The following is a 144,179-nucleotide window of genomic DNA, read 5'->3' as shown; positions in this document are numbered from 1 at the left end:
TAGCGGCCGGCCTGAAGGTTGTAGGCCCATACTTGTATATCTATTGCATTCTGTAATAAAGGTTTAAAAAAAAAAAGTCGTTTGTCTATAGCCTAGTCATAAATACAGTATATATGAAGTACTTGGTGCTCATAGACAAATAATGGCTCACATGATATTCTGCTTCATCGGTCCCTCGTCTATAGCTTGATCCTACATATAGCAGCTATAAAGTGCTTAGTGTTTGTAGACCAAAACCTGAATATAGGCGGTCTAAAGTGCTTGGTGCTTATAGATGAATGTAAACATTTCACTCGTGTGTGCAGAAGAAACGCCTAAACTCTTCTGCGAATCATTTTTCCTATATACTTCCTATTATGGATACTGATAAGGTTAACATGAGGTGATAAGTAAAAGATATTATCTACACAAGGCCTATTTGTAAACGTTATACACGTAGGATTCATTTCTACTGACTCAGTAAACCTTATAAACATTCCACTCGTGTCCAAGGCATAGCCATGGACTAAAGAATGAAACATTATTATATGTGCAAATCCCATTGTGAATAGTGCAAAGGTAAATATGTACTTGTAGGTAATAAGCATTCTCTATGCAAATCCTATTGTAAACATTGGACACATTGAATTCCTTTGTGCAAACGTAAACATACATATTCTCTGTATGAAATCCTGATCTGGATATCATAACACATATATATATATAGCATGTATGTGTATATATTATCTACTGGCAGTCGCCAGTAGATAGTTATAGTTAGGACCGTGTTTCCATAGGAAATCCGCAACATTCTATTTGGAATAACTTTGGCGCCGATTGATGAATCCTCGCGAATTTTTCAAAATAGGTGGGGCGCTCCACTCCGCTCCTACCCTGAAAGTCTCGGGGGGATTCATCAAGCAGGGGCTGAGAAAAAAGGGGGGTCCCAAAACGCGTTTTTCCCATGCAATTTTCCATAGGGACCTTTAGTCCAAGGTACAGCCCAAACGACTGAACAGAATTACTTGAAATTTGGCAGAGAGGTAGTCCTCAGGTCAGGGATGTGCCTTTTGCATATCTGGAGTCAATCTGTTCATTAGTTCCTGAGAAAATTGCAGTTAAAAGTACATACATATCTATAGGCGCGCACGGTGCGCGCACGGTGACGTGCGCGAGCGCAATTCTGATTGGTTGTTAGATGTCAGTAAACATTCGAATCGGTCGAAATCAGGAAGTGTCGGCTGCCATTTTGTCTCTCGCAGTCTGAGGCAGTGAAATACAAAGGTGGAAAACGTGAAAAGGGGGCAGGGTGGACAGTTCCTGACCCCCTAGCCTTTGTCAGGGGGTCACTGAAGGACCCCCAAGGGTGAAAAAAACATTTTTTTTTTCGAAAAAGCGCGGGGTGTGCGCACGCCACGCACAACGCTTCGTGGGCGCTCCGTGCGCGAAGCGCACAGAGCGCGCACGGTGCACGCACGGTGAAAAACCTGAAAAAAAATAATTAATAAATACATAACTTAGCATTTAAAAAACCATACAAATTCACTTAAAAAAACATAGGTTTCACACACGTTATAGTTAGGAATTAGCATTTAAAAAACCTTGCAAATTCACTGAAAAAACCATAGGTTTCACACATGTTAGAGTTAGCTGGACATTTCCCTCGTAAAAAACCAATGAAATTCCCCCGTTATAGTTAGTGCAGGCAACTATAACTCACGCGACCGCAATCCTCTGCTGATGACGTCAGATATTACATCACTTATGACATATGTGTCTTTCTGAAAAATAAATATTTGTAGTATATGTATAGCTAAAGATTAATGGAAGAAGACATGGGTAAATAAGTGTCTAAATACAGTGATGTAATATCTGACGTCACCAGCAGAGGATTGCGGTCGCGTGAGTTATAGTTGCCTGCACTAACTATAACGGGGGAATTTCATTGGTTTTTTACGAGGGAAATGTCCAGCTAACTATAACATGTGTGAAACCTATGGTTTTTTAAGTGAATATATATATATATATATATATATATATAGTATGTATATTGTTTTATTTAAAAGCAATCACAGACATGGTGGTCTGCTGACCCTTGCAGGCCACTATCCCTCGGATAGCAGTAAATCATAGTCAGTCCCAATTTGAATTCCACCTCATTAATATTTATGAGGTAGGTTGAATTGCTACCCACTATGGTAAGGACATTTTGGAACTGACCTATGAGAAATACCACCCTGGTCGCAAAACTACTGGTTGCAAATTGTGACCAGTGTTTAGTACATGTGGCCCCTAGTCTGCATATGGAATAAATATGGTATTTCTCAGGGTACAATATCAACATAAGAAATTGCTTGCCTGCTATTGACTAGGTGGAGGAATTTGACGTAGACAATATTATTTTGTTAATCAGCCTACGATGATAATAATTCCATGTGGGTTATCACATTAAACCAATTTAACACCTAGTGCCTGTAACTTTAGTATACAGAGATTTTTTTTGTATGGTGGTGGAAGATTCAACAGTAAATCACTCTAGAAATAGTGATAGTGAGATGATTTATAGAGCGCACGGCTACTTAAGAGTGTCGCAGCGCTATACAGTCTGAGAAAAAGAAGCAAATACAGATGGTAATTACTGAGAGAAAAGTCAGGTCTTAAGCTTTTCCTTAAAAACCGCTTCCACCTTTGTTTGACGCAAGTCAAGAGGGAGCTTGTTCCACCCTACAGGGCCCAGGAAGGAAAAGGAGCGACCTCCCACTGTAGCCAGACGAACCCTAGGGACCTTGGACAGATGATTACCAGTTAAGTATAAGACTCTCTCAGGGCTGTAAAAGGCAATCCTAGCCGAAAGATGGTCAGGTCCAGACTGATGGAGAGCTCGTTGCACTAAGAGAGCTGATTTAAAAAGAATCAGTTTTTCAATGGGAAGCCAGGACAGATTGCACAAATGTCAGGAAATATGTTCACATCTCAGAAAACCCAGAACCAGTTGCGCTGCTGCATTCTGAATGATTTGGAGTCTATTCAGAAGATATTTTGGCATGCCTGCATATAATGCATTGGCGTAGTCCAATCTGGTGTTCACCAGGGCCAATATCACTATAATCCTAGTTGGAGATGACAGAAAGTGCACATTTCATTTTGCCACACTCATGATGCCAAAGCAAATGCCAATCACTGAGATAATTTGATTATGAAATGACAATTGATTGTCAAATTTGATCCCTAAATTCTTGGCACCAACAGCTTCGGTGTCTGGTGGGTGTACCCCTGCTGTAGGCCTGTGAACTTCTAAGTTTAAAGCAAAGTTATGTCCACATCTAAGCACTTCTGTCTTCTCTGTGTTACACTTCAGGTGGTTGCAAATCAGCTACTGAAAAACAGCTGAGAGAAGGGGTTGAATAGCATCCGAATCGATGGAAACCCCTTTGCTAAAAGCAAAGAAAATCTGGGTATCATCTGCATAAGACATAATTTTAGCCCCAAATGATTCCACCACCTTAGCTAGGGGGTCAAATAGATGTTAAACATTGTGGGGCTAAGGGCAGAGCCCAGGGGGACTCTGAAAGACAGTCTTTGGCTGGTAGAGGAATGGGGGGTAGCCAGACTTCCTGACTCCTATCCTCAAGATAGGACTTGAGCCATTTCCAGGCATTATCTCTAATGCCAATCTCAAGAAAGCGTGCAAGAAGCCTGGCATGTGGGACCGTGTTGAATGCTGCTAACAGGTCCAACAATACCAGGACCACCCTTCCGCCAGCATCAATGGTACATCTTATAAGATCCGAACCCTCAACCAAGGCAGTCTCAGTACTATGCCTAGGTCTGAATCCATATTGACTCGGACGAAGAAGCCCATTGACTTCTAGGTAACTCGAGAGCTGGCGTTTGACACATTTTTCCTCTAGTTTGGAAGGGACGGGAAGGAGGGAAATTGGCCTATAGTTGCCTGGAACATTAGGATCTGCATTAGGCTTTTTTAGTAGAGGAACAATTCTGGCTCTCTTCTAACATAAAGGCACCATAGCAGTGGCAAGAGGCTTGTTCAGCACAGCATTCAGGATAGGGTTGATAATATCCACACCTAGAGCAAGAATGGTAGGAGGACAGGGATCATTAGGAGACCTGATTTAAGATCGCTGTCATTGAGTCTTCCATAGAAATAGTGTTAAATTTGGAGAGGCCACAAGAAATCAGTGTAGCCATCTGAACTGCCAACAATCACATCCAGGCTAGGAACTACGGGGAGGATATTTTGCGTGTCTTGAACTTTGTTATGAAAGGATAGTGCAAATTGCTCACACCAATCTGCCGATTGGGCCTTGCTTCTATGGCTAGCCACAGGATTGGCAAAATCCTTCACAAACTTAAAGATTTCTCTGGGTTTATTTGTTGCTTTTTCTATCCACCCCTCGTTATACTTTTTCTTTGTGAAGATTATCAGGGTCGCATATTTCTTTAAAGCTATTTTGTATAGTTTTTTTGATTCAAATCTATTTTTTTTATCTATGCCCTTTCTGCATTTTTACATAGCTCTAAGAGTATCAGAGAACCAGGGATTAGAGATCTTTTTCCTTCTGGAAGCATGAATAGGGGGAGCTGTAAGTTTCTCCTCAGAGGTGCACAGCCAATGGTCATATTCCATCATGGAGGAATCAATGGAACCTGAAAGAGGGATGGAGTAGTAATGTCCAAAGTAGCCTGCAGATTATCACCTGTAATTTTGGAGAAAATGACAGAACAGGAACAAGTCGTTCTGAGGGCCCAGACGGTAAATAGACCTGGATCCAGAAGTGATCTGTTCAGACTAAAAGGAGCAGTCTGACAAGGACAGGTCAAAGTTGGAAAACACTAAATCTATTATATGTCCTCCACCATGAGTGTGCTTCACAACTCATTGACATAATCCCAGAGGAGACATAATGTTCTGTTAGGTGGGGGTAACATTGTCAGATGTAAGATCCCAATGGATATTAAAATCCCCAAGAATAATACATTGGGTGTACCAGTACCGTAATGAAACCCACAAGACCACTTCATTAAGTGAATCAAAAAAAACCTAGTCGGTCCAGGTGGCCTGTATATCAAATGAACCCCTGCTGATTGTTGAGCATTTAGTGAGAGGCAGATTTCCAGTCCTTCTGAATCAAAATTTAATGTGGCTGCAGAAGAAGAACAGGAATAAGCATCCCTAAAAATGATAGCTATACCTCCACCGGTTCCCAAGGCCCGATCCAATTTAACCATTTTGCACCCATCAGGGATCACCAAATTAATCACCTAATTAGAAGACGCATTCATCCAAGTCTCAGTGAGGAATACCACATCAGGATTCTCATCCCTAATACGATCATGCATAACTAGTTCATGCTTCTGAAGGGAGTGAATATTTATCAACCATGATTTAACCAAGCCTCCCCCCAACATAACTTTAGTGGGGCAGCTAGTATCGCCCTTTGTGGGAAGACAGCAAGGCACCGCTAAGAAACCACAAGAGCGGCAGCAAGAACCCATGGCTAAATCATCCAGGTGCATGACGTGAGAACATTTCCTGGAAGTACTTAAAGCCAGTAAGTCAGTTCTAGTAAAGCAGGCTCTTACTTTGGTTTCAATAGGCATATGGGCAGCATGGCTGGCGCTGGCCGCCTCCAGGACGCCAATGAGCGCAGATGGGCTTGCCTTAGGCATGCCTTTTGGCGTGCCAGCGATGTGTCCGCACTGCAGCCCGCATTAAATAAGGTAGCTTCATGTGCTGTCAACGTGGTAGAAGCGTCCTGCAACCAAAAACTAGAATGGGAACGTCAAATGCAAAAAACCTGCAGTTGCCATTACAGGTGAATAAAAGAGCTAATGTCGCCGCAAAATATGCCCACACAACAGCCTCCCCCCTTCTAAAACGAACGTTCCCCTGAATCAAACTCTGGTTAAAATGCTAGCAAAACAATCAAATATAAAAGCAAGGAAGATTGCTGTGCAAATTGTAAAGTTACATCTAACATTTTCACAAACTGTTTGGCACTTATACTCCTAAAACAGGAACTGAAGTCTTTGGGAAACACCTTCCACTCTTCGAAAGAAGTTGGCATAGTATATAACTAACAATCATGTAGGGTTAACAACATGTTTACTGTAGATTGTGTGGAAAAGTTAGTCAATTGACCAACTGAATAGAGGCATCTAACAGAGTGAAATAGACAGACCACATCCTATTCAGTTCCAGCATACCCATCCTGCATCATCACAGAACTGCCATCAGCGGAACCCCATACTGCAGCTGGAAAAGCATCTCAGAAGAGGAGTAGGCTTCCCCCCTTTTCGAGCACTGGCCCAAGCACACCAGGGACTTGCTGGAAGCCATCAAAAACCTCAATGGCTGGATCACCACATGCACCGCCTGGTTCCTTTCAAGCGCAACCCATGGCAAGAGCCCAACCACAGTCCAGCTGGTACACAGTGGAACTCAGGTTGCTGAAACACCACTTTAAGTAACTGGAGCGCAAATGGAGAAAAAGTTAAGACATTGCAGATAAATACATTTTCAAATCAGCCCCCTTCCCGTTTTTATAAATAAATATATAAAAATTGAGTCAGGCCCTGGGGAATGGGGTCCCCAGAGCCCCAAAAATACTAAAAGAAGGGGGGCCACAGCCCCTCTTCTAAAAATACAAAAAGAAAAGCAAAGCTGGCATCTCGCCGGAGGCCTAACCCATCCCTGCACCACTCTGCAAACGCACCACCTGGCGTGTTCTGGGTTGGGGGATTAAGTCCCCTTGAATGCTAAGGGTCCTTAGGGGCCAACTAGCCCACCAGGTACCTCCAGTAAACCCCACACAGTGGGTTTGCTGAGTGGTGGTCCGAGGCCATGCCCTATTTTACACAACTCTGCAAACATATCTTTTGGCGCATTGCTGGTGGGGCGATGAGGTCCTCTTGTGTCCTTAGGGCCTCAGGAGTAAAGTGGACTTCATCACCCGAGCAGCACTCCGCCAGGAAGTGCGTTTGCAGAGTGGTGTAAAAAGGGGGCATGGCCTCAGACCACTCTCAGCAATCCAGCTGTTTGGGGCTTACTGGAGGTAGCTGGTGGGCTAACTGGCCCCCAGGGACCCTTAGGATTCAAGGGGACTTAATCTCCCAACCCAGAAAACAGGAGGCGCATTTGCAGAGTGGTGGAGAAAGGGGGCATGGCCTTTGTCCACCTGTCAGCAATCCCACTATCTGAAGGTATCAGGTAGCCTAGTTGGCCACTAAGGACCCCCAGCAGCGAAGGGGACTTTAATTCCCATCCAACAGCGTGCCAGGAAGTGTGTTTGCAGAGTCGTGGGGAAAGGGCGCATGGCCTGCTATGAGAACTTAGCAATCCTCCCCCTCCTGTTACCTCCAGTAAGGCCCCCATAGTGGGATTGCTAAGAGGTGCTGCTCGGGTGATGAAGTCCACTTTACTCCTGAGGGACTTTGACGGCCAAGTAGCCCTCCTGGTACCTCCTGTAAGTCCTATGCAGCGGAATTCCTGAGTGCTGGTCAGAGGCCCAGCCCCCTTTCTGCACCACTCTGCAAATGCGACTACCAGTTAAAGAAGCATTTGCAATGTAATAGGTCTTGCATTTGCGAGAGTTAGACCTATTGGCGTTGTAAATGTGAAAGTTTTTTACTAATTATTTTTGGAGTGGAATGGATGTATGTTGTGTGAAGTTATGTGGTACATTGTGCACTGAAATTATGTGGATAGAAAGTATGTGGTTTTTAGTGTATAGGAATTATGTAGGGTGAGATTATGTTTTTTGGAGAGTAATTATGTGGTATGGTAGTCTGTATTGTGGAGTGGTAACCTCGGGTTTAGTCTTCCTCGTTTCCATAGAAGATAAACAACAAACTCAATGAGACAAAAAAAAGGAACCACTGAAATGGACCTAGTCAGAGGTATGAGCAGGGTCTCTGGAATTATGTAACTGTTTGGCTGCACCAACTTTCGCACTATCATACATTTTCCACATTTGCCACATAATCCAACATCTGCTGCATAAACTGCAGATTTGAACAAAAAAAACCTTGTTCTAGCTCAAATGGCTCAAACGTTACCAAAAATGCAGCAACAAGTGGTATAGCATGGTGGAAGGCCCCTTGCAAACCTAGAATGGTTACCTCTTACTTATTGCTAAATGTGGGTGTTAAATTGGTACTAATGGCGTGCAAACCACTCTTGCTTGTTTCTGCACCTCTCTTGCCTCTTTCTGCATTTCTCTTGCTTTTTTCTGCACCTTTCTTCCTTTTTCTGCACTTCACTTGCCTCTTTCTGCACTTCTCTTGCTTTTTGTTCTGCACCTCTTGTTTCTTTCTGCAACTCTCTTGCCTCTTTCTGCACTTCTCTTGCCTGTTTCTGCACCTCTCTTGCCTCTTTCTGCATCTCTGTTGCTTCCTTCGGCACCCCTCTTGCTTCTTTCTGCACCCTCTCTTGCCTCTTTCTGCACCCCTCTTCCCTCTTTCTGTATATCTCTTGCCTGTATCTACACCTCTCTTTCCTCTTTCTGCACCTCTCTTGCCTCTTTCTGCACATCTCTTGCCTGTTTCTGCAACTCTCTTCCTCTTTTCACAGTTCTCTTGCCTCTTTATGCACCTCTGTTGCTTCTTTCTGCACTTCTCGTGCCTCTTTCTGCACCCCTCTTGCCCCTTTCTGCACCCCTCTTGCCCATTTCTGCATTTCTCTTGGTTGTTTCTGTACTGCTCTTGTTTCTTTCTGCACCTGTCATGCACATTTCTGCACACCTCTTGCCTCTGTGTGCACCTCTCTTGCCTCTTGCTGCATCCCTCTTGCCTCTGTCTGCAACCCTCTTGCCTCTTTCTGCACCTCTGTTGCTTCTTTCTGCACTTCTTTAGCTGCTTTCCGCACCACTCTTGCAAATTTCTGCACCCCTCGTGCCTCTGTGAGCACCTCTCTTGCCTCTTTCCGCTCCTCTCTTGCCTCTTTCTGCACTTCTCTTGCCTCTTTCTGTACCTCTTTTGTCTCTGTCTGCACCCCTCTTGCCTCTTTCTGCACCCCTCTTCTCTCTTTCTGCACCTCTCTTGCCTCTTTCTGCACTACTCTTACCTCTGTCTGCACCCCTCTTGCCTCGTTCTGCACCCCTCTTCTCTTTCTGCACCTCTTTCGCCTCTTTCTGTACCTATCTTGCCTCTTTCTGTACCTCTCATGCCTCTTTTGCTACTTCTCTTGCCTCTTTCTGCACTTCTCTTGCATCTTTCTGCACCTCTGTTCCTTTTTTCTGCACTTCTCTTGCTTCTTTCTACACCTCTCTTGCTTTTTTCAGCACCCCTCTTGCCTCTTTCTGCACCTATGTTGCCTCTTTCTGCACTTCTCTTGCTTCTTTCTGCACCTCTCTTGCTTCTTTCTGCACCCCTCTTGCCTCTTTCTGCACCCTTCTTCCCTCTTTGTGCACCTCTCTTGCCTCTCTCTGCATCTCTTGCTTGTTTCTGTACTTCTTTTGCCTCTTTCTGTACCCCTCTTGCCTCCTTCTGCACCTCTGTTGCTTCTTTCTGCACTTATCTTGCTTCTTTCTGTACTGCACTTCTCTTGCTTCTTTCTGCTCCCATCTTGTCTCTTTCTGCAACCTTCTTCCCTCTTTCTGCACCTCTCCTGCTTTTTCTGTACCCCTCTTGCCTCCTTCTGCACCTCTCTTGCCTCTTTCTATACCTCTCTTGCCTCTTTCTGCACCCCTGTTCCTTCTTTCTGCACATATATTGCCTGTTTCTGCACCACTCTTGCCTCTTTTTGCACCTCTGTTGCTTCTTTCAGCACTTCTCTTGCTTCATTCTACACATATCTCGCCTATTTCTGCACCCTTCTTCCCACTTTGTGTACCCTTCTTGCCTCTTTCTGTACCTCTCTTGCCTCTTTCCGTATCTCTTTTGCTTGTTTCTGCACTTCTTTTGCCTTCTTCTGTACCCCTATTGCCTCCTCCTGCACCTCTGTTGCTTCTTACTGCACTGCTTCTTTCTGTACCTCTCTTGCAAATGTCTGCACCCCTCTTACCTCTTTCTGCAACCCTGTTTCTGCCTTTTGCACCTCTGTTGATTCTTTCTGCCCTGCTCTTGCTTCCATCTGCACTTCCTTTGCCTGTTTCTGCAACTCTATTGCCTCTTTCTTCACTTCTCTTGCCACTTTCTGCACCACTCTTGCCTCATTCTGCACCTCCGTTGCTTCTTTCTGTACTTCTCTTGCTTCTTTCTGCACCCATCTTGTCTCTTTCTGCACCCTTCTTCCCTCTTTCTGCACCTCTCTTGCTTCTTTCTGCACCTCTCCTGCCTCTTTCTGCACCCTTCTTCCCTCTTTCTGCACCTCTTTTCCCTCTTTCTGTACCTCTCTTGCCTCTTTCTGCACAACTGTTCCCTCTTTCTGCACATCTCTTGCCTGTTTCTGCAACTTTCTTGCCTCTTTCTACAGTTCTCTTGTCTCCTTCTACACCTCTGTTGTTTCTTACTGCACTGCTCTTGCTTCTTTCTGCACCTCTCTTGCAAATTTCTACACCTCCATACCTCTTTCTGCACCCGTCTTGCCTCCTTCTGCACCTCTGTTGATTCTGTCTGCACTAACCTTGCTTCTTTCTGCACCTCTTATGCCTGTTTCTGTAACTCTATTGCCTCTTTCTGCACCTCTCTTGCCTCCTTCTGGACCTCTATTACTTCTTTCTACCCCTCTCTTGCCTGTTTCTGCAACCCTCTTGCCTCTTTCTGCAGTTTTTGTCTCCTTCTGCACCTCCACTGCTGCTTCTTTCTGCACTTCTATTGCCTGTTTCTGCACCCCTTCTTGGCTCCTTCTGCAACCCTGTTCCCTCTTTCTGCACCTCTTCTGCCTGTTTCTGCAACTCTCTTGCTTCTTTTCTGAACTTCGGTCTCCTCTTCCTGTACTCAAATGGGAAGTGCAAGCTGTCAAGTTTGAAGGTCTGCGTGCTGTCGTGACTGAGGTACATGTCTACTTGTATATGTATACTTACATGTGTTATGCATCTGAAGATGGTTGCTTAAACAATATACTATTGAATACCCATGTGCCTTGTATTGTGAGTAGACAGAAATGCATACACCTTTTTTTACACAAATTTACAGAGTATGCTGTTTGAAGCACAGGTATTCAAGTGTTTGTATGTTTATTTTCATTTAACATGTCACTAGGTAAAAGCATAGACACGCATGCATACCTTCACAAACTTGGTCATACTTACAACAGTGATATGCTTAGGATTACTGTTTTTTATTTGGTAGACCTAACATTCTGAGCAGTCGATTAATAGTGAACCTCCAAGAGATAAGTGAGGTTTAAGACATCGTCGGAGAAGGATTAGTAATTAGGGTACTTCGTCTGAGTATGTTGTAAGGTACAGTCAAAGTAGGCCTCTTTCTGAACATCTGTTGGTTCTTTCTGCACATATTTTGCTTCTTTCTGAGCTTTCTTCCTCTTTCTGGACTTCTGTTGCCTCTTTCTGCATTTCTCCTGCTTCTTTCTGCACCTTTCTTCTTCTTTCTGCACCTCTCTTGCCTCTTTCTACACTTCTCTTGCTTCTTTCTGCGCCTTTCTTCCACTTTCTGCACATGTCCTACCTATGTAGGCATAGTTAGAAATTAGCATTTGAAAGACCTTGGAAATTCGCAGAAAAAAGCAGAGGTTTCAGGGACGTTATAGTCAGGGATTAGCATTTAAAAAACCTTAGAAATTCACTGAAAAAACCACAGGTTTCAGAGATGTTATAGTTAGGGATTAGCATTTAAAAAACCTTAGAAATTCATTGAAAGAAACATAGGTTTCAGGGACGTTATAGTTAGACCGACATTTCACTCGTACAAAACCAGAGAAATTTGTCTGTTATACTTAGCTGAGCTAACTATAACTCGCGCCCCCGCAATGCACTGCTGATGACATCACATATAACATCACTCATGACATGGTCAGTGACATCACTCATGACATCACTGATGACATCTCAAATGACATCACTGATCACATCATCCACGTGATCATCTCATGCACCTCCTCACACCCTAATTTAAACTTTGATACATCCACTCTAAAATACAGACTACCAATCTCAAAACCATAGACAGACCAATACCACTTAGTATATACCCGCTCACTGATTCATACGTCTACACCCACATCCACTCACTAACCCATATAGTCACTCAAACACGCAGTCATTCATCAATACAGCCACTAATATATCCACTCATACACCCATAAAGACACTCACACACCGCCACTCACCCAAAGAGTTACTCAAACACCTAGTCAGTCACCCAAAGAATCAATCGCACTGCCATTTACTCACCTGTACAGTTATACACACACACCACCTCACTTATTTATACAGATAGTACCATATACTTATTCTCTTCTACAATCACTGACATAAGCCCACACCTATCCATGCAGCCACTGTCACAATCACTCACTGTCACATTTAGTCACTTATTTACTCCAACACTCACATATACTGCCTTACACATATGTAGTTACTTACACATATACCACTGAGACATCCATTCACTCACCAACACAGCTAAACACACACTCACTCACCCATACAGCCCCTAACACATGTGCTCATGAACCCATACACCCAGTAAATCACACATCCATGCAGGGAGTCAAACACACACCCTCATCAGACACTTAGGCACCCATACAGGTAATCAGACAACCAATCATTAACCCATATAGACACTCATGTAGCTACTCACCAACCCATGTAGCCACTTACACACCAACTGATAGACTGATACAGACATTCACACAAATTAGTCATTCGCTCATGCATTCACTAAGATACGTTCAATCACTCACTTATTCAGTCAGTCACTCACCCACTAAATCATCCATACAGACACTCATACACCCACTCAAAGTTCAATACACCATGGCATATATATATATATATATATATAACATTCGTCAACTTTTTAGAAACACTCATAGTCACTGGATGATATAATCAGTGATGTCACTGACCATGTCATGAGTGATGTAATATGTGACGCCATCAGCAGTGCATTGCAGGGGCGTGAGTTATAGTTAGCTCAGCTAACTATAACGGCCGAATTTCTCTGGTTTTGTACGAGTGAAATGTCTGACTAACTATAACGTCCCTGAAACCTATGTTTTTTTCAATGAATATATATATATATATATATATTATCTACTGGCGGTCGCCAGTGGATAGTTATAGTTAGGACCGAGTTTCCATAGGAAATCTCAAAATTCTATTTTGAATAACTTTGGCGCTGGTTGATGAATCCTCGCGCAATTTTCAAAACTAATGGGGCGCTCCGTTCAGCTCCTACCCTGAAAGTCTCGGGGTGATTCGTCAAGCAGGGGCTGAGAAAAAAGGGGGGTCCCAAAACGCGTTTTCCCCATGCATTTTTCCATAGGACCTTTAGACACAGCTACAGCCCGAACGGCTGAACAGAATTACTTGAAATTTGGCAGAGAGGTAGCCATAAGGTCAAGGAAGTGCCTTTTGCAGGTCTGGTGTAAATCTGTTCAGTATTTCCTGAGAAAATAGCATTTGAAAGCATATCAATATCTATACGCGCGCAGCGTGCGCGCACTGAGCAAGCCCTGTGCGCGCACCCTGCCGTGCGCGAGCGTAATTGTGATTGGTTGTTACATGTCAGTATACATTCGGATCGGTCGAAATCAGGAAGTGCCGGCCGCCATTTTGTCTGTCGCACTAAAAAGGAAAGGTGGAGACCGTGAACAGGGGGCAGGGTAGGGAGTTCTAGACCCCCTAGCCATTGTCAGGGGGGCACAGTAGGACCACGAAGGGCAAAAAAAAAGATTTTAATTTTTTAAAAAACATCGCGAGGTGCGCGCACTCTGCGCGCACCCGAAAAAACCTTAAAAACATCACGAGGTGCGCACACTCAGCGCGCACCCAAAAAAAAGCCTTAAAAAAAAATAGAAATAAAAATCACTTTTAAGTGTTTAGATATTAGGTGGCTCTAAAAAGAGCCCTTGTGTTCATTGAGTGTTTTTTGGTACCTACAAGTAAGTACCGATGCAGAGTCTTAAGTTCAAGAGCAACACCCACTAAGGGCGGGGACAATATGAAAAGGCATGCTGGGTGTTTCCTGATGATTTCTGTGCAGCCGCCCCTGAGGAAGAAGTTAACACTTTGAAACGCGTCGGGCATTGACACATTAAATCTGGTGTGAATCAGCTGGCCGCCAGGTTAACAAACTACCGACAGTAGCTGAGTGCATCCGGGCTTGCTTGGGCAACTTTGACGGATAATCTATACACGGCAGCCCTGCCGCGCCGGTTTGCACCATCTCAACGAATCAAGAGAGGCTGTAGGGGAAACGATTCCCTACTGATACAGCACTGCTGTTGGGGTATAAATGGACCAGTATTCCAACCGGAGCCCTACTAAGGGTACGAAAACTATTGCCGCTATGAAATCGACGGAACCCACTGAGGGAACTACATGATCCATCATGCTCCTGGGCACTAAGCCACACCCACTAAGGGCGGGGACAATATGAAAAGGCATGCTGGGTGTTTCCTGATGATTTCTGTGCAGCCGCCCCTGAGGAAGAAGTTAACACTTTTAAACGCGTCGGGCATTGACACATTAAATCTGGTGTGAATCAGCTGGCCGCCAGGTTAACAAACTACCGACAGTAGCTGAGTGCATCCGGGCTTGCTTGGGCAACTTTGACGGATAATCTATACACGGCAGCCCTGCCGCGCCGGTTTGCACCATCTCAACGAATCAAGAGAGGCTGTAGGGGAAACGATTCCCTACTGATACAGCACTGCTGTTGGGGTATAAATGGACCAGTATTCCAACCGGAGCCCTACTAAGGGTACGAAAACTATTGCCGCTATGAAATCGACGGAACCCACTGAGGGAACTACATGATCCATCATGCTCCTGGGCACTAAGCCACACCCACTAAGGGCGGGGACAATATGAAAAGGCATGCTGGGTGTTTCCTGATGATTTCTGTGCAGCCGCCCCTGAGGAAGAAGTTAACACTTTTAAACGCGTCGGGCATTGACACATTAAATCTGGTGTGAATCAGCTGGCCGCCAGGTTAACAAACTACCGACAGTAGCTGAGTGCATCCGGGCTTGCTTGGGCAACTTTGACGGATAATCTATACACGGCAGCCCTGCCGCGCCGGTTTGCACCATCTCAATGAATCAAGAGAGGCTGTGGGGGAAACGATTCCCTACTGATACAGCACTGCTGTTGGGGTATAAATGGACCAGTATTCCAACCGGAGCCCTACTAAGGGTACGAAAACTATTGCCGCTATGAAATCGACGGAACCCACTGAGGGAACTACATGATCCAGCATGCTCCTGGGCACTAAGCCACACCCACTAAGGGCGGGGACAATATGAAAAGGCATGCTGGGTGTTTCCTGATGATTTCTGTGCAGCCGCCCCTGAGGAAGAAGTTAACACTTTGAAACGCGTCGGGCATTGACACATTAAATCTGGTGTGAATCAGCTGGCCGCCAGGTTAACAAACTGCCGACAGTAGCTGAGTGCATCCGGGCTTGCTTGGGCAACTTTGACGGATAATCTATACGCGGCAGCCCTGCCGCGCCGGTTTGCACCATCTCAACGAATCAAGAGAGGCTGTGGGGGAAACGATTCCCTACTGATACAGCACTGCTCTTGGGGTATAAATGGACCAGTATTCCAACCGGAGCCCTACTAAGGGTACGAAAACTATTGCCGCTATGAAATCGACGGAACCCACTGAGGGAACTACATGATCCAGCATGCTCCTGGGCACTAAGCCGCACCCACTAAGGGCGGGGACAATATGAAAAGGCATGCTGGGTGTTTCCTGATGATTTCTGTGCAGCCGCCCCTGAGGAAGAAGTTAACACTTTGAAACGCGTCGGGCATTGACACATTAAATCTGGTGTGAATCAGCTGGCCGCCAGGTTAACAAACTACCGACAGTAGCTGAGTGCATCCGGGCTTGCTTGGGCAACTTTGACGGATAATCTATACGCGGCAGCCCTGCCGCGCCGGTTTGCACCATCTCAACGAATCAAGAGAGGCTGTGGGGGAAACGATTCCCTACTGATACAGCACTGCTGTTGGGGTATAAATGGACCAGTATTCCAACCGGAGCCCTACTAAGGGTACGAAAACTATTGCCGCTATGAAATCGACGGAACCCACTGAGGGAACTACATGATCCAGCATGCTCCTGGGCACTAAGCCGCACCCACTAAGGGCGGGGACAATATGAAAAGGCATGCTGGGTGTTTCCTGATGATTTCTGTGCAGCCGCCCCTGAGGAAGAAGTTAACACTTTTAAACGCGTCGGGCATTGACACATTAAATCTGGTGTGAATCAGCAGGCCGCCAGGTTAACAAACTACCGACAGTAGCTGAGTGCATCCGGGCTTGCTTGGGCAACTTTGACGGATAATCTATACGCGGCAGCCCTGCCGCGCCGGTTTGCACCATCTCAACTAATCAAGAGAGGCTGTGGGGGAAACGATTCCCTACTGATACAGCACTGCTGTTGGGGTATAAATGGACCAGTATTCCAACCGGAGCCCTACTAAGGGTACGAAAACTATTGCCGCTATGAAATCGACGGAACCCACTGAGGGAACTACATGATCCAGCATGCTCCTGGGCACTAAGCCACACCCACTAAGGGCGGGGACAATATGAAAAGGCATGCTGGGTGTTTCCTGATGATTTCTGTGCAGCCGCCCCTGAGGAAGAAGTTAACACTTTGAAACGCGTCGGGCATTGACACATTAAATCTGGTGTGAATCAGCTGGCCGCCAGGTTAACAAACTACCGACAGTAGCTGAGTGCATCCGGGCTTGCTTGGGCAACTTTGACGGATAATATATATATATATATATATATATATATATATATATATAACATTCGTCAACTTTTTAGAAACACTCATAGTCACTGGATGATATAATCAGTGATGTCACTGACCATGTCATGAGTGATGTAATATGTGACGCCATCAGCATTGCAGGTTACAAAAAACAGTGGTCCTGGACCTATACTTAGAATGAATTAATCAAAATATTTTGTATTTTATGATTCAGTTAACCATATCATTGAATGAATTAAACAGCAAAAAAGAGAGAGAACGACCTGGAAAAGAATTCATCATATGTTTATTCAATGATGTGTTGGATAAAAGCCATACATGTTATATTAATCACATGAATCAATCAAAAGAGGTTGCACCAGAGGAAGATGTGCAGTGAAAAGGAGAGGGTGCTCAAGTGTAAGGAAATCAAAAAAGGAAATACTTCAACATATTATCTGGAATTTAATATGTCAGGGCAGGGAAGAGCGGTTACAAGTCACCGTCTTAGCTAGTCTGTCCCAAATGGCATTCATATAAACTTGACTTTTGTTTATTCACAGAAATCAATTCCGATGTAGCACATTGAAAAGGGTATTTCGGGTACAGACTAAATACAAAGGGGCGTCGACGTTTCGATCCGACTTGCGACCATAAGGGCTTCATTTGTGCCTGACTCCACGGTGATGACCGCGTACTGGCTAGGCGCGCTCTAACTAAATAATCTAAGGAACCCCAGTTGTCCGCCTAATTTTGAATTGGAACATTGGCTGTAATCGTCCCCTGAAGCCTCTGGTGGTTTACTTTTGGACATTCACTGTCAAGGTTGACTATAGAATTCATTCTATTGGACTCCATGTATGAACCGTGGATTTCGCTAAATCACCTATAATTGATAGGTTGCCCAGGCCAAGTCCTGATGAAGATCCGCAAGACCGAGGCTGTCTAAATTTCCCTTATGGTCGCAAGTCGGATCGAAACGTCGACGCCCCTTTGTATTTAGTTAAAGTGCCTAGGTCATTTCCACCACAGTGCACAATAATAAGGTTAGGCTGTGGGAGATGTAGAAAGGTTTTCACCAAAGGCATTAATTGGTGCCACTTTAACCCTCTCTGACCAATCCATTTAATGTCCACATTTGGCAAAGCAAGGTCTCTCACCATACCTCTTCTTTCTGCAAATTTTTCACTCCAGAAGACATAGCTATGACCTACAATCCACACTGTGAACATCTTTCAAGGAGAACAGGATGCACTCCGGAGGTGTCTTTCAGTAGAATGGCAATATGAAAGGAAAGTATAAACCAAAGGAAATGATGGACGGAGTGTTGAACATTGCAAGCACTCACCCCCAGTCAACTGATCTGGGTTTAATCCATCACCGTTCTTTAGCCCACTCTGCCACCCCAGTTCAGACATGGCCATATGCAAATCAGTCTGACCCTGTGCCTCATGGGAACAGTCCAGCCCGAACTGCCAGGCAAACCTGGCTGAAGACGGCTGAAATGCCAGAAACCGGTCCTAGGAAGCTTGTTTCCGGTCCAGGGAAGACATGGCTTGGCAGTTCGGGCTGGACTGTTCCCATGAGGCACAGGGTCAGACTGATTTGCATATGGCCATGTCTGAACTGGGGTGGCTGAGTGGGCTAAAGAACGGTGATGGATTAAACCCAGATCAGTTGACTGGGGGTGAGTGCTTGCAATGTTCAACACTCCGTCCATCATTTCCTTTGGTTTTTGCTTTGTTCGCCATAAGTTGGCAGGGTATGCTCAGACGTGAGTCCCTTGCTCACTTTGCCACTGGATTCAGGCAAACCTGGCTGAAGACGGCTGAAATGCCAGAAACCGGTCCTAGGAAGCTTGTTTCCGGTCCAGGGAAGACATGGCTTGGCAGTTCGGGCTGGACTGTTCCCATGAGGCACAGGGTCAGACTGATTTGCATATGGCCATGTCTGAACTGGGGTGGCTGAGTGGGCTAAAGAACGGTGATGGATTAAACCCAGATCAGTTGACTGGGGGTGAGTGCTTGCAATGTTCAACACTCCGTCCATCATTTCCTTTGGTTTTTGCTTTGTTCGCCATAAGTTGGCAGGGTATGCTCAGACGTGAGTCCCTTGCTCACTTTGCCACTGGATTCAGGCAAACCTGGCTGAAGACGGCTGAAATGCCAGAAACCGGTCCTAGGAAGCTTGTTTCCGGTCCAGGGAAGACATGGCTTGGCAGTTCGGGCTGGACTGTTCCCATGAGGCACAGGGTCAGACTGATTTGCATATGGCCATGTCTGAACTGGGGTGGCTGAGTGGGCTAAAGAACGGTGATGGATTAAACCCAGATCAGTTGACTGGGGGTGAGTGCTTGCAATGTTCAACACTCCGTCCATCATTTCCTTTGGTTTTTGCTTTGTTCGCCATAAGTTGGCAGGGTATGCTCAGACGTGAGTCCCTTGCTCACTTTGCCACTGGATTCAGGCAAACCTGGCTGAAGACGGCTGAAATGCCAGAAACCGGTCCTAGGAAGCTTGTTTCCGGTCCAGGGAAGACATGGCTTGGCAGTTCGGGCTGGACTGTTCCCATGAGGCACAGGGTCAGACTGATTTGCATATGGCCATGTCTGAACTGGGGTGGCTGAGTGGGCTAAAGAACGGTGATGGATTAAACCCAGATCAGTTGACTGGGGGTGAGTGCTTGCAATGTTCAACACTCCGTCCATCATTTCCTTTGGTTTTTGCAATATGAAAGGAAAGACAGTTGAAAAATGGAGGCATACATACTTTTTTTAATAAAAAGAACTCATTGGCTGTTTCAAACCATTCTACACTAAAAACTAGGCTGTATGTTTACATTTTTAAAAGCATGTTTTGGATTGGTTCAGAAAAATGTGTTCCCACTGAACATTACTTTGGATTTGCTGTTAGGTTTGAAAAGTCAAGCACTCTTGCTCTTTGGATTTGAAACATTGTCTGCTGAACTTCTGAACTTCTGACCTCTCTGCTCACACCTGTGTTCCATGAGCGGGTGCTATGGTAGCAGGCAGAAGTCATGTTGGGGGAAGGGATGATTTGCAAAGGGGTTGAAAGTAGCAACCAATAGAAATGTGTGATTCCATTTGAAAAAATGTGGGAAGGACTGTGATTTTACATTAACATGTATATGTGGGAAAAAAGAGAGGGAAAATTGCCATTTACTGGTTGTGGAGAGATGAGAGAGGTGTACAGCTCTGAGATTCTGGCTCTGATAATCTGCTGTTTGAGTGCCACATTTCTTTCTCAACTAATTAATTTTAAAGGTGAGTTATGAGTTTGAGAGGGGAAGTATGTGGTGTATTTTGATATAAATAATAGAATTGTCATTCTTGTTTTAAAGTTGTGTTTTACATTTTGTGGTTTAGAAGATATTTAACTATCTTGAACTTGTAAGATATTATGGAGTATGTCTTCACTGTAAGTTAAGGTATAGTGGTATCAGTTAGGAATATTGTTTTGTGCCTAGAATCACATCATGAGTCTGTCTTCACACAGGATTTGTTGACAGAGATTTAATTTGTGTTGTTTTTGTTCTGTTAGCCTTGCACTCACAGAAAAGGGGTAGTTTGTTATCTTAAAGTGTGATGGTTAGCATTCAGCAGAAATCATTTACTGGCCAATGAGAGGCAAATGCAAACACATTTGAAAATAGTATGGTACATTTTCCTACCACTTTAAAAGTTGTGTTTTACATTTTATGTTAAGGAAGATATTTAAGTGGCTTGAACATGTTATATATTATGGAGTATGTCTTCATTATAAGTTAATGTGTACTGGTATCACCCAGGAATACTGGTTTCTACCTAGAATCATACCATGAGACAGTGAGCACACAGGAAATGTAAACAGAGATTTGATTCGGGTTGGTCTTGCTCTATTACTCTTGCACTCGCAGGAAAGGGGCAGCTTGTTTTTTGTAACACATGGTGATGGCCTCAAGGAGCTGTTAGGACATGTGCTCCTTTCTGCCTGTCTAAAGTAGAAGGAACATGTGTCAGGCTGTTACAGTAATTATCACTTGCTCTACCACAGTAGTAAATGTGCTTTGAAATTGCCAAAGGAAATATCGCTTTCTGCCTAGAATCAGACCATGAGTCTGTGTGCACACAGGAATTGTTGTCAGCGTTTTAATTTGTGTTGCTGTTGTTCTGTAAAACTTGCACATTCAGGAAAGGCCCATCTTGTTTTCTTCCAATGTGTTGGTTAGCACTCAGCAGAAATGAGTATCTAAAAAATGTGAGGAAAATGCAAACACATTTGAAAATAGCATGGTAGATTTTTTATCAATTCTTGCAATGGCTGAGGTGGTTTCTACACGTTGAAAACTCCAATTAACCCTTACTACACATGTACTCTTACACACATGTATGTACTCTTCATGCAGTTGTGGGAGTCTCCATGCAGATCTCTCTTGCAGCTGACAATACACAGTCTCCAGAAACACACTCTTTGCACACACGCAGCAGCTTCTCCTACACTCCCATGCGTAATAGTCAGCTCAGTGTGGTGTTTCAGATAGCAGTGTGTAACGCAAACAGATTCAACGTCACCAAGGCTCATTTCCTTTGCTCTAGTCTAATCAGTCACCCTCTAACACATGGTCATGGTCTCAAGGAGCTGTTAGGACATGTGCTCCTTTCTGCCTGTCTAAACTAGAAGGAACATGTGTCAGGCTGTTACAGTAATTATCACTTGCTCTACCCCAGTAGTAAATGTGCTTTCAAATTGCCAAAGGAAATATCGCTTTCTGCCTAGAATCAGACCATGAGTCTGTGTGCACACAGGAATTGTTGTCAGCGTTTTAATTTGTGTTGCTGTTCTGTAAAACTTGCACATTCAGGAAAGGCCCAGCTTGTTTTCTTCCAATGTGTTGGTTAGCACTCAGCAGAAATCAGTATCTCAAAAATGTGAGGCAAATGCAAACACATTTGAAAATAGCATGGTAGATTTTTCATCAATTCTTGCAATGGCTGAGGTGGTTTCTACATGTTGAAAACTCCAATTAACCCTTACCACACATGTACTCTTACACACATGTCTGTACTCTTCATGCAGTTGTGGGAGTCTCCATGCAGATCTCTCTTGCAGCTGACAATACACAGTCTCCAGAAACACACTCTTTGCACACACGCAGCAGCTTCTGCTACACTCCCATGTATAATAGTCAGCTCAGTGTGGTGTTTCAGATAGCAGTGTGTAACGCAAACAGATTCAACGTCACCAAGGCTCATTTCCTTTGCTCTAGTCTAATCAGTCACCCTCTAACACATGGTCATGGTCTCAAGGAGCTGTTAGGACATGTGCTCCTTTCTGCCTGTCTAAACTAGAAGGAACATGTGTCAGGCTGTTACAGTAATTATCACTTGCTCTACCACAGTAGTAAATGTGCTTTCAAATTGCCAAAGGAAATATCGCTTTCTGCCTCAAATCAGACCATGAGTCTGTGTGCACACAGGAATTGTTGTCAGCGTTTTAATTTGTGTTGCTGTTTTTCTGTAAAACTTGCACATTCAGGAAAGGCCCATCTTGTTTTCTCCCAATGTGTTGGTTAGCACTCAGCAGAAATCAGTATCTCAAAAATGTGAGGCAAATGCAAACACATTTGAAAATAGCATGGTAGATTTTTTATCAATTCTTGCAATGGCTGAGGTGGTTTCTACATGTTGAAAACTCCAATTAACCCTTACTACACATGTACTCTTACACACATGTCTGTACTCTTCATGCAGTTGTGAGAGTCTCCATGCAGATCTCTCTTGCAGCTGACAATACACAGTCTCCAGAAACACACTCTTTGCACACACGCAGCAGCTTCTCCTACACTCCCATGCGTAATAGTCAGCTCAGTGTGGTGTTTCAGATAGCAGTGTGTAACGCAAACAGATTCAACGTCACCAAGGCTCATTTCCTTTGCTCTAGTCTAATCAGTCACCCTCTAACACATGGTCATGGTCTCAAGGAGCTGTTAGGACATGTGCTCCTTTCTGCCTGTCTAAACTAGAAGGAACATGTGTCAGGCTGTTACAGTAATTATCACTTGCTCTACCCCAGTAGTAAATGTGCTTTCAAATTGCCAAAGGAAATATCGCTTTCTGCCTAGAATCAGACCATGAGTCTGTGTGCACACAGGAATTGTTGTCAGCGTTTTAATTTGTGTTGCTGTTCTGTAAAACTTGCACATTCAGGACAGGCCCAGCTTGTTTTCTTCCAATGTGTTGGTTAGCACTCAGCAGAAATCAGCATCTCAAAAATGTGAGGCAAATGCAAACACATTTGAAAATAGCATGGTAGATTTTTCATCAATTCTTGCAATGGCTGAGGTGGTTTCTACATGTTGAAAACTCCAATTAACCCTTACCACACAGGTACTCTTACACACATGTCTGTACTCTTCATGCAGTTGTGGGAGTCTCCATGCAGATCTCTCTTGAAGCTGACAATACACAGTCTCCAGAAACACACTCTTTGCACACACGCAGCAGCTTCTGCTACACTCCCATGCGTAATAGTCAGCTCTGTGTGGTGTTTCAGATAGCAGTGTGTAACGCAAACAGATTCAACGTCACCAAGGCTCATTTCCTTTGCTCTAGTCTAATTACTCACCCTCTAACACATGGTCATGGTCTCAAGGAGCTGTTAGGACATGTGCTCCTTTCTGCCTGTCTAAACTAGAAGGAACATGTGTCAGGCTGTTACATTAATTATCACTTGCTCTACCCCAATAGTAAATGTGCTTTCAAATTGCCAAAGGAAATATCGCTTTCTGCCTAGAATCAGACCGTGAGTCTGTGTGCACACAGGAATTGTTGTCAGCGTTTTAATTTGTGTTGCTGTTGTTCTGTAAAACTTGCACATTCAGGAAAGGCCCATCTTGTTTTCTTCCAATGTGTTGGTTAGCACTCAGCAGAAATCAGTATCTCAAAAATGTGAGGCAAATGCAAACACATTTGAAAATAGCATGGTAGATTTTTCATCAATTCTTGCAATGGCTGAGGTGGTTTCTACATGTTGAAAACTCCAATTAACCCTTACTACACATGTACTCTTACACACATGTCTGTACTCTTCATGCAGTTGTGGGAGTCTCCATGCAGATCTCTCTTGTAGCTGACAATACAGAGTCTCCAGAAACACACTCTTTGCACACACGCAGCAGGTTCTCCTACACTCCCATGCGTAATAGTCAGCTCTGTGTGGTGTTTCAGATAGCAGTGTGTAACGCAAACAGATTCAACGTCACCAAGGCTCATTTCCTTTGCTCTAGTCTAATCACTCACCCTCTAACACATGGTCATGGTGTCAAATAGCTGTAAGGACATGTGCTCTTTTCTACTTCTTTAAAATATAACAAAAATGTGTTATTCTGTCACAGTAATTATCATTTGCTCCTCAACAGAAGTAAATGTGCATTCAAATTGCCAACCAAATATCTTTTTCTGCCTAGAATCACACCATGAGTCTGTGTGCACACAGGAATTGTTGTCAGAGATTTAATTCATGTTTCTTCTATTTTGTAAGAGTTTGACTCGTAGGAAAGGATCAGCTCATGTGATAGCATTTGAAAAGTTGAAAAAAAAAATTGTAATGAATTTAAATTACATAAAGGTATTTTTTTTTAGTTTTTTGCAGGTATTGCTGAGCAATAGTGAAAAAATATAAAGATGCCTATAAAGTCAAGAAAAAGAAAAGAAAAGAAACAACAACTATATTTGAAGACGACTGATAAAAAAAAAATAGGAGGCGAAGCATGTGTTGGAAAACAGAAAAAGTCTTCTGGTAAGCAAACTAAAGAATTTTTAAAAAATATCTTCCAAAAAAAAAAAAATGATCGAAAGATACATTCAAACAGTGTTTCAAGTACAAAACAACAACAGAGTCGACAGCAAAATCAAAATGCTAATATAGACTCACAAGTTAGGAAGAGTGACTTAACACGGAAAATAGATTTTAAAAACATTCGTCGAAAAATGTTTCAGAGAAGAGTGATGTTAAATTTGCTGAAGGATGTGAAAAAATATAAGAAAAAAACCAAATTGTATAAGAAAAAGAAATTAATTGAAAGTATTGCTACCAAGGCATTAGAAATTAAAAAAAACTATTCATTTTAATTTTGAACAGGATGCGTAGATTAGATAAATTAGTGAATGCAATGAAGTCACAAAGCAAAAGGAAAAGAGAAGTAAAAAAAAAAAATCTTTTGTAAAGTGTTCTTAGGAGAATGGAAGCATAGTTCAAGTACTGAACCATTTTTTAATGAAGAGAGTTATCTTCAAAGTAATAGTTTGTTGCATGCAGTTGACACCAATGGTAGAGCTTATGAAGTTAAGGATGGTTGTGTAATGGAAAAGGAGAAAATGGTTCCAAGAAATGAGGAACAAGTGATGGCTGATGAGGTTATGGGAAGACGTCCTAAAACCCCAGTGTACACTTGGAATTGTAGTAGTATTTGTACTGTGCATCAGGAATCTATTGATAAATTACGTGACTTTCTAAGAGAATATAGTAAAAAGAGTGTTAAACAGAAGATTAAGGTGCTTCAAAGACTAGACCCATGCAGAGAGAGAATACTGGTTTGCAAGGACATTCTCTGGCTTGTCTATCTAGGATAGTGTGTCAAAGTGTTTTTCACCATTTTAGGATGCTGGCTGTTCATCATACTGAAATGAGAAAGTTTGTGAGAACATTGTATTTTGCTAAAAGTCCAGCACTAAAGTTAACTGAGTTGAATAATGCTCTGTTCCGTGGATCTGTATCAGATGTAGTGAAGGTTACTGATGAGATTCAGTTTTGTTACTTTGGTCCAGAGCAAGAAAGTGTAGAAAATGACACAGTGATTGATGAAAATGTCGAAGAGAATGTAGAACTCACTGTTATTAAAAATTTTGAGGATGAAATGACAAAATTTACTATCATCTCTAATGAAAGACCAAATATTACTTGTATTTGTTGCCGGAGAAGCCATTACAAAATTCAAACAAGGAATGTTGATCTGTATAAAAAAAGTGAAAATGAAGATAATTATAAGTGGAAAGATTTTGCAACATATATATTTCTGGAAAATTGTTTTGATTTGGGTGAAGATCAGCGTATTTGTAAATACTGTTATAACAAGTTAGAAGAAAATAGAATGCCAGCTAGAGCTGTACATAATAATTTAGAATTGGTTGATATTCCTCCAGAACTTTCTGATTTAAATACGTATGAGTCTATACTCATTCAATGTGTCCATCCGTTTCAGACCATAGTGCGTATGGAGCCAAAAACTGGTAAATTACCTCCTTCGGATTTACAAAGAGGTTTAAAAGGAAGAGTTGTCTATTTGCCATTGGATTTGAAAAAAAATATGGAAACAATTGATGCAGATACTTTGGAAACTGAACCATTAGTTATTCTGGTTAATGGTGTACCTACAAAGAATAAGAACATTTGGCAGGAGCTGGCGGATGTACGAAAAGTACAAAGAGCAAATTTGTATTTGAAAAAAAATAATAAATGGTATGAAGCCATTTATATGGATGAAGATGAAGAAGAAATACTAGAAGACACAGGAATACCAACTGGACAACTTGAAAAAGTGGATAAGTCAAAAGAAGAAGAAATTTATGAACATTTCAGCATACATCCTCTACATTCTAAAGAAGTTATGGGAAACGCTATTGATCTGTTTCAGATGAAGAAAGCACAAGGAACTCCCATGAGTGTATGGGAGGAGAGCTTGGAAGCTCGTTGTTTTCCCCAGCTGTTTCCTACAGGAGAAGGAGGACGATATGATGAACGTCCAGTACAGATTCCTGCTTCTGAGTATCGGACTACAAGACTATATGCAGAAGATCCGAGATTTCGTCAAAGTATTCCTTATTTGTTCCATCTTTTATTTGAAAGTGACTTGTCAGCACTATCTTATGCAGTAAATCACATTTTGAAAACTGGAGTACATCTACGTAATGTGACTGCAAAGGATTTTATGAACAAAGTGCAACAGCGAGATGATCATTTGGAATCTCAATTGATCAATTTGATGGCTTGTCAGCGTGGGGTCAATGAATATTGGTACCGACGCCATGGAGAATTGAAATGTATGTTACGGAATTTAGGAACTCCTACATGGTTCCTTACCCTAAGCTGTGCTGAGTACGCTTGGGATGATCTTCTGGATTTTCTTCGAGAGGCAAATTCAAATATTGAAAACATCCAATACAAGACAGCAGGAGAATTGTGCTCATTGGATCCGGTTAATGTTTGCAGATATTTCAATCATAGATTTGAGGCTATGATGTCCTTCATCTGCAATAAAAAAAATCCACCTCTTGGAGAAGTTGTGGATTTCTTTTGGAGAAAAGAGTACCAAGCCAGAGGTGCTCCTCATATTCATATGCTGTTGTGGATCAAGGATGCTCCAAAATTTGGAACAGATTCTGATGATGCAGTTTTAAGTTTCATCGAAGGATATGCAACAAGTGCTATACCTAAAAGTACAGTAGAGAAAAATTTAAAAGAGCAAGTTTTACGTTTCCAAAGTCATCGGTGTGGAAAATACTGTCGACGAAAGTACAAGAGTAAAGACAAATTCTACACAAAATGTCGATTTGGATTTCCACAACCTGTTCTTTCAAAAGGAAGAGTAAACAGTTTTATGTCAGCTGTGCGACATACTATTACAAGAAAATCGCCTAAAAATACCTACAATCTAAGAAGAAAAGAAGAGTCAAAATATATAAATGACTACAACCCAGTCATTTTATCCATGTGGAATGCTAACATGGATATACAGTATGTGGCTGACAATTCTATTGCTGTTGCTCGCTATGTCACATCTTACATCACTAAATCTGAGAAAACGGAATTGAAGGAAATGTGGGAAGAGATTTCTCACGATAAGACTGTCAGTAAGAAGCTATACAGTTTCAGTTTAAAGATGTTATCGCATCGAGAAATTGGATCCTACGAATGCTCAGATAGGTTATCATCTGCAAGTCTGTACTCAAAATCCAGAAGAATAATTTGGGCACGTTTAGGTCTTGCAGGAATGCGAAATCGGGTACTGAAATCTATTCGAGAAATTGAATATTTAGCAGAGTACGAACCAGAAAGTACAGACATTTTAAGAACAAACATGTTGAACACATATTATCCACAAAGAAGTCATCACCTTGAGAACATGTGTCTCTATGAAGTGCTGTAGAACTTTATTTTTAAACGGAATGTCGCAGAAGATATCAACAATGGAAAATATAAAGTCATTGGTGAGGAAGGATGTTTGGTGAAGCAAACAAAAGGAAGTTTGATAAATCACCTGAAGCTGAGTTGCGACACTCCTGATAAAAAGGAATTTTACTACTTGGCACTTTTGCAGCTGTTTAAACCATGGCGTTCAGAGGACGAACTACTTGGAGAATTTCAGAGCTATGAAGATTCCTTCAATGCTAGCAAAGACAGCATCGAATGCAGTACTTTCACAACTTATGTTCAAATGTTAAATGAAGAAATTGAACAAGAAGCAACAATTGCAGCTGAAGTAGCTAGAGACAGTTCTCAAGACAGTCAAAGTTCTGGGACATTCAGTCAAGATCCTCTAGGACAACCGATCATCGAAAATGAAGCAGCAATAGCTATGAACGAAGTGGAAACAGCTATGAATCAAGCTCAGGAAGATTTAGTAGACTTAACATATTTGGAGGAGCAACTGAATGAAGAACAAAAACAAATTTATGAAGAAGTCAGACAAAAAATTGATCACGGATTACTACATGAAAATAAAGAGTGCTCATGCACATCTTTTGAACCAATGAGAATGTATGTAAGTGGACAAGCAGGAACTGGAAAAAGTTTCTTAATTATTGTAATTAGAAGCTACCTACAGAAGAAAATGGAATCCATTTTGTCTTGTGTTGTTACTGCTCCAACTGGGTTAGCAGCGTATAACATCAAAGGAGTTACCTTACATCGTTTGCTAATGTTACCAGTAGAGCATGAGAACAAAATACAGTACCACAAACTAGCAGGAGAAGCATGCTTGGAAGTTTCAAGAGTATTGAAGAAAATGAAAGTACTCATTATTGATGAGGTTAGCATGGTATCAAACTTAATGCTTGCCTTTGTGCATTTAAGAATGCAGCAAATTCTGAAGACAGATTTTGACGTCCTATTTGGAGGAAAACACGTCATAGTTTTTGGAGATCTTTTGCAACTTACTCCAGTTAAAGGACAACCGGTATTCCATACACTTACACATGAAGACACAAAAAAGTCATTAGGAAGTATAGGCAATGTAAATATTTGGACATATTTTGAGTATAAGGAACTCATTACCAATATGAGGCAAGCCAATGATGAGGACTATGCAAGTATTCTGAAAGATATAAGAATTGGACTACTCACAGAACATGGCAGAAAAGCATTACCGGATCGATTGCTGAGTAATTTGTTTCCAACAGAAGAAATAGTTCCAGAGAAAATATACAAGGAAATTGCAGAAAAAAATACTGTAATCTGCTTAATGCCAACACTACATGAATGCTCTGTATTCAATCAAGAACTTTTGAAATTGGAAAATGAAGAGATCATAAAACTGGAAGCTGTGGATAAAATAGAACATGAACGAATAACTGTTATATTGACAGGCAAATTGGGTACTAAATTGGATTCTCTGGAGAAAAACATTTCAAAAACAGCTGGTTTGGAGAAGAATCTTTATGTGTGTATGAACTGTATAGTAAGTTTAAGACGGAATTTGGATGTAGAGAAAGGTTTCGTGAATGGAGCTATGGGAAGAGTTGTGGGTTTTATTAATTACCAGAAAAAAGTTGGAATTGAATGTTTAAAAATAAAATTTGATCAGATACAAGAGGTTAAAGACATTTGTCGTTGTTCAGTTCGTTTCTTGCTTGTGAAAGACTTATATGTGCGTAGGAAGCAGTTTCCGTTTTCTCTAGCATATGCTGTAACTATTCACAAATCTCAAGGATTAACTGTTGATAGTGCTTTTGTAAACATTGGATCTACTGTGTTTAAAGAAGGTATGGCATATGTTGCTTTGTCACGTGTGAAAAAATTATCTGGTTTATTCATGATAGACTTTGATGATTCAAAAGTAAGTGCTGATGCAAACTGTGTAAAGGAGTATAATAGATTAAGAAGAAGCTATGCTCCTCATTTAGGTCAGTATCCTGTGTTTGAAAAACATGTTGTTTGTCGGAAAAGGAGATTTGAGAATATCTGTAATGAGGGTGTACAGAAGAGAAAACAAAAAGATAGTGATGTGACTGCAAGCAAAAAGAAAAAGGACAGTGTGGAAGAGGTTGTTGGTTGTCATTTTGAAAATAGCTCTGGTGTCAACTGCTACGCAAATGTAGTGCTGAATGTTGTATTTTATCTTGATTTTTTGCAAGAGCAGATAACACTAAATCATGAAAAAAGATTCTGTTCTTTGCTGAGTCTCCTCTATGAGAAGTTGAGTAATGATAAAACTAAAATAGAAAGTGCTTCTGATGTTAGAAATCTTTTAGATGTATGTTCTGGACGTACACAGTTTACACAAAATGTCCAGCAAGATGCACAGGAATTCTTGATGTATATCCTGATGGTACTGGAAGATGAAGGGTAGAAGTAGAAAATTTATTTGGTGTCTCATATAAATGGGAACATTGTTGTGATAACTGTATGAACACAAGCAGTAGTGTTGTTGATTCTGAAAGGTTCATATATTTACCATTACCAGAGAGTAAAACAGTGACTTTTAGTAAATTAGTTAAAGATGCTAATCACAACATGGAATGTTCTCAATGTAAATCAGACATGTTGTCAACGTTATTTTTAAAGAAATATGGACAGTATGTAATTTTAATGATGCAACGTTGTAGAGCTGATGGTTCAAAATTGGACACTTTAATAAAGAAGTTTACAGGACAACAATTATCAATATCTGGAAAAACTTTTGTTGCAGTTGCAATAATTTTTCATGATGGACCTTCTATAACTTCTGGTCATTACACAGTTTATCTTAAATGTGAAAAAGGATGGACACTGTGTAATGATTCTCAATTGATTTTCAAGCAACGTTTGCCTTATGATTTACCCAATTGTTATCTAATTTTTCTGAAACCCAAATTTTAAATACTAACATCATCATTGGAAGAAAGCATTATTAAAATTTAAAAGGATTAAAATTGGATATTTCGCTCAAAAGAGATTTTAAACTTACCATTTGGCCGTAAGGAAAGGTAAAACAAACAATTGTGGACTTCTTTGACAGATATTATTTTGGAAAATGTTCTTTTGTAACAAGGTTTACAGACGTTATTTTTTTGAAATTGTTATTCTTCTTAAAAGGTATTTTTAACATTTCTATTAAGGTATGTTTTAGTGAGGATACATTTGGGGCTTTTTTAAACAATCTTTCAGATTGTTTTTTTTTTTGCCCGCTGTTAAATGATGAATACAATTGATTTCACTATTTTCATTGAAAATCAAAACATTCTGAAAACAGCAAAAAAGGGCAAACAATTGCTTTGCTAAATATGAAAAAACATGTACTGTTTAATAAAGTGTATTGTTGAATATTAATACTTTTTTCTTTTTTCAGAACTAGAAAGAAAATGTAGAAGATGTTATTCAGTTATCTTTGCAATTAAATAAAAACATTTAATTCTAAATTATTTATTTTGATGGTCAGGTAAGTTTAACATATCTGTATGTGTCACTGGTTTCGTTTCATGCTTCCTTTTCTTCACCTCTCCTTACTCTACTTTTCTCATTTCTCTTCTCACTCTCTCTTCCTGCTTTACTACTCTTTTGTAACTTCCTCACTTCTATACTACTCCCCTACCTTTACTACCTCCATCACTAATTTTTCATCCATGGTTCTTTTTCTGTATCCATAGTCTTTTTAACTGCCTTACTCCTTCTCAGTTGTTTGCTCTCTGTGTCTGTATCTGTCACTCTCGGTTTGTCTGTTTTACCCTTAATTTCCTTAACATCTCTGGGGCACATTTACAAGTCACCTGTACCACCACTATGCCAATTTTCAAGACGAACTAGTGGCGCAGGGTACTTTTCCATATTTACAAGGAGAGGATAAGCCTCTTTGTGTGTCTTTTCCTCTCCTTGTAAATACAGGCAATTGAAATGCAGCACTAAAATGAGCTATTATCTTTTTTGGGAGCCTATACATAAATAATGATGTAGAGTTTAAAGTTTAATAGGAACGCTCTCTTCCCTTCATCTGTGAAATGTACACCATCTCTTTTTAAATTACTTTGCCACTCCCCTCTCTTTGTCAGGGAGTCCCTGAAGGTTTACTAAAGGTAAAAAAAATGTTTTTTTTTTTACAAAAAAACCCATTGGGTGCGCGCTGAGTGCGCGCACCCTAAAAAAAAAAAAGAGAAATAGATTCTAAAAAACAAGTTTTTGTGTTTTGATTTTAGGTGGCTCTAAAAAGAGCCCTTGAGTTAATGTAGGGACAGAGGAAGAGAAAAACGAAAAAAAAAAAATAACAAAATTATGGCCTTTCGCAAGGATGCTCCTCAAATTTTCTTTGAATGAGATCAATACTGCTCTCACCCAAAGTAATAAGAGTACCACAATCCATGCAGTGTGTACTCATCCTCCCAAAACAAGGACGAATATCCAGAGGTGTGGAAGAAGGTGAAGGCACCACTGCAGAAGAAGTGCTCGCCTGAGCTGCCGAAGATGTGCTCGGCTGAGCTGCTGCAGATGTCGTCGGCTGAGCAGGTGGAGGGTTTGCTCCAGAAGCTCGACGAAAAGTCACTGGATGCATTGCCTCAACGTGCCTCGTCATAGTATGAATACTAAAAGAGTACTTCTTGTTAGCATTCCCACGTGACAAGACGCGCTGACACAGTTTGCAGGTGACCTTTGGTGCATTCACCTTCTTTTGTCCCTCTGGAAAAGTGAAAAACTGCCATATGAAGGAGTCTTTCTGCTTCCTCTGCCTCTGTCTCTCAAGAGTGTCCTGTTCACTCTCAGAAGATGGCTGCTGCTCTCCCATTGTATCTCAACACACAGATTAGCTCCTTCTCCTAGGGAATCAGAACTAACAATGACGGGGGTGGGTGTGATTTTGGAAGAATCTGGAACTAAAAGTACTTTGAACCAATGAAAAGTGATGTTTCTGGATCACATGACTTGCCATGAGGGGCTTGGGTGTGGTGTTGAAACAATCTGAAACTGAAAGTAATGAAAACCAATTAAAAGTGTTGTTTTATTCATCACATACCCCGAGGTGCGCGCACGGAGCAAGCTCCCAGCGCGCACGGTGCAATTACGCATGCGCGAACGCGCGCATGCGCATTAGTCTTGTGCGCGTACGTAACACGCATATGCAGCACGCGCGCATGCGCAAACGTCAGCGCGCGTACTGTACGCGTATACGCAACTGTACCGCGTGGTGAACGTACGACGTACGCACGCATGTGTACGTACGCATGCGTACTGGGTGCGCGCTACGAGCGCGCACTAAAACGTATGTATGCGTACGTAAATAACGTACGCCGGAATTAAAAAAAACGTACGCAAACGTACTTGGTGCGCGCTGTGAGCGCGCACCCTAAGAATTTATTAAAAAAAAAAAAAAGTGAACATAACTTAATAGAAGATATTAACTATGTTGTTCAACTTTATCCTAATTGAAAGTTTTTTTAAAAAAATGAGCCACACCAAATTAAAGGATATAGATAATATATAAATGTATACATAGGGAAATTTTTGAAAAACAAATATATAAAAAATATAATTAAAAAATACAAAAATTAGCATTTAAAAAACCTTTGAAATTCACTGAAAAAACCATAGGTTTCACACACGTTATAGTTAGGAATTAGCATTTAAAAAACCTTGCAAATTCACTGAAAAAACCAGAGGTTTCACACACGTTATAGTTAGCTGGACATTTCACTCGTACAAAACCAATGAAATTCCCCCGTTATAGTTAGTTCAGCTAACTATAACTCGCGCGCCCGCAGTCCACTGCTGATGACGTCACATATTACATCACTCATGACATGGTCAGTGACATCACTCATGACATCACTGATGACACCTCATTAAAAAGCATTGCAGTTAATAGAAGGTTTTAAGACTTTAGTTACATTATAAATCATTTTGTTGATGGTACCATACTCATTTTAGGAATTGTGGTATGTTCTAAGGTGATTTTACCATGGGAAAAAGCCTTCTGCTGGGATATCATGAATCATGTTTGAGAGAAAACTATTTTCACATGCTTTTCCCACAGAGGTTTGGAAGGTGATCTATAAGCTAAACTGAGAGCATATTTTCTGTAAATTCACATTATCTTTCTTAGTCATGTGAGAATGAAGTCTGACATTCTCAGTAAAACATGTACATCCAACAAGGGCAGAGACTGTCAGTTGATTCCTTTGTGTTCTACTGCAGCTTCCCAGAGTGTTCCAAAGAACAACTAGAGCGCAAACAGTCTTACTTATGACAAAGGTATGGCACACCTGAAGCCATCTTGATTGGAATAAAGTGGTAACATTTAAAACATTTAATTTAAAAAGGAACAAAACGAGAGGGTTCATTTTGCCATAGAATGTATGATTAGTGCTGCAGAAAGAAAAATTAGGGCACATTTTGAGTGACTTCTCAAATCCTCTTCTATTTCATTAAAGAATTCTGACATGCAGACTGAAACATGCACTTTCAATACCAGCAGCAGACTTCCCTGGTGAGCAGTAGCTTTACTACAGTGATCTAATGAGCAACTAGAGTGCTAACATTCTGAATTTATGGCAAATGGGTGACACATCTGAATGCCTTCTTCATTGAATCAAAGTAAAAAACTGACAGTATGCCTACTGAGGAGACTGCAGTAAATGAGGAAATTAGGAATCTTCATAACAAGGTTCCCAAGATGGCCACCAGAGACAAAAGCGCCCAAATGTAGCACAAATATCACCGAGATGTAGCCCAAGTATAGCCCAATCACAAAAATCCCAGAGTGTTTTAAAGAACAACTAGAGCGCTAACAGTCTTACTTATGACAAAGGTATGGCACACCTGAAGCCATCTTGATTGGAATAAAGTGGTAACATTTAAAACATTTAATTTGCAAAGGAACAAAATGAGGGTGTTCATTTTGCCATAGAAATTATGATTAGTGCTGCAGAAAGAAAACTTAGGGCACATTTTGACTTCTCAAATCCTCTTCTATTTCATTAAAAAGTTCTGACAAGCAGACTGAAACATGCACTTTGAATACCAGCAGCAGACTTCCATGGTGAGCAGTAGCTTTGCTACAGTGATCTAATGAGGAACTAGAGTGCTACCATTCAGAATTTATGGCAAATGTGTCACATCTGAATGCCTTCTTGATGGAACCAAAGTAAACAATCATTGAAAATGCAATAGGTCTCGCCCTAGTTTAAGTTAAAGCAATTCTGTTTATAATTAGGTTGCTTTTTAGCTTTGCTTTTATTAGTGTTTTTCAAAATTTCATATACATACCATGCATATGTATGCATATATGTATATGTATATGTTTGCATGAATTTATATTTATATAGATATGCAGATTATATGTTTATATATGTATATATATATATATACACATACATATATATAAATGCATATATATGCATATATATATGTGCATATGTGTGCATGTACAGAGAGGTCGAGAGATAGAGGTGTATAGGTAGAGGTGTAGAGGTAGAGAGGTAGAGGTAGAGAGGTAGAGAGCGAGTAATAGAGAATAGAGAGAGAGTAGTAGAGAGTAGTAGAGAGTAGTAGAGAAAGTATCAGAGAGTGAGTAGTAGAGAGTAGTAGAGTGAGTAGTAGAGAGTGAGTATTAGAGAGTGAGTATTAGAGAGTGAGTAGTAGAGAGTAGTAGAGAGTGAGTAGTAGAGTGAGTAGTAGAAAGTAGTAGAGAGTAGTAGAGAGTGAGTAGTAGAGAGTAGTAGAGAGTGAGTAGTAGAGAGTGAGTAGTAGAGAGTAGTAGAGAGAGAGTAGTAGAGAGTGAGTAGTAGAGAGTGAGTAGTAGAGAGTGGTAGAGAGAGTAGTAGAGAGTGAGTAGTAGAGAGTAGTAGAGACTGAGTAGTAGAGAGTGAGTAGTGGAGGGTAGTAGAGAGTGAGTAGTAGAGAGTGAGTAGTAGAGAGTGAGTAGTAGAGAGTAGTAGAGTAGTGGAGCGTGAGTAGTAGAGAGTGAGTAGTAGAGAGTAGTGGAGTAGTAGAGAGTGAGTAGTAGAGAGTAGTAGAGAGTGAGTATTAGAGTGAGTACTAGAGAGTAGTAGAGAGCGAGTAGCAGAGAGCAAGTAGTAGAGAGTGTGTAGTAGAGAGTGAGTAGTAGAGAGTGAGTAGTAGAGAGAGTAGTAGAGAGTGAGAAGTAGAGAGAGTAGTAGAGAGTGAGTAGTAGAGTGAGTAGTAGAGAGTACTTGAGAGCGAGTAGTAGAGAATCAGTAGTGGAGAGTGAGCAGTAGAGAGTAGTAGAGAGTGAGTAGTAGAGAGTGAGTAGTACAGAGTGAGTAGTAGAGAGTAGTACAGAGTGAGTAGTATAGAGTAGTAGAGTGAGTAGTAGAGAATGAGTAGTAGAGAGAGAGTAGTAGAGCGTGAGTAGTAGAGTTGTAGAGAGTGAGTGGTAGAGAGTAGGAGAGAGTAGTAGAGTGAGTAGTAGAGAATAGTAGAGAGTGAGTAGTAGCGCGAGTAGTAGAGAGTAGTAGAGTAGTAGAGAGTGAGTAGTAGAGAGTGAGTAGCAGAGAGAGTAGTAGAGAGTAGTAGAGAGTGAGTAGTAGAGAGTAGTAGAGAGTGAGTAGTAGAGTGAGTAGTAGAAAGTAGTAGAGAGTAGTAGAGAGTGAGTAGTAGAGAGTAGTAGAGAGTGAGTAGTAGAGAGTGAGTAGTAGAGAGTAGTAGAGAGAGAGTAGTAGAGAGTGAGTAGTAGAGAGTGAGTAGTAGAGAGTGGTAGAGAGAGTAGTAGAGAGTGAGTAGTAGAGAGTAGTAGAGAGTGAGTAGTAGAGAGTAGTAGAGAGTGAGTAGTGGAGGGTAGTAGAGAGTGAGTAGTAGAGAGTGAGTAGTAGAGAGTGAGTAGTAGAGAGTAGTAGAGTAGTGGAACGTGAGTAGTAGAGAGTGAGTAGTAGAGAGTAGTGGAGTAGTAGAGAGTGAGTAGTAGAGAGTAGTAGAGAGTGAGTATTAGAGTGAGTACTAGAGAGTAGTAGAGAGCGAGTAGCAGAGAGCAAGTAGTAGAGAGTGTGTAGTAGAGAGTGAGTAGTAGAGAGTGAGTAGTAGAGAGAGTAGTAGAGAGTGAGAAGTAGAGAGAGTAGTAGAGAGTGAGTAGTAGAGTGAGTAGTAGAGAGTACTTGAGAGCGAGTAGTAGAGAATCAGTAGTGGAGAGTGAGCAGTAGAGAGTAGTAGAGAGTGAGTAGTAGAGAGTGAGTAGTACAGAGTGAGTAGTAGAGAGTAGTACAGAGTGAGTAGTATAGAGTAGTAGAGTGAGTAGTAGAGAATGAGTAGTAGAGAGAGAGTAGTAGAGCGTGAGTAGTAGAGTTGTAGAGAGTGAGTGGTAGAGAGTAGGAGAGAGTAGTAGAGTGAGTAGTAGAGAATAGTAGAGAGTGAGTAGTAGCGCGAGTAGTAGAGAGTAGTAGAGTAGTAGAGAGTGAGTAGTAGAGAGTGAGTAGCAGAGAGAGTAGTAGAGAGTAGTAGAGAGTGAGTAGTAGAGAGTAGTAGAGAGCAAGTAGTAGAGAGTGAGTAGTGGAGAGTGAGTAGTAGAGAGCGAGTAGTAGAGAGTGAGTAGTAGAGAGTGAATAGTAGAGAGTGAGTAGTAGAGAGAGAGTAGTAGAGAGCGAGTAGTAGAGAGTAGTAGAGTGAGTAGTAGAGAGTGAGTAGTAGAGAGTGAGTAGTAGAGAGAGAGTAGTAGAGTAGTAGAGAGTGAGTGCTAGAGAGCAGCAGAGAGTAGTAGAGTGAGTAGTAGAGAGTAGTAGAGAGTGAGTAGTAGAGAGTGAATAGTAGAGAGTAGTAGTAGAGAGTAGTAGAGAGAGAGAGTAGTAGAGAGTGTAGTAGAGAGTGAGTAGTAGAGAGTAGTAGCGAGTGAGTAGTAGAGAGTGGTAGAGAGTGAGTAGTAGAGTAGTAGAGAGTGAGTGGTAGAGAGTAGTAGAAAGTAGTAGAGTGAGTAGTAGAGAGTGAGTAGTAGAGAGTGAATAGTAGAGAGTAGTAGAGAGTGAGTAACAGAGAGTAGTAGAGCGTGAGTAGTAGAGAGTGAGTAGTAGAGAGTGAGTAGTAGAGAGTAGTAGTGAGTGAGTAGTAGAGAGTGAGTAGTAGAGAGTGAGTAGTTGAGAGTGAGTAGTAGAGAGTGAGTAGTAGAGAGTAGTAGAGTAGTAGAGAGTGAGTAGTAGAGTAGTAGAGAGTCAGTGTCAGTCAATGTCAGTCAGTCAGTGTCAATCAGTCTGTCAGTGTCAATCAATCAGTGTCAGTCAGTGTCAGTCAATCAGTGTCAGTCAGTCAGTGTCAGTCAGTCAGTGTCAGTCAATCAGTGTCAGTGAGTGTCAATCAGTGTCAGTCAGTGTCAGTCAGTCAGTGTCAGTCAATCAGGTTCTCTGGCTCTAAAGCAGCTCTGCTGACCTGGTTCACTCTCTCTAAAGCAGCTCTGCTGACCAGGTTTCTCTGGCTCTACAGCAGGTCTGCTGACCTGGTTCTCTGGCTCTAGAGCAGCTCTGCTGACCTAGTTCTTATGGTACAGAGCAGCTCTGCTGATATAGTTCTCTGGCTCTACAACAGCTCTGCAGACCTGGTTCTCTGGCTCTAAAGCAGCTCAGTTGACCCAGTTCTATGGCTCTGAAGCAGTTCTGCTGACATGGTTCTCTGGCTCTATAGAAGCTCTGCTGACCTGGTTCTCTCCCTCTAAAGCAGCTCTACTGACCTGGTTTCTCTGGCTCTGCAGCAGCTCTGCTGACCTGGTTCTCTGGCTCTAGAGCAGCTCTGTTGACCTGGTTCTTAGGCTCTAGAGCAGCTCTACTGACCTGGTTCTCTGGCTCTAAAGCAGCTCTGCTAACCTGGTTCTCTGGCTCTAAAGCAGCTCTGCTGGCCTGGTTCTCTGGCTCTAAAGCAGCTCTGCTGACCTGGTTCTCTCCCTCTAAAGCAGCTCTGCTGACCTGGTTTCTCTGGCTCTACAGCAGCTCTGCTGACCTGTTTCTCTGACTCTAGAGCAGCTCTGCTGACCTAGTTCTTAGGCTCTAGAGCAGCTCTGCTGACCTGGTTCTCTGGCTCTACAGCAGCTCTGCTGACCTGGTTTTCTGCACTCACGACGCACGGACCCGACTTCGCGAAAATATATTTAAAAATAATATAAGTTTCTTATAAGTACAAATAAATTATTTTGATGAATATCTTACATAATCTCTTGCCTTAATATGTATATTAAAGACACATACATATCATTTTGGAACATAATTTTTTTTTGCAGGAGTCTCGCACCCAGCGCGCCCCAGCACGTATATGATGTCACGCGGGACCCGCAAGCGCGCAAACATCTCGTACCGTAAAGCGCATGTGTCGCGATTGCGCGGGAGCAGGAGTCGCAGACTGGTCGCATACCAATCGCGCATATCACGTGATATTAAATGTATATGATGTAACTGAAAAACACGCAGCCGTCGCACACCATACGCGGATCCTTCATGACTTTTCTAAAATGGCGGCTAGAATGCGCGCACCCACTGTGATGTGTACACTTTGAGTGCGCGACTGCGAAAAAAATTGGATTTTTTAAAAAAAAGAAAATGATATAAATATATTAAAATAAAAAATGAAAACAAGAAAATTAATCAATATTTCAGTTTTAATTAAAAAATGTTTTTTTGCAATTTTCAGAAAAATATATGTTATTTAATGAATAAAATATTTATAAATAAACAGTTAAAAAACTGTAGAAAATCAGTACAAAAAAATAGATATAACTACTATCACACTTAAAAGTTAGCATTTTAAAAAACCTTTGAAATTCACTGAAAAAAAACTTAGGTTTCAGAGACGTTATAGTTAAAAATTAGCATTTAAAAAACCTTAGAAATTCACAGAAAAAACCATAGGTTTCAGGGGTGTTATAGTTAGCTGCCCATTTCACTCGTACAAAACCATAGAAATTCCTCCGTTATAGTTAGTTCTGCTAACTATAACTCACGAGCCCGCAATGCACTGCTGATGATGTCACATATTGCATCATTCATGACATGGTCAGTAACATCACTGATGACATCACTGATGACATCTCAAATGACATCACTGATGACATCATCATCAGTGATGTCATCAGTGATGTCACTGACCATGTCATGAATGATGCAATATGTGACATCATCAGCAGTGCATTGCGGGCGCGTGAGTTATAGTTAGCAGAACTAACTATAATGGAGGAATTTCTATGGTTTTGTACGAGTGAAATGGGCAGCTAACTATAACACCCCTGAAACCTATGTTTTTTTCTGTGAATATATATATATATATGTTGTTTTTTTGTTTTTGTTTTATAAATGGATCAACGTCATGGTCTATTTAACCATACACAAGGCAGGTTGTTGTACAGTGTGCAACCTAAACTACTTCAGGATGCTCCCAAATGTAATGATCATGGTAAAGGAGGCACTGTAAAGAAAAGTTATTGCTTAGGGTCACACTGTTTGGTCAGGCTTTGCAGCTGGGATTGAAACTAGGTTTCCTGATTAGACAGTGTGCAATTTCGATCTGGGATAGATATCACAGTCTTCCCCCCTTCAGCCTTAATGAGAATTTTATTAGTGACCCACAAGGCAAGTTGGTTGTATTGTGCCTCCCATACAAGGTCTTTATTATTGTTATACTTGCAGCAACCTTTTGGTGTATTAAACCATTTACAAGAGAAGTTTTTGAATAGAGACATCTTGAACTGAATTATATCAAGGTGCCCTCAAATGCGAAGATTGCTGAAAAGGAGACAGAGGAAAGAAAAGCAATTGCTCAGTGTCACACAATTTGGTCAAGCTGAAAACTGTGCCCTCTGGGCCAGGGCCCGCCACTAGTTTTGTCTTGAGTCCAATAAAAGCCTTCTAACTGGGCCTGAGTATTTTTATACCATTTGCGTTTTTTATATAATAAGACAACAACAAATAGATACACCCCTCTTCACAGAACAGTTACATCCTGTGCAGGAATGGTGCAAGCTTCCTTTCTCCAGAGCACATGTATGCGTAGGGTAGTATAAGTAAAAGCCTCTCCCATCACAGGACCGATACCAATCAGACCACTGCAGTGAAAGCTTTTACTTCATTCTAGAATAGGGACGACATGGAAGTAGCAATGCAAGCTTCCCTGTCCAGAATGGCAGACTTGCACAAGATTTAATTGCTCACAGAACATGAACATTTAAGACAAGACATGAGTGACATGTAGGTTACAGGCAGACCTCTGAAGCTGGTGTTTAACTCACTGAGATGACCTTCCATGTCAGCGCTACTGCTGCCACTCAGAGACCATGTTGATTCTTTGGTTTTCCATGTATTGAGAAATTGCAATAACCTAGTAGGTCATTGTTTTTTGGGGCCACCTCAATGCAGCCTACATAACTATGCTCTAGGAGACGATTTTGGTGGGAAAGTCCAAGTGATAAATAAAGATGCTTTTCAGTACAGTATTTATCATGACACATTTGCTGCGCTTCAAAGGCAGAGGTCAAATGTCAGGTTATGTCCTCTGGCAAATTACTAATTATTTTGGGGGATTTTGGTTTACAAACTTATTTTACTTTGCAGTCAGAGAAAGAAAAATAAAGAGAATTATGTGACAATCTTGCTGGGGTACAGACACTGAAAGGTTGGATGTCATTTTTTTTAATGCACAACAAGACATACATACATATATGTACATTAACTGTATACATTCAGCAGTTAGGAAAGCACAAATGAAACACTTTTTTTGTATATCTGATCTGTGACGGAAACAAAGATTTTAATACAATCAAAACAGATCAAGACACTTTACTGGGTGATGCAAAAATGATAAATATTTAATAAAACCTGATTTACACACATTATCATATGTGTGCAATATAGTTTTAACAGTAAAACTGTATGACTTTGCAAATTTAGTGGACATTTCAATGAAAAACATGCAGTCTGTAAATGACTCAGGACAGCTGTAAAAAGTTTGGGAAGCACTGTTCTAGACAGGTACACAAGTAACAACCTCTTCTGAAAATCTTTGAACTCATACATATTATGTTCTATGCAATTTCAGCCTTGGTGCTGCACCTGTTCAAAATGTTGTGGGTTGCTAATGTATAAGACGCTCTCAATGCAGAGGGGGGCGTGGCTAGCGCCCGCGGACGATGGCGGCTTCTCTGTAGCTCTCCCGGGCGGCGCGGAGAATGAGGACCACGACGAGACTCCCTGCGGTGTTTTAACTCTCAGAAGTCATGGATTTCGACTTCGGAACGGGTGAAGGACTGCTGGGGTGATTTTGGATGCCCGTATTTGCCTGTGGGTATTCCTTTTTTTTCGGCAAATGTATGAAGCGTCGATACTCAGTATAACGACCGCCATTTTGTGTCAACGCTGACGGAGCTCCGCTCCTAGCATTTCTCGATTAATTAAGGTATTGGCGGATTAACTTGCGTGTTCTCTCTATCAACAGCCTGCTGATCGCCTCGCTGTGCTCTCTTAACTTTTACGGAGTGATTTGGCTTTTGTTAGAGCGTTTTTTTTTTTGAGCAACTTGGATTTCCTGTCACTTCTGGCTTTTACTATTCCTTCACAGTGATGTCGCAGTATGACTGAACATTAATTTGAAGATACTCCCTTCTGCACTTATACAAGTATGGACCGCATTCTATTTTCACTCTTATGTGGCACGCTTCTATTTATTACATGATTGTATGAGGTGTTGAATTCTGATACTGCGGCCGCCATCTTGTTGAAGTTGCTGACTGCGCCCTACTCTTCGCAGTTTTGCAATGTAAAACGGATTTCTCATTGCACTCTATGCTGATTAATGCTCCATTTACAGGATAACTAGCCCTGGTTCTTTCAATTGTATCGACACAGTGTTGATTTATTCATGCTTTTGGATGCCATTGTCACTTTTTCTTGCAGTCCATTTTTCTCCAAACTGTTGCAACTACATGTTCGATTTTTATGATGTTAACTCTGTTTATGTACTAAATGCTCGTTTCACATTCTCTAATTAGCGCTCTTATTACTGTGTTATTCACTTCTTCTCTCTAGAACTGCTGTTGTTTCTGTACCTAGAGGTGACCCTTTCTTCTTTTCTTGTCATGTTTTCCAGATTATTGATACACTACACTGCATACTTCGTTTCCGTTTTCTTCATTTATCTGTTTTTACCCTTCAGATTTTATTAACCTCTCACATTGACTAGCTATATTGTATGTTCTTCTGCTGGGATGTTTTCCCTTTTTTGCTATAACTTGTTGTGTCTTTACCTGACCTCTCTATGTGGCTCACTTAATAGTAACTCTTGTTTATAGCACTTAACTTTACTGTACTTACCTGTACACAATTCAGTTCACTAGCTCTATTATGAAGGCACATTTGTCTTAATGCTTCAAAATTGTTATTATATATGGACATATCTCATTCATATTTAGATTTTCATCCATATTAGGAACCTTATATTGCTTGTTTACCTGGTGTGATATATTTTAGTTGCATTTGTCATTTCCTCTATGGGTAGATTATATAAGGAGCTACGCAAGCCTTCTCCAACTCCTCGTAAATTTCTCCTTCACACGGGTTCTAGATATCGGTGTCTAGAGATGGATGACTCCTCTGATCCCTCTGCTAAAAGTTCTTCCTCTGCTTCAGCTCCACAAACCAGTGGCATCACCAAAGGTTCAACCAAAAGGCTAAAAAAAGACCCGCCCTCTCCTCCCAAACAAACCTCATCAGTAACGATGGATATCCTTTTGGAAGAAATTAGGGCCTTACGCCCTTTTATTGAAGAAACTAAAACTGCTCTTGAGGAAACCAAAACTACTCTTCAGCTGCTCTCCAACAAGTGGTCGAATATTGATGGTCGTGTAACCCTTCTAGAACAAACTGTGGATACTCTTACTTCTTCTGTTGCCAAGGTTGATCCATTGTGTGCTCAAGTTTCTACACTCCACAAACAAATTGAGAACTTAGAGAACAGAAGTAGGAGGAATAATCTTCGCATTTATGGCCTGGCGGAAAATTCAGAGGGGTCTGATGCCCTTGCTTTTTTCAAATCCTTTTTGCCGAAGATTCTCCAGCTGCCGGATACCACTAATCTCAACATACAAAGGGCTCATCGTTTAAGTCCTCCTCCTACTGGGTTTTCTACTACTCACGCTAAAAGGCCGAGAGGTGTTATCCTCTACTTTCTGGAATATGCAGATTTACTCACCGTTCTGTCTGCAGCCAAAGCACTTCCTCGACTTACTTGGTCTGGTAATCAGCTTTTCTTTTCACAGGATTATGCTAAATCCACTGCTGACCGGCGCAAAGAATTCCTTTCACTTAGACCACAGCTATCTATGGGAGCGAGATATGGACTTTTTCATCCCTGCCTTTTCAAGGTGACTTTTAACAACAAGACTACCACCTATGACGATCCGCTGAAACTAAAGAGCTTTCTGTACTCTCATAGCGCCAACAAAATGGATATTGCTGCTTCATCTAGTTCTTAATAATTGGTTATCACTCACCTATTTCGTATTAATGCTTTTATGCTTTGTTCCTTGTTGGTTTTCATGATTGTTATGCTTATACAGTTTTCCTAACTGCTTGTTTTACGTCACATTTATATGTTCTTAATATTTAACATTCATCCTTTCTTCCCCTTCGCACAGATTTCTTCCTTCACATCATCATCCATCTTCATGTCCTTGGAGTTCGTTGCGGTTGTCTTCCTTCCCTGCCTTCCCTTGGGAGCTTATGACCCGTCATTGTTCTATGTGGCCTCCACCCTCCTCTCCTTTTGTTTGTTCTCGACAGTATGTAAGTTTTTTATTCTTCCTCTTCTGTTCTAATGGTCTTACATTTCTTTTTCCTTCCTCTTTATGCTCCTCTGCTCCTCACTTCCCCCTTGGCTTTGTTTCTCTTCAGCATATTTTCTGTCCTTTCTTCTTGATCCAGTCTTTTCATTTTCCCTCTCTTTTGCTTATGTTTTCACTATATCTCTTCGTTTTTATTCTCCCCTTTTTTCTCCATCATGTAACTGGTTTTCACTTTGCTGCTTTTTATGAAACTATCTTTCTTTATTTCTGCTGTCTCTTATTAACATGCATATATGCTTTTAATATCTTTCTTTTTCATGCTTCTTCCTCAACTGGTATCTTGATATGCTTTTCTAACATTGTTTTATGCCTTTGAAAATATTTTCTTGGAATGTTAGAGGTTTACATACGCCAATTAAAAGACAGAGAGTATTATCCCATTTGACCAAACTCAATGCAGATCTAGCCTGTATACAGAAATCACATTTATCGGCAGATGAATCTGCCAAACTGAAAAGAGGTTGGGTGGGTGAAGTGTATTTTTCCCCAGGTGATGGTAAACGTAACGGCGTTTTGATTTTATTTAAAAAATCTCTTCCAGTCAAGTCAGTGACGCATTTTGCTGATATTTCAGGCAGATGGGTGTTAGTTAATTTTAATCTAGACAACGTTCCTATCTCCATTTTAAATGTGTACGCTCCAACAAGTGGGGACGCCTCTTTCTGGACCTCTTTAGCTCCACTAATCACTCAACATTATGTAGATAACTTCATTTTAGTGGGTGATTGCAACAAAGTTTTTGACCCCTTTTTGGATAGACATTCAGCTAGCGCTTACACTCCACATAAGTCACAAAAATCTTTCACTCACCTCATTGCACAATACAAACTTACTGATGCCTGGAGACTCTGTAATCCCACCTCGCGAGAATACTCTTTCTTCTCACCCCCTCACCAAACTCAATCTCGACTGGATTATTTTTTTATCTCACATCACCTTACCCAGTCCCTTATTTCTTCTGACATCGGCTCCATTTTAATTTCGGACCATGCCCCAGTTTCCATTACTTTGGATGTATTACGAAAGCCTATTTCCATTAAAAAATGGTGTTTTAATAACGCTCTCCTTCTTGATGTACAATTTGTTTCTTCGTTTACATCCTTTTTTCACGAATATTTTTTACTTAATCATACAGGTGAAGTTCCATTTCCTGTAGTTTGGGATGCCTTTAAAGCATCAGCCAGAGATTTCATCATTAATTATGTTTCTCGTAAACGAAAGAAAGCCCAACAAGCCACCAATGTTCTACTTTCCAAAATTAAACAATTAGAGCACTTATATTATACTTCTAAATCAAAGATTGTAAACGACCTAATTTCTGCCAAATTTCAATTTAATAAAGATTCCACATTTAATGCCTCTAATTTTCACTTAAAGTCCAGCGCCAAATTCTATGGTGGGCAGAATAAAGCTGGAAAATTGTTGGCTAATTATTTAAGGTGCGACAAAACAAAGTCAACATATGGTCATGACGGGTTACTGAAACACAAAAGCGAAGACATCTTACAAGAATTCTTACATTTCTATGAAACATTGTATTCCTCCGAAGCATCTTCGTCTGAGCAGTCTATTTCCCAATTTTTGTCAACCATCTCTTTTCCTTTTGGTACTCCTCCGGACCTTTCCTCTTTAGAATCCGATCTTACTCACAGGGATCTCCTCCAGGCTCTTCACACTCTTAAACATGGGAAAGCTCCGGGGCCGGATGGCTTTACTGTTGAATTCTTTTCCTATTTTTCACATTTGCTAATCCCCAAATTACATCTGCTTCTCTCTACCTTTCTTCAAACTGGTTCCGCTTCTGTATCCTTCTCTGATGCCCTCATCTGTATTATCCCGAAACCGGGCAAAGATCCACAGCACTGTAAAAATTATCGCCCTATTTCTCTAGTAAACACTGACTATAAAAAAATTTCCAAAGCATTAGCTTTGCGTTTAGAGTCTTTATTACCCGAGCTTTTAGGGAAAGAACAATCCGGCTTTGTTAAAGGCAGACTGTTGTCGGATAACACTAGATTATTTTTTGACATTCTCTCTAAGACTTCACATTATCCTCATTCCCTCGCAGCCATACCCTTGGATGCGGAAAAAGCTTTTGATCGGGTTGAATGGCCTTATCTGTTTAAAACTATGAAGTGGTTTGGTTTTGGATCAAAAATTTCTTCCCTGATTTCCTTCCTTTATTCTCGTCCTAGAGCAGCAATCTCGGCAAATGGGGGCTTATCTTCTTATTTTTCACTAGGGAGAGGGGTTAGACAGGGTTGACCACTTTCACCCTTTTTGTTTAATCTTGCTTTAGAACCCTTCCTTTTGCGAATCCGTCAGAATGAAAATATACATGGTTTTAACTTTCATAATTCTGATATTAAAATGGCAGCTTACGCCGATGATGTCTTACTATTTATATCCCAACCAGATACTTCCCTTCCAGCATTTTTAGACGAAGTTCATTCCTTTGCTCAAGTATCGGGATATAAACTAAATAAAGATAAGTGCGAAATCTTACCACTCACTAAAGTAACTTTCAAAGGTGACTTCTCTGCTTCAGGTTTTACTTGGAGCCCTAATTTCATTAAATATTTGGGCCTCAATTTTCACTCCTCTCTTTCGGGTACAATCACTAAGTGTATGGACGATTGTGTACAAAAACTAACCACTCTCACTAACAAATGGCATCCTCTCTACTTGTCGTGGTGGGGACGATTGGACACAATCAAGATGATGCTCTCTCCCATTGTTTTGTTCACAATATCCAACATACCGCTTGCTATTCCCTTGAAATATTTCAAGAAAATTAACTCTATTCTATCTTCCTTTTTGTGGGGGCATAAAAAATCTAGAATGTCTTTCTATAAGCTAATGCGCTCTAAAAGAGAGGGTAGGGTGGACTTTCCAAACTTTTCCTTGTATCATAAATCCTTCCTGTTACATCAAGTCTCTCATTGGATTGAAGACTCCTCATTATCCTCTCCTCTCTGGTTAACCTTAGAACAGTCTTTCATTCCTCCCTTTTCCTTCAAAGAATATCTTATGTTTTCTCGTAGACCTCAGTCTATATCAACTCCCATTCTTAAACATACTTCCAAAATTTTTCCTTGTTTACCTGTTTCATCCTTTTTTGATCAACCTATTTGGCATAACACGTCAATTTTAATCAACAATAAGCCAATTTTTTGGAAATCCTGGAGAACACGTGGCCTTATTTGGGTGCGGCAACTGTTCCATCATACTCAGATCATTTCCTTTGATTTAGCTGCCACTTCTTTCAGTCTACCTCTCGCTTTTTGAGCCAAATATTTGTTATTGACATGCGCATTACAGCAAGCCTACGAGGTTCATCTTGCTGTACCTCCTTCATCAATTCACACACCTTCTGATGCGTCCTCGCTGAATTCTTTACTTCTTAAACATTCTAAAGCTTCAAAGATATATGCCTTTCTTCACACTCTGTCCTCCCCCCGCATTAAAACCGCGACAGAGGAAGAATGGGAAAAAGATTTTGCAACCTCTTGGCCTATTGAGTTATGGGACAAGCTGTGGTTGAAGATTCGTAGATCCTCCAGGGCCGCTAATACTACTCAAACACTATTTTTTATTTATAATCGTTTATTGTTTTCACCTCTCACTCTCAGCAAACACTTCCCAGATGCCTCTGGCAAGTGTTGGTCCTGCTCCTTACCATGTGCAGCTCTTTTTCACATGCTTTTCAGCTGTCACCTTGTTCTTAGTTTCTGGAAGCAGGTTTGGTCTCAAATTAATAAGATTTTTTTTCCACTCACTCCCTTTCTCTTTCTCACATTTTTTAGGGAGTCTTTCTCCCATGTGGGATCATTGCACTTGTAGCGTTAGAATAATCGACTTGCTATTAGCAGTAGCATTCCAGCAAATAACTAAAAACTGGAAGGATTATACCAAGTTATCTTATAAGGCTTGGTGGTATGCTGTTTGCTACAATCATAGATTAGACACAACTTTTGTTTATCCCTTAACCTTAGCTATTAAGCGAAGAGAATTGTGGAGTCCAGTTACAGTATTTTTTTACTTGAGTGCTTGTACCTCTTTGTCCTTATCCCCGTTACAGCAAGAAGTTTCTAAACCTCCATGACTTCCTGTTCTTTGTTAAACAAGGTATTCCTTTTTCGTTCTCTTTTAACTTTTCTTTTGCTTATAATGTATATCTCATATCCCTTTTTAATGCCTTATTTCATACCAATTGCCAGTTTTTGCTTATAATTATTCTCAATCTTTGATGTTTCATATTACAGCCTATGTTATTGCCATTACTTAACCTGATATCTGCTTTTGTCTGTTATCTTTTTCTTATTTTATATCTTATTTTGTAACATTTGAACATTTTTCTTTCAATAAAAATGTTCTGAACTTAAAAAAGATGCTTTCAATGCAGTTGCTCCTTCTCGGATGTTCTTGTGTCTAAAAACAAACTAAAAATCGATCTCTTTCAGATGTAATGTGGGTTCTGATATTGTAGTAGGCACAGGCAAGCACCAAGTGGCTGATGGTTTAAGCAGTGTGTGCTTTGTAAGCCCTTATATCAAAACACAGTCTCCTGGAGATCTTAGGGGATGCTTGGTTTATGTGCTAGGCATTTGATGTCAATATACTGTTGCCCGCTAAAACATATTTCAAATATGTATATGTACTGACCTCTGAAAGCTTACCTATGCCTGGACTGTGAGTTATCTGAAGCGAAACCTGGCCTATGAATGCACAGCCACACTGAATTAATTGTGACAGACTGCAGTATCCACGTGGTCACTTAGTATGTGAGTATTTTTTCGGGAGCCAATCTTCCATATGGATCCCAAAGCTATTTTCCCATTGGTGATTACATCAACACTCTCTGGACCCTAGGTAATCTTCCACATACCACTGGGTCTGAAGTCGGGACTTTCAGGAGTGTCAAAACTTATTCCAGATACCCCCTCAGGATATGTTGGCCTATAGACAAACTAGCTCACAGTGCAACCGTTGGCCCCCCCTAATCTACCAGGGAGCGAATGGTTTCTAGCAAACCACTGAACATGACAACCCTGACCCGTCAGGGGTCATGGTAACAGTACAGAAACTTTTCGCTCAGTCACTCATGCTCACTTATTCTCATAGAAATATACAGAGAATACACAGTGGGATGTTGAACCAACGTTATTCTTGCGTAAAATACGTGTGCTGCAATGATAAGGAGACAGCAGCAGATACACGTGATTACAAGCACCAAGAGCATAAATAGTAGGTAGAGCTCTACGATGATGCTAAACAATTGTATATATGCAGACATATAAATAATGCCATAATCTAGCGTACTCCTACTATGCGAACCCTACTCTAAGTGTACCTAGTGTGTGTGTAGGTGTAGATCCAAGAATCCCCTCAAGGGGCGATCCAACCCCATCACCTGATGGAAAAGAGTGAAGGACCCCGTCTTAGTCACGAACTGGACACCCCTCACAAGATGATATGGGAAAAAGGGAACACTGGGCACAGTGTAAGATGCACAATAGTTGCAAATTGACTCCCAATTATACAGAATTACCTCGAATTACAAAAACACTTAGCATTCTGACCTGACAACTCTATAACTGCATATAGTGACACAAACACATTGATATGTTCATAATATATCTTTTTAATGAATACAAAATATAAAATATTTTTTAATTTTTTTATATCCCCAATGGATTATTTCTTCTCTGTAAACATATACAATTGTAGGTAACAATATGTCAATATCTCATCATGTTACTCATATGCATATAAATCAATTGCAATATGCTATGTATGAATTCTAATTAGAACATGATTATTTTTTCATAATGAGTTTACAGTGCATGCTTGTGTTGCCACAATAGTTTCTCATTTCTTTTACTATGGTTACTCCTCACTAATCATTTAAAAAACAACAACAAATTACAAAAAGCAGTGCAAATGGTATTTTTTCAGATCTTATACTCTATGAACAAAAAATGAACATATGAGCGGTCGATTGACACTTTATTTTCTGGGCGATATGTGGACACATAGGCGGTCGATTGACACTACGCGTTTCGGCTAGTCCTTCGTCAGGAACTCGCTCTGAATTTACACTACATATAAAAAATAATAACAAAAGAAACATATTCTCGTTAAAAACCAACCTAAAAAATTGGGAGTCATATTAGCAATCACTATTCATTTACAGAACCAGGATGAGTATTAACTTCATAAGAATTGTCGAATCTAGTCCATAGTCTCAAAACTCAACTGAGATGTACACTCTTATGTTGGGATTTAAGATTTATCTGCATATTTGTCTCCAAGACATTAAAATGGCACTTACAGTCTAATTAATCCCTTTGACACAAGGTCCATGCATACATGTCCCTGGTCCATAAATGCCAGGAGATTAACAAACCTCTCTTATTACTTCAATGAACTCAGTAATCTTCTGCTACATAAGATGTATCTTTATAGCAGTCATCTAGTCCCAACTCAGGTAAATATACATCATCTATCATTTAACAAAAGCCTATTTGTATTGGTTAGTCTGTTGAAAACGATATTATACTAACCCTCTATATTTTAGCTGTTCACGTTCTTGACCTCAATCAGTAGGTTGAACTCAATTTATATTCTTCCGTTAGGTGATGATGTATAACATCACTAATTTAAAGACAAGAAAGATACATGTATGTATCACAATCGAGAGGCAGATTGATAAACAATTCTCATGTCATGACAATCGTTCTTCCATACGATATCTCAAACACTCACTTGTTATAAGGTCATAATCCGGGCATCAATGTGGTTTCCGATAGAAAATGTATATAGTAAAGAATTGCCACTTCTATTCTGTTTTCCGAGGAGGGGTTGGATCTGGGGGTTTAGATATATAAATGTATATATTTTACTGACCCGACTCTTATTAAATCCATTTATAGCAGAACCTATGCTCAAAAGACGTTCAATATTATCTCAGCTACTGCTAGTGATTTTCAATTTAGCTATGTATAGATTCGATGAATATCAGATCTGGCAGATTATCTAATTTAGACTGGTGCAAAGTGTTTCATTTATATATTTACAGCTTATCAGTTGCTCTTATTTTCACTTGATGCTAATTATCAATTATAATCTTCTTAATTTACCCGTATGTTTTAAATACACATACCTTAATCCATTTTATCTTGTTATTTATTCATGATAAATCTTTATTCGTTTTTATCATTTGTTCTGGCGATCTCCTTTCGTCCGTGTCTAGTAATCTATTCCATCCTCCTAATTGATAATATAAATACATATTTTTCAGGACATGCCCAATGTTACACCACTCGGTTAAACATCTATTTATGAATATCACCCGCAGTCCATTTGTTGATATACTAGATGGGGATCCCGCCCTATCTTTAATGAATCGAAGTATGAACCGTGTGCAAGGCTAATATCACTTAGAGTTGTGATCTTTTTAACGTCTGACGGCACAGATCATATCCCCAATTAAATTTAACTAGCAATTCTCCCCGAGTCTAAAAATAGTTTTGTCTCCAAATCATGTCTTTACACCCTTCTCAAGGACCTAGAATAGACATACCTCCTCTCTCATGTGCTCTGCATCATCGTTTGGTTCGGCGGTTACCCGGCTCGTGACATTGTTCATCTATTTATGTAAGCCGAGTGAACGTGCGTGTACTTAACGTACCTAATCACTAGCATAGAGATAGGACTATTTACGTGCCGGATAATATCGTTTGAGCGTGCGTTTGCTTGACCCACCTAATCATTAGCATAGATATAAGACTTATACCTTGCCGAAAAATGTTCGTTTAAGTCGCGCCATGATGGAATGGTCAATTTGTCTCGCTGCCATTCAAGTCTATTTCTAAACATTAAAAAATGGTGGAACTTATTTCGATAAGGTCCCAGTAATGAATGTTACTATTTCAGCTTAATACCAGTATGGTTTATCCATTATCTTTAATGGCTTGATCCCAGGGTATTTCTAGGTTTAACCCAGAAGTTGCTGTGTTAAGAACGAACATCCAGTAGACTTCTCTCATTTTTCTGATTTTATCTATCTGTATACCTGCTCTTGGTCGGATCTTTTCCAAGATATACCACTGGATGTCCCCTCACAAGATGTCAGACCGCTGTGTGGTGATTTCTCAGCATGCAAAACCTTCGATGTCAGAGGAAGAACCTCCTCTACTAACCTATTGGGATGCTCATCTTTTATAATAGAATGCAGCCTTAAATGTACCTATAGATTAGTGATGTTATGGATATGTAGATAGCCCTGTCGCCCCGTGGATGAACATAGTGATACATTTATACATAGTATGAAAAAAGACTTTGTACTTGATGGTCAGGGCATTGTGATAATGTTGTGTGAAGCTAGGTGTAGAAACAAGTTTAGTTTCAGAGAAACAAATCCAACATTGTCACGTGTGCAAGTGTGTGCAAAAGGTCAAGCTGGAAACGTTATTTGTGAGGACAATGTAAGAAATAAGCTGCTTTGCTACCTGGGCCTAACTCAGGAATATAACAAAAACAGACAAGCCGGAGGGCTGGAGTGAAGGAAAAGACCACTGGCTGAATGGCAGGGGCCTGAAGTTGTAGCCAGTGGTTTGTAACTACAATGAAAGAGCATGCTTACTGCCACAAATCAAAAGCCACTACTACACATAAATGGACAACTTTGTATGCTATGTTTGGCCAAATAGAGGTGTAGAAAAATTATAGCATATGATAGAGTAGGGAAAAACCAAACCTTAACAATGGTGTCCTCATCAACCTCCTCATTTAAATCCTCGCCCATATCTGATTTTGTTTCCTCATTAACTAGATGAGACACAGATATTTATTCTTAGTCTCCAAAGCTCCAGGTCCTGGAGCAAGCAGTAGCTGGGGAAGATCATCTCTGGGTGAAGCAGGTGGAGATATAGCATGCTAATAGGTGACTTTATAAATACAGCAACATTATCAGTGTAGCTTCAGTAGCAACACCCTGAGGAGACTCGTGAAGAGCATGGTATGGTTAAAACAACCGTAACCAATGACATTGTCCGATAAAGATAGACAATCAAACATAAAAGACCCACAACCATAGTTGGCCAAATACGATAAAAGACAAGAGGGTTAATTTAGAGTTTGGTGGTGGCTAATTTGTCTACTAACAGGCAGAATTTCAACATCTCTCTGGAAGCCGATGGTAGAAAATTTGCCTTATTTGAAGTGCCTGTCAGGGATGCAGAAGTTTCTAGACTTAAGGGAAAGTATCTGCCATGGGAAGCCAGTTTGGAGATTAAACCTTCTGTGAAAAATCAACCCATTCCTTTGTTGCTGGCAGGATTTCTGTAAAACGATATGCACTGTAGAAATGTGCCCCGAAAAATGGGGCTTTATTTTCAGTGCACACGTGGCTAGTCTGCCTAACATTTTTGGCATGGCACCATCAGCGCAACATACATAACTTTTTCTGATACGCTGACAGTATTTTCCAGGTGTACTTTGCCATAAATGGTGATAGATCCGCCTGTTTAGAATAGACGGCTATGGTGGAGTTACATATGGATCATGGTAGACTAGTGGCAGAGAGGAAGGAGTCTCCTCCAGCAGGATATCCACCTTCTATAGATCTCAAAGTAGATTGATAATGTAGACATTGTTGGACATTGTCGAAAACACCCATTTTCAGTGTATTTCCTGCTACCGCCTGTTCTGAATGCCTTCCTAGGTACTGAAAATGGGAACGCGTCTTTCTTAGCCCTACGCAGACAGAAAAGTTCTGCTCAACCAGTCTGCCTGCCTCAGAGTACAGAATGTGCAAGCTTATTTCTCTTTTAGTTATCCTGAATCGTGATCCCAGCTGACAGGAGCATGCATTTGTGCGTTTGCGTCATGTTCAAGTGCTGCCATAAGCATTAGAGGTCAATGCTGAATCTGCAGAAGGATAACATTCCTCCCAAAATAAAGCAAAGTAAACAAAAACATGTGCTGCATAAGATAGGCAATTTCTTGAGATGTATTCTAGTTAATAATTCCAAAGCCTCCCAGAGGCACATGGGCATGGTTGTATGTTGTACTTGTGTTTTCTCACTTGTGATGTCTCTGCAGATTGATGGTCATAGACCACACAAGAGCTGACACCCAGTTTCAACTGCCAATCCTTGGCTATAGGGAATAGAATATGTGAGAGACCAAGCGAGTCATCAGGGGCCATGCCAATTCTGTCAAATGTGTCCGTCTCATCCTAGGGGACAGTGGGATGCTCCTTAGACACTTCAACATGGACACATTTTGCCTGCCTTTCTCATTGTTTCTTTGACCAATGATCATGGTTCCCTTTCATGTAACAAACAAGTATGGTTGACTTCAAAACAGCATGCAAAACATCCATCTAAGATGGTGATCTTGGACACACACACTGTCAGAGTTAGAGCTAGACAAAGAAGAAGAGAAGGATAGACCAGAGATGACATTCCTTAACATTTGAGCATTGGTCCACCACACACTTTTGTGAGCCTTTGGTTATCTCTTTTGCAATACTCTTTCCACCGCATGCCATGGTTCAGATGCCCTCCCCACACGCTAAGTTGAGGGTCTTTGAATTTGTCCACTGTTCAGCAATTAATGTGTATATAAAAGATAATCCATATAATTCTTGGGACGTGAGCATACTTTACTCCCCAATTAGAACATTAATCCCATCAATTTTTATCTGCTCACCTATGACAATAGTGTCCTGCTGATCAGAAAGATGATAATACTGGGCATAAAATGTTTGCCAGGCCCTATTCTGGTTAATTAAAACTTGGTCATTGGTGCACAGAAATGCAATACATTCTTGACAGCCTCTCAGTATATAACATGCATGGTGTAGTATAATAAAGGGCTGTATGTGATATTGTTCCCACAGAAGCCCTTTGTAGATCAAAAATATATCATTCTTCCCAAATGTATCATAAACACCATTGTATTTAGGTGCCCATCAGTCTATTATTATTTTAGTTCAGTCATTCTCCTCTTGTTACAGTTTTTGATAAATTATATGATAGTGATATTCAGAAGAATATATTGCCCTGACAAACCTTGTTTAGGTCCAAGGGTTTCACGAATCTCAATATGAGTAAACGTCTTGTTCAGCTTATAGTATAGTAATAATGAGAATCCATTGCTTGCATCTTCCCTTAATGTTTGAAATGTCTTTAAATTCCATAATTTATCTATGATATCTCTAACTAGCTAAATATTTTCAGAAACTTTAGATCTGTAATAACAGAAATATCTTGTTTTTTCATGTATTATATTTAGTTAAAAAGTGTGGGTGGACTAGGATATATGGGATTAAACAGAAAACAAAAGCAGGTGTAGTTACATCTATAGGGTGCCAACTGATATAGGATATTTTGTAGTTGGGCGGCCCAATAATATTTTTTAAAGTTTGGATGGCTCTGAATTTGAACACCCAGATAGCAAACTTGTTCTTTATTCTTAACTAAAGTGAAAACGTGGATCAATCATTAAATGGGATGTTTCCAGTCATAGCTTCTGTTTTTGTCACTTTAATATTATATCCTGAGAAAATAACCAAATCTTGTTAAAGTCTCTCTAATTTATTTGATTCCCTCTGGTTCGAGGTAACGGCCAATTAGTTGCCTGCAAAAAGTTAGATTTTGTGTGTTGAAGAAGCCACATTGACCGAGGAATCATTGAGTTATTTTTTTAAGGAAGCCACGAATGGCTCTTTGAAGCTAAAAAATCACAACGTGGAGAGTGGGGGTCTTTGCCTAGTCCCCCTGAATATAGTAAACCTCTAACTTAGGACAGAGTTTATGACCAAGAAAGCTATGGGCTTTGGAATAGGACTTGCACTGCTTTAATAAATATATGGATTATTTCCCATGCACTAAATTGAAAGGTTCCTCTGCATCTGTTAGCATAGCCACCAAAGTGAAGAAGTTACAATCAGGGAGTCTATACAGACCTATAATGCTGCTTTATTCTTACTTGTACTATGGTCATTTATAAAGCCCTGCTGGACTGGGTGATTAATATTCATAAATGTATTTTGTAATCATTCATCTAATAATTTGCAGAGATTTTATTATTGGTATTGAGGGTGCTATAGGTCAGAAAATCTGGTTTACTGACATAAAGGACTTTTTCCATGATTCGTGAGTGGTATCCGATGGAAAAACCTCCTGACAAACACAGTACAATGGTACAATGATAAACTCAATTAGGTGTTTACAAAGATAAGCCAGGAAACTGGCAGGTTCATATGCTTTCCCATTCTTTAGCAATTCCACCCCTTGATAACTTTGATCTTGAGAGGTTGATTTAGAAATTTTTGTTTATCTTCAATTACTGAAAGGAGAGCTGGTTTCTCCATGAACTCTCGGATCTGACTTGTGAGATGTTTCCTAAGTGTGGGTTGAATTTTCTGATCAAATGACTATGCCCCTAATTGAGAAGTTTCTTGCTGTAAAACAGCCACGCAAGAGACACCCAAGGAGTTTCAATAAGACCAATGTGAATGTATGGTATATGAGTTTCTTTTATCATTAGTATACAAACTTCAGAGTCTCCTAGCATTGGTAATACTGGCCATCTATGAAGTTGTCAATTAATGTTCAATTCCCAATATAAATGGTTCAGCCGTTTTTAATTGTTGAGAACATAATCATCTTATCTCTTCTCCCATTTCTTGGCTGTATGAAGATCTTTTCTTTTCTTTTCTCCTACCACCCTTTGCTCCACCACTTGCACCCTTTCATATCCCCTCAGATCCTTTCTTACTTCTCTCTTTAACTTCCTACCCTGGAGAAACTTCCCTGCCCCCACTATTCTTTCATGTGCATATCACCTTCCTGCTCCTGCAGGGGATCCCATCCAAATAATGACAGTAACACCCAAACATGCTGGATATCTGTATTTTTTACTGTAAACATTTTTTATTTCTCTTATTATTATTGCCTCTCTCCCCTTTTCTTTGTCTTTCCGCCTCTCGTTGAGTTTTCTATCAATTTCTCACCCTACTGTATGGGAAATACAATTTTAGGGGAGCCATTACCAAGAATCTCACATTTAGAAGGTTGCTGAATAAAACACCATAGCCTAAATTCTATTCTCCAGGAATAAATTGTCAGAGTTCTCATCTTCCATGGTCTGTTCATTTTGAAATGTGAGGTGTGACAAGGACTCGCTAATTTCTGTATTGACTGGTACTAAAAGTAGTTTGCAGAATTAAAATTCAAGTTTTCCTTGGCTTAGAAGGATACTTTTGTGATTCAGAGAATGGGTTCCGGTGAATATGCTAAATGCCATATTTCAGATCTGTAAGAAATGTAGTTATTGATTGAGGGGGGTGGAAGCCCCACTTAGGCAACAACCACAATCTTTGTCATGGTGAACCACAAAAGTCACTAAATTAACCTGTACCTAACCCTCTGGTAGCTTGCCACAAATGCGGTCAGGCTTAACTTAGAGGTAATATGTAAAGTATTTATGCTGCATTCAAACAGTAATAAAGTGAAAATACAACACAAAAAAATGCTAAACCAATTTAGAAAAATAGAGTACATTTTAATAAATAAAATGATATCAGAACAACAAATATCCAATCATAGAACCAGAGATATTCAATTTAAAAGATTTATGTAGATATAGCACATAAAAGAACATAGCATCAGTCACATTCATCTGGTCATGCTAGACCGGGGGAAAGTCACAAATTCAAGCCAACTGCAATGGAGGATGGGCCAGATTCAGGTAATAGGTTAGTCCTGCTGAAAAAGTTACTTTCCCAAAGTCCGGTGTGAATAGTTCCGTTTTTGGTGGAGGGGGCCACGGAAACCAGGGAGAGCACAGCAGAAGGTTGTTGCTGTAGTATGAAGAGCAGGCCAGGCAATGCGGGCTGTTGTCACTGTAGCGCGAACAGCTGGTCAGGCATCACGGACAGTTGTTGCTGGAGCTTCGTTTTTGTGGTCACCACGGATGTCGTGTCTGTTGCATGTAGTGCAGTTCTTTTATTGCTAATCGTTGCTGGTGATTGCTGTAGCACGAAGAGTCTGGTTCACCGGAGCTTCGCAGTGGCGGCCGTCGGGGGTGGCAGAGGCTTGGTGCAAATGGGCCTATTCGTGGTTGCAAAGATCCCAAAACCTCAGGATTTCACCTTTCTTTATAGGAGGAGATCAGCTGATGCCAGCCAAAGGTCTGGCACATGCTAAGGCCCCTCTTGGGGGATCTGTAACTCACACCAGCGGGGCGCAGGCAGACCCAACTGCAGGGCAGCCAAGCAGGTCCAGTGCAGCAAGTCAGCTGGGCAGTTGCAGGGAGGCCTCTGGAGTTTTTGTGCCCCTGTAGCTCAGACAGGAAGTCTGCCAACTGACCCCTGTAGTCACTGAGGTAGCTTGGGTTGATGGGAGCAGGCCCAGTCTTCCTTCTCAGAAAGCAAGGCAGTCCACATTCAGCAGGGCAGTCCTCTGGTACTAACAGGGCAGTCCTCTTAAAGGCATGGCAGTCCTTTTTAGGTCTCACCTGAGCCAGCGCATGCGCTGCTCTGGCGAGACATTTAGTAAGTGGGCTTTAAAAAGTCCAACCACATGCTTTTGCTTGGGGCCTAAAGCTTGCGGTTACACGTGCGGTTACGCGCAAAACCGCCTTCTGGCTTTCCTATTTCTTCCTCATTAAGCGCATCGCTCGCAGGCACACTTAAAGTGCGCGCACCAAGTCGCTCTCGTCGGGCACCCTTACAGCGCGCGATCGTGCTCGCGATCACTTTCACTTTCGCTGCTTAATAAGCCCTTAGCCCCACATCGCTTTCACGGCCAGGAGGACGCGACTACTCGAGTTCCTATGGCTTCTGATTTTTATGTTCAATTCCACTCTTGAGATTCAGGAATTATTTGCAAGGTGCCGATATGGGTGATGCACCCAGACGTTGTTGAAGTAACCTTCTAGATATCCCGAGCACAGTTACGAGTTAAGCCTTTCCCACCTGCTAGGTTTTAGTACGCGAGTGCGTGGTTTTAAATCTAAAGCTTAGACCTGGATTGAACAAAATAACCCGCACTGCTGTTTAGGTGAGGCGAAATCATCAGCTCTGAAGACCGTGTAACTTGAGAGCAGTCCAGCCCCCCCCACACACACATACGCACGCATGCGCTCTTCTGCTTTCAGAATTAGGTAGTGCGGTTTTCCGTCTTCCCGTATCCAGGCCCTTCATGTGCACCCCGGAGCTCTCCAGTGACAAGTGTGGTTTGTAGGAATATTTATTCTACTATTTTAGCTTTTTGTGCCCCTGACCATCACGGGGGTGTTGAGTTCACATCTTGCGCCCCCATTTGCAACTTACTTCTGACAGACCGGTAGCTTCAGCACTTTTGAGGGAACCTGTCCATCAAGTCATCGGCTGACTACTGACATCAGTCCAGCACACACCGTTCTCTTAAAGGCATGTCTGCTCTGACGTATCCGTGCCCAGCTAGCAACATTAAGGAACCCCTCTTGATCAGCTGTAGCAGATTTACTGAACGTTTCACTTCACCATGTTGAGGTCCCCTACAGTTGAAAACGAGCATTGGCAAAGCCAATTGATTGGGCCTTGGCTTTGGCAGTGCATTTGTGCAAACAGGTAGCCATCTTAGAATGGAGTTTTGTTTATTATTTGGAAAGTATCGCAAAGGGTGTTCATAGCTTGCCACCTGTAGGTGCATTTGCTCTTTCTAATCGCTGTAATGAAATTGTGTCACTAGTTGCCGATTTGAAGGTTGTGCGTTTACCGACATCGGGAAGATGAACCTTTGAGTGTGCCTTGCTGCATTCAGTGTTCTGACCCACAACTCGCTGAAGATGTCAGCAGAGGCAGACATGTACACAGCTTACACATACACACAAATACATCCAATCACACCTATAAAAGCATCCACACACATTTGCACCAGGGCATGTGGAAACATCCCGATAAATACCGGAAATAAAACAAGCATTGGCATAGCCAATAGGTCTTGCCTTTGGGACCTTATAAGTGTTTAGTTATCCAGCACAATATTCTTGGTGCAACAACATCAATGGCTAAACACTTATAAGGTCCCAAAGGTGAGATCTATTGGCTATGCCAATGCTTGATCTGTATTGTCCATAGGTCAAGGACTGTACTGAAGAGTGTCCCTGGAGGTCCAATATTTTATACAGAGTGCCATCCTTTGCGTGTTTAGAGACACCCCCACATCTAGTTCTGGAAAGTGCTTCCTTTTCCCTGTCAAGGCTTCAAGTAGTCTGTGGTGACAAGAAGCTGGGGTCATATTCCTTTGTGTGTGCTGGAGGCAAGCCCCTTGAAGTCAAAGTGCGGCAGGGCACAGCTCCGCCCCAGCCATCCTGGCAGCATTTCCCATCCTGTCCACACCTAAGCCTCCTTTGGAATACATAAATTCCACCAACAGAGCCATTCACAGTCATTTTTCCCAGGACTCTGGCAGAAGGCACAAGAAGTTGAAAAAAGAAAATGGCAAGTTTCCAAAAGTGGCATTTTCAGGATTGTGACATAAAATCTGATTTTACAATTAAAGGGGTGTTGGACCTGATACCCTTGGTATATCTTTCCCCAACTTTTTGCCTTTAATCATCCTGTGTTTTCTGACTTCATTTTTGCTGGCCTTAGGATTCTGCACACTTTACCACTGCTAACCAGTGCTAAGGTGCTTGTGCCCCCTCTCCCAAAATATGGCAACATTGACTTCCACCAATTGTCATATTTAATGTACATGTAAGTCCCTAGTAAAGTGGCACTTCATGTATATAGGGCCTGTAAATTAAATGCTACTTGTGGGCCTGCAGCACTCATTATTCCACCCCTTAAGTAGACTTTTAAAGCTTTTTCAGGCCTTCCATTGCAGCCTTTGTGAACAGTTTGAAACTGTCTTTCAACCTGGCAAAATAAGCCTTTAGCCAGGCCTAAATCTACCTTTTAAATACATATACACTACCTCTAGGGTAGGCTCTAAGAAGCCCCTTTGGCATGGTGCAGTGTATTCAAAAGATTAGACATGTACTTTTAACTTTTATGTGTCCTGGTAGTGAAAATAGTGAAAAACTCTTAAATTCATCTTTCACTACTGCAAGGCCTTCCTCTCTCCTAGGATAAGATTGGGTTCCCTTATTACATTTAATAAGTGATAACTTTCAATTGGGAGCAGGTAGGAAAGTCGAGCTTGGTCTCTAAGGAGTTGTGATGAAAAAAGCCTTTTAATGAAAAAGTTGGATTTTCAGTCACAATTCTGAAAATACCACATTTAGAAAGTTGGTATTTTTTGTCCTAACCATTTAACACCTACAGGCTGTATCCTGGGTCACATGACTAGATGGTCTAAATGGCAGTTGGTCTTTGTGTATTACTCACAGACAGTGAGATAAAGGGTGAATGGGAGTTAAAGATGGGCCACCTCTGTCAGGATGATGGGGAGGAGCTATCGCCTACCTCAATTACACATCACAAAGACTCTGTCTCAGCACACTCACAAAGGGTCTTACATTAGTCTTTTGTGCCCCCAGACAAGCTCAGGCCAGGGCACGGAGGCAGGAAATTACAGATAACTCTTTAGGTGTCTCCAGAAGCTTCTCCTACTTCATAGAGGGCACCAGGTCTAAATATTGGACTCTCATACCCAAGTCTTCAGCTCACTTCTGGACCTGTGGATTCTGCAAGGAAGAAGGACTGCCCAACTGGGAAGTCTGCCCTGCAGGCCTGCTTACTGACCAAGGACTGCGTTCCTGCCAAAGCCTGCTGTTGCTGCACCAGAACTCTTCTGCTGGTGTAAGCTTCCCTGCTGAATCCAGCCTCCTTATTTGGACACAGAACTCCAGAAAATCTCCAAGGACCCCCTGTTCAAGCTACAGGGACCTAACAGGCTTCCTAAACGCATCTCCATACATCTCTTCACAGCACGAAGTGGCCCACCATCGATTTCAGCCCAGCACAAAACAGCTCATCCTTGATGCTAACGCATCCCAGCTCAAATCTTCGCAAGCACTGGTGGCTTCTTTGACGCTGACGCAGCCCGACGCTGGCACTAGCCCAGCGCAACGCATTTTGTGTCCTGTGCCGACGCATCATGCAGCAAGTCTTCCAAAGCCCCACCGGTTTCCTCAATAAATATGCAGGCCCCTGCCTCGCAGCTCTACATAAACAGTCATCAATTCCTCCACTACATGACGCATCTCAACTCCGACCCTCGTATCACAGCTCATAGTCTACAGCACCTCGATGCTGGCCTAAGCATCTTAACGCAAGGGCTTCCCATCTCGACGTCCAGGCCACAAGGTAATTTTTCAGCGGAAGGTAGTCAGTCCTGTATCCGGCCCTTCCTCCATATTGTTCAGCCTGAACTTGTGACATAGTCTGGGTCTACCGCGACCAGATAAACGCTCTTGACGCTTTTTGCTTCTTAGTGCTTAATTTTCACAAAACATTTCAAATTGCACATCTCCATTTCTACTAATTGGATTTTTGTGTCAAATAACTCATTAAATTGTAATATACTTTTCAAATTGGTGTTGGATTTTTGTTGTGTTGTGTTTTCTCTTTATTACTATGTGTCTGCTGCATACATACTTTACACGTTGCCTCTAAGTTAAGCCTGACTGCTTTAATGTCAAGCTACCAGAGTGTTGAGCATAGGTTAATTTCAGGTTTGCTTGTGTTTCACCCTGACAAGAGCTGTGGTTGCTGCTTGAGTAGGGTTTCATCACCCTCATCCAGCAAACCAATTTCCTGCAAGAGCATTTTAAATTGCAATTCATTTGAGTGTAAACATCATTTCTCTATCTGCTCTCAATCCAAAGGTATCACTTATTGAATGTAATACATTAACATAGTGTTAGTCAATGGAAAAGATAGGTATTACAACAGGGAAAAAATAAATGACTTTAGGACATATAAAACTTTGGTACACACAGCCTACTTTTTAAATACAATGCACCCTGCTCTATGAGCCTTTAGGATCTACCTTAGTGGTGACTTTCTTTTATATACTTAAAATAAAAGTTTAGTCCTAGCAAAAGGTGTATGTTGCCAGGTCAAAATGACAATGTAAAACTTAACTCCAGACTGCAGTGGCAGGCCTGAGACATGTTTTAAAAGGCTACTTTAGAGGATGGCACAATAAGGTTATGCAGTCCCACTAGCAGCATTTAATTTACAGGCCCTAGGTACATGTAGTACCATTTACTAGGGACTCACAAGTAAATTAAATGTATCCATCAGATAGATGCCAATTGTACCATGTTTTTAATGAGAGACCACATGCACGTTACCACTGGTTAGCAGGGGGAAAATTGCCCAAATACCTAATGTCAGCAAAAATGGGTTCAGCAACAGAAGGGAAAACTTTGGTGGAGTCTCTGCAAAAAGGTCTATATCCAACAAGATATATCTGGGGGTAGCAAACATTTCACATTCTCCTTTAAAAAGTGTATAATGTTTGATATCAATGTTGTGTTTATCTCTGTGATGCCTGGGATTCCAATAATTTGTATGAATTAGCCCTTTCGGAATAACTCTTCAATCTCTCAATGTTCATCTTCAGAATCTCATTTGATAATTCTGCAGAGTGTTTATCTACCACTCCTTATTTATTGTCTACCCAGCCTCCCACATTACTACAAAGAGCTGTTAAGTCAACATCTTGTGATTGAATCTGACTGTCAGACACTTGATGCTTGGAAGGATCTCTGGCGCTGCTTCTGAACCTGGATGGTCTGGCCTTCACAGACTTAGGGCCCGATTATGATCCTGTTCGGAAGGGCTCGGTTTTCCAAATCCGATTCGGAAGCCTTGTTTCCGACCGAATCGTGCACAGTTTCCAACAACTGATTACGATGCCCGTAAACCATTAGGGCTGTCTGAAACGGTTCTGAAAGGAATTCGGACATGTCGCGTCTTTCGGAGCCGAATCGTACAGCTCTATGGACTCGGTTTCCGAGTGAGCGATTACAATGACCATTTCGAATAGCCTTTCGGATTTGGTTTGTCCGGAACGAATCATCTGTCATAATATGTCTTTGGGGGCCCGTAGCAGGCCCCCCTTCATCAGAGGTCCTCTGAATCGGGCTATTGGGGGTACCCATGGGTCCCCCCTTTCCATGCATGCATAGTGTGGCAGGCACCATAGGGGGCCCACCAAAGGGTGCACGATTTTCCCCAACTTCCCCCTTATTCAAGGGGAGCCTGTGTTCTCGTTCGGAACCCAGGCTCCCATTGAAGTCAATGGTAGTCCGACCAAATCGCATCCAGAAGCATACAGATGCATCCAAATCACTCAGTCGGACTCCCCTGATCCGAGTCATACGGAAAACATTCTGGAACCGATTCTGTTGGAATGCTTTCCGTACCAAATCGTAATTGGCCCCTAAATCTGCCAGAGGTAAGGGTAATCCCTTCCAGTAGCCATGGTGCTTGCTGGAAAACATCCTAGCAACCAGCAACAAGGCTTCCAAAAATGGCTCGTAAACTTGATGCCGAAGGACGCCAACAAGAGGCAAAGAGCAGAATGCAGAGAAGCTTGAAACCAAAGTTCTCTGAAGAAAGAGCAGATTGGGAAGAGACTTGAAACTCAAGGGCGTTAGATTGAGAATACATGACAAGAGAAAAATAGCATAGACTCTGTTGAAAAAAAACACTGTTGGAGCCAGGAGTGAGAATCATAATGGTCAACTGTTTGAAGCGTTGCAACACAAAGAGTAGCAAATGTTCACTCTTTTTGTAGGGAGAAACCAGGAAGTTGTGTCTGAAAGCCATCATCTTCATTTAGGCAGATTTTCAGGAAAACTTCAGAGAGAGGATATATTGACGTGGGACAAATAATTTATTGTTATATACTCTCTCAGAGGAACTCTACACTGACTTCCTCACTGTCAAAAGCATTGCTACGATGTAGGACATTCTTGAGGTGTCATGACAGGCAAGCATCCCATTTGAAATATTGTTCCAGCACCACTGCATAAAAGAGTATAATCTAAAACTATATACTTATCCTGTGTAACATAGAGTAGACTGGTGGTTGGGGTGTCTAAGGGTTCTTTAGACCATCACTACAGGACCGCACAAAGTAAGAATTAAAAGGAGACAAGAAAGGGATAATGATTTTGAATTAAAAACCTAACCTCACCAGTCAGAAGAAACTTCCCCTGCTTTGCTTTGAAGAGGGCTCATAGTCCTACTTCCCCAACACTGTTTTGGTGACCATTTTAGAACATTTCTGTATTATCCAGGCCTTTTCCTTCCCTTCCCTTTATGGACAGGAACCTGAACCACCCATCCTGTGGTCACTCCTGGGTACCTTCTTTGACACTCTGGTGCAGATCCATACATCAGCATCCTTCCCAGGCTCTCTTGGCACAAAGAGCTTGGTGTCTATTACGTGCTGGTGCAAATCTGTAAAACGATTAGTTAAAATGCTGCCTTTCATAACCAAATTGTACACCCCATCATAATCTTTTACTTTGCTGTCCTTTACTCACCCATACAGTGCCTTGCTAGAAATACAGTGCCTTGCTAGAAGAATCCACAAAACCCACCCATGATTGGTGTGACTGCTTCTGAACATCTGGCGATACTTCTCAGGAGTCTAATGAAACTTAAGAGTATGCAAAGATGGAAGACGGTTTTTATTAGATGGGCAGAATGTCAAGGTACTGTTAGGTTGCAAACAGCGAATCGCTCACATTGCGATAAGATGCTAGAGGCCGCAAGGGTTTGGTAAGCGCTTACATTACTACTGAGAACGCCAGAGACAGACTCTGATGAGGACTCCACGACGAATGAACCGAATGCCCCTACTTGATGTCTAGTTGAGTATAATACACAAGTGGAAGCCGAGACATTACTTGTAGTCGCTATATGATTTACCATAGATCTCACTGCCATCCGTAGAAATGAAGAAATGTGTTGAAGCTGATAGATCTGCTGTACCTAGATACTACAGTTATTGAACTAGTATGCCATATATGCCAACGTCTGGAGGGGAGGGAGGGGGGACTATATGAGTGGTGGGGATGGGTTTGAGTTGGTATTATTCTGTATATGTTCTTTTTCTGCTGCTGAACTGATCATTATTGCATTAATGTGGATATTAGTGTCCAGATCTTAGATTGGGGATGCTATGGGATGTCGGGGACTACTGACTCATACTGATTTATATTACTGCAGTCCGGAAATACATGACACACTAATACTGTGACCTTGTAGGGCAGCTGACTTAATGATTGAGGAACCTTATCTCCTGTATGTATTAGATGATTCACTAGTTAAAATGAATAAAAATATATTACAAAAAAAAAATGAAACTTAAGAGTATGGGAATCCTTGATGTGGTCAGCTACCTTTAGGTCCAATAAGGTAGACCTCCCAGCAATGGGTATGCGCTTCCACATACTGGCCCCCTCGTCCTCCTTGTGGACTCTCTGCGATCATAGGGCTACCACATATGCTGCATATCACTTATTTATACCCCCCTTTTACTTAACTAGGTACCTGGTCTTTGCGATGTGGCTTCTTTTATCTATCCTGCGCACTTCATTTTCCCAGCCTCCATCTTTTCTGGACTCAAATACCCTTCAGGACCTTGATTCATCTTGTACTGACTCCTCTCTTGGGTCAGTAGGACCATCTTCTCTTCTAAGGCCAAGTTCAACTTTTTTTCCACATGTGCAAGGGTAGCTGCTGCATTTTTCTCCTCTGCAGCTAGAACTGCCTTTTACTACTCAGTAGCCATATTTCTATTCTCAAGTGCAAGGGAATACAGTTGAAACATCGAGGCCCTCTCTACATGTCTGTCCTCCAGCTCTTATTGGGACAAGTTGCAAAAGGACACAATGCTCCATGCCCTAGACAATGCAGATGATGCTGCTCTCTGTGGACAACACTCTCTTGGTACTGTGGTTTCCTCAATGTCCTCCTCCTTTTGCTCCTCAACCTCACTATTCTCTGAGGTGCACAGTTGTTGGTGGACTGCCTCCCATGCTTCCTTCTTGGAATGCTTGGAATGCTTGTTCAGCTTTGATCCCCTTTGCTTGCAAATGCTCCTCAACTCCACCATGCTAAGGCCCTTCATTTTTGCCAGATCCAACTACATATTCCCAAAAACATAAGGTGCAAAAAATGAATTTTGGAGAAAAATAAAAAATGCCCTTAACATAATCATAAGTCAATCATAAAATCCAGAATGTACATTTTTGCTACCAATTTAAAAATGAATTTTTATTTCAACCTAAATCACTGAGCAGAACTACAAAACACAAGTCCTGATCCCAATGCTGAAAGCCAACGTTGGAAATTGAATTATTATTTGGGTTGGTACCCACCTCAAGTAATAATTACAGCCCTTGTCACAGTAAGCCCCAATAATCACTACATGAACCCGAGCTAAACCCCCTGGTATCTATGCCAAAGAACAGACATGCATAATTTAGGACAATGCTGTACCAAAACAGTAATAAAGTCAAAATGCAAAACAATAAAAAAAATCCAAACTGAGTTAGAAAAATAGAGTGAACTTTAATAAATAATAAACAAAATAGCACCAAAATGACAAAAAATACAATATGGGAAACTGGAGATAGGAATTTTTAAAGATGTAAGGGAAAATATTGTCAAAAAGCAAAGAGAGCTAATGATGGTATATGGTCGCAGTAAACCGGTTCCGAGGTGCAATTTCAGGCTGACTGCAATGGAGTGCAGGTTGAATACTCCAACCAGGTTCGTCACTGTCAAAAGATTTTACCATCTGACTTAGGCCTCAATTACGAATTTGGTGATAAAAACAACCAAACTCACAAATTGGGAAAATACCGATTCCATGGGTTTTGATAACTAACAAGTGTGTTAATTAACATTCAAGTAAGTGTTTTGACTGCGTACCTTGGAATCAGTATTTACTGCAGGTGTTAAATACCAAATGTGTGCTATTTATTGCATGTGGTAGAGACTGCACCTGATAAATAGCACATGCAAAAAGCATGAGGAGGTGTCCATTTTCAGGCACTGGAAGTTCCTGGAGTGGGACAATGGACTTCCCCTAAAGAGCAGAAACAGCCAGAGCAACACACAGAGGCTCCTAAGGACACCCAAAAATAGATCATCAACTCCATTTTGTGTGTGAGCAAACAGGCATTGATTTTATGTGGAAGAAGAACTTTCAAACAAGACAAACATAATCCATTGCCACCCTCTGATATTACTCAGTCATCACTAGCAGAAATCTGCCAAACAAGACCCCAGCTGGGAAAGGAAGTAAGATCCTGAGCTGGCGATCCTGGCCAAGGAGATTGTAAGAAACCAGAACTGTTTAACATACCTTCTCATGCTTAAGATCTGACTGAAAACAAAGAAGAATATAGCTGACAAAATCAATAGTGTATCAACAATGCTAGGTACTTAAGTGAATTTCCAAGCACAAGCATTAACGCATGGCAACTTGTGGTAGTTCTCCACCTCAGCTATACCTCAAGCCATGGGAAGAAAATATAATGACCATCCTCAACATGTTTGTGGTGGAAGATTTGCAAGATGGTCTTGAGGTCAGAAGAATACACGTTAAGTACCATAACAGTTGTAGTGGAAGTACATGTTGTTAAAAAGTTGACTAGGCTGACAATCATCTACATTGTAATTTGCTGCACATATTCACGGTGATCCATGTATATGCTGCCATAGGAGCTAACAACTCTCTAATGGTACTGCTGACATGTACTGAGATTGGATTACAACAGTTATAATGCATTGAAATCTTGATGAAGGGTTGTTTTGTCTGCCCAATACATTGAAGGTGACGTGTCACCACAGTATGACTAATGTTGCTCCTCCACAGGATCTGGCATTGTCATTTGGTCCAGGCCCCCTCACACAGCAGTTCCGTATCTACTGGTCCACATCACTCAGCATTTGCATTTATGGTTGCAGCATACCTGTGTACAAGAGTGCAGACAATTGACCTGAAGCTGTCAGGAAATCCTCCTGTACCATAGATGCTTGCATTGATAGCAGATCCTTTGTGGGCGTCCATGGGACCCTTATATGCTGCCCACCTGTTCTCTGCAAAGCATCAATCACTTAGCAGAGTATTTTGCTAAAGGTTGGCTGAGAATTGCTATGCACAAATCCTACTGTCTGCTGTGTGGTGACTTTTGGAAAGAATTCTAGTGCTGCCAACATTTTTAGGAGGGGAGATGGCAATGGATCTCTATGTTATGCTCCAGGGTGTCCTCTTTGATGAAAAAAACTTGTGAGCAGACGACTCATAATCAAGGCCTTAGTCTTTTAAGTACCAATCAGCCACAGGAGGAACCTCAAGGAAGGCAACTAGAGACAGACATGGTGTCAGATATAGGCCAATAGCAGAGTCCAGTTCAGGTGCAGTTACCACGCACATGAAGGGGGCCCCCGTTCCGAATTTAATCCGGAGATATTGGGCCTTAGCACTGTGCTGAGGGGGCCCACTGCAGCTCGGGGCCCCCCACGCACCGCGGGGGCTGCAGTGGCCTGTGTTACGCCCCTGCCACTGTTCAGCTGGGTGCCTCCAGGAAAAGGCCTCTTGAAGCTTGTAGGCCCCCTGTAGCCATGCAGTAGGTCAGTCAACTGACACTTGGAGTCATTTCTTTGTCGTACTGGGTACAAGAGGAAACAGAACCAGTCATTAAGGGTTCCTCTCAGGTCACAAACAGCAGGTCCAGTCTGATCTTCAACAAGTCCTGGAAGTGTTTAGAAGTAGGTGCCTGGAGTTGCCACATAATACCTGACCCTAGCTAGTGGGTGGAAATGACTCCTTGACATGCCCTAACCAATGGGATGAATGATCCCAGAACCAACCCTACCACCTGTGCTCCGAGGCCTAGACATGTATGTGGGGAGAATACTATAATAATCCTAGTGCCCTCCGACATCTAACACTAAATTCCAGTTTGAGTCAGCACTATACCCACAATAAACTCAGAGACAGTAGTCTGGTAGCACAGAAAAAGAGTCCTCCATCAACCAGAGAGTGGATCCACAAGTATTGTATTGGCATCCTATTCTCTCCTCTTTCAAGGACTAGGATTAGTCTTTGTTATTAGTTGTTTAGGTTTTGTTTCAGCTTCCATTTGGAATTAGTCACCATCACATCCTCTAGTCCAGCAGTCCCTGGGCCATGTAGGAAACAAATCTATCTATCTATCTATCTATCTATCTATCTATCTATCTATCTATCTATCTATCTATCTATCTATCTATCTATCTATCTATCTATCTATCTATCTATCTATCTATCTATCTATCTATCTATCTATCTATCTATCTATCTATCTATCTATCTATCTATCTATCTATCTATCTATCTATCTATCTATCTTTCAGATATTGCTTTTCACATATTTGTATGGCCACTCTCCATGATGATAATAGAAAATACTTTTGTTCCTAACATAGATGTCTACATGAAAAAGATACTGGTTGTATGTTACTACCGCAAGGTGCACTAATTTGTCTTACATTTGCATCTGAGCTACTGCTTGGACACAGTACATATATAATGTAATTTAACACAATTCTACAGTATATCTTCTTTAACCCTACCACTAGGGTACCCGTTGGGTGACAGCTGCGCTATATAAGCATTTCATACAATACAATACAATACTAAACCTAAACTAACCTAAAACTAAATTCAATTGTAGTTAAATTCATTCAAGATATATTTTATTTAATACATTAAGTTAATTGTAGTTAGTAACATCTACCTAACCATAAAATTAACATTAACCAAATATAAAATGGATGAAATCAAGCTATATTAAATGATATTAAATATTTAACGTAACAGAATCTAAATGCTAATCTAACCTTAATATAGCCTTATAGCCCGCCGTAGAGGGCTATACCGGCTATTAAAGGCCCGCTCCAGTGTTTCAGCTCGGGCCTTTAACAAGGGAGCGGAACTTTAATAGCCGGTATAGCCCAGCTACGAAGGGCTATAAGGCTATTAGAACATTCTGCCACTAGAGGGCAGAATGTTCTAACAAATAAAACAAAGGCCTCTGGAGCCCAAGGGGATTGAAATCCCCTTGGGCTCCAGAGGCCTTTGTTCAAAAAACATTGGAATGTTGCTCTGCGGGCCTTTACTGGCTCGTAGAAGTACGGAGCACTCAATTGTATTCAATGGAGTGCTCCACATTCCAATGTTCTAAATATAATTATATCACATTAAGCATAATGAATTACCTTAAACTAATCCTAATGCATATTCAGAATCTAATTTAAATTAAATTAACAATTTCATTAATCTTAATACCAGCCCGATGGTAACATAGACCATAATATTGCCATTATTTAAAAGACATTTAAATAAAGCAAATTGAGTAACCATGACATTACCCTCTTATGCACTCTAATAATTATTTAATAGATTTAAGTAAAGTGGACCATTCTGACATTACCATCGAACTTAACGTAGTGATATCAGTATAGTGTCTCTGATGCAGTGGCATCTGTATGTGGTGAATTCGAGGTAGTGGGGGTGCTCCTGAAATGTCACATTCTAGGTGCTGGCATTCAGTGTTAACTGAGAATTACAGCTAGTGCTGTTGAGGATTCCATGATAAAATAGCAACTCTTACATGGCGGATTCTTGTAATTTCAACTAACGCATAGTTAGCCCATTGTTAGAAACTGAGTTACTGGTTAGGTGGGGTGTGAGCTCTGGTCAAGCTGCAAACACAATCCCAGTCAGGAGTAAGGCACATGCAAACCCCAAATTAACTTGTGCTCCATTCCCTGTAGCGTAACATGGAGCAGTCAGGCGTAACTTTGAGGCAATTAGTAAAGTATTTGTCACAATGAGAACACCACACAAAACGATCACAGACGAGGTTAGAAAAATAGAGCTTAATTTAATAAATAAAACAAGACCAAAATGACAAAAATCCAATCAGTAGAAGCTAAATTATGCATTTTTTAAGAATAAACTGTAAAATAGCACTTAAAGCGCACACCCCGGCTATCTGGTGGTGCTAGACCAGGTCAAAGTCAAAAGTTCACTGTGGGTCGTATACAGTCCTAGATTAGTCCTGCTGGAGTTTCACCTTCTCAAGTTTTATGGCAAGAATCCAGTCCATGTTGGAGTGAGTTGCAGGGGGCAAGGTGGTGGTCAGGGTGGTGGGAAGGACAGGTGTCACGGGTGGGGCAGGCTGGTGCTTCGTGGTAAGAGACCTCCGTGGGCAATAGGTGCTTGCTGTGCTAAGAGACTGGCTGGCAGTGGCTCAAGCTGAATTTCGGTGCGAACGGGTCTGTTTGTAGTTGCAAAGAGTCCAAACGCTTGATTTGAAGAGCCCGTGAGCCAAATCAAGGATCCAGGAACTGAGAGGCAGCACTTGGGGGTCTGGAACATTCTACATCTGGGTGCAGGAGCTGGTTGGGGAGCCTTTTATTTCGCTGAGCCTCAGATCAGGAGGCCAACAGACTAGTCCTTTGAGCTACTCTGGGGTCCTGGGTTGAAGATGAAGTTGCAGGCCCAGTTCTTCTTTCCCAGGCAAGAGGGCAGCAGGCAGCAGGCTAGCACAGTAGGGCAGCAGTTCCTTTAGAGCAACAGTACAGCAGAGTGGACGTCTTTGTAGCAGCACAGCATTCCTTCTTCCTGGCAAAGTATACACAGATTTAGAAGTGTACTGAAGTGTTGGTGTCTGCGGTCCAGTATTTATACACATTTGTGCCTTTGAAGTGGGGGGGGAAGCTTCTAGAGGTTTCCCTTTGGATTCCCAAGACATCCTGCCTTCCCTGTCCTGGTTCCACACTAACGTCAAGGGGTATTAAGCCCTTTGTGTGGAGGAAGAACACAGCGTATTCAGGTATAAGTGAGGCTGTGCCCAGTTGCTCCCTCCCATCCTACAAGTGATGGCCCATCCAGGCACACCTAAGCTTTCTATTGTGTGTTACTGTCTAGAAGGAATACACAAAGCTCGACTGTCAGCCACACCCAGTTATGTGACCAGAGACAGGCTACAGGCACTAAATGGCTAAGGCAAGAATATGCCGACTTTCTAAAAGTGACATGTTCAGAATTGCAACAAAAAATCTGACTTCACCATATGTTAGGATTTTAAATTGTAATCCCAGAGACACCAAACATAAACTGATTATCTCTTCCCATTTGGAAATTACATTTATTACATGTAATAAGGGAACTCCGATTTTATCCAATGGGAGATATAGGCCTTGCAGTAGTGAAAAACATATTTCAGAGATTTTCACAACCAGGATATGTAAAACTTAAAGGTACATGCCCTACTTTTTAAAGACATTGCATCCTGCTCTCTGGTGTGTCCATGGCCTATCCAAGGGCTGACCTATGTAAAAGGTATGGTTTGGGCCTAGCAAAAGGTTTACTTTGCCAGGTAGAAATGGCAGTTTGAAGCTGCACACACTTGCTCTGCAATGGCAGGACTGAGACATGTTTACAGGGCCACATAAGTGGGTGGCACAATCAGTGCTGCAGGCCTACTAGTAGCATGTAATTTTGCAGGCCCTGGGTACATGTAGTACCACTTTACTAGGGAATTATAAGTAAATTAAATATGCCAATTGGGAATAAACCAATATGACCATGTTTAGAGGAGAGAGTATAAGGATTTTACCACTGGTTAGCAGAGTCCTAAGGCCAACAAAACAAGTTCACTGCAAAAATGGAGGAGGAAGGCAAAATGTTTGGGGGAAGACCAGCCTAAGGCTGACAGGTCCAACACCCATGTTGTCATTCCAAAGCATCCCCATTTTGATTTTCAGTGAAGGAACAGAACACACCCCCTATACAATGTACATCCCGGCAGCCTGGCCAGTTCCTGTTTCACCTGACATTTAATTCATCAATTCGCTTTAAATGATTTTGTTCAGTAGATTATTTCCTTAGTTAGGCTATGATGCTCCTCAGCCATTTGCTATTCTTTGTAATGTTATGCAGTGTAATCTTGGCTGCTTTTCGGTGGGACAATGAGCCAAAGAGGCTCCAAAACAATTTCACCTAAAATGAGACCCAAAAATAGTCCAATTATTGTTGGACATTTAATTTGCATTGGCACATGGTTGTATAAATAAAGTGCACATTTTGTATGGATTAAAATTTCAAGCGTGCTACTATTATAGTAAGACATCAGGTTTCAACAGGAGAACAGAAGGGAGCAAGGACTCAATGCATGAAAACTTAAAAGGCGAAATACTGGTAAGAATAATAGCATACTACTGTCCTTACTAAGCTGCTTAAATGTATGAGAAGGCAAGGAGAGTGTTTTTTATTGCATGTTCAGAGAGAGAAGGCAGCACCGCAACTGACAGTAAACTAGTTCTGATTTTCAGACCATCAGCTATTTTTAGATTTAAAGATTGACTTTACAATTTTCTGAGCACTCCTCTGGAGAAAACTAAAATGAAAAAGTTTCTGCAAGTTTTCAATAAATCACAAAACATTATGACACTGGTGATAAACTTTAGAAACGTGATTCCAGAGACCAATGCAAAAAAATCATGATATTCTACTTCAGCAACGTTTGCAAAATAGAGCTCAGTTGTGATGGGGCCAAATTCCGTATCCGTATCCTAGATTTACTCAAGAATACCTGGCCGATGGTCTTTATTGCCTGCTAAGAAGTGCAGAGGGAAGAAAACAATTTACCAATTATACATTTTCCCTCCCATCAACTTCCAATCAACTTCCAATAACTACGAACTCCAAATTTAGCTTTTGTTGCTTTATTACAATGCCAGGAACAACAGAATATAGACATACCTCAAAATCAAGGTGTAAAGATACATGAAAACTTATACAGAGCCCAATCTACGAATATAGTTCATACGGCATCACAGGCACAGAGCAATAAATTCCAAAATCAGAACACAGCTGAGTATAGACAATGCGTCCAAATCCTTTTCATTTGTATTTCCGAATTAAAGACTAATCTATCCCTACTCTACTTCTAAAGTGGCATCCCTTCCTAAATTTTCAGAAGATTTTCCTAAAGGTGTTTTGACTTCCTAAGAAGTGCACTCACGTTAAATGGGTCAAGTAGCGTAAAGCCACAGAGCTTGTTCTAAGATGGTCTCCTTCCTCAGTCAAAAGCAGAAGTCCTGCAAATCTGTCCCTGTGCCTAATACAAAAAGACAAAGTTACACCCCTAACGGGTCACATGGTACATTCGTCTGTGAGCACCTTCTTTGAGTAACTTTCCACAAAGTCCAATTAATTTCACAGCTCTGTCTGCTGACTTTGGTTCCTACGTTTCACCAGGCACGGAAGGTGTCCTCCCTTCTCTCTGTCCGAGCTCTTCAAAGCCATTCCTTTCCTCCCATGTAGCTTCTTAAATCTAAAACAAAGAGGTCAAATTCCTGCACCTGCACTATGGGTGAAAAGAAAACCTTCTACATACATAAATTTAATTAGCTCCTCATATATATAGGTTATATATGAGTCTTATAAGAGTGAATACATTTGGTTTACATACTAATCATTATATACGTGCACAATTAAATGATTTCTCTAAATCCGTGCAAAATACTAATCAATCCTGTAAAGGACATCACAATTTCATTCTACAGATTTTCACATGACGATATATAAACTTCATTTTCATATGGACAAAGTTCAACTATACATTGAAGATATAAGAGTGCAGTTCGTACATGAATATAATATACCCCTTACAAATTTAAGATCGTCGAGGATCTATCAGATCCCCCCTGTGATGACAAGTGTCATCATACACAACACTTTTCCCTGCTATGTTCTCCTGGCAAAAAACACCGACCTAAACAGAAGTTGTAGCCTGTCTTTCCTGCCTGAACTTCGCCAGATTTTTAAGGTTCTGATAGTGACTGTCCTACAGTCTTTCCTTCTGCCTTTCCCATCTTCTAAGGGAACTCTCAGCCTGTCTTGCTTTGTGCCAATTTAAAAGCTCTGAAAGGCACCTGACAATACAATAATACAGATTTCAACTATTATGGTAGGTTTTAGGATTTAACTAATAATTCCCTGTCCCAAGCTTCCAGACCAACTTTCAACCCTTCCAAATCCTTCACCAATTTTATCCCAGATCCCTTCTGTTGCCAACTCATGTATGTCATGATGTAGCTCAGTGATGTTACTTATATATCTCTTTAAATCATTGCTATTAACTGGAATATAAGTGCAGCACTTTTGGACTCTCAATAATTTACAGACTCCACCTTCTTTTGCCAATAAGACATCTAGCGCAAGATGGTTCTGAAGCACCATGGCCCTTATAGAAACCATCTCCCCATCAACAAGCAATAAAGCTTAAGCTGTATTCACTGACAACTTGTCCACTAGTATTGACAACCTTCTAATCTTTACATCATTCAGAACCACTCCCAAACTTGGTATCATTGCACCAAACACATCACCAACAATTTCTCCTGCACTCGCGCCACGTTTCTCTCTACGCGATTGTTTCCCTTCCACTGGCCACAAACCTTCTACATGGAATATATTTGGAAATACCACAGCCAAATAACATGTTCCTTACCAATTTGGAGGCAGTCCAATATATGCATTTCTTCCACATACAAGATACACATTGGGCACTTTGGTCAATTTATCCAATAGTGCCTTCTTTATCGATTCTTCAATCAGAAAAATTTGCTCACATTCATTCTCTCCTACAAATATTTTATCATAATATGTCTGTGGTTGTCTAATACATAGTTTCCTGTTTTGTTGCAAATCTAGAGCTATTGGGCCAGAACTTCCTTTCGCCTTATGATCTAGCTCTTCTTGGGTCCATGGAATCACCTCCTGCTTGGGGTCAGGCCTAAATAATGGCTGTCTCTGTCTATTCTCTATTTGGTCCACAATTTTTTTTTTCTATATCAGATAACATACATGTCAAATTGTGTCTTTTTTTTGGCCATAAACTTCACATATGTATATACATAAATAAAGAAATAAGATGGGCATAGATAAAAATATGTTGACTTATACATTAAGAAAGAAAAGATGGGTTACTGTAGATACTCTATTAACACCCCCCAGATCTTAGTACCCAGCCGGCGTTTCTGAGATCCCTTAAGAGTGTAGAGACTATATTCCAAGTTACAAATCGAGTACATTTTGCCCTTCCACATTTCAAAAGATGGTGGATCTTTCTCCGTCCATAATATTGCAATACACAATCTTGCAATTACCACAGCTATAAATATGAGATTCCTAAATGTATACATCCCGTGAATCTATTCCTTCCTATTCTACTCCAAGCATCATCACAGTTGGTGTAATCACTACTCGCACCCCAGTCACCTCTGTCCAAAAAATCTCAATCTTATTATCAGCTGTCTCAAATCTGGGCATTCATAGAACATGTGGAGGTTATCTGCTTGATCTGATACACATCGAGTACATTTACCTTCATTTGGGCCCTTCCATCGAGCAATTTTGGCAGACGTGTAGTACAGATCGTATATAGATTTATAGTGTTGCGACTTACGACTTGAAGAGAGCAGAAGCTTGACAGTGATTGCTGTAAGAGATTCCCTGCCTGGTTTAATTTCATATTCCATGTGGAGTTCTGCTTTTCCAAATCATCCCCTTGTAGTTCTACAAGATTCTGATATAATATACCAATCCTCCCATATTTCCTGATTGTTTCCAACAACTTATTTTTTATAGTCAGTTCTAGTACATCTACTCTCTTTTGTAGGTTATCACGGATTTGCAGATATTTAAAGAAATCAGTTTTAGGAAGATTGTAATCGGTTCTTAATGTAGCATAAGTCTTGATTCCATTACAGTCAATTAGATCTCCTAAAGTCCTCAGTCCTTTCCATCTCCATCTAGCCACAACATTATCAGAAAAAATAAGGGGGGGTAGTGCTAAGGATGAAGTAGGTGTATAATAATTAAGTTTATCAAGCTTCAGCGATTTCCGCACCTGTTTCCATACTTTATACACGGCTTGCAGCACCTTAAAACAAGTTTATTTTGTAGGAGCTAGGTTCCAAGTTTAAAAATAAGTTCCTGTCTGTTCTTGAACCCACTAATAACTGAAAAATGTTCTGAACTGCTTCCACTTTTCCTTCTCCTTCACCAACCAACAAGATGTCCATTTGTTGGAGCATACACGCCAAATAGTAAAACAGGAAATTCGGGACTGCCCAGCCCCCTCGAGATCTGGGCAGCGTCATCTACCTCATACCTCATTGCCCACCGAGGTTTACCTTGCGCCCACAAAAATCTAGAACATATAGATTGTATTTTTTAAGTTGTTTCATCGTGAGTTCCAGGGGAACATATCTAAAATAGTACATCACTTTAGGCAATATGTCAATTTTTAATACATTACATCTCCCAACTGTCGATAAATGTAAGTTTTCAATTTTATCTAAATCTTTCTTGATTTTCCGCATTAATGGCTCCCAATTTGATAATACCATTTTATCCAGGCAAGCATTGATATGGATCTCCAAATATGTAGCCTCTTCTGTAACCCTAGGATCATTGCTATACACTTGCCTAGTGCAGATTAATTGCCTTTTTGTAGTATTTAATTTAAATCCTGATCCTTCCCCAAATTGAGTAGCTAACCGTTCAATCTCTTTAACGGTTTGGATTGGATCAGGCGAGATAACCGCAATGTCGTCTGCATATGCGAGTGTAGTAACCTCCAACCCAGGTCTCGCTATTGCCTTATACAGCCTATGTTCCAGTAAGCTCAAAAACGGAATAATAGATATAGCAAATAATAAAGGGGAGAATAAAGAGGAGCAGGGACACCCTTGTCGGGTGCCTCTTGATAGTTTTACAGGATTAGACTCTAGTCCCAGCGCACTTATTTTTGCCTTGGGTAAACGATACATAGTTTGTAGAGCTTGTATGAAGCCTGGTCCAAAGCCTTGCCACTGCATCGTAGCCCATAAAAACTCCCAGGAGACATGGTCAAAAGCTTTCTCCGCGTCGAGTAGGACCACAGCGCACGGAGCTTTTAATACAGTAGCAATATCCAATGTGGTAACTACCCGACTGACATGATTGACCGTGCCTCTTCCTGGTATGAACCCATGCTATCGAACAGAGACTATAGGGGTTATAACACGAGAGAGCCGGGTTGCTAATATTTTTGCGTAGATCTTCCCATCGCAATTAAGCAGTGAGATGGGTCGATACGATCCCAGCAGTAGAGATGGCTTGTCTTTTAAAAAAAAAATAACTATGCCTGCTTCATCCCATGACGCTGGAGCATAGCCTTTCTGTGCCTCGTGAAAAACCGTCAGCATATCTTTTTGTAATTCAGAAAATAATTTTTTGTAAAACTCGAGTGGGATTTTGTCAGGCCCGGCAGCTTTCCCAGTTGCTAATGATCTAACTGTCTCTTCTAGTTCTTCCAGAGTTATAGACTTTTCCAAGTATTCACTATCATCTGCGCTTAGTACCTTCCTATAAGGATCCTTAAAGAAATTTGTAGATATGCCTTGACATGTGTGCTCTTCTGTATATAAATCCTCATAAAAAAATCGGAAAACTTCAAGGATTTCTGTAGGTGTTTCCACCGTCTTTCCATTGGCATCTTCAATTGCTCTGATAGCACCTTTCATCTCTTTCTGCCTTGTTTTTTTAGGCAGGCATTTGCCGGTCTTCTCCCCATACTCATAACACTCTTTTCTAAATGCTTGATATTTGCTGGCGTTATCTTTAGCCAACTTCTCATTTATCTTTGCCTTACATCTTACTATCTCAGTTTGAGCTTGAGCGCTAGCCGATTTCTCTCTTAGGTTGTGTATTAAAGTACACTCTGCTTGCCTGAGGTTATTATTATAATCCCTGAGTAAGCTGTCTCTGTTGTTTTTGAGCACACAATCCAAAGCTTAGAGTTTCCCCTCTAAGTGCAGCTTTTAATGCGTCCCACATAATACACCTATTAGTTGAATCCCGGTTTTTAACAAGAAATTATTTTAGCCATTGTCGTGTGTGGGTAACAAACTGGTTGTTTAACAACAGTTTGCGATCAAATGAGAAGATCCCCCTAGTTCGGACCACTCCTGGCATTTTAATTTTTAATAACATTGAATTATGATCCGAGGTGATTCTCTGAAAAACCTGTATCTGTGCTTCAGGTAGCAGCGTTTTAGTGACCAAAAAATGGTCAAGACTTGCTAGTTTCTGATGAGGACAGGAAAAATGAGTATAACCAGGATCTGACTGATTCAATCTGGGCCATGCATCCTCCAGCCCATGCTCATATAGAATTTTCTGTAGAGCCTTATAAACCTTGGGCTTTCGCCCTACATACTTGTCTCCAGAAGAGCACTTAATAACGTCTTCCAACTGGATATTAAGATCCCCACAAAATATCAGCGGAGATGCCCATGACGCTAATTCCATATTTAAATATTCCAATATTTGAGCCTCTTCATGATTAGATCCATACACCGAGCATACTGTGAACTTTGTACTGGCAATAACACATTCCACAATTGCCCAGCGCCCATATTTATCCACTAAGTATGTCCCAGTCTTTAAATGATTTTTTTTAGCCATAATGGCCACCCCTCTGGTGGTAGTCCCTTGCGATGTACAAGCCAGTATTTCATAACCAAGTTCTGTAAGCACCTTATATTTGGCCCAAGGAATATGGGTCTCCTGGAGACATATCAAATCAGGGGACATATTTTTAATTTCCTGCGCTACCCTTTGTCGTTTAGACCTCTCATTGAGACCCCAAACATTAAAAGAACATATTGAAAGCAAACTCATCATTAGCTTTTTTCCCAGTATTAAAAAAGCAATATCCTCCATTTTTAAAACCTCGTGCCCCCCGACAGCCACCCAGCCCCCTACTGCCCCACCCTTCCCTCCCTCTTGGTCTCCTCTGCCAGTAGAGACCCCCCTTGCCCAACAACCCATGGAGGCTGCAAGACCCAGGTCTTGAGTGATGGAGAGCCCTGTCCCAGCACTGACCGTTCCCCCCTCCCCCTCAACAGTTCCCCCTACCATTATATTGATATACCATCACTCATCAAATATTTACGAAATGAAGGAGACAAAAAGAAATAGAGAAAAAGTGTGAAGAAAAAATAATACAAAAGGACATAATCCAGGACCCATATCATACTGACATTGATATTGTCCAAGCTAGCTGCTAATACAATAGCTCTGAGCTTAAACTTTCAGATTTGAGCTGAAATGTTCTGTAAAAACTCTTTCGCTTTCATAACGGATGTGAAGAATCTTGTAGTGTCCTTATGGATAACTTTGAGTTTGGCAGGATTCAATAGGAACACCTGGGCACCTTTAGCTTGGAAGGGTGAAATTAATTGCCGAAGTTGCCATCTCTTTTCCACTGTTTGATGGCAATAATCAGGACGCACAAAGAATTCAAATCCATCCCCCATTCTCTTCCTGTCTGGCCTGGCCAGATCATATAGAGCCTGTCTAGATAGGAAATTAGATAGAGCTATCAAAATTGCCCTAGGTTGAGTAGCTTTACTAGTCTCATGATTAGATTTTTGTTGAAAAGGGAACCGATGGGCCCGTTGTACCTCCCTATCCCACGACCAATGTGTAAGTTCTGGAAACGCTTCTGTGAAAAGGCCTACCACGTATTTCCGTGGATCGGACCCCTCTCTCCCTTCAGGAATTCCCAAAATTCTTAGGTTATTTCGTCGGAGTCTGTTTTCCGTATCCTCAAGTTTCCAGGCCATATCACTACGCTGTGCTACTAAATCATCTGTTACTGTCCTCTGAGTGTTCATTTGATCTTCAAGAGTGGAGATCCGATTCTCAGCTTCCGTTACTCATTCAGCGAACTCGGAGCAAGTCTTAGCCACCCGGCGTAGTGAATTTTTGCAGTTTTCGACACGCCCCCTGTGTTTTCTGACTCTCCACTTGGGTTTCCTCCCTATGCGACATTATAGATTCATAGATAACTGCCAGAGAGATTTCTTCTGTAGCACCTACAAAGTTAGTCTGATCTCGTTGCATCCCCTTCAGTAATTCACATTGTGTCTCATTAGATAGGGGCACAGACCCGTCCCCCACTCTGGGTGCCACTGCTACTTTCTTGCGTATTGTATCTACACCTGAAGTCTTAGTCCAGCTCCCTGGAGTCTCTTCTTGATGTAAACTACTGGTCTCACTCCATCGTCCTCCAGGAGAGCTGGGCGAGCCATCAGACATCTGTATAGACTTACCCCCGACGAATTAGTATGATCAGAGAGTGAATAAAAAGGTTCCCCCTAGTCCTTTTCAGAGGATTCATGGGGTTTGCTCAAGTCTAGCTGTTGGCTATCTGCTAAATATTTACTCATATGCTGAGCGTCTCGGGTGTTTTCAATCTTTTCAGTCAGTTCAGTCATTTCTAAATTGCCATCCATCCCAATCATGTTTCTACCTTGCTCATCCCCCTCTAGGAGAGGACTAACAGCATTCTCCAGCGGTGTCGCCTCATTAACCGGTGGGATATGAGTGGTAGTAAGGGCACCATCAATTACACCAGCACCCCCTGCCCTCCTTGCTTTTGCCTTTGTTCATTTATCATCTCCGTGTTGCCTGCAAGGAGCTCTGTCCCATCCCCGCTCACCTCCCCCTGTTGTAGTTCCACACCTGGCTCTTTCATTGCAGTGATCTCTGCCTCTTCTGAGATGTGGCCTTTGTTTTTTAAACCAATGAGGAAAATGGCAGGAGTAACTGCTTTTGTGGATCGAGTATTCACTGGTAGCAGGCTACTTCCTGAATCTTGTGTAGCCGCTGCCTGTCTTTGTTTTCTGAGGCGTTTTGGGCGTTGACTGTCTGCTGCTGCTTAGCCGCTATCACAGCGGGATCTCTAGCTCGTTTGCCACTACGGGCGCCTTTTGGTGGCATCTCCGTCTCCAGAGCCTCACGCCCGCCGTCCAAAACCGCGCACCAAGCTCCCCAGGACCGGAGCAGCAGCCGATGCACAAATGGAGGTCGGAGACCCAGGAACGCCAAATGCCGACACGTAAGTAAGCTCCAAAGCATCAGGGGGTCTTTTGCCGATCTATTTACACATCGTCCTGTGTAAATCCGCCTTCCCCTTCCTACTCTGGATCCATGCCCCAGTAGCGGGAACTAAGAAAAGCAAAAAGCGAAGGTTCAAGAAAAGTTCAAGAGAACTACGGGGGTGTGGGGACGGTCAGCAATGGAGCTCACTCACCCACACTAGCAGCCGCCATCTTGCCCATGTCAAATTGTGTCTATGGGCATATGCTGTGTCTAAAGTTACTGTGGGCACAAAATACTTCGACATTCTATCCTCCTTCTTATAATAATCATACTTGTTCAAATATTTTATTACAGGGGCTTCGGGGAGCACTACATCATAATTAGAGAAATAGTACTCAGAATGGGCTTTACCATAAAACATACTCATCAGCACGCTACACGGGATGCCATAAGTCAGGGGTAATTGATGATATCTAATACCCTCCTTTACTGATGCTGGCAACTGCATACACACATAGCAATCGTTCGCCTCCATCATATAACATACTCGTACAACAACCCTGCATATGCATTCAAAGTAAAGTCACCCTTAGAAAGATCTACATGTAATAGACGACTAGTCATATCCTCATCAGATTCTGATGCACCATCTCTTATGTCTGAGGTAGAAGGTGTAGGTGTCCCTCGTTCCCCTTCATCCACGACATTGGACTTGACTATGGATGTGATGATCACTACGATAATGACGACTATGATTACCCCCACTATGAGTGTGCCTATCATGCATTTCTGCCTACGGTTCCAATTTCCAGACTCCATATTGAATACATTTTCCAACTCGGCGCAGGAATGAAATAACAACGTTTCTTCCTTTCTTCTTAAGGGTTTTGCACACAAAGTTCTTATTAGATTCCTTTTGGATGCCTAGAGTTCTTCTATATTCAGTTCGACAATAATAATCTAAAGTTCATGAATAGCTATCCCTATCCCTCTTTCTTCTTCTACTGGTAAGTCCCTAAATGTATTCTTCTTCCACTCGGGCCTAGGTTATCTTCTTTTAGAGCAATGTTCATATACTTTCTTTTTCTTTATTCAGTTCAGTTTTCATCATAAATCATATCAGTGCCCAGAGCATCAACAACAAGTTCCAAGATTTCCATACCAAACGCTGCCAATATTTGAGCTGAGGGCTGGCGACCAAACGTTGGGAAGGTAAGTTGATTTAGGATCAGGAGTCTCAATCCACTCAGCCTTGGAGGATCAGGTACCGTCAGAGTCAAGAGCCCGAGAGCCTCGACCAACAGTTCAATCTCAATAATCAGTGTGGTCTCTCCGCGTCTCACTCTCCCGGACATCCCCGGTCCCTGCATCTGTGACTAGGTATGTCCACTCGATAGCAGCGTACTTTCAACACGGCACTCGTTCTCTTTTTGGTCTCCTTAGGTCTTCATGACTTGTTTCTGTCTAACTTTGCTCAGATTCAGACGTTTCAGAGCTGGGAGGAAGATCCTTTTCTGATTTAAGCCTCAGGTTCAGTCTCTCCTTTCTCACTGGCCACACTTCACTTCCAGCCTCTGTTCTTCTCTCCACTCTGGCCTGTTCCACTCCTGTCTGATTAGCTGGATTTGCCTCTGCTTTGATTCCAACGTGTCTGTCGCCCTCGATGTCTGTACCGGGATCCAATGCAGCATGATACCCTCCAACTCAACCCAGTGAGCGGTCTGCTTCGGTAGAAACCCTCACAGCTTGGCTTGTCCCCTCTTACAAGTTTATATTCTCAGGTGAGTGTCTTTGATCGAGGCAGGTTGTTTCCCGGATGGTACTGGAACTCTACGGGTGTGAGAGGCGTGGATCCAGTTCGGTAAGCCTCCGCACTTCACAGCTGTGCTAGTAACCAAGATCACTTGGTAGAGTCTGCCCCAACGTATCAAGGCAACTCTTCCTCACTTGTTTCCTAACCAAAACCCAGTCCCCGGGGCTTAAGTCATGCCGAAGGTCTTTCAAGGTGGGTGCAGTCACAGCCTCGACCTGGTGAGACACAGAATTAACCACATCAGCCAATCCCTTGCAATAGTCAAGAACCAAATCATCGGTGATGTTTATTAATGCTGTCGCTGGCACTGCAGGCAAACACAACGCCCTCCCCATCAGTATCTCATGGGGGATAATCCTGTTCTCCTATCTGGAGTGCTACGCAAACTCATCAGCACCAAGGGCAGCGCATCCGGGCCATTTTAAAGACGTCGAGGAGCAAACCTTCGCCACTCTCATCTTGATAGTCCCATTTATCTGCTCCACTAGGCCAGACGCCTCCGGCCTGTAGCTACAATGCAGTCTCTGATCCACTTGTAAGGCGGCACACAACAGCTTCATGATCTCACTATGAAAGTGAGTTCCTCTGTCCGATTCCAATGAGGTTGGAAATCCGAACCATGGAATAACCTCTCTAAGTAACAATTTTGCCACTGTGAGACTGTCACACCTCCTAGTCGGATACGCCTCTACCCATCGCGAAAAAACACACACCACCACCAAAACATATCTCAGTCCATTGCACCTGGGCATCCCTATACATTTTACGTGCATCCGATTGACAGGACCTCCTGACCTCCCAATGTGACTCAAAGCAACCACAGTTTTCTTTCCTGCTTCATCTGCTGACATGTAACACACCTATGACACACTGCCTCAGCGTACACATGGAACCATGGATTCAATCATGTCTGACGAAACACCCTCACCATGGCGTCTCTTCCAAGGTGAACTGCTCCATGAATATGCCTCGCCATAGGATTCAATAAACAGTTAGGTAAGACTTTTCTTCCATCTTTTGACACCCAAATGCCATTGCCCCCTTTCTCACAACCTGCTCTAACCTTGCTGCCTCTTCCTCTTTGGGAACTTCTTCTTAAAGTCTCTTAATCTCATCCCAGATATCGGCTACAGCCAACATCAAGCTGAGCTCAGTCTTTTCTGTGCTCTCTACCACATATTCTCCATTAAAAATACAAGCATGTGTAGCACAAAAACGAGCCACTTCGTCGGCATAGAGGTTCCCCTTGGTGACAAAATCCTCCCCCTTCCTGTGTGCTGCACATTTCACCACCGCTATTTCCTTCAGTTTCTGCAACACTTCTAAAAGTTTTCTCACATATTCCCCATTTCTGATAGGAGATCCTGATGACGTTAAGAACCCCCTTTGTGACCATAACTGCCCAAAGTCGTGAACTACTCCGAACCCATACTGACTGTCTGTTGAGATAGTCACTCGGACTCGATTAGAGACAAAACATGCACGTATCAGGGCAATAATTTCCACCACTTGTGCAAAGTTATACTCCTTGTAAACGAGCAGCTTCCACAACTCCAGAAATAGTACAAACAGCACAATCTGCTCTCAAACAACCTTCATTGTCTCTTAAACATGAACCATCAACAAAAAGGACTAGATCATATTCAGGTAAAGGTTCATCAACAATGTCAGGTCTGGCCTTGGTAGAAAGCTCAGTCACATCTAGGCAATCATGCTCCTCACAATCCTCTTCTTCAACAGCTGGGTATAGCATCAGCGTGGCAGGGTTTAGCATAGAACATCTTTTCAAAGTAACATTTTCAGATGCCAGAATAACTTGCTCATACTTGGTGAGCCTATTATTAGTCAGGTACTGAGTTATGGTACCCATCATCAGGAGTTCCACTGAGTGTGGGACATATACCGTAAGGGGATGACCCATCACAATGTTTCACATCTCTCAATGCTGACACCTATTGAAGCAATAGATCTGAGACATCCTGGCAACGCAGAAGCCACTGGATCTAAGGTGGCTGAAAAATAGGCCGCTGGTGTACGAGCACCCTCAGGTGTCTGAGTTAACACTGCCAATGCGCACCCATCTGTCTCATGACAGAAAAGGGAAAACATTTTATTATAATCAGGCATTCCCAGAGCTGGAGCGCGACATAAGCTTTCCCTTAGCTCCCGGAAGGCCCTTAAACAATTGTCATCCCATGGTACCGGATCACTTACATCCTTCTGTATTAATCTTAACAAAGGTTTTGCCTGCAGAGAAAAGTTTGGGATCCACTGTCGACAATAGCTGACCATTCCCATAAACATTCAGACTTCCTTCTGCGTCTTTGGAGTATCCATTTGCAAAATCGCCTCTACGCGATCTGGTGACACCTTTCTCTTTCCCTTTTTGATTCGATGCCTCAAATACTGAACCTCAGACCCGCGGGACACCTACTTCATCCCACTTCGGAGGGATCAAGTAGGTGTCCCGCGGGTTGAAGGCTTTGGCGTAAGTGTGACTACAAGTCTCGCCCCCCTACCAGGACTCATGGTGTGATGGGCAATTGCACCACACAATTTCAAAACAGCTTTCAGAAATCCTGAAGGCCACATTCAAACCGTAAGTTTTAGCGGTTCCAGACACCACTGGTTAGGGTGCGCCTTAGCGAGCGCATACCGCCGTGGTAGTCCACAAAAGGTCCTGACGAATGCTTCACGTATTATCTCCAGAAGCAGAAACATGTTGCCCAATTATCACTTTTGATTAGGACGTAGCTGGTTCAAATAGTCACCAGAGTACACACGTCCACCTCACCTCTTTTAACCGTGTCCAGTTTGCCATTATTAAAGTTATTTTTGGTTAAAATTGTGACACCTTTTTAAAACCTGCACCTTCACAATTTGCACTGTCTTCACCCAAACCAGCTCTGCTGTAAATCAGGCGTCGTAGCACACCGGAGAGGCACTCGGTCTCTCCGGTGGGAACCCGATGATGAAGCATGTCACCAACTAGGTTGGTGAGTGAGGGTTCTTTTTAAACACAGTGATTCACTTCCTCTTCACTTCTCTGTTACTTCTCAGTCTTTGACGGATACACTCTTCTTTTGTTTAATTATACTAGCCCAGGGGGATTAAGAGTGGCTCCTAAAATTTCCCTCCCTCTCTTGTTGTTGAGTTATAATTTTTAGACTTTCTGTATACCCTAGTGGGATATAACGCTATGTTAACACACTGTTCTCCAGGCGGAAAGCAAATAAAAATTGCCTCTCCTTATGGAGGGGTATCGAGAAGAATGCTTGGCATAGGTCAATGACCGTAAACCATTCAGCTTCACAAGGTATTTGAAACAAGATTACAGCTGGATTCGGTACCACAGGACAACATGGAATCACAATCTCATTAACCTTTCGTAGGTCCGGCACTATTCTATACTATAGGTGAATTACAGGCGTTTCCGCTAATCTTCTTCAGTATGCCTTGAGCAATCATAGATTCAATCAATGGTGTTATTCCTGCTACTGTCTCTGATGTGAACTTATACTGTGGTGTCCTTGGGAATTCGGTGTTCGGCTTGACCTGTATCTTTACCGGTTCAACTCCTCGAATCAGACCTATCTCCTCTCCTGTAAAATCCCACACCACAGGATTCACAGAGTCCCTCAAATCCATTTGTAATTCATCTTTGGTCAGTACAATGAACATTTCCGCACACAAATTCTGACTTGCCATCTTAAAGACAGCGTCGTCATCACAGGTCTGTAATTCCACCCCCCTCGGAGTACAATAAATAGTACAATTTAGTTTGCACAACAGATCACTTCCTAACAGACAAACCGGACTCGAATCACACACTACGAATTGGTGTCGGTCATAATGGAATGCGCCAGGATGGCCATGATGGAGAACTTCTTTCAATTCGAGGAGACTATATATTTACAAGTCTCGGGTACATCTATGGGCAGTATTTTTGCGCCGAGTCTGGCCAACCTGTATGTCCACCTCTTCGAGCAGAACAATGTACTAACTCAGACCAACCCATTCAGAGACCAAATAAAAAATTGGAAAAGATACATTGATGACATTCTGGTTGTCTGGCAGGGACCTGTAGCCTCTCTGCTAGATTTTCATGCTTGGCTCAATACAAAGAATTTTTTTTTACGCTTTACAGTTGTCTCTGACAAAAACCGCCTGCCTTTTCTAGACATAGTGATATTTCCGGATCAGGGCAAACTTGGCAGTGAACTATACAAGAAACCCCTATCTAAGAACTCTCTCCTCAGTTTCAACAGTCATCACCCTCGATCTCTTCGAGAGAATCTACCCGTAGGACAGTTCCTGCGTATTCGCAGAAACTGTTCCAATGTAATCTCCTTCAACCAGTATGCAGAGGAACTCTCTAATCAATTGAGAGACAGACAATACCCAAAACGCCTGGTGAGACAGGCTTGGAAAAGAGCCTCAAACAATAACCGGGGAGCCCTTTTGGAACCCCCGGTGCCGAAGCCTCCGTTGTCCAGAATGACCTTTGTTAATACATTCAGTACGTGGTCTAACCAGGTACAAAAAACGGTGCGAAAACACTGGCGGATATTAAATGTAGGGAATGAGGTTATTCCACCACCTTTATTCTCCTTTAAAAGGGGCACTAACCTCAAAGATAGCCTCGTACATACTAGACCTAGAACGAAATCTTCCATCACTACCAATACCTTATGGGATTTACCGCCAGTACAAGGCCATTTTCCATGCGGCCAGTGTTCAGCATGTCCACAGACTCAGCCCACTAAAACAGTTGATATAGGTACAGACACACCCTGGATTTTAAAAAAACATACTAACTGTAACACTGAAAGGGTCATCTATCTTATTACCTGTCCTTGTTCTTTGCATTATGTAGGCATGACTACACGCAAGATCAAGACACGTATCAACGAACATAAAAGCACTATTAGGCGGAACAAACAGGCTACCAAACTAACCAACCATTTTCTGTCACTCGGACACAAACCAGAAGACTTGAGGTGGTTAGTCTTAGAACAACCTTTTATTCCCACACACGTGACGGATATTTAAAAAATTCTTGTTCATTAAAGAACAGAAGTGGGTGTTTAAATTCAAGAGTGACCAACTGGGCTTGAATGATGATATCCCGTGGTCATCTCTCTAAACAACAGGATCTAGGCACCATATCCGTATGCAGAAAGACTCTATTTGGATTCCCTCAAGAAATAATCGGACGTGGGTGGATAGCCCTAATGATTTCCTCACCTACATATCTGATTCAGCGCCCTAGTCAGGCTAGTGAGCCTTTAGGCGTGAACCAGTAGGGCACTTTTATATCTATATGTCCGGGTTTCATCTTTATGATTCTTTAAATTAGGAACATAATAATTGCTTTTTGTTTCTTTTTTATATATACACCCACATGATTCTGACACATTCGATCTGGTGTTACTTTTCCAGTGGTGTCACAAGCTGCTCTCCTTTAACCGGCAAGGACGTTCAATACGGCATCTACGCATGAGTTTGCGTTTGGTACTACAAATCCCAGCATTCCTTTGAAACACGACATCGCATGCGGTACTTTGTACACTGCCGCTTTCCGTAGTGGTCAACACGGAAGTATGCCTATATACGGAAGAGATATATGGACACTCCTCCTTTCCGTCAGATACCTCCCCGTCCAGCTCAGTTGTCAGAGCGGGGTACCGACGGAGAGGTAAGGGTTTCTTCCATGAGTTTCTTAACTTTTCTTAACTTTTGTTACTGGCGATCACCTGACGCTGCGTTAACGATGTCAGGAAATTCCTCCGGGTTTCCCTAAACACGAGTTAGACTTAGTCTGTTTTTGTTGTAATCATGGCAACTTGCACGTAGCATGGTAATCGCTGTTTGGCACTCTTATAGCATACCAGGCGCTCTCGTGTGTGACTGGACGTAGATGAGAGCTAGCCGATTCCTTTCGCATTTTTGCTAATTGTTGGTTTTTAAAACCTTTTAACATCGGACCTTAGTACCCCAATATTGTACATAAGATATCAACACGGGCCATTCTCTCTTTTTGCTTGCAATACCACACACTGGAGCGCCTAAAAAGTGATATTCCCGCTGTTTTTAAATATAGACTCTGCCTTGTCTTTACACCATGTAGTCAAGTACTTTCGTTGGTGAATTCCTATATCCCCTGTGGATTAAAACTGCTATGTCCACTGGGGTAATACTGTTGTTTGGAATCTCCATTTGTAGAGCGGTGCCTCATGTCCTGAGCGGATGCCAGGAGAGGCGAGGTGCGTACCCGCAGTTTTCCGGGTAAGTGCACATACTGATTGTTGAATCAACTATCGCTATGTAATACACTTTTGAGTATTGATATGATCTTGTTAAATCAAAATAATTCTTTTTAAACATTGTTCTGTGATTAACACTGATATTTGCACAAGATCAAGTGAGGTTTTCCCACCATCGTTTTTATCTGATTTCTTGTTTGGTTTTGACCAGGTTTCTTTTACCAAGTATTACCTGTAACAGTTCAACCGGGACACACAGGACCAATCAGGTTGTATTAGTTACCAACCTAGTTATCACTGGATTTGTTTATTATTCTTTCCACATTTTTTGCAGTAGCGTCAACATGGTCCTGATGAGAGCTTGGAATCTTATGTCCAGTAGCCGAAACATGTAGACCGACATCTTGACAGTTATTTGCTAAGCTGTCGATGCACTGTTTTTAGAGTGGCACCAAGACAGCACCAGAATAAAGTTTATAGTGTCTTGTTAGCCATTTTTAACTGCACTGTTCTTATTACTTTTTGCACTGCAACCATCACCCCACCGACTGCAATGTCGTTTGCATTCACGCCTGGGACTACCGTGGAACCACCACAATCATTATAGTGGTTGGTATTTATGGTACTGTCCATAGTTCCCAGATGATGAAAAACCACCTTTGCTGGGTGATGGGAACTTAACCCTTTTGGGAGGTTTCACACTTCTGTCACATCGGTGATATTTTTCGCATTGAACATTAGACCCACAGTATTGTTTGTATATTGTATGTAGACTTGGGGATTTATACTGTTGGTGGTCTTTAAACATATCCCTTGGACCCCTTCTTCATGTGAAAGGTTTGTTGTGTATATGGTCCTGAAAGGTTCCCATTCTCACAGGCAACTCATTGGTTAGGGGGTTAGTCATCTTCTGATTCGTCACTCCTACCACTTGGATCGATTGTCCAGAAAGTGACAAATTGGGGACTACTGCTGACCTCACAGTAGATCGGGCTCCACCAGTGTCAATTAGAAATGTGATCGGATGACCACTAACATCTGTCTCCACAAATGGTCACCTGTGATCTACCTCTAAGACTGCTCTCAAGGTGCAGTCCTCCTCCCCCCTCTCAGACCTTCCTTGTGCTGAGTTCTGATCATAACTGTCGGTCGATTCAATGAAGGGCATTTCCTGATACACATAATTTCCTGCAGAAATCCTTGGGGTTTGAGGCACCTGCACCTGAGGTTCACAGCCTCCTCCATACATGGACTTAGGTCTCATTACAGTGTTCAGTCCATCAGACACCTGCACAGTTTCCTCATTTTGCATTTGATTTGCTGGATTTGAGCGACACTCACGCTTCAAATGTCCGATTTTGTGACAATAATGACTAGCATTGTTTCTCTTTGGGTTAATCCATTCAGTTCCTGTCCCTGTATCCATTCTTCGTCCTCTCCTCTGCACTTGGGGCACTGTCCTGTTTTGTCCCAGTCCTCGACCACTCCCTTGCCGTCGACCCATTGTACCTCTGTTACCCTGCTTTAAGCCAATATCAACTTATCCTTCATTTTCCTATGTGTGGACTATACCTGATCGCTGTAGTACTTAGCGTAACACAGAATTATATCCACAGACTTATTCTGCCAAGATGTCAGATGTTGCTGAATCATCAAACTTATCTCCGCCCTCAATCCTAACACAAATTTCGAGATAAACTGTCCCATATCTTTTTTGTTCAAGGGCATCTAGTCCACTATGCTGTTTAAAAGCCAATAAGAGTCTCTCATAATAATCATGCACTGATTCCTTTGGCTCTTGGGTGGTAGATCTTGAGCCAATCAATAGTTCGAAGGGCTACCTTAGACTAGAGCCATGTAATTGCCTGTTCATCACCTCCGCCGTGGGTCCATGAGTTACGGAACCCCTAGCTGGTTCTGTAGTGGGCCACTCAATTGCAATTTTGCATGCCGCCCACAAATCCCCTGGGACCACAATATCAAATAGGGTATTCAAATCTATCCACAGAACCTTAGAAATCTTCACAAACCAATCAATTTGTTTGTACCATTCCACAGGCTTTTCCCTTAGCCGAGGGAAATCATTTGTGAAAGATGCCAAATCACCCCTGCTCCATGGCACATGAAAATACCTTCCATTCTGTACTTCCCGCAACGGGAAATTTCCAACTCTCTCTGGCCCCCCTCCAGGAGGCGGAGTATCTCCTATTCCTTTCTTGACATTCTTTTTCTTGGACCACTTCTCTTCCCACCAATCCAGTTCTCTCCAGGCCCTTATCCCTATGACTAATTCTCGGATATGCGCTTTCAACCCTACTATTCTCTTCTCCTCCAATTCCTGTTCTGTATAATTTAACCTGTGATTTCCCTGCAACATTTTCATTTTAGACAAATCCACATTATACTTCCACGCCAACTGAACCAATGCTTCATGAACTATTTTCGCCTTCCTAGTGACATCCTTAGCCACAAATAGAAATTTATCTGGCTCATATAGATCCGCTATTTCCAGTGGCAGATTCTCATCGATCACCTCATTGACCTCTGCCTTAAGTTTCAGCACCTCCAACAATTTTGCTTTCACTGCAACTTAAATCTTTCCTTGATTGATCCCTCTCTATTACAACTTTGACTTCTCCAACCCTCTTACGTCCCTTTGACTTGGATGATGGGCCAGCCTTCCCTCTCAGAACTCTGACTCCTCAATGGACTTTCCAATCCAAACTTCGAGACACCAGGTTGTGTTCTAAACACCTCTTGTCTCATTCCTATTTCTGCTGAACTCCTCATACTCTCCCACATTCGTATTTCTGATCTAGGAATTTGCCAGTACTCCTTTTCGTCTCACTTGCGATACTGTACCCACCCTTGAAGGGTCTGCTGTTGCTGCCAACGGGGTACTAGTCTCCACAGGCCCCAAAGGTGCACTTGACCCCATGATAAGACTTCCTCAAGAGATGGTGTCTTCACTCATTCTCACTTGCTGTTGACTCCCACTCTCTCTCATACTCGGATTGTATAGCGAGACTATGGGTCCAATGGTAACCGGCATCGTAAGGGCTACTGGTGACCGTATGTCGCAGTTAGTTTCCCTCATCCCAGTATTTCCAACTTCTGATCCTAGCGAAATTCTTCTCACCACTCTTGAACCTACACCTGTCGGAGCCAATCCCACTCCTTCTAGGCTTCCCTCTACCAATTCTCATTTTCCCTCCTCAGACTGAGGGTTGTAAGGTGGAGGACGCTCTGCCAACAATCTGTCTAACAAGCTATCATCTGTATCACTGTCATCTTCTGTATTTCCTGTCCGTGCGCTAGCTCCTTGTAGTAACAATGGATACAGCCTCTCTCCCTCTATGGTATCTACCCTCCATTTCTTCAATTCAGCATCCCACCTAGCATCCTGATACAACTTCATTGCTTTTCTCATCCTTCCCTGAGAATTTTCTCTTCGCCTAGCTTGTGCTACTCGCATCCATGCACCTAGTGCCTCAAATTGTGTGGGTCTAGGTGGAGCTTTTAATGAAGACATCATCCCTCTCAATTGATACAACACATCCAATCGAAATGACCCATATCGTGAGAAAGACAAATATCCTTCCTGTTCTGTAATCTTATGGCAATTTAGGAGCCACACTATTGTATGCAATCCTACATTTGTTGCCATATAAGGTGCCGGGGTATTCTCTGGTGGGAATTCTTCCACAACCCAAGTAACTACACCTGAATCTCCTCTACATAAATCTCACAATACCTTAAAACATCCTATTTTGAAGTCAATTGTTACAAAGCACAATTTTCTCTTTCCAAAATTTCTCCGAGAACCCTCCAATCCCAGCACGGCGTTACGTCAACCGGCCTATCACAGCGCGGCACACTCTGACATCACCGTTCCCTCTCTGCAGCAGTTCACCCTCCTTTACAATTTCACCTCATACATTCGCTCTCACATTCACACAGCCAAGTAACTGATTACCCAAAAGCTATTAAACCAAGTAACTACCTGTCAGGCAGTCACAGCAACTTACAGTTACATAAAACTAAGTAATCGTCTGTCGTCTAAAAGATCGATAGTATACACTCACTCAAGAACATTCACACTCCGTGACCCACGATCTGCGTCAGTCACTCGAACTGCTATAGTCCGCCGCTGGCCTGAGGTTTTCCACACGCGACTTTATGAAATCCATTCACACAAAGTAACCTACCCCAAGTGAGCCGTCGATAGCGCTCACCGACACCCACAGTAATGATCAAACAGTTACAGTCCAAAACTATCCCGGGATCTTGGACTTCTCTTGAGCACGTTTTCCAAAAACCTCCTGATCCGCACGTGTTTGGACCAGTTAACCAATAACCTCACGTTCACTCGCAATCATTCCAACTCCACAAGACATCACACAATCAATTCACTGCAATCTAACACACACAACACTAGTCATACTCACACTACCGCCGTCCCCGCCGCACCATCAACTTCCGCCGACCTCTGTCAACGCCCGCCGTCCTCTGCTCTCAATCATGCGCTTTCTTTTGGGCTCTGTAGGTCTAATTCTGTTCTAGATTTTCTAAAATCTCCCTTACTTCTAGAGGCAACCGTCCCTTTCTGCTACCAATTGATGGGGCCGAATTCCCTATCCTAGATTTACTCAAGATTACCTGGCTGATGGTCTTTATTGCCTGCTAAGAAGTGTAGAGGAAAGAAAACAATTTACAAATTATACATTTCCACTCCTATCAACTTCCAATAACTACGAACTCCGGATTTAGCTTTTGTAGATTTATTACAAAGCCAGGAGCAACAGAATATAGACACACCTCAAAATCAAGGTGTAAAGATACATGGAAACTAATACAGAGCCTAATCTACGAATATAGTTCATATGGCACCATAGGCACAGAACAATAAATTCCAAAATTACAACACAGCTGAGTATAGGCACTGCGTCCAAATCCTTTTTCATTTGTATTTCCGAAGTAAAGACTAATCTGTCCCTACTCTACATCTAAAGTGGCATCCCTTCCTAAATTCTCAGATGAATTTCCCAAAGGTGTCAGCACGTTTTGACTTCATAAGAAGTGCACTCACGTTAAATGGGTCAAGTAGCGTAAAGCCACTGAGCTCGTTCTAAGATGCTCTCCTTCCTCAGTCAAAAGCAGAAGTCCTGTAAATGTGTCCCTGTGCCTAATACTAAAAGACAAAGTTATACCCCTAACGGGTCACATGGAACATTCGTCTGTGAGCACCTTCTTTGAGTAACTTTCCACAAAGTCTAATTCATTTCACAGCTCTGTCTGCTGACCTTGGTTCCCAAGTTTCACCAGGCACGGAAGGTGTCCTCCCTATTCTCTGTCCAAGCTCTTCAAAGACATTATTTTCCTCCCATGTATCTTCTTAAATCTAAAATAACAAGGTCAAATTCCTGCACTTGCAGTAGGGGTGAAAATAAAACTTTCTAAACACCTACATTTTAATTGGCTCCTGACCTAGGAGCAAACGAGGAGAAATGAAACTTTTAAGAAAAACTAAAGTTAGGCTTACATTTCTGGCTAACTTAAGTACGTTCTTTAATATGCACTCATTATACAGGAATTTATATGAGTCTTCTAACAGGGAATACATTTGGTTTACCTACTAATCATTATATACGTGCACAATTACATGATTTCTCTAAATACATGAAAAATACTAATCAATCCTGTAAAGGACATCACAATTCCATTCCACAGATTTTCATATGAGGATATATGAACTTCATTTTAATATGCACAAAGTACAACTAAACATTGAAGATATACAAGTGCAGTTCGTACATCAATATAATGCACTCCTTACAAATTTAAGAGCGTCAAGCGCTCTATCAATTGCATGCTTTGGGTTTTGAATTTCTGTAGTTGCACCCTTCAACGTGCTAGGCATGCAACTCAACTCTACTCTAACTCCCTGCCACACTCTTGTAGCAACTGCTAATCATAATAATAATAAAAGCATTAAGCACTGGTTTGTTATAATGTCAATCAGATTGTTGTTCTGCTCGCAGGATAGCAGACACAGAATTGGGTCAGCCCCTCTGAGCCTTTAGCTTTGATGCTAAGGTTAGTCAGCCCCCTAAACAGCAGTGACTAAAGTGTCACTGATTAAGAGTTTCTGTATTTTGCCTCTGCACAGTAGCCTTGTACAGGACTGGACAGAAATTGTGTGTGATTCCTTGTGAGTGTCAATCTACTTTCCTTAACCTACTTTTTTGCAAGACGTAAAAAGGAAAACAAGCTGAAGACCAATGTTCAAATGCAAATAGTGCTCCACTGCCGCCTGCCTGTTGCTAACTTTGGCCATGCCGCTTGGCATTATTGGGCTGGTATACATTTATTTTCCAGAGGTCCATAATGCTCATGATTTTAATTATATTCCCAGTTCTGCATTAATTTATTTTAATTACTATACTGTATAAGAGGTAGCAAATCAAACAAACAAGACTTCAGGAATTTACATTATGCAAGGCTGCCTTAAATCTTGTCAGTATTTCCTTGAAAATAAGAAATATGTTGTAACATTCACAAAATGGAATAGAAACATGGACATCCTTTGCTTTACAATGTCCCCAGTTTCGAGCCAAGAAAGCAAAAACAAATGAAACTCTCAAACCCAGTTGTGAGGTCGCCTAGGCTGCAGAGGTCTTCAAACTGTGAAGCGTGCCCCCCTGGGGGGCCATGGCTATGTTCCCAGGGGGAGGCAAATGCCTTTGTAAATACTTGTAAATGAAGATTGCCTGGAAGTGTGTTGGAGGGAAAATATATTAATAAAGTAAGACAGAACAATTTTACATAATAATATGTTGCCCCCTATTCCTTCCATGACATGGAGTATAGCCAGCCGCGGTGTTAGAGGGAGCTCCCATCCCAGTACCTCTGAGAGGCATGCAAATACTCCCCTCCAGAAATGATCTAAGGATGTACACTGCCATACAGTATGTAGGAACGTGCCTTCCTCCCTACCACATCGAAGACACTCCGGGGAAGCAATCAATCCCGCCCGCCACAATCGTGTTCTTGTAAAGTAGACCCTGTGAAGGTATTTGAACTGAACCAGACGGAGCTGCATCGCTATTGCTGCGCCCCGTGGAGCTGCCAGTGCCTCCGTCCAGTCCTCCTCCTCTAGGGCACCCACGTCAGCCTCCCAGTCCCCCCGAAGTTTGCGCAGTGTGGAGGAATCAGTGTGTGACCAGGGATTGGTATATCCAAGAGATCTTTTTGTCTTTCAGGTCCCCCATAAAGACTTTCGCCTCCAGTGGGCTAAATTCAGGGAGTGACTCCAAACCCTCGGAGCTAGGAGACAGGGTGTGACGAAGCTGGAGGTATCGAAAAAATTGCGACCGTGGCATATGGAACTCCCTCTGTAGATCCTGAAAGGGCTTGAGTGTCCTACCCCTCATCACATCTCCCAGTGTTGAAATGCCAATGTCGTCCCATCCCTTGAAGCCCTGTATAGCCACCAGTTGGAGCAGGCGCCCATTGTTCCACAGAGGGGTCTCCCGAGTCAAGGTGTTCCACTATCCCATGCAGCACAGAGCCTGCCTCAAAATCTGAAACACTATCCGTGTGAACGGGGGCAGCGCACCTCTCAACGGTGCCGAGTATAGGAGTGTGTGTAATGAGTGATGCCCCATAAACTGCCGTTCCAGCGCATATGCTGGGTCTCCCCTATCCCCATACCACCATTCATTAAGAACCAGCAGGTGCGATGCCTGGTAGTACGATAAAATATCCGGGGTCGCAAGCCCTCTGCAATAGGTGGAAAGAAAGCACGTACGTATTGTCACGCGCACCCTACCCCCCTCCCACAAAAATTTCCCGAGCACAGAATTCACCAGCCGGAACCAGCTAGGCGGAATCAGGTACGGGTGATTTTGTAGCTGGTAGAGGAGCCGAGGGAGCGCCACCATCTTGAAGTTTGCCGATCTGCCAAACAGGGTCAGAGGCATATGGAAACAAGATTTCATGTCTGAGCGAACTCGCTCCCATACCGGAGCCACGTTCCGTTCCCAGGAGATTGCCGGTATGTCTGACGGGAACACCCCCAAGTATTTCAGGCCCCCCACTGCCAACTGGCCTGAGGACGCCCATGCACCCACTCTCGTTCGAACTCCCAGGACCCACAAGGTGGACTTGCGGGGGTTCATGTACAAACCCGACGTTTCCCCAAAAATGTGCATGATGCGCAGAAGCTGCAGCCCTGTCCTGTCCACTTCTGTAAGGAAAAATAAAACATCTGCGTATAGCGCGATCCGGTCGGACAGACCCGGGGCCCATTCGAATCCCCGGACCTGCGCATCAATGCGTACCCACGCCGCCAGCAGCTCCATGGCTAGGGCGAAGAGGTACAGAGACGGGGGCACCCCTGCCTCGTGCCCCGTCCTATGGAAAAGGTCGGGGAGGACACGCCAGCCACCCGAACCGACGCTGTTAGCTCCGTGTAGAGGAGCGTTATGTAGGAGAGGAAGCGGGGGCCAAGATTGAGCCTCAGTAGCAATGCAAAAAGGTAGACCCAGCTGAGGGTATCGAACGCCCTGCCAGGAGTAGCCCCGCCGGCTCTCCCGTCTGTCGAATGGCCGCCACCGCAATGTGCGCCCTCCTTATGTTGTGTCTGGTCGCCCTCTGGGGCATAAACCCCGCCTGGTCCGGGTGCACTAGGGCAGAAATGTGGGGCAGAAGGCGATATGCCAACACCTTCGCCAGTATTTTGGCCTCCACGTTTAACAGGGAAATGGGGCGAATCGAGGCATGTTGATCTGGGGGTCGGCCGGGTTTATGGAACACCACCACTTCCACGTGCCTCCAGTCCGGAGGGAGCACGCCCCCTTCCCGGGCCTCTTCCACTGCCGCTCGGTAATATGGGAGTAATTGCATATTGTAACCACGGAAGAATTCGCTAGGAAACCCGTTGGGTCCCGGTGCCTTGCCAGAATTGAGCTCCCCAATGCCACACCCAACTCCTCATCTGTCAAGGGGGCCTCCAACTGGTCCCGCACTGCATCCGGCACCATTTTGGGGGGTAAGTCCGCGAGGAACTTATCGATGGTGGATCCTGATAAACATTCCCGCGGGGCGCACAATTCTGCAAAATAAGCGGCAAAGCTCTCCGCTATGGCTGGGGGGTCCGTAATCGGCATCCCTGCCGAATCTAGAATACCCGGTAGGGCCTGGGCATGGAAGGCACCCTGACAGAGACGATGCAGCATTTTACTAGACTTGTCCCCCCATTGGTATAACCTGCTGCGCATCGCCAGCTAGACCTGTCGTGTCTCATCCAGCAGCAGGGCGGAACATGCCTGTTGTGCATAGAGCAATTGCTGCACGTTCTGGTCCCACGTCTAACCCAGAACCCAGGGTCAAACGCAGGATCTTGTATGAAGTTGAACAAGCAGTCGATAGAGAGGAAATCTGCATCCAAGAAGCACAATTTCTTACTCCCACACATACCCGTATCCCAATTATCTACGGGATTCCTAAAACACACAAAGATCAGGCCAATCCTCCTTTGAGACCTATTGTCTCCACCATAGGCTCTGCCACGGAACCGCTATCGAAATACATCGATACATTTTTACAACCTATGGTGGAATCCTTACACTCCTACGTGAAGGACACAGGACACTTTATCTCAAAGTTAGAAGGTTTGCAATACAACCCTCAACAGGAAATCCTAGTTACCCTAGACGTTGAATCTTTGTATTCAAATATCCCCCAAACAGAAGCCTGCAAGGTCGTGACCAACATTATTGAAAAAGATCAAACCTTATATAATGGCAGATTTCTGGCACGATGTCTGGAAATAGTCCTAGAGGAAAATTTCTTTGAATATGATGGTAATTATTACCAACAGGTTCAGGGAGTCAGCATGGGGGCAGCCTGTGCCCCCAGTGTTGCCTGTCTGTATATGGGGCATTTCGAGCAATGTAACATCTACAATGAAATCGCCCCCTTTTTCGAGATTGTACGCCTCTGGTCACGGTACATAGACGATATTTTTTTCATTTGGGTCGGTGACCAATTGTCCCTTGATGAATACATCGAATGGATCAATTCAGCTGATGTCAATCTTAGATTTACTGCACATATGAGTACCACCAAATTAGAATTCCTTGACGTTTGGGTCGAACATTGGGAATCCAAACTTTGTTTTTCCCTTTACACCAAACCCACGGCCAGGAACACACTCCTCCATTTTGATAGTTTCCACCCAAGGAGCCAGAAGGATGGAATACCATTCAGCCAATTCCTTCGTTTGCGCAGAAATTGCACTACCATCAATGACTACCTTCTTCATGCTGAAACTATGAAAGAAAAATTCATTCAAAGAGGATACCCCCCCAGAATGGTAAGGAACGCTCTTAAGAGAGCTCGTTTCTATAATCGCGACTCCATGTTTCAACCTAAAATACAGAATCAGCCAGATAAACTAGTCTGCGTCACAAAACATTCTGTGATGAACAACAAAATCAGACAAATTGTAAAATCACAATGGCACTTGTTAAATCAAGAGCCAGAAACAGCTCACATTCCCAAACCTCTTTTTGCATTTCGCAGAAACAAAAATTTGAGAAATTGGATAGTCAGAGCTAAACAACCTAAACCAAAAGGCTGGATGCAAAAGTCTATTGAGGGGACTGACCCCATCAATGGCAATCACAGGTGTGGCACGTGCCACGCATGTGCCAATGCCATAGTCGGCAACAATATTGGCATCAATGACTACAACATCAACATGAAAGACATGACCAACTGCAGGACATCCAACTGCATTTATGCCATCCAATGCCCATGTTTGCTCACTTATGTAGGCGAGACTGCCAGAGAAGTAAGGATACGAATAGGTGAGCATAAGTCAAACATCAGACGATCTAAACATGGAGCCCCCTTAGTAGATCATTGGACTGCAATGGGACATTCTGAAGCTGACCTTCGTTGGACGATCTTGGAAAAGATTCACCAACAAAGAGGCTCCGACAGCAACAACGTACGTAAGAAGCGAGAAGTATACTGGATTTTTGTCCTTAAATCTAAGGACAAGGGACTGAATGAATCCCTTCCATGGGAAAATGCCATTCTTTAAGTCCTAGCATCAATTGTTACAAAGCACAATTTTCTCTTTCCAAAATTTCTCCGAGAACCCTCCAATCCCAGCACGGCGTTACGTCAACCGGCCTATCACAGCGCGGCACACTCTGACATCACCGTTCCCTCTCTGCAGCAGTTCACCCTCCTTTACAATTTCACCTCATACATTCGCTCTCACATTCACACAGCCAAGTAACTGATTGCCCAAAAGCTATTAAACCAAGTAACTACCTGTCAGGCAGTCACAGCAACTTACAGTTACATAAAACTAAGTAATCGTCTGTCGTCTAAAAGATCGATAGTATATACTCACTCAAGAACATTCACACTCCGTGACCCACGATCTGCGTCAGTCACTCGAACTGCTATAGTCCGCCGCTGGCCTGAGGTTTTCCACACGCGACTTTATGAAATCCATTCACACAAAGTACCCTACCCCAAGTGAGCCGTCGATAGCGCTCACCGACACCCACAGTAATGATCAAACAGTTACAGTCCAAAACTATCCCGGGATCTTGGACTTCTCTTGAGCACGTTTTCCAAAAACCTCCTGATCCGCACGTGTTCGGACCAGTTAACCAATAACCTCACGTTCACTCGCAATCATTCCAACTCCACAAGACATCACACAATCAATTCACTGCAATCTAACACACACAACACTAGTCATACTCACACTACCGCCGTCCCCGCCGCACCATCAACTTCCGCCGACCTCCGTCAACGTCCGCCGTCCTCTGCTCTCAATCATGCGCTTTCTTTTGGGCTCTGTAGGTCTAATTCTGTTCTAGATTTTCTAAAATCTCCCTTACTTCTAGAGGCAACCGTCCCTTTCTGCTACCAATTGATGGGGCCGAATTCCCTATCCTAGATTTACTCAAGATTACCTGGCTGATGGTCTTTATTGCCTGCTAAGAAGTGTAGAGGAAAGAAAACAATTTACCAATTATACATTTCCACTCCCATCAACTTCCAATAACTACGAACTCCGGATTTAGCTTTTGTAGATTTATTACAAAGCCAGGAGCAACAGAATATAGACACACCTCAAAATCAAGGTGTAAAGATACATGGAAACTAATACAGAGCCTAATCTACGAATATAGTTCATATGGCACCATAGGCACAGAACAATAAATTCCAAAATTAGAACACAGCTGAGTATAGGCACTGCGTCCAAATCCTTTTTCATTTGTATTTCCGAAGTAAAGACTAATCTGTCCCTACTTTACATCTAAAGTGGCATCCCTTCCTAAATTCTCAGATGAATTTCCCAAAGGTGCCAGCACGTTTTGACTTCATAAGAAGTGCACTCACGTTAAATGGGTCAAGTAGCGTAAAGCCACTGAGCTCGTTCTAAGATGCTCTCCTTCCTCAGTCAAAAGCAGAAGTCCTGCAAATGTGTCCCTGTGCCTAATACAAAAAGACAAAGTTATACCCCTAACGGGTCACATGGAACATTCGTCTGTGAGCACCTTCTTTGAGTAACTTTCCACAAAGTCTAATTCATTTCACAGCTCTGTCTGCTGACCTTGGTTCCCAAGTTTCACCAGGCACGGAAGGTGTCCTCCCTATTCTCTGTCCAAGCTCTTCAAAGACATTCTTTTCCTCCCATGTATCTTCTTAAATCTAAAATAACAAGGTCAAATTCCTGCACTTGCAGTAGGGGTGAAAATAAAACTTTCTAAACACCTACATTTTAATTAGCTCCTGACCTAGGAGCAAACGAGGAGAAATGAAACTTTTAAGAAAAACTAAAGTTAGGCTTACATTTCTGTTATATATGTTGTTTTTTTTTAAAAACTATTTTATTTCGTCAATTTGACTACCACAACGCAGGGCTCTGTACTCCAGAGACGTCTGCCACATCAAACATACATATACAAGAAAGCAAACGACATTTGTATATGGAAAATCAAGAAATAGAACAAAGGCATGCTAGATAGCAACTAGTTTCCCCACCCTTAACTCCCCCCCCCTCCCTCACCCAACTCCCCTGTGATCGCACTACATCCGCTTAATCTTGTTCTCACTCTAACACAAACAAAATGTCCCACCCTCGTAGCTCGCACCCCCACGCCCCTCCCTTTGCAACTGGACCCTGCTAGCAACTACCCCAATTAATGGGTCTCCGCCTCCACCGACGGCTCTAACCATATTCCCCGATAGTCCGCCCACCGTTTCCAAATCTTATAGTGTTTGCGTGGGCACCCCCTGGCCACAAAGATGGGTTGCTCCAGCCCCATACAAAAATCCAATCCATTCTTCCATACAGTCATTGAAGGGGCCTGTGTCGCCTTCCACTCCCTAGCAATATCCCGTTTTGCCAGCGTAAACCCCAACAGCATAAGATGTCGTTTGGAGATATTGCCCCCTATTCCTTCCATGACATGAAGTATAGCCAGCCGCGGTGTTAGAGGGAGCTCCCATCCCAGTACCTCTGAGAGGCATGCAAATACTCCCCTCCAGAAATGATCTAAGGATGTACACTGCCATACAGTATGTAGGAACGTGCCTTCCTCCCTACCACATCGAAGACACTCCAGGGAAGCAATCAATCCCGCCCGCCACAATCGTGTTCTTGTAAAGTAGACCCTGTGAAGGTATTTGAACTGAACCAGACGGAGCTGCATCGCTATTGCCGCGCCCCGTGGAGCTGCCAGTGCCTCCGTCCAGTCCTCCTCCTCTAGGGCACCCACGTCAGCCTCCCAGTCCCCCCGAAGTTTGCGCAGTGTGGAGGAATCAGTGTGTGACCAGGGATTGGTATATCCAAGAGATCTTTTTGTCTTTCAGGTCCCCCATAAAGACTTTCGCCTCCAGTGGGCTAAATTCAGGGAGTGACTCCAAACCCTCGGAGCTAGGAGACAGGGTGTGACGAAGCTGGAGGTATCGAAAAAATTGCGACCGTGGCATATGGAACTCCCTCTGTAGATCCTGAAAGGGCTTGAGTGTCCTACCCCTCATCACATCTCCCAGTGTTGAAATGCCAATGTCGTCCCATCCCTTGAAGCCCTGTATAGCCACCAGTTGGAGCAGGCGCCCATTGTTCCACAGAGGGGTCTCCCGAGTCAAGGTGTTCCACTATCCCATGCAGCACAGAGCCTGCCTCAAAATCTGAAACACTATCCGTGTGAACGGGGGCAGCGCACCTCTCAACGGTGCCGAGTATAGGAGTGTGTGTAATGAGTGATGCCCCATAAACTGCCGTTCCAGCGCATATGCTGGGTCTCCCCTATCCCCATACCACCATTCATTAAGAACCAGCAGGTGCGATGCCTGGTAGTACGATAAAATATCCGGGGTCGCAAGCCCTCTGCAATAGGTGGAAAGAAAGCACGTACGTATTGTCATGCGCACCCTACCCCCCTCCCACACAAATTTCCCGAGCACAGAATTCACCAGCCAGAACCAGCTAGGCGGAATCAGGTACGGGTGATTTTGTAGCTGGTAGAGGAGCCGAGGGAGCGCCACCATCTTGAAGTTTGCCGATCTGCCAAACAGGGTCAGAGGCATACGGAAACAAGATTTCATGTCTGAGCGAACTCGCTCCCATACCGGAGCCACGTTCCGTTCCCAGGAGATTGCCGGTATGTCTGACAGGAACACCCCCAAGTATTTCAGGCCCCCCACTGCCAACTGACCTGAGGACGCCCATGCACCCACTCTCGTTCGAACTCCCAGGACCCACAAGGTGGACTTGCGGGGGTTCATGTACAAACCCGACGTTTCCCCAAAAATGTGCATGATGCGCAGAAGCTGCAGCCCTGTCCTGTCCACTTCTGTAAGGAAAAATAAAACATCTGCGTATAGCGCGATCCGGTCGGACAGACCCGGGGCCCATTCGATTCCCCGGACCTGCGCATCAATGCGTACCCACGCCGCCAGCAGCTCCATGGCTAGGGCGAAGAGGTACAGAGACGGGGGCACCCCTGCCTCGTGCCCCGTCCTATGGAAAAGGTCGGGGAGGACACGCCAGCCACCCGAACCGACGCTGTTAGCTCCGTGTAGAGGAGCGTTATGTAGGAGAGGAAGCGGGGGCCAAGATTGAGCCTCAGTAGCAATGCAAAAAGGTAGACCCAGCTGAGGGTATCGAACGCCCTGCCAGGAGTAGCCCCGCCGGCTCTCCCGTCTGTCGTATGGCCGCCACCGCAATGTGCGCCCTCCTTATGTTGTGTCTGGTCGCCCTCTGGGGCATAAACCCCGCCTGGTCCGGGTGCACTAGGGCAGAAATGTGGGGCAGAAGGCGATTTGCCAACACCTTCGCCAGTATTTTGGCCTCCACGTTTAACAGGGAAATGGGGCGAATCGAGGCATGTTGATCTGGGGGTCGGCCGGGTTTATGGAACACCACCACTTCCACGTGCCTCCAGTCCGGAGGGAGCACGCCCCCTTCCCGGGCCTCTTCCACTACCGCTCGGTAATATGGGAGTAATTGCATATTGTAACCACAGAAGAATTCGCTAGGAAACCCATTGGGTCCCGGTGCCTTGCCAGAATTGAGCTCCCCAATGCCACACCCAACTCCTCATCTGTCAAGGGGGCCTCCAACTGGTCCCGCACTGCATCCGGCACCATTTTGGGGGGTAAGTCCGCGAGGAACTTATCGATGGTGGATCCTGATAAACATTCCCGCGGGGCGCACAATTCTGCAAAGTAAGCGGCAAAGCTCTCCGCTATGGCTGGGGGGTCCGTAATCGGCATCCCTGCCGAATCTAGAATACCCGGTAGGGCCTGGGCATGGAAGGCACCCTGACAGAGACAATGCAGCATTTTACTAGACTTGTCCCCCCATTGGTATACCCTGCTGCGCATCGCCAGCTAGACCTGTCGTGTCTCATCCAGCAGCAGGGCAGAACATGCCTGTTGTGCATAGAGCAATTGCTGCACGTTCTGGTCCCACGTCTAACCCAGAACCCAGGGTCAAACGCAGGATCTTGTATGAAGTTGAACAAGCAGTCGATAGAGAGGAAATCTGCATCCAAGAAGCACAATTTCTTACTCCCACACATACCCGTATCCCAATTATCTACGGGATTCCTAAAACACACAAAGATCAGGCCAATCCTCCTTTGAGACCTATTGTCTCCACCATAGGCTCTGCCACGGAACCGCTATCGAAATACATCGATACATTTTTACAACCTATGGTGGAATCCTTACACTCCTACGTGAAGGACACAGGACACTTTATCTCAAAGTTAGAAGGTTTGCAATACAACCCTCAACAGGAAATCCTAGTTACCCTAGACGTTGAATCTTTGTATTCAAATATCCCCCAAACAGAAGCCTGCAAGGTCGTGACCAACATTATTGAAAAAGATCAAACCTTATATAATGGCAGATTTCTGGCACGATGTCTGGAAATAGTCCTAGAGGAAAATTTCTTTGAATATGATGGTAATTATTACCAACAGGTTCAGGGAGTCAGCATGGGGGCAGCCTGTGCCCCCAGTGTTGCCTGTCTGTATATGGGGCATTTCGAGCAATGTAACATCTACAATGAAATCGCCCCCTTTTTCGAGAATGTACGCCTCTGGTCACGGTACATAGACGATATTTTTTTCATTTGGGTCGGTGACCAATTGTCCCTTGATGAATACATCGAATGGATCAATTCAGCTGATGTCAATCTTAGATTTACTGCACATATGAGTACCACCAAATTAGAATTCCTTGACGTTTGGGTCGAACATCGGGAATCCAAACTTTGTTTTTCCCTTTACACCAAACCCACGGCCAGGAACACACTCCTTCATTTTGATAGTTTCCACCCAAGGAGCCAGAAGGATGGAATACCATTCAGCCAATTCCTTCGTTTGCGCAGAAATTGCACTACCATCAATGACTACCTTCTTCATGCTGAAACTATGAAAGAAAAATTCATTCAAAGAGGATACCCCCCCAGAATGGTAAGGAACGCTCTTAAGAGAGCTCGTTTCTATAATCGCGACTCCATGTTTCAACCTAAAATACTGAATCAGCCAGATAAACTAGTCTGCGTCACAAAACATTCTGTGATGAACAACAAAATCAGACAAATTGTAAAATCACAATGGCACTTGTTAAATCAAGAGCCAGAAACAGCTCACATTCCCAAACCTCTTTTTGCATTTCGCAGAAACAAAAATTTGAGAAATTGGATAGTCAGAGCTAAACAACCTAAACCAAAAGGCTGGATGCAAAAGTCTATTGAGGGGACTGACCCCATCAATGGCAATCACAGGTGTGGCACGTGCCACGCATGTGCCAATGCCATAGTCGGCAACAATATTGGCATCAATGACTACAACATCAACATGAAAGACATGACCAACTGCAGGACATCCAACTGCATTTATGCCATCCAATGCCCATGTTTGCTCACTTATGTAGGCGAGACTGCCAGAGAAGTAAGGATACGAATAGGTGAGCATAAGTCAAACATCAGACGATCTAAACATGGAGCCCCCTTAGTAGATCATTGGACTGCAATGGGACATTCTGAAGCTGACCTTCGTTGGACGATCTTGGAAAAGATTCACCAACAAAGAGGCTCCGACAGCAACAACGTACGTAAGAAGCGAGAAGTATACTGGATTTTTGTCCTTAAATCTAAGGACAAGGGACTGAATGAATCCCTTCCATGGGAAAATGCCATTCTTTAAGTCCTAGCATCTTCAGCTGCCATGTGTTTCTATCAGTCATGAGCTTTTCTAAATTTAATTTTCCTTCCTTTTTTGCAATCCCCCTTCCTATTTTTGTAGGCCTACCATAGCCATCTTTCCAGATCTTTTCACGTTAACTCGCCACGACCTGAGCACTGTAGATCACGCTTAGGCTGTACGCTAAATGCGGTCTCTTTTTCGTTTTTCTCCCATCTAACATTTGTAACTCTACGGCAGCCACTCTTTAAGATTTTTTCATCTATTAATATGACTTGATTTTTGGAGGCCTCGGTTAAGCGATACGAAACTTGCCGCTTATTGCAGTCTCCCTGCAGTTATATCTTTCATAACGCTTTTCTCGCATTAGATCAGGTTCCCGCTGTTAGTGTACTCTCGAATGGATGCAAAGTTGCAGTCATATTTTTAATTTCGTTGCCTTTGCATTAGATTAGGTTCCTCCCATGTGTGTATTCTTGATTGGATACAATGTTTTCATTATTTTGCCTATGAGACTGTGAGAATTTTCCCCTTTAAAAGTTACTGACTTGTTCTGCCTCTTGGCCCTTTAAGTTTAGACACGTCCTTTTTTCTCCACGACGTGATCGTGCATTGGCCCATTTAAACGGCTCTTGAACATGTCTGGGTGTTCCCCGAACCGGTCGTTTACTGCTACTCCTTCGCCTGAGGACATCCCTTCACCTCTCTCGGAGTCCCCTTGATTGGCGGCTTTTTCCATTTGGCTCGCGCTCTATCAGGTATATTAATTAGACGTCGTATTTCCCAACCATAGCATTCAGTACTTTTTAGGTCTCGCGAGCCAAAGGCTCGAAGAGACATTTTATATCTGGGCTTTTCAAAGTGCTGCCGTGGCCTAAAGCTACAGTGCACGTGAACGTGCACGCGCGCAGCGCCATGTGTCTTTCCTCCGTAGCGATCGCAATCACGATCACTTTCACTTTCGCGGGCTCCTCTGTTGCTGCCATTCCCCCCTCCCTTCTCGCCCAGCCCTTCTTGTTAACATGAGCTTTGGGACGGAACACAACTGCTTGTGTTTGGAGTAGCTGCATGCCTGGTTGCGCACAAAGTTCACGAAGAGACCGGCGCCGCCTCTCACCACGACACACCTCGCACTCCACCAACACACCATTTCTCCCCTGCGGGTCACCTCGTCGGCTCTCTGTTTTGTACCCAAGAACGGCGATCTTTCTGGTCGTTCTGCAGCAAAGTCTCAGCGCTCGTGTTCCGTCCAAAAACACATGTTTTTTCCCATTAACCAGTGTTGCTTGTTTCAGCGTGGTGCAATGACAGACTAAGTTAGTCTTGTGGAGATTCTTGTCTAATCATTGTTCGGAGGAGTTTTGGCCTCTAGTCTGTGGAGCATTTCTTTCTCTCTTGGCAGACAGCACTGTGCACTTCACAGTAACGAGACACTTAAGAATCGAATCCAGTGCTCTGTGAGTGGCGCAGCCCCTTTCAGTGAATCCACGGGCCAGACTGTGCAACCGAAAGCAGCTGACAAACATGCTGTAGCCAGCCCCGCTTTCTTGCCTCTCCATCCATCATTCTCTCTCTCCTTCGCGCCTCTCTCCTCCCTTTCTGATCTCGATCTCTCTCCCCGTTCCCTCTCTGTTTCTTGAAGCTCCGTGTGCCTGCTGCTACTAATCTCTGTGAGCTGCGGAAAGAGCTGCTAGAGGTACCAGCAGCAGCCCCGGGCTTACAAACTTGGTCTGAGGCCTCCAGAGCTCCAGTCCACCTCACAGGATAAAAGGCCAGGCCGGGTGCAGGACGCATTTCAAAACAGGACCGATGGAGCACGGAGGTTTTCTGACAGGGCAGTGGGACTGGGAGAGAGTCAGCCTTATATGTCATGTTAATATATCCCGATAGGTCGGTGCCTCAGAATCCTGGTGCGGATGGCTGAGCGCCATGTCAGGCAAGATCTTTACTAGCCCCTGAAGAACCTAAGGCACTTGAGAAATGGTCATTTTTTTGACAGTACACAGGTCGGTGTTTTTTAAATGCCAGTGGGCTGGGTCCGTGTTAGACGCACATCAGAACGAAGAGGTATGCGAATAGACGGCTACCTCTAAACGACCAGTAGGCCTGCCACTGTATCGGTCGCCTGCCCGGCTTTCTTAAAAGTCCTCTGCCGAGGGTGGGCACATACAGGGTTCACGTACCACGGCTCATATGAAATTGTGCACTGATGCAATGAAAGAGAGACTCTATTTCCAACATTTTTGATGCTTATGTAAGACGAAATAGGAAAACGATCTTTGCACCATGACGAAACACAGAACAATAGTTTTTTCACTATTTTTGTTAGCATGCGTACAAAAACAACTAGGGAAAATAAATGTGATTCATTTTTAGCATGCACATGACTAGGCTCGAAAAAGACACTATTTATCTGCCACCTGGTGGGACCTTTAGTGGTATAACATGTGATCTTATTCAATTTGTGAGTGGGTGAGGTTTCTTGTAGGGGGTAACAGTAGAGTTATTTGGTTAATCTGAAAGAGTCATGGACTGCACAGGTGGGCCTGGCACCCTTAAGTCGGTTTATATACATACCATGTGTGTGAAGTGCCTGTTTATTTTCACTATGGGAGACTCTCCTAACACGAGACAGCACAATACGGGCCTCCTCCCATGGTGCTTTAATTAAACAGCATATATTTTGTTGTTGCATACATCAAAGCAGTATCTGTTTACATCTTAGAATAAGAACAAAGGAAGCCCTGCTGCAAAGAAATAGGCGACGAGGCTGGTAACATCTCTGTGTAAGGTGGAAGGAGTGACTGGGTGTTTCTATTTAACATCGTAAACTCTGCTACTACCGTAAAGCACAATTTCGAACTCCTCCCACCCTGCTTTAATTAAACAGCATATATTTTGGTGTGTATTATGCACGTAAACATTTTTTTTTAGTGAAAACATTGTTGTATTAAGTTACAAAATATATAAAATTATTTAAACAACAAATACACTGCCCTTTAAAAACCAGAGCAGTCCGCAAGAGCTACTCCTTTAGCAGCATTTTGCGTTCACCTAGCACCTACTGACATTATAAATAACAAAACTTTTATTTATTTGTTGGTTTTAAAAACCAATACATAAAAGACATTGCCATTTACAATACCAATAACTTTAAACTTTGCAAATGCGAGACCTATTGCATTGCAAATGCTTGTTTCCTTTGCAATCCTAGAAATCGGTATGCTAATATAATATTATTTCATTTAAACTCACTTTATTCACTTGCTCTAGGCATGCTAATTACTGCCACGCCGAGTACCTTCGTGGATAACCCGATGTTGCCCTTGCATTCTCTCTTTATCGACACATAAATCCCTGCTCTCCCAGGTATGGCCTTCTTTCCCTATCGTATGCCTATTTAATATGCTTTTTTGACCTTATTGGAACCCTCCACCATTATTATTTTTATTTTTACTATTATTATATATTTTTTGGGTTTTTTAGTCTTACCTGGGATCGAAATCTAATTATCACGCCTTTGAAATTTCACGGTCGAAAGTTCTGGTACTGACTCCGAGTCCTCAATATCCCCAACAGGTGAAATGTCAGTTTTTATTTATTCGTCATTATCTTTCTTCGTAGTTGTTTTTTAAGTGCCTAACGATCTGGAATGAGCCATATGGTCTAACGTTTGTCCCTCATCTTTTCCGCTCCCTGTTTCGGAATTCACCCTGAATTACGTCTGCACTTGAACGTTTTGGGTTGCTGTCTTGTTGCGCATGTTTCCCCTGACGCATTCGCTTACATTACCAGCTACTTAGCCAGCACTGCTGTCCCTGCAAAAAACGATATAAAATGAGCTATATAACTAAATGTTTGCCTGTTTTTCTTCCAATCTATTGTGTTTGTATTTCTTACGTATACGCTAAGTTCATCAGCGCTTATGCAAGGTGGCTGCGTCTTTATTTTAAGCTCGAACTTTCATTCTAAAACCTGCATGTTTGTGTATCCAGCAGATTCTACCTAAGTAACGCATCGACCCCCGTTTTTTCGAGGCCAGAGCGATCCCACCTGTGTCTTCATTTTGACTTATTTGCTACGTTTATAGCTTTCACAGGTGAGCGGGAGCGTTTCTATCGTTTGCGAACTCCGCTGCTTCAGAGTTCCCATGAGGTGATCTGAATTCTCCTTTCCCCCCCTCTCCCCCCCCCCTTGTGTGCCTATTTGGTGTAAGAATTCTGGCATCTACTATGTATATACTTCCTAATCTAAATTTTCCTCTGAGTCTTTACAGTTTTATTAGTTTAGATTAATTATGGTGGCGGTATAGGACTCCCTAGTGTTTACGTTTCTTAACACTTTTTCTACTTTGATATATTGCCTCAAATTCGTTTTTTCGACACTGATGACTAATGACCTTTGCACGTCAAGTTTTTTATTAAGACAAATGATGTTATCGATTTATATTTGAATTGTATGTTGATTTGTTATCTCATTTTTGTTAGGTCCCAGCAAAAAAACTAAATTATTTCCTTGTTCGCCCTGAGGAAGGTGGCACCCACATTTCGGTGCGTTCACCGAAACGCGCGTCGGCGCTTCCATGAGGTCCACCCAAGCCCTAATTCCTTAAATTCGAACATGTATTATTTAGCACAGTATTGAATGTTCATATGCTTTCGTTCATATATTGATTACTGTGGCTGTTTGGACCTCTAATTGGTCATTTAGATTTTTATGTGTAGATGTATGACGTTTGGTTTTATGGTGTGATATGATATCGGTATGAGTTTGTGAGCTCGTGTGCGGTTGATTGTGACTGGGGCCTATTTATGTTTGTGTATTGTTATTTGATGTTATTTTTACAGATTACAAATAAGCCAATGTATTGAATTTATTTCTCTGAAATTGACTAAAGTGAAAAATAAAACATTAATGAATCCTTCTTTGGCTATGTGCTGAAAGTTTTTGAAACTTTTGCTTGTAGGTTGAGTTGAAGTGTCAGTATACCAATGAGATGACACACTGTACATTTTGAAATATATAGGTAGAGTACCTTCTTCTCTCTTTGACCCTCCCTGCCCCCTGACACTGACGTCCAAGTGCCTCCACATCCGCTTCTGCACGAATCAGTTCCTCCCTACGCTTCCTACGGGCCGCCGCGCACCAGGATATATCAACCCCACGCAAGGTGGACTTCATCGCTTCCCACAAAGTCGCGGCACCAGAGACAGACCCCTCATTATGCGTCAGATACTGGGCAATTGCTTCGCTCATATGGGACCCATACTCTGCATTTTGCAAGTGCCAAACTGATAATCTCAATCGAAACGGTTGTTTCTCCCTTCCTATATATATCTCAAGGAACACCGGAGAGTGATCCGATAGGCCGCGAGGCAAAATTTCCATCGACGCCACCCTACCCCCTGCCGCCCGAGGGACAAAGAAATAGTCAATCCTGGATAGTGAGTGATGAACCGCCGAGAGGTATGTGAACCCCCTCCGATCGCCATGGATTCGTCGCCATACGTCTATCCAGTCCAAACCCTTAAGTAGTGAGTGCAGCTTCGTGGGAAGACCACCCCCTGGGCTACCCCCAACTCTGGTCCTATCTTTGGTCAGGTCCATAACATCGTTCCAATCCCCACCCACCACGGATAACCCATCCGGCATGTCAGCCCACAAGGAGTGAAGTTTCTCAACCAGAAAGTGCGGAGAGAGGCGAGGAGCGCGGAGAAGACGACGGAGGAAGACGAGGACGAGAAGAAGGAGACAGGAGAAAGTGATCTGTACAGCGCCATCAAGCCCGGCGGCCCACAGGGGAAGGAGGACGCCCCGGGTCCCTTCGCCATGGCCCTGGACACGGGTCGTGGCTCAAGGCAAGTCCCTTTGCGGGGTCGTTTTGGTGGGGGTGGTGGGGAGGCACCGGAAACTAAGGCACACGTGTGTTTTTATTGTTATTGCACACCACGTCGGTTTCCCTCACGTTCCTTTCCCCCCCCCCTCACTACCCGAGCGGTGTTAGGTGAAGGTAGCACGTTTGGCTGAAAAACAAATACGTAACAGTAACCCCTGGTCGTCATTTTTTTTTCTTTCCCTGTCCTACGGACCAAGGAAGTCATCAGATACACCCAGAGCCCCGAGACCCTAGAGCCCGAAGCGGAGAGCAAGAGGGACCGTGGACCACTTGATGTTAACAGTGACTTGCGAGGCTGCGTATCTTTTCTGTTCTACAACATGTTTTTTTTCCTTTGACCTGGAAACAAAGGGAAAACTCTCTACTAAATAAACACCTTGCTAAAATACCTAACGCCTTTCCTTGGTCCCTTCTGTGCAACCGCTACAACACTGTATAAGCAAGGTTGCTGGAATAATGTGCTGGAAAGATCAAAGTTATAAGGCAGGGATTGACTAAATTGTGAGGCGAAAAAAGCCAACATATGCGGATCAATGCAGTACTTTTTGGAATAGTGTTGCTTCATTATTTGATCAAATGTACATATGCTAACACTGTGTGGGCAAATGTTTCACCTCATTAGTGCCAGATTAACAACCAAATTCAGCAATAAGCACAAAAGAAAGGTGACCGTCAACCTTTGCGATGGGCCTTCCATTGTGTGGCAACATGTGTTGTTGCCTTTTTAGTGACGTTTGAGCTAGAAACACATTTTTGTTTGTTAAAATCTGTAGAATATACAGCAGCTGGTGGATTGTGTGGCAAATGCAGCAAAACCATAATTTTATGACACATGCTGCAGCTTCAAAATTGCATGGTACTAGTTGTCATGAATTTAATATAGGCTGACATTAAATGACAGCATTTAAGATGCAACAAGTGCTTTCAAAGAATACCATTTAGAAATAGGTAATTACCCTGTACCTAGTGCAAACATTTTAAAAAGTCCATTAAAAGGAAGCTTTCCAAAACTTAACACGTTTATATCACCTCTCCAAAAGAATAATGACCTCATAAGTTAAAGCCTGTACTTTGTTACAACAAGCCTGAACATTTGATGATTAGCCAAGAGCACATATTTACATTTCTTTCAGATTGCAGGTACCCTGGTGAGAAAGCTTGTTTCTTCTTTAGTTCTCCCTCCATGGATAGCCTCAAGGAGATGACCCAGAGGAAAGGGTGCCATGTGTGGGCTAATTTTTTCCTTTACAAATGGACAGACACAGCTCTCTCAGGGAGAGCTCCTGAGGAAGGTGGAGATTTTTTTAAATGGCCATCATTACCATTAGTGCAGCAGGTGCAGCGGCACTAGGGCAGTGAATCCCAATTTTGTCTGTGTTACTAGCACCGCGGTGGGTGGGAACCCTTTTTTCCTTATTCACATTTGGGCCCAGGTTACCCTTGCTGCACAGGGAACAGTTTCAAAGCAACAGGCGGCGAGATGTGGGATTTACCCCCTTTTTTTTACTCAAAGGGGCAGACAACCTGCTTTGGACCTCCTGGCTAGGAATGATGGGCCAGTGAAGAGCGCGGGCAGAGTAGTAATTATCATTTGTGCAGCAGATGCAGTGGCACAGGGGCCCAGGGGTGTGAGGCGTCAACTAAACCACATTTAGTATTGTTTTACTATATTTTCTCGCTTAAAATTGAAGCAGGTGAGACACATTAGCTTAGGCTTCTGAGAGATAACAGAGCGAGGAAAGAGGCATGATGAAGGCCCATTTTTCAATACGGGCAACAGAAGACTGCCACTTTGCAAGGCAGTTGATCTCATTACTGAAGCAGGTGCAATGGTACTAGGGCCCGGAAGTGAGAGACCACTGCATAACATTTAAGACTACCTTTATTTATAAAAGTGGATTGGAAACTTACTTTTCTTCCTAGCATTAGAGGCGAGGGCAACCTTGCTGAAAAGTGGTGGGCAACATGCCAGAGCTCATTTTATTCTGAAAGGGACAGAGAATCTGTTCCAACATTGGAGTGATGGCATGCAAGGTGACGAAGGGGTGTAAGAGGCAGAGGAAACAGTCTGCTGCTCAGGGCAGTGCAGTTGCATAAGGTCTCAGGAGCGCGAGGGGCTCACAACACCCCGATTATCAGGAGTAATGTTATTGATTGGTATATATTTGCTCTTTATAAGTCTCACATTTAGTGTGGATTATCGGTTACAGAAAAAGTACTCTTGAAACGGGGAATCCTGCCTCCTTCACTGGGCCTGGACCGTTAGGCTCCCCCAAGCACTGCTAAAGTTTTGGAGGGGTGCCTGGCTTGAATACATTTTGCTCAGGGTTGCTTACAGCAAAATGTTTGAAGACCTCTGGCCTAGGGAGTGATGGACTCATTTTCTAATGCTTTGTTCGTAAGACTTATAAAGGAAAGTATTCTTAATACAGAGGTCTCTGTTTCTTTCTTTTGCTTTCTCTCTCTCTCTCTCCCTCACTCTCTTTAGTTCTTTGTTTTTATTAATAGTTGTCTTTCTAAAGGTATACTTGTTAAGGTGTCCCGCTTTAAACATATTTTACATTTGTGTTCATAAACTGACATATTTGGTCATTTAAGGCCATATTAATCACACAGTTAAGGCCAGATCTGCACGTGGAAGCTGTTTTTTAAGTCTCACCTAAGACAGCACATGTGCTATCTTCTGTAAAACATTTTGCTAGCTTACAGTAGGCTTAGAGCCTTCCAATTGATTGGTTTCATTATCACCCTTATTTGATTGCTTACTATTCACCACCTTTCGCAGACTTTCCTTCCTCTTGTGTTTGTCCTCTGGAGTATAGACACATTACTTGTGTCTTCCCACTGCTCATTTTTCAAGTGCTACTTTTTTCATTTTATTTATGTAATGTAATCTAAAAGGCATTTCTAAAGTGCACTGCTACTCCGAGGAGTGTGCTGGCACTCTGCACTACCAGTGTGGAGAAACTGAGAGAAATCACATCAATCATGTAGAAAAAGCCATGTTTTCAACTTCTTCCGGAGGTGGATGGGATGCATCCTAATTCAAATGGGAGTTTATTCCAGAGAGAGGATCCTAAAAATGAGAAGGACCGGGGCCCCATTCTCGAACTAAGAATCCAAGGGATTTTTGCCAGAAAAAAGTTGGCTGAGCGCAGACACCTGGAGGAGCATAAAAACAAATTCTTGCTCTCAGGTTCCTGTCGCCTGACTGATGCAGAGCGCTGTGGATCAATAGCAAGGTCTTGAAAAGAATCTTCTTCCTAATAGAAAGCCAATGTAGCTCTCTGTGATGGGGGAACCGTGAGTTCTCAGAGGCAAGCAGAGAAGCATTCGGGCTGCAGCATTTTGGACCACCTGCAGCTTACTGATCAGGTAATCAGGGAGGCCCAGGTACAGTGCCTTGCCATAGTCACGTCTAGATGTTATAAGAGCTTCTACTACCAGTTTCCTATCCGAGAGGGACAGAAAATGGAAGAACTTTCTGAGCACTCGCTGCAGACTAAAGCAATTCCCTACTACTGCATTAACCTGTGCCAGAAAGGAGAGCGCACCATCAAACTTGATACCAAGTGTTTTTTACAGAGCTAGTGGGGCTTTGTGGACGGGAAGCATCCTCCAGCCAAAAGTAATGTCATGGCTCCTATGATCCTGTACCAAAGAAAAGTAGCCCACATTATACTTAAGTTGATGGTGAGATAGCCACTGAAAAACATCTGACAAGTTCAGATTTGTTCGCCAGGGAATATTAAATCCCTACCCCCAGGGAGAAAAGTAAATGGGTGTCATCCACATATGAAACTATTTTTGCACCCAGAGTCTCTGCCAAGAATGGCAGATGAGAGAGGTATATATTGAATAATGTGGGGCTCAAAGTGCAACCCTGTGGCTCTCCAACCAATAGATCACAATACCCCAACACCAACGGTGAACACCAGACCTCTTTGCCTCTACCTTCAGGACAGAAGCCCTCATTCCCATGCCTGGCCCTGATCCTGAAAGTCTGGAGATGTGCCAGGAGTGTGGAGTGGGGTATTGTCGAATGCCGCAGTTAAATCCAGCATAATCAGCACAGTCCTGCCTCCAACATCTAAAGTACCCCTGATGTAATCAAAAACCTCTACTAGCGCCGTCTCCATGCTGCAAATGGGGCGGAAACAAAATTGACTTGGATGCAGGAAGTTATTGCTTTCCCTGGTAGTGGGATAGCTGCTGATTGACATGCTTTTATAACACTTTTTAGATAGCTGGAAGTAAGGATGTAGGCGTATAATTAGATTAATCTATAGCATACTCCTATGGTTTCTTCAGCAGAGGCACAATTTATCCTGCTTCCAGACCCTGGGTACTGTGGCCGAAGAGAGTGAGGCATTTAGGAGATTGTTGACCAAAGGGTTAATAACATCAGCTCCTAGAGCAAGAAGGCTCGTAGGGCATGGGTCTGAGGGAGAGCCTGACTTAAGACTGCAAATTGCTGATAGTGATCCTTCCAGAGAGATCGAATCAAACCTATCCAGTGAGAGGGTCGAATCATAGGTTTTCCTAGACTGCTGATTGTCTGACATCATCTCCTCCACCAACAAAGAAGGAGGGAGACTAGCTTGGATATTGGCAATCTTATTATGGAAGTAGTGAGCAAGTTGTTCACACCATTCCGCGAAGGGCAACTGCTGTCCTTCACAAGCCACTGGGGACATAAATGATTCCACTATTTTAAAAACTTCTCAACTTATTACTAGCATTTACAATTCTGTCCTCAAAATAGGTTGGGGTATATGACAACCTCCACTGTCTTTCTAGGTGTTTAGACTCAGTCTTGACCTCTTTGAGGGAGTCTGTGTACCAAGGACATGAAGGCTTAACTCGGCATGACTGCCATGGCAGTTGGGGAGCTAAATCACGAGTAGTAGTTTATGCACTCTGTGTGGGTACATGTGTTACCAGTTGTCTTCCTCATGTACCTCTCCCCTCCCTATTCTTCTAGCTCACCTCCCTCAGTTCCTATTCTTGCTTCCTCCCTGCTCACCTTCCCATGCTGTTTTTGCTTCTCCATCACCCCCAGTCTGTTTGCTTCCTCAGCCCTGCCGGCACACCCTCCATTGTCTATTTGCTCCCCCAGACCCTCGATTGGTTGTCCATTTCCTTCCCATGCTCCTCCAACCCACCCTTCACTGTCCCTGTGTTTCTCCATCCCCTCTCGCTTGCCAAGCTTGCTTCCCCAGCCTCTCCTGCCCACCGTCTGTTGTCAGCTTGTTTCTGCATCCCCTCCGCTTACCCTTTGTTGTCTGCAGTGTCGTAACAAAAGCCCCAGCAGTGCGGGAGGGGGGCTCCCTGTGGCACTGCCAGGTCCCTGGTCTGAGAGCTCCAAACTGGGTCCAGAGCGTGGGGGGTATCCTGCATGTACTTTGCAATTGGGCCCCTCTCGTTTTGTTACGACATTGGTTGTCAGCTTGCTTCCACAGTTCCATCCCCTATCCATTGTCCGTTTGCTTCCCAATCCCTTCTTGCCCGTTCCTCATTGTCAGTTTGCTGCCCCCTCTCCTCTCACCCTCTGTTATCAGGTCCATGCCCCAACCTTCTAGACTGCTTTCCATTGTCAACATGCTACCCCATGCCCTCCTGACTACCCGCAATTGCTTTCCTATTCCCTTCCACCCTCTGTTGTACGTTTGCTTCCACAGCACTTTCTGCTCACCCCCTTTTTCTGTTTGCTCCCCCACAAACCTTCTGTTGTTAATTTGCTAGGAAGTGTGTGAATTTGTGTGTATCAGTTGAGGCTGATGATGGCCACCTGACAACACAGTATGTGCCTTGGGAAGATACTGGAACATGTGTGTTGAGGGGGCAAGCTAGGAATCATTGTGTGCCTGGCATGCTATGCCATGATCTCCATTCAAAACATGTACAAGACCTCCATTTTCTCAATACACTTAATGCTGGGCAGTGTTCTGGCTCATATTGTTGGATGACACCAGAACTCATTCCCCTTACCATGCCTACAGAGCAGCTGACTGTTCAGTTTGTGGGATGCTTTTGTGGTTAGGCTAAACAACTGACTGAGCGGTGTGTTCCATTTTGGTCTCCGTTTATCATGTTTGTCATAGACATGGGGTTGGACACGTTTTGGGGTTCTTATTTCCTGCTTAGACAACCACGGGATAGATGCTGGCATAGATGACAGAGTGACTTTTCTGAGGGTTCCTAGATAAAGAACTGCATTGGTGCTATCACCCGTTATTACTTGAGTATGGTAATCCCTGGAAAATGGTGGCCTGAAAAAGAAGGGCGACATCAAGAAGATAACCTTCCCAAAGTCCTACACCTTATTCCTTTCTCTACCATGAGAGTACATCATCTAAAAGCAGGAACTCTTTTGGAACAAGTTATATCATGTGGAATGTCCGCCCCTCGGGTGGTAGGGTGGGAGGCTAGGCTCATGGTGAACTTGCTTTTGCATGTCAGAGTCTATAAGAAAGATGTACAAGAGAAGCAAGGGCAAACCCAAGGTTAACTGTGGTTGAACCAAGACTACTAAGCTGAAGTGCCAGAAGAGTAGAAAACTGGCAAATAGACCGTGTTAGTGAATTAAGGTAGATATAATGAAAACAAGACCACAGAAGAACAGGATAACTGCAGGGTATGGAGGCACAGCAGACAAGATGGTGATCAAGCCCCTCAGGAGAAGGCTAACTGTGTTTTGCATACTCATGTATATTAGAAGGGGTAAGCCAGTGAGAAACCCCTCCTATGTATCTCAATTATAACTCTGTTAATGCTTCAGCGCAAAGATTGATGAGAATGGAATTTCCCTTGCTAAGCAGGGGGTGTTTACTCCTAGTACCAGGCAGGGCCACTTCAGTGAGAAGAGAATACAGCAAAAAATACTTTTGGCGCTTATGTGTTCTTTAGCTCAATGGGTAGCAGGTGTTAGTCTATACCAGAGCAGAAGAAAGCAGAGCTTCTCAGAAAGGCTGGTTTTTAGAAGGGAATCGAGAACAGCAATGGGATTGGGGATCCACAGCAGTGATGGACGGGACACAGCACTGCTGTACATAGCTTGGATCCCCCATATGGAGGAGGACCTGTACTGCCAGCAAATGCACCAGGTCATGAATATTGTCCTCTAGTACTTGTGGTCTACCTCGAGCTCCTGTTCTGGCATCACAGAAAATCACTAGTGAAGACTGGACGAAGGGGAAAATGGGGATATGGGAGAAACAGAGAAATTTGCAGGTTTAACCCAGAGTCATCTCTCAGACTAATTGGGGCTCCACCTCAGACAGAGCCTAAGAAAAGAAACAAACAAGTCCAACCTGTGGGAGAGAATATACTAGACAAAACACCACATCTTTTCAGGCAGTCAGCGGAAAATACAGGATCAGCATAAAGGTGCAGCTTGGCACACCCTGCATCACAGCATGCACCCTTAGTTTCACCAGAGGACTCAGGGCATGAATGCAACGTTGACAAAGTCTGTGCTTCTCTCCATCCTCTGTCCGTGGGGGTCACAGTCCCTCTGTGCGGTGTTTGATTCCATCTGCACTTATGGTGTTGAAGGGATTCAAAACTGTTCAAACTGAGAAATTCATCAGGAGCGGTGAAACAGTCCACTGCAAAGAATTATTTTAAGGCACCCTGGTTCCTGAGATGGCAAACCCTCAAAGACAGAGGACGACATTGCGATTGAAAGGGTCTTCCTCGAGGCCTTGATGCTTCCAGTACCCATTGGTAGAACAGCTTCAGACTTTTCTCTCGTGACAGGACTCACTCACATTGGAATTTCCTTGAGGCCCTTTTTGCTGGGATGCCAAGGACTGTGTGGGCTGCACAGGGTCTCTCATATTCCGCGTGAAGGGGTCCCTAAGGATCCACCAAAAGGATCATGTTCCAGTCACTCGTTTAGCCACAAAGGGTGGTTGTCTCAGGGTCTGTGTGCTCTTGCCATCAGGACTCAGGTGCACAGGGATATTCCAGATAGTCTTTGGATGACAAGTCTCCCTCCTCGACCTCAGTGATTCCCAGTACCTACCGTGAAGTGGCTGCAGATGCATCTCGCATGCCCTCACACCATAATTCCCTTAAGGCTTTTTCCCCTAGATTGCCACAGGACTGCGTGGGGCCTCTTTTAGGCTGTGCAAAGGGGTCACTGCAAAACTCACAACAGGGCTATGTCCAAGTCGCTCACGTAACCCTAAGGGTAGATGGTACAATGGTCGGATGTGCTCTCTTCAGCAGGACTCAGATTCACTGGGGTCTAACAGATGTTTTCTGGGTGGCCAGCCTCCCATGGCTACAGGAGTGCCTCATCAGTGTCCTGATGTTTTGCAGGTGTTTGTCTCCTCTCTGTTGGTGTGATGCTCCTTGGGTGGTTCTAGTGATGCACATGATAATGATGAGGATGTTACCATCTGACTACTTGTGCTCAGGTGACGATGTCTTGCTTAAAGTGAGGAGGACTGGAGGGACTTCGTAGCCACTTGAGATTCTTCTCCTTCTTTGGCATGTGTAGTTCCTAGCAGGGATGCCATCTATCTCAAGCAGCTTGTGACAGGTGTCTGGATGTCCAAACTGTGAAGATTGGGGCCTAGATGTGGTTTGCGCTTGCTGGCGACTTACAGTTGGTCGTTCCGCGGAGCTGTATTCAGTGACGTTGCTGCACCCTGGTGGCTGGCTTGTGTTGATGGATGCACTCTCCAGTGGGTGTGGCATGAGTCCTCGGTCTTTACGCACTTCTTCCTTTCTTCTGCACACCTGTGGTTCTCTGGATTTTCTGTGTGATGAGTCTGTCCCACACTTCTCTCTCCTCTTCTTTCTTCTTCTTCGTGATGTGGCATTGTGCCACACTCTTCTGCTCACCAATTTTTTCTTGTGATGTGGTGTCATGACACGTGTAGCATGTTCGCTCCACATAGACATCTTGCTGGTCGCATCTGGTTCATAGGACTGAGTCTCTTCCTCACCATGGACCTGTCGCAGGTCTGTCTTGTCAGTAAGACATGATTCTACTCTCTCCCTCGTGGACCTCTTGCAGGTCCTGTCCCTTCCTCAGGGATCTTCTTGGTGCACCATTTCCTGGATGGAGCGTCACCTTCCTTCTGCATTATCTTTTTTGCTTGAGGGTGTAGTTCTTGTGCCTTGAGGCTGTGCTGTCATGACACTTGGTCTTGCCAAGGTTTGGACGTACTTGGCAGGGTCGGTCACTCCATGTGACACTCTCAGTGGCGTTCCAACGGTGGCCATTTGTTACTGGGGTGGCAAACTGGTGCAACCTCATTCCTTCCTCTTTTCTTTTCTCTGAGGGTTCACTCAATTCTGGGTCTAGCACAAAGATAACCTCTGTGGGTGGCCTCTTCCCTCAGGACAATGCACCTTGAGCCTTCTCTGGCAGCCTGTGGCTCCGTGGCATCGTGCCGCTCTACTCTTTTCCTCTTAGGCACTGCCTTTTCCTTAGGCTTTGCTGCTTTTGGTCCAGGCACCTTTTTGTGTCACTACCTTGGCTGGGGCAGCTTTGGGGGTCCTTTGTTTCATGGGGGAGTGCAGTCATTTGTCCTTCACAAGGTAGGCAGCCCTTGGGGCACTCTTTTGGGCAGTCTCCCTCCTAATTCTGCTGTGGCAGATGACAGCCAGTGTGTCAGGACGTACTCACTTCTTCAGTGCTGTGGCCACACCAAGCCGCCACCAGGGGACTTGCGATGGCCTTAAGTCCTGTTTCTCTGCTTCTACACAGGGCACAACAAGGGGATCTACCCCTCCTGCTGCAGGCTTCTGAGAAGAGTCATGGGGGAGTAAAAACAGAGGGTTTCCCTGCTAAACTGGCAGCTATGCAGCTCTGGTCCATCTAAAGTTCAGCCCGGTCAAACCAGCCACGTTCATTTCTGCCTGCTGGATGCGATGCGAGGCCTCACCGCTATGTGGCACCACTTTTTCTGCCAGAGGCCACAGCAGCAGCTTTACTGGGGTTGTGGGCTTTCATCAAGGGTAACCCCAGAAAAATTACTGCCGGAGCGAGGCCAGTCCCACAGCCAGAAGAGTGTCGCACCCACTGAGCACCATGTAATGCTGCCACTCTTGCAAAGCTGACAGTGTGCTTTACTGTTCATGTCTCAGCCATGCGGGCTTTGCTCAGACTGCCTTATTTAATTACCTACATGGCTCGCGCGCAGCTCAGCAAATGCCTGATCAGTCGCTTGTGCCTGCTCCTTTCCCTCTATGGCAGCCTTTCTGACCCTACGGGCAGTGGGGGGTGGAGCTGAAGAGGGGGTACAATCAGATGCCTGGCCTCAGAACGGCACAGCCCTGTGACGGCTGCAAGGCGGCAGGCATGCTCATACACCTGTGGCTTGACTGTCACTGCTGGTGTCTCCTCCCACGGCACTTCACCTCCGGACAACGAGACGATGGGCAGTGTGCAGCAGCCACCTCCACAAGCAACAGTCCTGCACAGGAGGGCTCTTATCCCTTCTTTCTCCCTGGGACAGCAGGCATAAGGCGGGCTCACTGACGGGCGCTCCAGCAGGTAGAGGTGTAATTCTCACCTGTTGTTTTTGCAGGGGCAAGATGTAAGATATGACGATAGGTCCCAACTTCCCACACCCACCAATGTTAGCCCAACTATGTCAAAGCTAACACGGTAGATATGGGAGAAGAGGGTAAACTAAACACAGAAGAAGAAAAGAAAATACGGCATCAACACGCATCAGGTATGGATATTCTTGTTGGAAGGTCCTAATGTGATTCCTGTTGTGGAAATAAGGTTATATGTATTACAAAAGGCATATAGAATGAAAACAACACTGAGGTCCAATGTATAATGCGATAGGATAGCTAACTGGAGAATTCCCTCTTCCACCAGGGTAGATCGATATTGCACAATATGATCATTGGTATATATATATATATATATAGATATATATATATATATATATATATATATCTATATATATATATATATATCCACAAAAAAGTTACTCTGCATTAGAGGGCCTCTCACGTTGTGGCAATGAATTCCTCTCTTGCTGGCAGAAGGAAGGCTCGTAAACATTGTCCTTACAAGCATATTTATTCAGCTTTGCCTTAAAAACCAAACATGTTTCGGGCAGCATTTCCCTTGATCACTGGCATTTAAAATCCAAGGCAAATTCAGGAAGCAGCAAACATTTCAAAGCGCACCTGCGCCTCATTTAAATACACGCCCCTGGTTCACTCGGCATCATGGTAGATGTAGTATCCACAATGTTAGCATAGTGCATGCTGCCAGATGAAAACGCTGTTAATCCTGTAGTAGGTTAGCATGTAAGTTCATTGTTGCTCACCTTCCCAAAATTCGATTTCCACCAACTGGAAGCACAACGTTCCCAACAGCGCTGGAAATAATTAGTGCCAGAGACCTGCACTTCTGCAGTGGGGCCCTCCCCGAGCTGAGTCAGACCGTAATAAATCCACAAAAAAGTTACTCTGCATTAGAGGGCCTCTCACGTTGTGGCAATGAATTCCTCTCTTGCTGGCAGAAGGAAGGCTCGTAAACATTGTCCTTACAAGCATATTTATTCAGCTTTGCCTTAAAAACCAAACATGTTTCGGGCATCAGTGATGTCATGAGTGATGTCACTGACCATGTCATGAGTGATGTAATATGTTATCAGCAGTGCATTGCGGGCGCGTGAGTTATAGTTAGCTGAACTAACTATAACGGGGGAATTTCAATGGTTTGGTACGAGTGAAAAGTCCAGCTAACTATAACGCCCCTGAAACCTATGTTTTTTTCAGTGAATTTCTAAGGTTTTTTAAATGCTAATTCCTAACTATAACGTGCCTGAAACCTATGGTTTTTTCAGTAAATTTCAAAGGTTTTTTTAAATGCTAATTTCTAACTATGCCTACAGAGATAGGACATGTGAAGAAATAAGAAAAAACGCACAGAAAGAAAAAAAAGAAATGCAGAAAGAAGCAACAGAAGTCCTCAAAGACAAAGAAAAGTGCAGGAAGAAGGATAACGTGCAGAAAGAACAAACAGAAGAGCAGAAAGAAGCCTTGTTGCAAAATCATCCTGTACCCTCAACTTTTTCAGACGGATACTGGTGGTAACTGAGTCTGACTAACCAGTCCTAGAGCCAGTGCTATGTTAAAAGACACTCAGAATACAGTGAAAACACCTACATACACCAGGGAACACTATGCGTTGGGGTCCCCCTGTGATTAGCATGACCTCCTCTGTAAGCTCCTAGTATATAATAGGGCAGGGGATTAAAACTACCTCTTAAAACGCGCCACAGGGCGTGTTTGCACACGTCACCTCAGGCCCCGTCCCCTCCCCACTGTGTAAACACGCCCTGTGGCCATTTTAAGTTGGGAGATTAAGTCCCCTTGAATCCTGAGGGTCCCTAGGGGCAAACTAGCCCACTAGGTACGTCCAGTAAGCGCCATTGCAGAGAGGTGTAAAAAGGGGCACGGCCTGCACCACCTCTCTGCAACGCAGAGCAGTGGCACTTACTGGAAGCACCTGGTGGGCTAGTTGGCCCCCAGGGTCCCTCAGGATTGAAAGGGAATTATTTCCCCAACTTAAAACGCGCCACAGGGCGTGTTTGCACACGTCAACTCAGGCCCCATCCCCTCCCTTCACCACTGTGTAAACGCGCCCTGTGGCCGTTCTAAGTTGAGAGATTAAGTCCCCTTGAATCCTAAGGGTCCCTAGGGTCAAACTAGTCCACTAGGTACCTCCAGTAAGCGCCACAGAGCTGCGTTGTATAGAGGTGTAAAAAGGGGCTTGGCCTCAGAACACCTGTCTGCAACGCAGCTCCCTGGTGTATACTGGAGATACCTGTTGGGCTAGTTGGCCCTCAGGGACCCGCAGAATTCCCCAACTTACAACTGGCCAGGGGGCGCGTTTGCAGAGTGCTGCAAGGAGGGGGCGTGGCCTCCGGTGCGATGCCGGTCTTTTATTTATTTTATTTTTTTAAGAAGGAGGGCTGTGTGGCCCCCCTTCTTTTTCTAATTTATTGGCCCTGGGAACCCCATCCCCCAGGGCCTGCACCCCAATTTTTGTTGTCGAAAAAAGTAAATTTGGAAGGGGGCAGCGTGGCCCCCCTCCCAAAGCCTTAATCGGCCGCGGGGACCCCAACCCCCGGGTCATGGCCTTTTTTAAAAAAAAAAATCTTTAGGAGGGGAGCTGCGTTGCCCCCCTCCTCAGGCCACTTATGGCCCCGGGGACCCCATCCCCCGGGGCCGGCCTTTATTTTTTATTATTTTAAAAAAAAATATATTTATAGAAACACCTAGGACATGCTGGACAAACCGTATGTACCTATCACCATGACGATTTGCGTGATATTCATTAAAAGGGGACTATGCATACAATGAATCCACATGGAATGTATTTACACCGCTAGCGAAGCTCTGACGTGTCTGATGCCCTACCGTGCCTAATCCCGGCGCCCCCGCCGGTGGGTACTCTCCAAGTAGACACCCTTGTCGTTTATTTATACAAACATGGGTAGCTATTGATGGGCACATTTAATACACACACACACACCAAGCCATTCAAAGGGGATTCGACAAAAATTCGACCAAACTATGCAAGACACCCCCCTCACGGTTAATAAAAGACACATCCACCGCCGTACGTGTAATACTTTTTATTTTACTCTCTGGAAAGAAGACGAACCTCACTTGAGAGTCACAGCGTGCTCCTGGCTGAGCCCAATGCTGTGTTACACCCACCAGTGCCCGCCGAGTGCCACACACCTCTGTGTTGTATTCCACCAGCTAGTGCGTATGCTATGACACTCTCTAGCCCATGTGCACTGTAACACCACCCCGTGAATATGTCATGCCACACTTGCCGTCGCACGGGTTATATTGCCCCATCTAAAGTGCCTTCCTCGATGCCTATGTTATAACGCACAGCGCTACGCCATACATATTACAATCTGGGATCCATATCTATGTCACAGTGCATATGCAACTTTACACTCCGCAGCACATATTTTATATTACAACTTTAGAGACTAGTTAGGTTACACAACACTGCCCTGTGCATATTACACTCCAAGGCGCATATCGCATAGCACGCTCTAGTGCCTGTGCTATCTCGCGCTCTCCAATGAATCTGTCATTGCGCACAATGTATTCCATATTATATTTCACGCCCCGGTTCATCTTATATCACACTTTTTGGTGCATAGTTTATACCATATACTATATCTAGTTTTCATTTTCAATCGTGCTCTCAGGACTATGTTCTATATAATACTGCATCCACCTACCCTTTTCACGGGCATTACATTTTGCGATGGGGGGTGGAGGGTCAGGGGGTGTTTCTGCCAAGTGAGCCCGGAGTCACAGTCACAAACATCCTCTTCTTCCTGAATAAAAGTGAGATTATGCTGCATACTTGTTCATATTTTAAGTAGTTCGCACAGACACACATTTTAAAAACAATAATGTTCCTAATACCCACCTTCTCTGAACAGTTAGCTTGCTGCCCCATCCACCTTCTCCCTATCCTCTGTTGTCTGAATCCATGGACTAGCCTCCTCCCTCCTGCCATGCATGGTCTGATGTGCTGCCACTGCCCTCCATTTAGCATGATGTACCAGTCTACTCCTCCTGCCCTCCATTTCCCAATTATATGGCCCATCATTGACCTCCTGCTTAGCCTCTGTGCTTAGCTTGCTGCCCCTATTCTCCTTCCCCCTGCCCTCCGAAGTCTTTGTGCATGCCCCTGCTCCATCCTTTTTGCCCACCATGTTCCATGGACCTGCCACTCCTATCTACTCTGAGTGTTCTGTTGAGCTGCCACTCCCCTCCCACCTGCCTAGCATTGTCAGATGACTGTAACCTGTCCCTGCCACCTCTACCCTGCCTGTCCACATGCCATGCCCCTATCCCCTTCCTCCTGTCCGCCATGGTCCATTTTACTGCCACACCCTTCTGCCCTCCCTGGTCTGTTGTGCTGCAACTGCTCCTCCTGCCTACCCCACGCGGTCTGTTGTGAGGCCCCTTCCACTGAACTCTCTTGCCTGTGCCCAGTTCCTGACCCTCCCTTCTATCCTCCATGGTCCTTTGTGCATGCCCCTGCACCCTCCTTCTTGCCCATCATAGCCATTGTGCTGCCACTAACCCTCCCGCTTGCCATGCATGGTCTTCTGTGCTGCCATGGCCCCTCCCACGTTCCCTGTGTGGTCAGCTAGCTGCCCCTTACCCCCTCCCACCTTCCCTCCATGGTCTGGGTGTATGCCATCATAGTCTCACTGTTGCTCTCCATGGTGTGTCTTGTTTCTAGTGCCCATCCTGCCTGACCTCCATGGTCATCTTGCTGCTCCTGCCCTGCCTCCTTGCCCCCAGCCCTCTGTTTCCATGTGCAGACCCCTATTCCCTCCCTCCTGGCTTGTGTGTTCCATTGTAATGCCCCTGATCCGTCCCTCCTGCCCTTTATGGTCTGTTATGCTGCAGCTTTCTCTCCTGTCTGTCCATTATGGTCAGCTAGCTACCATTGCCTCTTTCCCCTCTGTTCTCTGTTGTCCATGTGCATGGTCCTGTCCTCTCCCTATTGCTTTCTATGGATTGTTGTGCTGCACTCCCGTCCCGCATGCCCTGTGTGGTGTATTGTGCTGCTGCAAACCCTGATGCCTTCCCTATATGGTCAGTTTGGTGCACCTCTCCATGTCCCTCCTGTCCTCTGTTATTCGAGTCCATGTCCCTACCCCAATTCCTCCTGCCTACCATGATCCAATGTACCATACTTGCGAACATTTTGAACTTGGTAAGAGGGAGATTTTGAAAAAAAACTGGCCTATTGATTTTCCCCTTTGAGTTACATTGAAAAAGAGGAGATTGTAGACAGGAGACAGATCAAATAAAGCTTAAAAACATTGGATGTTTCCTGGCTGAAACGGGTCTGTTGGCATGTATGGTTGTACTACCACTGCCTCTTCCTTCTGCCCACAATGGCCTATTATATTGCCACAGCCTCTCTTGCCAGTCCTGTATTGTTGGTTTGTTGCCCCTTCTCCCCTTTCCACTGCCCTCCATAGTCTGTTGTGCTGCCACTGCCCTTCCTGCCTGCCCAGTGTGGTCAAATTGTTGCCACTGCACTCTCCTACCTGCCTTCAATTTTCAGAGTCCGTGCCCCTAGCCTCTGCCTCTCAACAGTATCCCAATGAACAACTAGATTGCTAATATTCTATATTTATTACAAAAGTGTGGAACGCCTGACGTCATCTTGATGTAATCAAAACTGTAATACCTAGAGCATTTCCTTTAGAAATGACATATATGAGAGGGTCTTATTTGCATCAAAATTATGGTTAGTGCTCTAAAAAACAAAATGAGGACATTTCAAATAGCGACAAAGAACTTTTAAATTATTTGTAATCTTTATGTTTTTTTATCCAGTTGACCACTTGATTAAATGTTGCACTTAGGGGAGAGGAGGTGGTGTTACTTCCAGAGCTGCAGACTTTGCAACTGGGAAACCAGGTTTGAGTTTCTGCTTCAGCTCAACATTCTGTGATTCGGGTCAAATCACTTAATCTCCCCATGTCTACAACCAAAACGAATTTGATCTTGTGTGATGTAACCAATGCTCATGTAAAGCACTCCAATACCTGACAAGTCTGCAGTATATACAACTGCAAATACACAAAACATAAGTGTTTTGCACACTTCTGTCATTGGGCTACATGTGGGCTACATCTGGGTGATATTTGTGCTGCATTTGGGCTCTTTTGTCTCTGGTGGCCATCTTGGGAGGTTTATTTGTTATGAAGCTTCCTAATTTCCTCCTTTACTGCAGTCTCCTCAGTAGGAAATGCTTTCAGTTGGGGGAGGAGTCAAGATGGCGGGCTGACTCGCCACGGAGTTGCTGCAGCGGGTGATCTCTGCTAATACCTCTGTTGATATGCGTACTTACATAGAAAATTGAACTTCGCTGAAGAACCAGTCTCCTCTGCACCTACCTAATCCCAACTCGGCGTTAACTAACATAGTGAACACGAGGGACAACGTACCTGCAGAAAGAGGATTGATGCTTCCAATCTACAGGGCTCTCCGGCGTCTGTTGGGGGCGGCGCGTTTCGCCTTGCCTACGGCTTTTAGGCTGTCGGAGGCTCGTCTCTTCAGCAGTTTAAGACTCGCGTCTTTTATTTCCCAGACGCTCTTCTCTCCTGTCTCGAAGTCTGCTCACACGGACAAATACACGTACTCCTGCATCATGGCTCCCAAATCAATGGCTCGAGGTGCTCGCATTGGGCGGAATGTATCACATCAAGCTGTGCGAGTTCCGACGCCAATCCCTCAAGCAAGCTACGCCTCCTCTACAAACGGGACCGGAATCAACACAGGCAGCGGCCGAGACCAGCCCCCGACGGATGGACACTTGTCTAACACGTCTAACACGGGTAAGCCCCTGATTCGCCCCTCCCTCTTGGCTGCCCCTACTGTCTTTCAGTGTGGTGAAGAGGGGGAAGGAATGCCCCCCATTCGTAATAATGGCTCTCTGGGCAAAAATACAGATCTAGGGCTCCCTTCTGCCGTTCCTGAGGATACGTTCCTGACTTCTCTACCTTCTGGCCCGCCTGTGTGCTCAACTGGCGCTTTGCAAGCCACTGAGCCCTCGTGCCATCAAGCGGGGACTCTTATTGAGGCTATGACCCCCTGTAGTGCTAAAGGGGGTACAGATGGAGCCCTCCCCACTTCAGCCATTCTGGTGGCCTCACCTTTGATGAACGATCCTCCGGAGCTTCCTCTGCTTACTCCCGTTGTTCTGGGGCGGGGGCTGGGTGGATTGGAAGAGACTCCCCTCGACTTGGAAAATTCAGATCTGAGCTATAATAACGATGAAGAATCTGGTGAGGAACCTGAAATTCACCTCAACTCTCCGGCAGATTCTGTAAAAAAAATCATATGGAAAAAGGAGAGGTCTAAGGCCAAAAATAAGTTAAAAAAGGGCAAAACCACAGCTGTCTTCAAAGCCGGCCCCAGTATTCTGCCTCCACAAGGGAAGCCTACAGTTGAGAATAGCCCGCTTCGTAAATGGATTCAGGCTAATGGAAGAGTCAAGAAGATGGCTCTACGCCTGTCCGGTGTTAGCTCCCTGCCGGGAGACCAGATAAAAGAAACGTCCCCGACGCAATCTCAAGTGCAGGCGGATTCATCAACAATCTCCTCTTCTCCCCCTCTCCCTGCATCCACTGACTCTTGCCCGCCTGCCTCTCATCCATCAAATGGCCTAGGCTCCGCGACTTTGGCATTCACCCAGGAGCAAACGTCTATCAGCATTGTTTCTACCTCTATGCAAACTCTGGCTCTCACTACTTCGGATGTTTCCCCTCCCGTTCACTCTAACCTCCCGCCTCCCTCTGACCTCGACTCTGATAGTAATGAAAAACAAAACTTTCCCCTCAACATCATCTTGCAGACTCTGTCTGATCAACACAAGGAAACGCAACAACAATTTCTCCAACTCAGAGAGGATAATATCAAGATTCAGCATTCTATCTAGGATCTGAATAATAAAGTGGGAGGGGTTGTTCAGGATATAGATTCCCTACAACAGAGGGTTTCGAAGGTGGAGGAAACAGCCGCCTGTCACTAGAGTGTGGTTAACAGATACCAAGAGCAAATTGGAAAGTTACAGGACAAAATGGAGGACATGGAAAATAGACAAAGACGTCTTAATCTTAGACTATTTGGTATACCCGAAGGATCTGAAGGGGCCGATCCAAGGGCATACATGGTGTCACTATTCCAGAAAGCCTTCCCGGACCTCTCCGATTGGGATTGGGACTCCCAGCTTCAGAGAGTTCATAGACTCCCTCTTTATACAGCAAACAGGGGGAGTAAATTTCCTCGTCCCTTTCTGATTTATTTTGGCAATTTTCTCCTTAGACAGGCTGTTTCACTTAAAGCTAGGCCTAATTCCCCGGTTATGATTGATTCTATCACCTTCTTTGCAAGATCTGATCTCAGTAAAAGCACCATGGATAGACGCTGGAGGCTTCGTCAGCTTATCGATCCATTTAAGGCTTTGGGTGGTCAGGTTTTTCTGCAGGAACCAGCTCGCCTAAAAGTCATCCATGGTGGGCGGACATACACATTTACAGATGAGAAGGAGGCAGAACAGGTTCTTTCCAATCTAACACCTTAGGGAGAGGCGAGATTTACAACAGGAAGTCAGGGAAAACTCCCCCTTTTGTTTTTTTTCCAAGGGATAATCAATACCTTACTCCCAACCTCATGTGATGGCCTAGTACACTATTTATATACCTCAGCAGGGAGAATGAGGGTAGGGATTCCTAAAATGGATTATCTAGGCTGCTGTCTAATTTAATTGGCTGGTTGACGTCGCTGAAAGGAGAAGGAGGAAAAGGAAGGGAGGAAATAATGTATGAGGGATAATGGGATAAGGGGAGGGAAAAGGTAGGACAAACAAGGGGAAAAAAAAAGGGTTAAAGAAAGAAGTGGAGGGAAGGGGACAAAAAAGGAAGGAAAAAAAAGGGAAAAAAAGGGGGGATACGGGCACTCTTACATCTATACTATATCAATTGTTCTAAACTTATATAAATAAAGATGCATTGTTCTTCTAGCAGGTTGATCACCTCTGCTGCTTCTCTTTCGTGCTGCCCAGCCACCGGCAGCAGGGTATAAGAGGTTTTCCTCCTCTTAGGGATTGGGGGTTCATGTTGAACCCCCGAGGGTTGCTTTGTTGGGGTGGGCTAGGGGGGGCTAAAAATGTTAAAACGATCAGGTCGGAGGGGAAGGTATTCTTTTATTATAATTTTTTGCTGAAACACTGTACGGGAAATCATAAACGGGCAGAGGGATTAATATGTTGAAATGACGTTCAGAATTAGATGTCTGGCTTGGAATGTTGCGGGCCTCAACGGTAGGAACAAGAGACGGCTTGTCTCTGAAGAGCTTAATCTGTACAAACCTCAGATAGCCTTGCTTTCCGAAACACATATCACCTATAATGACCGCAAACTTCTTGGGCAGTTAGGATACGATGTGTTAGTGCGCTCCGAATGCAGTATCCCAACTAGATGTGTTGCCATTCTAACACAGAAAAGATTAAATATAGCATTAACCAAAACTAAGGTGGATAAAGCCGGCCGATGGGCTATTGCTCAAATACTGTGGCATGATAATATTTTTACTCTCTGTGTATTTTATGGCTCGAATATTGACGATCCTTCCATTATAGACAGGCTAAATATAGAACTTTTGGATTGCAGGGGAGAACTCATCATAATGGGGGATTTTAACCTCATTATGGATTATAATATCGATACCACCAGACATCGAGCATCCCAGAGGATGCGCCGCTCCCGAGCCGCTCTCATCGAACTTGGTCGTATTCATAACTTAAAAGACGTCTGGCGAACAATATACCCCTCTATTGCTGGTTTCACATATTTTTCAGCACCTCACCAACTTTGCTCAAGAATTGATATGGCCTGGGCCTCAGATAATATCATAGAGAATAGTTCCATGGAACTTTGTCCAAGAGTGGCTTCGGATCATAATCCAATTATACTAACATTCATTATGCCACAGATCTGTCGGAAACCCAGGACATTTACATTTCCCAGACACTTACTGTCCAATAAGGACTATATCTCACAATTGAAAGCACACTTAGGCGAATTTATTGCAATAAATATAAATTCAGCTTCACCCAACATTGTTTGGGATACGGTTAAAGCTAGCATACGGGGGTTTACACAGCAGTTCGTTCTAAATCAGAACTCTCTTTACAAACTTGGCTGGGCTGTTATGAGTAACACTATAACCATGCTTGAAAAACAGCTGTCACAGGCCCTGATACAGGGTGTATTGGATGTATCAGACATATGCCAAAAGCTAGCTCGTTCCAAGCTCAAAATTAAAACCAGACTCATGGAGAAAAATATGAATAGTCTACATAAATTTCATCTATCTCAATATGAGAGTGGGGATAAGATCGGCAAAATTTTAGCATACAAAATCGCCGATGATAAATCTAGAACATCTATAAAAGAAATCAAGGGTCCAAATAACATTGTTTATACCCAACCTGAGCAGATTCTCGAGCAATTCGTAGCTTTCTACAGTGCTCTATATACCCCAGACGAACAGCCTGCTCTGAATAAGATTCAAGAATATCTGGATACTAATCTAATCAAGGGTAAGCAGACTGAAAACATGGCGCTGCTCTCTGAAAGTATCACCGAGTTAGAGATTAGAAAAGCGATTGCTACACTACCCTTAGGTAAAGCCGCTGGAGAGGATACTATCCCATTAGATATTTATAAATTATGCTCGGAGGAAATGCTGCCACTGTTTACTGATGTGATCAGTAATGTTGGGACCACCGGGAAGGCTCCTAAATCCTGGAACACTACCAGGATTGTCTTTTTTTTTAAAAAGGGTAAACCTGGAGACCAATGTGGGTCATACAGACCCATTTCACTTATCAACATAGATGCTAAAATTTTCGCCAAGGTACTGGCTATCCGATTAGCTCCACTTATCCCCCATCTGGTATCCCCTCATCAACATGGCTTTGTCATGGGTAGAGATACTACTGCTCATATCAATATGGCTATCACTTCATTCGACGTGGCTAGGTTTGGACCCACCCCACTCGGTATGATTCTTTTGGATGCCGAAAAGGCCTTCGATCGTGTGGGGTGGGAATTTCTCTGGTCAACGCTGACCACTATGGGCTTTCACGGCCAATTTCTTAAATGGCTACAGGCTCTTTACGATCACCCCACGGCTAGGCTTTGTTACGCCGGGCTAACTTCTACTAGCTTCTTAATTTCCCGTGGCACTCGGCAAGGGTATCCATTATCACCCTTGCTATTTGCGTTATCGTTGGAACCCTTTCTTGTCGCTTTACAAGCCAATTCCAATATTACTCCCTTTGTACACGGTCAGAATTCGTTAAAAATTATAGCGTACGCCGATGACATTGCGGTCTACTCAACCAATATACCGACAGCCATACTGGGAATCACTGAGGAGGCTAACAAATTTGGTTCAGTTTCTGGCTACAAACTCAACTCACATAAAACACAAGTCATTGTGAATCACAAACCCCCGACTCAGATAGTAGGTACCTGTAGAACAGCCACTTATCTCGGTATTAAAATTTCTTCAGATACTAATGAGATAATTAAACTTAATTACGAAGCTCTCCTTAAAGAAACTATTACAACTCTAAAAAAGTGGCATAAGGTCCCCCTCAGCATGGTTGCCAGGATCAATTTAATTAAAATTAGTATTTTACCTAAATTTCTATACTTATTTAGGTCCATACCTCTCCTTGTTAACAACAACACATACTTCAAACGGCTGGATGGGATTTTCAGTAGCTTCATTTGGGGATACAAGAAGGCTCGCAGATCAATCAATCTTCTCAAACTACCTTTTAATCAAGGCGGTATGACCTTCCCTGACTTTAGATTATATTTTTTGTCTGCTTTCCTCAGTCGTCTTCGTGGCTTGTTCATTCGTGACAAGCAAGCGCTTTATTGCTACCAATTTGCTTTAGGGGAGGAATCTAATATGTTTCTAGCCAAAGTTAACGACCCAAACTATTTCAAACGGGTAAAATTCAAGACTATCAGAGACACTGTTAAAATTTGGCAACTTATTCTGGCTAAATTTAATACGTCTCTTTTCCATCCTCAATTATCTCTATGGGCCAACCCAGGTCTTCCGGGGATTTTTCATGATGGGATATTTTACATGTGGAAAGCCGCTGGAATAGAAACACTCGGGGACCTTTATGGTAACGACGGTCTTTTGGCCTTCGAGACACTAAGAACAATATATAAACTACCTTTAACCTCACAGTTTAAATACATTCAAATACACAACTATTTAATACGCAAAATAAAGCTACTAAACAGCTTAGACTCAGATATCTGGAACTGTTTCTACTCTAATAAGGTTAGATCACTTATCAGTCGTGGCTATAAAGCTCTAACTTCGCTTAAATCAGACGACTGTGGGAATATTGCGGCAAAATGGAGTTCTCGCTTGGGTTTGAATATTTCTGCTAATCAGATATCATCTTCGCTAAGTAGTTTCAATCGCTTGGTCCATTCTTCAAGCTTGAGATTACAACAATATAAAACAATATTCCAGCTATATTACACTCCAGAAAAAAATTCAAAATGGTCCAACAATCGCTCCAATAGCGAACGGACAAGGTGTCCTAAATGCGACCTATTAGCCGCCAATCTCGAACATATGATGTTCACGTGTCCTCGACTCTCGGAATTTTGGTCTAAAATCAGCCAGGGTATGGCGCAGATTCTGTCACAACCAATCACACTAAGTCTGGCTAATGTACTTCTAGGCACTCCTTTGTTAAATTACTCATCTGTAACCTCACAAGCTGACCTTATCAATATTTTGATTGGCTGTGCCAGACTGACCATCGCTAGGATGTGGATCTCAAGTAACCCACCACACGTGATGGAGTGGTGGCTTCTGGTCAAAGAAATTCATACCATGGAAACTTCTCTAGCCAAGATCAGAGGTCCTAAATCTCTTCAAAAGATAGATCGAATTTGGGGCTCCTCAACTCTGTTAAGATTGATGCACTTAAAATTGTTTGTAATTTGGCCGACTTGGACAATCTTGGCAGGTCTGTCGATGCCTCCCCCCCCCCTTTTCCCCCCCCTTCCTTTTTTTTTCTTTTTTTCTTTTGGTCAATTTTATTTAGACTAGTTCCCGTATAAGTCATATATTTTCTGATTTCTAATTCTGATGTGTTTCTCTATGCCCTGTTTGATATGTCTATTCGATTTCTCTGAATTGTTCGATTGTTTGACACTTGTTGTTCCGATCTCTTGTCCTGATCTCAATAAAAAAAAAATAAAAAAAAAAAGGAAATGCTTTCAGTTTTTTACTTTGATTCCATCAAGATGGTATTCAGATATGTCGCACGTTTGCCATAAATTCTGAATGTTAGCACTCTAGTTGCTCATTAGATCACTGTAGTAAAGCTACTGCTCACCACGGAAGTCTGCTGCTGGTATTAAAAGTGCATGTTTCAGTCTGCATATCAGAATTTTTTAATGAAATAGAAGAGGATTTGAGAAGTCACTCAAAATGTGCCCTAATTTTTCTTTCTTCAGCACTAATCATAATTTCTATGGCAAAATGGCAAACTGAAACCCTCATTGTGTTTCTTTTTAAATTAAATGTTTTAAGTGTTACCAGTTTATTCCAATCAAGATGTCTTCAGGTGTGCCATACTTTTGTCATAAGTAAGACAGTGAGCGCTCTAGTTGTTCTTAAGAACACTCTGGGACATTCTGTCATTGGGCTATACTTGGGCTACATCTGGGTGATATTTGGGCTACATTTGGGCTCTTTTGTCTCTGGTGGCCATCTTGGGAGATTTATTTGTTATGAAGTTTCCTAATTTACTCATTTACTGCAGTCTCCTCAGTAGGAAATAATTTCAGTTTTTTACTTTGGTTCCATCAAGAAGGCATTCAGATGTGTCACACATTTGCCATAAATTCTGAATGTTAGCACTCTAGTTGCTCATTAGATTACTGTAGTAAAGCTACTGATCACCAGGGAAGTCTGCTGCTGGTATTCAAAGTGCATGTTTCAGTCTGCATGTCAGTATTGTTTTATGAAATAGAAGAGGATTTGTGTTCCTTTTTAAATTAAATGTTTTAAGAGTTACCACTTTCTTCCAATCAAGATGGCTTCAGGTGTGCCATATGTTTGCCATAAGTAGGACTGTTAGCGCTCTAGTTGTTCTTTGGAACACTCTGGGAAGCTGCAGTAGAACACAAAGGAATCAACTGACAGTCTCTGCCCTTGTTGGATGTACATGTTTTACTGAGAATGTCAGACTTCATTCTCACATGACTGAGAAAGATAATGTGAATTTACAGAAAATATGCTCTTAGTTTAGCTTATAGATCACCTTCCAAACCTCTGTGGGAAAAACATGAGAAAATAGTTTTCTCTCAAACATGATTCATGATATTCCAGTAGAAGGCTTTTTCACATGGTAAAATCACCTTAGAACACACCACAATTCCTAAAATGAGTATGGTACCATCAACAAATGATTTATAATGTAACTAAAGTCTTAAAACCTTCTATTAACTGCAATGCTTTTTAATGAGGTGCTATCATGTATATTGGTCCCAAGATGGCTGCCAATACTTCTTGGATGAAGTACTGACAGCCAATCAGATCTCACGATGAGATGTGTGGTTAGGCTCCGCCCAGATATATATGTAATTTTGATTTTGACTTTCTCAGGAACTACTGAACGGATTTACACCATTTAAGCAAAAGGCACGAGTCTGAACTGAGGACTACCTCTTTGCCAAATTTGGTGTAATTCCGTTCAGCAGTTCGGGCTGTAGCTGCGTCAACATGTCCTATGGGAAAATGCATGGGAAATATGCGTTTTGGGACCCCCCTTTTTCTCGGCCCCCGCTTGACGAATCACCGTGAAATTTTCAGGATAGGAGCGGACCGAAGCTGGCCAAAAGTTTGGAAAATTTTGCGAAGATTCATCAATTGGCGCCAACGTTATTTCAAATAGAATGTTGTGGATTTCCTATGGAAAATAGGTCCTAACTATAACTACCCACTGGCGACTGCCAGTAGGTAATATATATATATATATATATATATATATATATATATATATCAACGGTAACCACCTTCACCAGCTACACACTCCTTTTGCCGCTTGCGAAGTAGCACACGAACCAAATTAAGGTGCAATATATCCGTTTATTCACCCAGAGCAACGGCCATAACGTTTCGGCTCTCCTAGAGCCTTGATCACATGACAGCGTTGTGCTCATAGAGCCACATTTTTAAAGTGCTAGTGCAGGCTACGTATCACATCACATGGAATGGTCACATGCCGGGGGATTCGTTCACTTGGCCATAGACATAGTAGACATACTACAATGGCTTGATATACGTTGAGCTCAGATTGATATCGGTAAAATACATCAGCATGTAATAAATAAGTAATTGCGAGGAAAACAAATAAATCCCAATAATGCTCAATGAAAAGACATGTTAGAAACAATAATAACAGCATAAATGCCCAATCGTTCTATTGCATGAAAAAATATCATTGTTGGCAATTAAATTACAATGAGCAAACATGAAGCAACAAACCATTATATCAACTTCTGTAAAAGTGAAAACCGTAAATTATGTACGATTTTTGCTAGGACCAAATGAAACAAATATATTCATACCCCAAAGTGCATGTGCCTGAATGAACAAAGTAGCTAATGAAAACGTGCAAATGTGTCAGTATACATAAAAAATAAAGAATAAAAATATTACTGAAAAATTCAGGTACGAGAACGGACACAACAAACGATGTGTCACAGATGGGATAATAACACATCAAAAAGTTACGAGCAATAGAGTATTAAAACAGTAAGTATGCAAGAGAATAAACGTATCAGATGACTTCTAGATATATAAAGGCAGGGTGCAAAGAAAGATGATTGCATAGCGTGTGAGGTTAAAACAGTATCTTCTAGGATGGTAATGTTAAACAGTGCTTCTCAAATTTAGATGTGCAAATACGCAAGAATAACCAATACAGTACAATATGTCTAAAATTACAATAAATAGTAAAATACTAAATAAATAATTGCATTATTAAAACAATTAAATAGATTAAGACACATCACTAAAAAAGGTTAAGAATTGCCAACTGCACATCTGCCTCGAGTGTCATATAAATACATACAATGAATATATGGTGAAATCAGAGGGGGTAACCTATAGTATGTTGTTGTATCCCCATGGACACCAAAGCACGTTAAGGATTGAAATAAAGTAAAAGAAGATAAATTTACTAAGATATGCAGATCAAATTCAGCCCAAGCATGTGTGTAAATCTTCAGTCATATTTAAACCAGTAGGGGTCTTGGTATTGAGTTGCAGGATATATTGTGTCTCTAATCTGCGCAACTTAGTCTCACGGTCACCTCCCCTTCTGCTAGGTTCAATGGAGTCAATAACAAAATAACTGAGTCCCTTGATGTCACTCTTGTGGGTTTCCTTGAAATGCCTAGCTACGGGGTAGGTATTATCTTGGTTTGAAATAGCGCGTAGATGTTGCAGCACTCGTTTGTGTGCCGCTAACTTCGTGCTCCCTACATACCTGAGATTACATGAACAGGTCAAGACATAAATCGCATATTCAGTTTTACAAGTTAGCAGCTTGTTAATCTTGTGCTGTTTGTTACTAAATGGGTCCAAGAATGTTTTTGTGTTTACGCCATGAATACAAGCTTTGCATGTTTTGCACTTATAAAATCCACTATTCAGTTGCAGCCAGGATGTTTTGTTTATAGTTTCAGGGTTCGTATTAACCAATGCTTCTCTCATTGAGGGGGCCCTACTGTAGGTGATCAAAGCTCGTTGAGGGAGTAAAGAGCCAATTATTGGATCACTCTGAGCTGTGGGCCAGTTTCTGTTAATTATTCTCCGAACTTCCATATGCTGCTTACTATAGCCCAGGATAAATCTAAAGGCATTGGGTGAATTACTGTCTTTCCTCCCTTGACAAGTTAGGGTCGTGGTCTTATTAGTGCCTCTGATGGTGGGTGAAAGTAATTCATCCCGGTTGAGGGCATTTGATCTGGCAATGGCACTGTCAATAACGCTTGCAGAGTAGCCTCTCTCCCTAAACCTTTGCCGGCTGAGTGACTGGGCTACCCTAAGGTCATTCTCGTTGCTACAAATGCGCTTGAGCCGCAACATTTCACCATAAGGTATACTCCTAATCAGGTGGGGCGGGTGGGCACTAGTAGCATGAAGGGTAGAATTTCCGGCAGTTAATTTGCGGAACAATCTAGTTTCTAGTTTGCCTGTCTGTATGTATACCTCAGTATCTAAAAAAGTGACACTGGATTGGCTGCAGGTTGCTGTAAAATGGAGGTTTAAGTTATTGACATTAAGATTCTCAATAAAATCATGTGCCTCATTTAAAGACCCATTCCATATCACAAAGAGGTCGTCTATAAAGCGCAAACAAATTATCACATTTTCTTCAAGGTATTTGGCATAATCCCTCTGCAGTATCATTTCTTCCCAATAACCCATGTGGAGGCAGGCGTAGCTTGGGGAAAAGCTAGCCCCCATAGCTACGCCCCTCAGTTGGCGGTATAGCAGGCTATTAAACATGAAATTGTTGTTCAGTAAACAAAATTCTAGCATCACAATCAACATCTCATTGTGAGATTCAAAAACAGCGGGTTTCCTAGATAAGAAATGTTTGATGGCATGAATGCCATCATTGTGCCCAATACCCGTGTAGAGTGAAGTCACATCAAGGGCCAGCATCCAGTAACCATCTTTCCATACCACCTTGTTGATCTTGCGCAAAAAATCCCCTGTGTCTTGTACATAGGAATCCAGTGATTTTACAAAGTCCTGTAGAAAAAAATCGATATATTGTGATGTTTTTTCATACATGCCATTGCGGGCTGAAATGATGGGTCTGCCCGGGGGATTGGTAGCATCCTTATGTACTTTCGGAATAAAATACAGGGTGGGTATA

The sequence above is a fragment of the Triturus cristatus genome, chromosome 2_1 (genome assembly GCF_964204655.1).
Source record: "Triturus cristatus chromosome 2_1, aTriCri1.1, whole genome shotgun sequence".
Classification (NCBI taxonomy): Eukaryota; Metazoa; Chordata; class Amphibia; order Caudata; family Salamandridae; genus Triturus; species Triturus cristatus.
Note: the sequence above shows the minus strand (reverse complement) of the source record.